This window comes from Acomys russatus, chromosome 21 (assembly GCF_903995435.1).
Source record: "Acomys russatus chromosome 21, mAcoRus1.1, whole genome shotgun sequence".
Classification (NCBI taxonomy): Eukaryota; Metazoa; Chordata; class Mammalia; order Rodentia; family Muridae; genus Acomys; species Acomys russatus.
The window spans coordinates 16,037,885-16,158,502 of NC_067157.1; the positions used below are offsets into that span (position 1 = coordinate 16,037,885).

Genomic DNA, 120,618 nt, shown 5'->3' on the forward strand with positions numbered 1-120,618 from the left:
TGCAGTCCTCAGAGGTGTTCTTTTCTATCTGTAGCTTAACTCCATGACACTGAATCTCCATCTGATTCAGCCATCACAAGCACAAACGTGTCCATGTGACTGAAGAATATGGTGGCTTGTTTCTTTTATCCTGAACCATCCCAGGAGGCTGCGTTAGTAGAAAGCACAGTCCAAACATGCATGTGTATGGAGTGATTAGATACATGTTAGATACAGGTAGAAATACATGCTAGGCCAAAATAAGTGTGAAACTAGAGGTGGTGCTGAAGAGGAAGAGAGGGTCGGGGTAGTGATAATCTGAATGGCGAGCTGCTTCTGCATTCAACTTCACCCAATAATAACTCCAAAACTTCAAAGAAACTATAGCACTTTTTTGTTTCTTACCCAGGAGGGCCAAAATCCTCTTGGAGTGCATTTTGTTAAAAGTTCCTATGATTAAAAGTGGTGAGATAGCCCTGAGGGTAAACGCCTTTGCCTTTCAAGCCTGGTGACCTGGTGACCTTTGCTGGGTCCCTGAAGCCCATGAGGAGCTAGAAGGAAAAAACCGAATCCAGAGTTGTCCTCTGACCCACCCATGCCTGTATCCACACATCACGCACACGCATACACAATAACCACTAAAATTAAAAATTGCAAAGCTGCTTTTTCATGTGTATGAGTGTTTTGCCTGCATGCATGTGGCACATGTGCAAGCCTCGTGCCTACAGAGGTCCAGAGAACTGTTAGAACTGGAGTTACAGATGATTGTAAGCCACCACGTGGGAGCTAAGAACTGAACCCAGGGCCTTGGCAAGAACCAACAGATGCTCCTAACTTCTAAGCCAAATAAAAGAAGGAAATTAGTATCAGTGTGGCTAGTTCTATACTGTAAATGAAACTTGAGGAAATGAGATTAGCATAGTCTAAAACATTATTCTGTATCCTAAGATTATTAGGGTTTTGACTGAAGATAATTTGCAATATTAAATGGGAATAAAGAGACATTTTAATAAACTGATGATACACTAACAGCTTACTATCATTCAAGTAATTTTTAAATTGAGAATTATTCACATAAATTGGCAGAAATAAAAAAGTGCAAGTGTTTAGGAAGTTACCTGCTGTAGGAGAGAGCAAAAGAAGAAAAACCTCCTAGAGGGCACAAGTCTCACACAACAGACTTTGCTCCCTTAGTATTTAGCTCTGAGCATCGAGCTTGTACTGTTACAGGGTGCCATCGCACTGTGGGATCCAAATTCACCAAAAGGAATAAGAGAGGCATATTAGAATAGTGTGTTTCGAGTACCACGGTTTACATGGCTGTTACTATTTTTGTATTATCAAATAAGTTTTAGGAATGTGATGCTCATTTCCTACCATAGTTGGTTTTTCATATAAATGCCAAAATTAAAGAAAAAAAGTCCGTGTCAACTGTACAGTTTACATTAACATCTAATTATATAATTCTGTTGCCTTTATTGAAAACACTCCACAATAGTGAGGAGCTGAGAATGTTTACAATTTGGATGATCATGCATAATATTTGGCAATGACTTGATGTACTTCATGACACACTGTCACCTTTGCCTCCTCCTGAAGATCTGCTCTACATAATTCTTTTCCTGACTATTCTAGCTCAGACCATGAAGTCAAGTGGAAGGTTTTTAGCCTTTAACCAGCTTCCTGATGCAAGTGTAAAGAACTATTGTTCTCCTCCCTTCCTCCCAGTCTGTGCATCAGGTCCAAAATAAATGAATGGGAACAAGTTTCCTTTACTGCTTTTAGTGTAGAATTTCAGTCAGGAAAAAAAAAAAAATTCTGTTCAAGAATGAATCCCGGCAGTGTTCGTGGTGCCAGCAGGCAGCAGAGAAGCTTTGGAGTGTGGAAGGAAGCCAAGACAAATTCTGCTGGGTCCAAGTGAAGTCACTTATATACAATATCACATGATTACAGGCTTTATACAATTCCACAGCTATTTTTCTCTCCACTTTTAATGATAACATTTCTAGGCAACAATCCTATAGGTACAATCATCCTGGGTGAGATTGTAGTTTGGATATGAGGCACATATTAAATATAAAGACATGTCCCAAGAGACAAAGGACTCTTGGTGGTGGATTGGTGGTGGGTTCCTACAGTGGGTGCACAGTAGGGCTGCAGAGAGGAAAAGAGAAAGAGAATGGGGTTGGGCAGCCTCATCTCCACAAGCTTCCCTCTCAGAGATGAAAGACGATGCTGATGATCCACCTGGAAGGTCTTGTTCTTGTCCTTGGACATGGCTAGGTCTTTCTGGAAGCCAAGGCCTTTCTCCCATGAAGTATGGGAGTACGTAGTCCACTGTCTGATATGCAGGGAGAGCAAGCCCTGCCCATGGTTTTTCACACTTGGTATGTTCCTGTGGTATCTCTTCTACGTGTGCATCCCAGAGCGCCATTATATCTTTAGCCCATTCTTCTCACAGTTACTCTTGAGCCTCCAGTCACTCTGTATATCACAGATGGAGTAATCTGGTAATCACTGTTTGGTTAAGATTAAAAATCCCTCAGTGGCTGACTGGTGCTTTTGGATGAAGACTATAATTTTTTGAACTTTGCTTTTTCTTCTCCTCTGGCCACTGAAATTGAAAGGACAATTTCCAGCTTTATATGGAAACACACACACACACACACACACACACACACACACACACACACACACACACACAATCCAAGATAGCTAAAACAATTTGAAATAATAATAATAATAATAACGATAATAATAATAATAATAATCACAGCACTTGGAGGCAGAGGCAGGCGGATCTCTTTGAGTTCAAGGCCAACCTGGTCTACAAAGTGAGTCCAAGACAGCCAAGCCTACACAGAGAAACCCTGTCTTGAAAAAACCAGCCAAAAAACAAAAACAAGACAAAACAAAAATAATGGCATGGTATCGGGATAAAAAGAGACATGTTGCTCTAAGTGAAGTCACCAAATAACGGAGGAGACGAACTGCAGCTAGACATCTCTCGCCACCAAATGAAACCTCCAGTGCCAGGAATGGATTACATCTAATTGAGTTGTTGGCTAAAGGGTCATCATGGAAATACCCAAACAATCCAGGCTAATGCCAAGCTGTTAGTTGCTCTCCTGAAACTGATGGTCAGGCCCTATAGCTGAAGATAATTCACCCTAACTCTTGAACACAGAGTTGGTGTCTACCAAGAGCCTTCACCCCTACTGAGAAGTCTTTATGGTACCGAAAGGTACTCTGCTACCAGAGGAGAAAAATAAGCACCACGCTAGCTACAAAGCCTATGATCTACAATGATGGCTTGCCTGCAAGATACACTAGCACAAAACCGGCACAAACATTGTGGGGGTAACCAAACATTATCAGCTTTGATCTACAGCCTGCTCCGCAAGATGGAACCCAACACTACTCAAGTGGCTGAGAACCTAGGGGGTCCATAGGCCATGGACTTATGGAGGAAAACAAATAGTACAGTTCTACTAGAAGAATGTAGCAATAAAATGACTCCTAACTATACTCTTGCACTCATTGATAAAAATCTTGCTCCAGTATCATCAGAGAAGTTTGTTTCTTCAGTTTATGGAAACATAGACCCACAATTAGACAATATATACAGTGTGAGAACCATTTATCAGTCAGTCAGTCCTAAATGGCATGCCTCCATGAAATCCCTCCCTTCAGAGCTCAGGGAATTCTATGGAAGAGGAGGTAGAAAGATTGTCAGAGCCAATGGGGATGGAGGACACCAACGAAACAAAACCTTCTAAAAATAGCAGAACCAATGCACATATGAACTCACAGAGACTGTGGCAGCATGTGCAGGGCCTACACAGGTCTGGGCCTGATGGAGTCCTAGTGCTAAGAGTGGAAAAGGACATAAGCTCTCCTCCCTAACCTAGAAGTTATCTCCAATAGATAACCACTCGCCAAGGAAAAATGCCTCACTGAGTATTCAAACCACACTCAAGGGCAGCCCCATGCATAGCAGTAGATGGCCAACACCAGCTATGTTTTGTTTTGTTTTCTCTGTCTTTTTTTTACCCTATACTTCTTTTGATAATATATTTTGGTTTCCAATTTTATGTCTTTATGGGATTTCTGTGTGTGTGAATGAGTATGTCTGCATTTATATGTGTTGTTTTGTTGGATTTTTTGGCTTGTCTTCTCATCTTCAGATTATTATTATTATTATTATTATTATTATTATTATTTATTATTATTATTAAACATCTGTTTCTTTTCTCATAAGAGGGAGCAGGAAGAAGTATAGCTTGGGTTAGTGGGGGTATCTGGGAAGAGTGGGGGAGCCGAAACAGTAATCAGAATATAAGTTATGAAAAATCTACTTCCCAAAAATATAAACGAAAGCATCATGAGTAACAAGTAGCCTCTGGAGTGAACCTGACCCTTACCACATCTTAGCATAAACACTATCAATCTGGCCTTAAGACTCTTACTTTATAAATTAACTTAACTGTACAGGAGTATCCATTTTATAAGTTATGTAAGCAAATCAAAATAGTGATGGTCATGGATAAGAAATACCACAAAAGACGAACATTTCCTTTCATATTATATCAAATTAAATTTTTGTGCTGTAACCACAAATAGAAAGAAAGAAAGAGAGAAAGAGGAGGAAAGAAAGAGAAAGAGAAATAAGAAAGAGAGAGAAAAAGAAATAATTTAAGCTCATCAACATCTCAGGGAGTTTCTGTACTCTGGTTTTTACTCTGTCTAAGCTTCAATGGTCACCTTTTCTTCTGTGAATTTTTTCTGCTGTTCTCACTACCCAGGTCCTCTATTTCTCTACTAGTGACTCGTGTCATGTCACTTCTTCTGTAACATTCCCCTCTACATTCAACTCCTTCTTGTGGTGACTGAATATATAATCCATATACGGATGCTGTCATCCTCAAGGTGACAGTACTTAAGGTTGAGATCTATGGCGGGAACTAGGGTTAGATTAACTAGGCTCTGGTCTCATGATGAGGTTAATGCCCTACACTACCTCTCTCTTCACCACATGAGGAAATGGTAAAAAGGTGGCCATGCGCAAGCTGGAAATAAAACTCAATAGAAGCAAAACTTCTGGCGTCTTGATTAGGTTTCCTATTCCCCAGAACTGCTTAAAAAATACATTCTATTTTTAAGCTACCCAGTTTATGGCTTTGGGTGTGGCTGCCTGCTCAGACTAATGCAGAACCCAGAACTAAAATGTTGCAGTTAAAAAAATTTTTTAAAAAACGTTGCAGTCAGAACTGTCTTCTATTAGTTTGCTCACAGCTCTATCATCCCCACTGCATTATGGGACTGAATTCATCATCAGTGTGTTTTTGTCTTCCTCTCCCCAACACGTTGAATAACCAGTGGACTGTCAATCCAGGTTTGTTAAGTAAATGAGGCAGACTCTGTAACCATCTCAGTTGTCCACTGATTCTAGTGTATCTTTTAAGTTTATGACAAATTTCTTGTAGCATTTGACACAGAGTAAACAAAGGAAATGTTACCTGTTGCCTTACCTACCTGTTCTGCTCTTCAATGATGGATTTCAGTGCTTCTAGAGTTTCTCACAAAGCTGCTGAATGTATTTAGTTACGGAAAATGTATTCTGAATATATATATATATATTCATCTGTGTATATTGTGGACATGAGCTCAAAAACAATGTATGCTGACACCAGTGAAGGAAATGTTTAGTGATAGCAGTTAACGAACTAAGAATAATACTTTTTCTAGTGTCCGGATAGAGCTTAATGTGAGTGAAAGTCTTGATCTCTACTTAGGAGTTTTACTTCAGCTTATCTTTTATTGAAAATCTGTTTCTACCTACCTAGGTATGGTGGCGCACGCCTTTAATCCCAGCACTTGGGAGGCAAAGGCAGGCAGATCACTGTGAGTTCAAGGCCAGCCTGGTCTACAAAGTAAGTCCAGGACAGCCAAGGCTACACAGAGAAACCCTGTCTCAAAAAACCAAAAACAAACAAACAAACAAAAAACAATACAAAAAACATGTCCCTTCTTGCTCTGACCCCAGTATTTCAGGGGTAATTTACTGAAGGCAGGACTGTGTAACCTTTGCTGTACAGTAGAGGATATGTATATAAAATCAGAGGAAAGGGGAATATAGTCCCCTTAACAATTGGAGAAATTCTGTATGCATATGAGTTATTTTCCACGAAAAAGGATAACTAAGAAGCATTAGACAATGAAGACATTACTTATTCTAAGTCATTTCTTAGGAATTTCTGTGAAGTGAAATTGCTTTTGTTTGTTTTCTTTTTATTTCATTTTGTGTAGGCCCTGGAACATTCAGTTAGAATTTGTGGTTATTGCAAAATTCACCACTTTGACATGTTGTTTTCCACTTGTCTCTTCGGCTTAAACAGTCAATGATACAGAGATGGACAAGATTCAAGGAAAGAAAAAAAATGAGTTGTTTCGGCTCTGATTGTCTGACTGGACAATGCTGTGTTGACTCTCATTGTCTTTTATATTCTATATGCAGCAACAAAACATTAGCAACAACCTATATGTCTCATCAACGGAAGACTACTGACTAGACCACAGAACATGAGCATCATAGAGTAAGATGTACCAATAAAAATAACAAAGAACATCATGCACTGTCTTTCTAATAAAATGAAAGTAAGATGTTACAGAGTAACTCATGATGTAACCGACAGTGTTGCTGCCTCAGAACCTTTTGTACAAGCGTCTCCTCTGCCTGCAGTGTTCTTCCCTCAGAACTCACACTGGGCTCCTCAGCACACCCTTTAATGTGTCTTCTCTACCTTTTCACTTGATAATCTCTTGCCTTGCTTCATTTTCCTACATTTTGATTATCATCATCCAAAATTATACCTTTATATAGTCACATACATTAAGTGCTGTTTCTTATAAACATGGGAATGCCATAAGGGAAGGGCCCACAACAGTGGCTAGAATACATAGAAAATAAGGAATGTGACATAGAAAGTTGTAACTGGCCTTCCAAAAAAAGGTTCTTTCATATTCAGAATTGATCGTACCATCACAGTATGCCTTGTCATCAGTAAAATAGCTGCGGAAATACTGGGCCTAAGCAAGGAGAGACATGGGCCAAGTAAGAAAACTATTTTCAGTGGAAGACAAGCTGGAGTGGCATTAACAAATAGAGATTTAGATTCCCACTCTAGCTAAACTTTATACTACCAAAAAACTTTATAATACAAAAGGCATTACTCCAGATTTATTAGTAACCCTAAAAACTAAAACTCTATATTAGGACCTTAGTGTTTTATCTAAAGGGGTCTTAGTCAACCAGTGTGACTAGTTGATAAGTTCCAGTGCGAGATATTGTTGCAAAGAGTAAGGTAGAGAGCAATAGAAGACAGCGTCCACTGTTATCACACACACACACACACACACACACACACACACACACACACACAACTACACACATATGTGCATGTACACACAGATTGGTACAAGCTTTTAATCTCTATTGTTGAGGATGAACAATGTAAATCAACTGTTATGGGTAGTTATGAATTTGATCACAAGTTGTTTCTATATTTCTTTTAAAAGAGTTGTTGGAATCCTAAAATTTAGCACCTTAGAAGGGAGTTGGAGGTGGAGTTGTTGCGGATGTAACTGGTTAAGATGAAACCACACTGCAAGTTGGTAAGACCCTAATTCATACAATCTATGAGAACCATGTGATGATGGAGGCAGATGTCAGAGTCATGTTGCTGTAAGTCAGGAAAGCCTTGCCTCCCAAGAGCTTGGAGGAGTGGAGGGATCCTTCCCTGGAGACATCGGAGAGGGTGGACATGCCAGGATCTTGACTTAGGACTTCTATTCTACAGAGCTAGGGAGCAGTAAGTCCCTAACCCAGGCCTTTTTTGTCTAGGGGGGAATGAAAACAAACTGAAGCAGGCTGTTACATTGTATTATAACCGGGCTTGGAGAGCAATGAAGAACTTTGAGCTAAACTTTATATACGGTGCCATCAAATAGAAACACTGAGTGATTATATAGTACCCGTGACTTGAGCATCTTCAAATGGCGTAAAGTCCTTCATAAGTTAATTGCAAGCCGAGGTGGAGTAGCTCAGCCATAAATGGATATAGAGCCTTTGTTTACATTTTCTTATGGGGAAAAATCTATCTTTGACAGGATTTCTTTTCTAGAAGCATCAATTCCCATTTGTACTGAATCAAAGAGTTTGGTTATTGCTTTCTTCTGAAAAATAATTTTAACTCTTTTGGCTTTAAGTTCATGAACATGCATGTCATTATGATCAGTTATTGCACCTACTATCTTAACTATAATAAGGGATCTAGGAATCATTATCCTGGTTACGATGCTAATATTTCCTAAATCAAAGAGAAAATTCATAGAGCATGCAGTCTCCTAAAGACGTGTTTGCAACATTCTCTGCTGTTTACATTGTTTTCTTTTACTTATATTTTTTGTTTTGCTTGTTTGCCTTAAGACTCTTAGACATTGCTTTTATTTTTTCTTTCTTTCTTTTTGTCTTTTTTTTTTTTTTTTTTTTTAAGTGCTTGGTATTTAACTCACGGCCTTAAGCTTCATAGCCTAAGCTAAGTCACAACCCCTTAACCTCAGATTTCCTTCTTAAATCATTCACAGTTTTCTAGACTAGGAGGTCTTGGGAACCAGTTTAAACTTGGTCACATTATGTGTTTTAACCTTATGGCTACTTATGTCCCAAGCAAACAGTCATTCTGATAAAGAGATGGAAGAAAAATGTGGACATCTCTAGGACTTTGGCTGAACTCTCCTCAGACACTGCTTTCTTCTGATAAGCTTTCTGAGCTCCATCTTACTCTTAAAAGGCTTTAAAACCCCTCTCTGACCTAAGTATGATCAGTTTTGCATTTTTATAAGATAATGTGACTTTGCTTAAGGAAAAAGCATTATTGGTCCCCGCAGGGCCTTCCTCAGGCTAGTCAAACACTATGCATCATCCCATATTCTCAGCCCATTAAGAGTAAATGTAATGATTCCTTCTGAGATGGTATCTTCCTGCATTTCCCAGGCTGGCGTAAACTTCTAGGCTTAAATGTTCACCCCACTCAATTTCCCACGTAGCTGAAAGCAGACTCATGATACTATATGTACTTAATGATTACATATTTTACTAAATCCTATAAAACATTAACCTATAAAAATATTTTGTACTTCTTAAGCCATTGCTTATCTACTATTATGTAAATGGAGGCCAGTTATTATATGAAGGCTATCATATAAGAACACGTCAGGAGTTGTGTGGAGCTACAGGCAAGATCAGTTTATGTATTGCTTTAACTGACCTATACTCTCAGAAACGTTAAGTAAAGTGCCATGTAAAATACTTGTTTCTGATGTATGGTGCATCCAGGTACAGGAATATGTGTCCTGGAGGTAGGCTGTGGAATCACTGTGCTATCTGCCTTCTGGGAGAAATTGAATCTGTGACTCACCACCTTATTCTTAGGGTCACTTGGGCAGATCCCACCGCTTTTGTAGCTACATTAGCTTCCTCTCCATGGTGAGGGAAAAGTAACAGTGATTTCTGAGTGTTGTATGCCAAACCCCATTCCAAATAGCTCACATGTAAAATCTGTCTAATCTTCTCAACTCCTCAAGGAAAGAAATTCCAACATGCTCATACATGCTATTAAGTTCCTCGTGCTCTGGTCTCACCTATGGTCTTATGACCTTACTTATTGTGCAGTTGTACTTTTGTCTGTCTCCTTGTTGTAGAATATAACTATACTGAAGGTAGGAATTCCCATCTGTCTAATTCAGTGGCATACCTCTAGGAGAGAACCTGGTACTCATAGCCAGATGGGATGTGGACGTTGAGTAAATGAGGTCGAGGTCAACTTACTGGTGCTTGTGAAGAGATACAGCTGAGAACTGGCAGGGGGCATTTTTTCCAGATCCCAGTCTAAAGCATCATGTCATGCTGCTGCCTTTCCACACCATTGTCCATCAGTTACTTTCATAAAGGATTGTAGGTGGTGCTTTGAAAAGTGAAGATGTCTGCTGTTCTCTCATAGTTTATGAATCCAACGTCCCTACATTTTGTCCTAAAACTCGCAACTGAACTGAGCGTATATGTAAAGTAGAAAATTGATATGTAAAGCTTATCTATCTCAATAGCTCACTTTACTTTATGTCTTTGAAATTCACTCTGGAAAGAGTTGAAACTGAACCTGGAAACCAGAAGGAAGACAGAAAACAGAATATGGTTCGTTTGACTTAGGCTTATAGGTGGGTTTATAGATCTTTGTACAGAGACATAGTCACCTGGTCCCAAACAGTAACTAGAAATGGCTGGTGTCCCAAATAGAAACCTCACTGCAATGACAACAAGCAACTAGCAATATACATGACTTAATATCAGTGGTTTAACCATTTTGTACATTTGATCCTCTGTCTGAATTTTCCATTACTTGGGTCTTATATTGTGTCTGCAAAGAATTATAACTAGGCACCTTCTTCAAAAAAGAAGTGTTGCCACTCCTCTGATATCCTAAGATTATGACAGCAATAAGGAAGTGTAGTGAAGTGGCTGAGGATGCTGCTTGGCTCTCTAGGACGTTAGTCAAGGATACTGAGGTCCTGAAGCTAGTCTCTGGCCTCTCAGAAATGAACCTGCCTTAGCAACTCTGCCCAGCCACTGAGTGGGAGCAACCTGGGGAAAGCATGGCACTAGAGATTTCCGAGCTCAGCACAAGGCTTTAAGGCAACTCTGTATATGTAGCTGGTGTCTGGAGATATACTCTGATAGCTTATATCCAGATAGTTAGAGATGCCTATGGGCCTCAGTTGGTCTTCCAGAGGGAGTAGAACTTTGGGACACACTCTTTTCTTTCCACCATGCTCAAAAACAAACAAACATTCAAAACAGTGATCTCCTTCCCTATTCAATAAGATTTACTGTTGGAAATAGTTAAACTTGACATGATTTTTAGGCCTTCAATTGTCCTTCTAAAACATCACTTTGTTAAGGTCTGGCCATTTAAATTTAAGAATGAGTTTTCTTTTTTCTTTCTTTCTTTTTTTTTTTTTTTTTTTCTTTCTTTCTTTCTTTCTTTCTTTTTTTTTTTTTTTTGTACCTTAAATTTCTTTTTTATTTAATTTTAATTTTATTAATTTATTCAGATTACAATTAAATTGTTATCCCATCACTTATATCCTCCCATTCCTCCCTCCCTCCTGCTTTCACCCTATTCCCCTCCCCTAGGTCTATGACCAAGGGGGACCTCCTCCCCGACTATATGGTCATAGGCTATCAAGTCTCATCTTGCTTAATCTTTCTTTGAGTGCCATCAGGCCTCCCCACCCAGGGGAGGTGGTCAAATATGGAGCACCAGAGTTCATGTCAAAGTCAATCCCCACTCTCCACATAACTGTGGAGAATGTCCTGTCCATTGGGTAGCTCAGAGTAGGGGTCGATGTTTACTATTGTATTGTCCTTGGTTAGTGCAATAGTTTGAGCAACCGGCCCCCCTGGGCCCCGATCTACCCATCACGATGTTCTTCTTGTACGTTTCTAGGACCCTCCTATTTCCCCATCTCCTATATTTCTCTTACTTAGAGTCTCAGTAGGATGTCCTCACATCTATCCCAATCTCCTGGTAAGTGAAGACTTTCATGGGATGTGTCTTTTGGGCTAGTGCCCAATTATAAGTGAGTATATACCACATGAGTCTTTCTGCTTCTGGGTTAACTCACTCATGATCATTTCTAGTCCCATCCATTTGTCCACAAATTTTAAGATTTCTTTGTTTTTAATAGCTGAGTAGTATTTCATAGTGTAAATGTACCAGTTTCTTTATCCATTCTTCAACTTAGGGACATTTAGGCTGTTTACAGGTTCTGGCTATTATGAATAAGGCTGCTATGAACATGGTTGACCATATGTCCTTGTTGTGTAGTGGAACATTTTCTAGGTATATTCCAAGTAGTGGAATAGCTGGGTCTTGAGGAAGCCTTACTCCCAGTTTTCTGAGAAAGCGCCAGATAGATTTCCAAAGTGGTTGTATCAGTTTGCATTCCCACCAGCAATGAAGGAGTGTTCCTCTTTCTCCACATCCTCGCCAGCATGTGGTGTCACTTGACTTTTTGATCTTAGCCATTCTGATGGGTGTAAGATAGAATTTCAGAGTCGTTTTGATTTGCATTTCTCTGATGACTAAAGACGTTGAGCATTTCTTTAAGTGTTTCTCAGCCATTCGATATTCCTCTGTTGAGAATTCTCTATTTAGTTCTGAGCCCCAGTTCTCAATTGGGTTATTTGGTTTGGTGGTGTTTAATTTCTTGAATTCTTTATATATATTGGATATTAGACCTTTCTCAGATGTGGGGTTGGTGAGGATCTTTTCCCAGTCTGTAGGCTGTCGCTTTGTTCTGTTGACAGTGTCTCCTGCCTTACAGAAGCTTCTCAGACTCATGAGGTCCCATTTATTAATTGTTGACCTTAAGGCCTGGGCTGTTGGTGTTCTGTTTAGGAAGTTTTCTCCTGTGCCAATGTGTTCCAGGCTCTTCCCCACTCTTTCTTCTAACTGATTTAGTGTCTCTCATGTTATGTTGAGGTCTTTAATCCACTTGGACTTGAGTTTTGTGCATGGTGACAAATATGGGTCTAATTGCATTTTTCTATATGTAGACGTCCAGTTAGACCAGCACCATTTGTTGAAGGTACTGTCCTTTTTCTATTGAATAGATTTGGCTTCTTTGTCAAAAATCAAGTGACCATATGTGTGTGAATTTATTTCTGAGTCTTTGATTTGATTCAATTGGTCAACCAGCCTATTACTGTGCCAGTACCATGCTGTTTTAATTACTGTTGCTCTATAGTGCAGCTTGAGTTTTCCTTTTCTAATCTATGAATAGGTTTAAACAAAACTGAGTGATTGAGATGGAGATTTCAGTAATAGTAGCTTCGGCTAAATCACAGGAAGCTACATATCTTAACAAGGAAAGAAAAGAGACATGGAGCAAAAAAGGAGAAACTACAGAAAAAATTACTGGGAGATACCGTCGAAGATTTTGCCCTCATTGAGTACACGGTGGAGAGCAGAAATAGAGGGCACTTCTGCTTCTTGGCTATGGAGAGCCCTTACCTGACCATCTGCAGGAAGTGAACGATCCTTCATGACCGATGAAGGGTCTTCCAGGAAAGTACAGTGCTGCTTAAGAGAGTGCTCCATGGGAGTCTCTATCTTGATGAAATCTGAGTATCAAATCCATGTGTTTAATATTTGCTTATAGTCTCCATTTTGTAGTGGTTTTTTTTTTTTAAAAGAAGTCAGTGGAAATTTTTCTTTCCATTTCTCTTGTAAAGTGGAAATCACTTGTTAAATGTCAGCCATCTTTTAAACATATTAGTTTAGAGGACATTCTTTCCCCACTTGCTGGCAAGGCCACATCGTTGATACAGTAGGAAATCCTGTTCCTGAAGAAATATATTGAATCATATTAAATCATTCTGACATTATGTAGACAACTAATTTTGATGCCTCTTCTCTCTAATTAGGCAGTAAAATTCTTACTAAATTATCCAGAAAAATAAAGAATGCAGTAAAAGTGATGCATATAATAAATATATTCTCGAGGCTGGAGAGATGGCTCAGTGGTTAAGAGCACCACCTGCTCTTCCAGAGGTCATGAGTTCAATTCCCAGCAACCATCTATAATGTAATCTGATACCCTCTTCTGCAGATAAAGCACTCATATACAATAAATTAAAAAATTAAATTAAATTAAAAAAGGAGTCAATAAATATATTCTCTCTCATTTTAATAAGTTCTTTGAGAATTTCAGACAATTCATTTAATAGTACCCACCTCTCTCTCATCTCCTCCTAGATCCACCTCCCCTCTCTACCCATCTAACTTTATGTCCCTGTTTAAACTTTATTTTTAACCCAACAAGTCCAAGTTGTATTGCCTATATAGTCTTGGGTGTGGTTGTGATCCACCAGAGTTTATATTCTTAAAGAAAACTGACTTCTCTCTCCAGGCTGGGACTCTTGTCTAGCTTGAGCTCAGAAAGGTCTAGTGAATACTGTCCCAACTGTTACGAGTTCATATGCACAACTACCCAGCTGTGTCCAGAAATTACCACTTCCTTGTAGTCATCCGCTACCTCTGGCTTACGTTCTTTTCATGTCCTCTTCAGCAGTGATTCCCAAGATGTAGGCGAGGAAAGATGATGTAGATACCCTGTGTAAGGCTGAGCATTCTGTCGTCTCTTAGTATCTGCCTTGAGCAGTTATGGAGTTCTGGGTTAATCACCGTCAACTGTGAATAGAACTTTTTCTATGAGAGTTGAAGGATGCATTCATTAATCTATGGGCATAACAATGAGCCAGTGATTGTTTTTAATACTATGTCCATTTAGCTGTATAACAGCAGTATGCTCTCACCAGGGGCCTGTAATCTGCCTAGCCACACACAGGGTCTTAGCCCAATAATGACTTCTACAATAATAGGGTTTTATATGGTGCAAGTTTCATTTTATGGTACTGGTCTTAATCTAACCAGAAAATGTGTGGTTGCTCCCATGATGCTCATGCCATTATTGCACCATGCCTATCTGTTGCCAGGCCAGTCATTATTGCAGCTTGTAGGACTCACAGTTGGATAAGACTCATGATTGCGTTTCTCCTTCCAGTACTATGGAAGCTACTATAGAAGGTAACCAAGAGCTATGGAAACAGCCTATAATATTTTGGGGGCTAGGGGAACTCACTGGCAAAGAACTTCAAAGGGGACAACACATTCCTAGCACAGAGATTTTTATTCATTAGCTTGTGCTGTCGAGTGGGGACATTGCTACCCAATTATAGGGAAAATACATTTTAAGTATGTGTGTGTGTGTGTGTGTGTGTGTGTGTGTGTTAGAAAACTTCTACAATAGTAGGTTTCCATATAAATTTTTCAAAAAGTCGTTAGTGTTATTTATTCCTCCCCATATCTCCTCCTTTATATGCTTGGGATCAAGGACCTCAACCTCAATATAATATCTGATACCTTGAATCTGCTAGGGGAGAAAGTAGGGAGTACAGTTGGATTCATTGTCACCAGAAAGGACTTTCTGTGTAGGACCCCAATGGCACAGGCATTAAAACCAAATAATAAATGGCACCTCTTAAAATTAAAAAGCCTCTGCACAGCAGAGAACACTATTACTCAAGTGCAGATGCAGCTACAGAATGAAAAAACTTTACCAGCTCTATATCTAAAGAGAGTTAGTATCTAAAATATATAAAGAATTTTAAAAACTAAACATCAAGAAGACAAACAAACCAAGTTTAAGAAAATGGACATGGAACTGAACATCGATGTCTCAAAAGATAAAATACAAATGGCCAAGAAACATCTTTTAAATTGCTCAGCATCCTGAGACATCAGGTAAATGCAATTTATAGCTACTTTGATACTTCATATTACCTCAGTCAGATGACTAAGAGAAGAAAATGACAGAACATATGAACATGGAAGTAGAGAAAGAAGAACAGTTATTTAATGCTGGTAGAAGTGAGAAACAGAACAGCCACTATGGAAATCACTGTGGAGGTTCCTCAAAAAGCTGGAAATAGACCTATCACAAGACCCAGCTATGCCACACTTGGTAGTAAATATTTCTTCAATATAAATGTAGCTAAGAAACTGTAATATTATGGTATATGTGCTTTAATTATGCACACACTTGTTTTCAAAAGTTCTTAGGCTGTGGAGATATAAAATAATGCTTCCTGTAAAAATGTGAGGACTGAGTTCAATCTTTACAGTTCATATATTTTTTTTTTAAAAAAATCAAAATCCAAAAAGCCAGGCATAGTGCTGGAGAAATTTCTCAGGTGTTAAGAGCACTGGCTACTCCTCCAGAGGACCCAGGCCTGATTCCCAGCATGGTAGCTCAAAATCATGCATAATTCCAGCTCCGGAAGATCTTATCTGATCTTTCGGCCTTCTTAGGCATCAACCATGTACATGATACACAGATATATATATATATAGAAAAGCACCTGTATGCATAAATAAAATAATAGTGTATACATTTGAAAACCTCAGCTCTGGAAAGGTGGAAACAGCAGATGCCTGGGGTTCACTGTCCAGACGAGCCTACTTGGTGTGCTTCAGGCCAGGGAGAGACATTGTGTCCAAAAACAGGATGGGAGTTATTGAAGGCTCCTGCCACCGAGCCTGATTATCTGAGTTCAGTCTCTGGATCCACATGGTGGATAGAGAGAACCGACTTCCACACGATGTGCTCTGACTTGCACACATGTACTGTGTGCTATGAGTTCACACACAGACACACACACACACACTAAGATGTACTTTAAAATGCAGACAGTGGCAAGTGAGATGGCTCAGTGGGTAACAGTGATCGCTGCAATCCTTCCCACCCAAGTTCAGTCCCTGAGACCCACATACTAGGAGAGACTGACTTCTGCAAGTTGTGTTTTTATCAAGTTTCCAAAACTTAGATTACTACAATGCTCTAAACACAATAGAACTTCACAGCACTTCATTTGTAAGGAACAGCACAAAAGCATTAAGATATTCTGAAGATAAATAAGTCTATTTAAACATAGTGGGAAATATATAAAACGCACAGCCTTCACGTTGCTATAACTTGTATATCAAGAGAAACGTAAGTTGGTGGTAAGCTGTAGCTAATTTTGTGATGCATGTCTTTATAATGTCTTTTTCATTGTTACTCATTTCTTGGTCTTCCATCTCTCTCTCATATCCCATTCCAATGTCCCGACTTTACTTACATGAACTTTGTTGTTGTTGTTTTGTTTGTTTTTAATGAGTAGCTGTCTTTAGTGGCTGATCTAGCTGACTTATTCCTTCTTTCTAGCCCCCCTGTTGTCTGGATGCTCCACACAGCAGAGGCCTATCACATTACTACTCCTTAGAAGCAAATCATGAAGCGAAAGAGGAAAGGTTTGCCCTCCTGCGGGAATCTGAACTCCAGAGGTGAGAGAACCCTCCTAGGTGTCCCTCTAGGATCTCATGCATTGTCTTCTCACTCACACAGGAAACCCAGGTCTCAGAGATGTCCACTGTAACCCTTTCTTGCTAACCCCGTGACCACTTTGATGTGATTTTAATAGATTACTTTGTCTTCCTGCCTTGGCAAGTAAACATTTTCTTTAATTTTGGGCTTGAAGCCAAGACACATGCAACAGCATGCAGGATCCAGAGACAAAGGTATTTTGCTTATTTTCCCTCTTCTGTTGTAATAGCCAATAGGAGCTTGCAATTTAGACCAGTTGCAACAAAGTGAAGCAGTCTAAGGTGGAACCCTCACTCCACCTCCCATTGTATAGCTGTTGGAATTGATTCGGTGAGGTTTCTGAGCTGTTCCTCAACAGCTGCCTCCAGAAGGGTAGGATGAAAAGTGGTTACATCGCGCTGGCATATATGAGGTTCTGAGGGTTCTGAGCAAGGATGTGTGTAAAACACAAAGAGAACCTGGCTTGGGAAAAAACTAGTAGCAGGCCAACACCAGGTGGGCCCTAAAGCCCACTGTCCCCTCTCATTCATATTCAAGCAGCCTGCCGAAAACAGCTGAGCTTTCATCCACTTCTCACTTCATGAGTAGTCACTGCCCCTCTCTCTTCCTTATGAGTGTCAAGTTACCATTCTGGCCAGGCTGCCCATTCATTTTGCCAAAGTTATGTGCAGTGCAGCCTCAGGTGGTTGCGTACACTCTGCTACTTACCTGCTTTTAGTTTTCCCTCAGTTGATCCTATTTCATATTTGTAGCACAGGACACTAATGAAGAGTAATCATGACTCCTTTGCAGGACAGTCAGGGAGCAAATAGAGCAGCACATCGTCAGCTCGAATGCTGTGTGGTTTTGGAAGCAAGAACCCTGGCCAAGGAAGAGAGTAGGACCAGGTATCCATTAGCCCAGGTTTATGGTTGTAGCATCAGAGGAGTCCCCCAAGACACCAGGGTCCTCAATGTAAAGAGGTAAATTCTCTACAAAGAACATGTCCAGCTGGGTAAGTCTACCGCTGCCTACCCTTTGCCATTTTCAAGGATTTGCTTTCAAGCATTGTTTCAGCAGGTGTGGGGTGTGGTCTAGATGATTTTGCATAATAATGTCCGCCGCAAGTTGTGCTGTGCATCCTGGGTAGACGCTTCTGCAAACGGTGATCAGAAGCTCTTTCATTCAGGGGCAGGCTTCAGTGAAAGGCATAGTCTGTTCCTCTCTTTTAGATTAGAGCACCTACATAAAGCAATGCGCTCTTTATCTTCTTGTACTTTTCATCTGCTGGTTTCTATGCAAAACTTAATATTCTGCATAGCAACTAGTGTGTGTAGATGGTCTCTTGCAATGATCAAATGTGCAACTTTCTTGTCACACTCTGATTCATGTTGTGGATTTGTCTTCTGCCTGAGGATAGCTACTTGCTATTTCATAATCCTATTTCCTCAATATATAATCCATGCATATTTTTCTTTCAGATTTTCTGTGGCTACCACTGTGGTAATTGGGCAGTGGGCCTTGCTTTGAGATATAAGAAGAGGAAGGCCCAAAAGAGTCAGAGGCTGTGGAAAAGAGAGAAGGAAATATGAGGTAAGTGTCCCCACCCCATAGTTTCTCCTTTGAGAACACACACACACACACACACACACACACAATTTTACAGGCTGTTTGTAGCAAGACTGTTACAGTGTCCTGTCAATCAGTTAAAGGCTGCCAGCACAACACTGTTGGCCATCTGCCTCTACACTGCCTTCTCTTTTATTTAATATCATAGCACCCTGTGTCTACAGGGTGGATGCTGAAGCAGCCAAGTACTGACTCACTTTAGTCAGACTTGATTCCTCTTTCATTTGGCCAAGAAACTGTGAGGTTCTCTCTTCATTTGTCAAAGTAAGCCTATGGGCTACCCCTGAAACACTACTGAGTCACAGAGTGCAAGTGTAGGCAAAGACTTAGCGGAAAGAAAAGTAAAATGTGTCAAAGTCTAAATGGGGAAAGCATGTATGAAGGGAAAAAGAAGCTGAAGAGGAAAGAATCCAAACTAAAACATAGCCCTAAGTAAACTCTTCAGAAATGGTTAATCATGCAGTTAGAATCTCATGATGTTCACAAGGCTCCTCCTGGGAGTCATCTATATGATCTTCGGTATATAGGCCTCCTACATAGACCTTCTAACAGCAAGGAAAATAGATGAATTTCTATAAAGAAATATTTGTGCCATGTGCAGTGGGGCACACCTGTGATCCCAGCACTCAGGGAGGAAGAGGCAGGCAAATCTCTGTGAATTCAAGGCCAGTCTGCTCCACAAAGTGAGTACAGGATAGCCAAGACTACACGGAGAAGCCATCTCGAAAACCCCAACACACACACACACACACACACACATTTTGAAGTTTATGGTGAATACAAGGAAAACAGACAAACAAGAAACAGAAAAGTGTGGGCAAGTCCCTGCAGCCTGTGCAGCTTCATCCTTCCCCAGGGCAGTCTGGTTCATCACCATCACTTAGTACACAGCACAGTGCAAAGAATAAGCTGCTTGGCCCCTGAGGCATGAGCAACAGTGAGCCAGGCTTAGCCAGTTCTTGTCCTAGCAGAAAGTTCAAGACAATGTTTTATGGGTTCTTCCCTCTTTGCTGTTACCAGGTGACCCACAAGGAAAGGGAGGTGAAGTTAAAGAGTACCATCAGATTAAACTTCAGAGCCCAGAGTTTTGACCCAGAGGGCCCTAAGTTTAACTCTAAACAGTCTATCTTCCAAAAAAGGTGGGTTTACAAGATGGCGCATTGTCAAGACCCTGAGTAAATGACATGTTAGAAGAACCAGACCTGGTTTCCAGAGGACACTTTGGATTACAGGATATATGGAGTTCAGACTTCAAGCTCTCATAATACTTGACTCCCAAATGCAGTTTCTTATGGATGCACATATTATTGCTGGCCCGACTCGTTGCTTTCTACTTAGTTTTCAGAAAATCTCTTGCAATGTCCTTCATTCCTTCTATTGAGAGCAAGTTGAGTCTGTCAGGGAACCTAGTGCAGCATCTATTCTCATACCAGGCAAGCAGACTTCCCGGCCGCAGGCGCTGAATATCTGTCTCTCCGCTTCCACTTTTACTGCTTTGCAGGAATTTCAGATCCGTCTGTCCCTCTGATCATTGAACTTCTGCCATGGAGGCCAGAGCAGCACATCAAAGCACACCAAGTCCTTAGAGTTCAGGCTTTTTCCTGCTTCCCTACAGTGGGTCAAGAATACAAACATCCTCAATTGGTTCGGCGGGAGGGAACATCAGTCCATCAACAAAACCAAACAGGAAGCAGCAAATGGCTATTTCTACGTTTATTTTGTGGTTACTAAGAAAGGAATAGCTCAGTTCTTTCCAACGGATTTGCCAGAGGGCACAAAAAGTGTGCAAGGTACAATCATTCCAGCTAGTGGGAAGTCTGACCTTAGCAAGATGTGATATCAATTCCCCAGGAATTTACTTGCTACAGCTTCTATAACAAGTCATAGGAATGCTGGAACTTTGAAATAATTAACCATCGATTGTTTTTGTCTTTTAAAAATTGTTAGGCAGAAATTTAACAAGTGCTGCAGTGTTGTGAGTCACGTCAACCTTAATTAAGTTTCTCGGATATTTCCTCTCTAGACTGAAGAGGATGCACTCAGCGATCATGACTCTCAGGATGTACTTCATGTGTCACTGCTGTGATGTGCAAAGCTAGCCAAGATCTCAAAACTCAGCTGGCCATCCGGCCCACTCCATCAGGGCAGGCTGCAGCATCCCAATGCCACCGTCCACAGGGACAAGAACAAGGCTCCTTGCAAGGGTCCAGGTACGCCTAGTGAAACAGCAGGGAGGTAATTTGTTTCAGGGATGCTTCTAGACATTAGTCAACACGCCACTTGTCATTCTTAAAGTTCGTTGGGCTTTCTTGTTTCAGAAGATAACTGGGCCTACTGTTTGGAAGGAAGTGGAGTTTGCTCTTGTCACCCAGCAAGTGACAAGGTGGGCTGGTAAGAGTCATTCACCCGTGGAACAATGAGAGGGGAGCTTTCTGTATAAAAACTAAAAAGTAGATATAATTAGTAGATATAATTAAGTGACAGAACACATATGCAGGCATACATACACATATGCATATACATATACATGTGGGACTGTATAGAGGAACAGGGATTACAGATACGAAATGAGCCTGGAGTGAACTTAAATAATTCATAGCTGTTGAAAGCTCTTCAGAATTTTACCAGGCACACAAAAATTTATAATGAAATTTGAGTGATGTCATTTTACTAAAATTTTTCAACAGCAGAAATATTTAAAAGGCTGCTAGAACTGACCCTAAAGACACAAAGTACTGAATACCATTGTAATTTGTGGCATTTTGTTGTTGTTAACTGGGATTGTTGTGACTCTCTAGTAAACTTATTTTAAAGATTTTCTATGTCTTTGTGGAAAAGAAACTCGAAATTAAGACAAATAAAAATTATTTATTTGGCCTTTTCACAATGGGGTTGCAGTCAGAACACAGGTGTTGTGAAAAGCATCACTAATTCAAAGCCAAAATGGAAAAGACTCACATCAACATTATCATCACTGGACGTGTAGATTCCGGCACGTCCACCACAAATGTCCACCAATCTACAAATGTTGTGGAATCAATAAGCAAACCATCAAAAGGTTTGAAAAGGAGGCTGTCGAGATGGGAAAAGGCTCCTTCAAGCATGCCTGGGTCCTGGGCAAACCTAAAGCTGAGCACGAGTGTGGTATCACTATTGACATCTCCCTGTGGAAATACTATGTGACTAGCACTGATATCCCAGGATACTGGTGATATTGGTACTGTCCCAGTGGGCTGAGTGGAGACTGATGCTCTGAAACCTAGCATGGTGGTTACCTTTGCTCCAGTCAATGTGACAACAGAAGTCAAGTCTGTTGAAATGCGCCATGAAGCACTAAGTGAAGCTCTTCCTGGGGATGGTGTGGGCTTCAATGTAAGGAACGTGTCTTTCAAAGACCTTAGACATGGGAACATTGCTGGTGTCAGCAAAAATGACCCACCAATAGAAGCAGCTGGCTTCAGGTGATTATCTTGAACCATCCAGAGCAAATTAGTGCTGGCTGTGCTCTTGTACTGGACTGTCACCGCTCACATAACATAGAGTTTGCTGAGCTTAAAAAAAAAGATTGATCATCATTCTGGCAAGAAGCTGGAAGATGGCCCTAAATTCTTGAAGTATGGTGATGCAGCCATTGTTGATATGGTCCCTGGCAAGCCCATGTGTGTTAAGAGCTTCTCTGACTATCCTCTATTGGGCCTTTTGTGGCAGACAGTTGCTGTGGGTGTCATCAAAGCTGTGGACAAGAAGGCTGCTAGAGCTGGCAAAGTCACCAAGTCTGCCCAGAAAGCTCAGAAGGATAAATGAATATTATTCCTGACACCTGCCACCCCAGTCTTAACCAGTAGTGGGAGAACGGTCCCAGAACTGTTTGTCTCAATTGGCCATTTAAGTTTAATAGTAAAAGATGGGTTAATGATAACAAATCATTGTAAAACCTTCAGAAGGAAAGGAGAATGTTTTTGTGGTGTGTGTGTGTGTGTGTGAGAGAGAGAGAGAGAGAGAGAGAGAGAGAGAGAGAGAGAGAGAGAGAGAGAGAGAGAGAGAGAGAGTCTTACGTTATTAGTTTTCAAAATCAGTACTATTTAATGGAAACAACTTGGTGACAAATCTGTCACAGAATTTTGAGACCCATTAAAACAAGTTTAATGAGGAAAAAAAATTCTTCACTCATTTATGAGTGGAGATACTATGCTGACTGTATAGAGCACCCAGGAGTATGCAGTATTCAACTGGGCCAATCCCTCAACTAATTTTCAGGAACCTAACAGGAGTATTGATCACAGTGTACCAATGTAGAATTATTTTTCTCCCCTTTCCAAAAAGTGTAACAATGTATTAAGCCTCAATGGTTTTTCCATTTTTAAGTAAAGTATGGAAACTTTCTAACAGCCAGCAGGCTCAAATGCTGACAGCAAAGAAACCACAAAAATGAACTGAAAACTCCTAGCAGCGACATCCCTCCACCCCCACCTCGACCCCCACCCTCACTGAATAACATTAGCTCCAGAAGAGAAGGGTTAAATGGCTGTTCATATCACAGCAGGGCCGGAGACCTGTGGTTTTAGCAAGTTTGGGTAGGCTTGGGTCCTTTCCCTTCCTCACCATGTTTGACATCTGTCCTCTGATTGGTCCCATTTTTCACTGTATTGCATACTTCATATTCAGCTGATCAAAGCCCAGCTAGTTCCCATAAATACAGGCGTCCTGGGCTTTATTAGTCAGGGTTCTCTAAAGGAGCACAACTGATAGACTGAATCTCTATATATAAAGAAGACCTATTAGGGGCTGGAGAGATGGCTCATTGGTTAAGAGCACTGTCTGCTCTTCCAGAGGTCCTGAGTTCAATTCCCAGCAACCACATGGTGGCTTACAACCATGTAATGAGATCTGATGCCCTCTTCTGGTGAGCAGGTGTACATGCAAGCAGAGCACTGTATATGTAATAAATAAATAAATAAATAAATAAATAAATAAATAAATAAATTGCTTTAAAAAAGGAGAGCTATTAGAGTGGCCTACAGGCTGTGCTCCAGCTAGCCCAACAGTGACTGTCTCCCAACAGAAACTTCAAGAATCCAATGTTTTTTGTTCAGCCCAGAAGGCTTATTGTCTCAGAGGGTCTTTCGTATACAGCAGAATCCTGAAGAACTAGGTTCTAATACAATTGAAGAAGCAAACTTGCCAACCAGAGTGAGGGCAAGCAGGCAAAGAGCTAAGGCTTCCTTCTTCCTTTCTTTACATAGGCTGCCAGCAGAAGGTGTGGCCCAGGTTTAGCATGGGTCTTCCCACCTCACACAATTCAGATTTAAGGGATATCTTTCCACCTCAAGTGATCTGGATTTAAGGTGGGTCTTCCTACCTCAAATGATCTAATTAACTGAAAATCTCTCACAGCTGTGTCTGGTGAGTTGAGTTTTTAATTAATACCAGAAGTAGTCGAGTTGACAGCCAAGAATAGCTAGCAGAAGTCCACCCCTTGTTAACATGACACACAATCGTATCTTCTTATGTCATGCATTATTTCCAGATGAAAACATCAACCAGGCCATAAGTACACCTAATATGATGTAAATATCTCAGGAAAAACCAACCACTAGAACAGATGCCGATATCATTTGAGGGACATTTTTAGTGTCTCAAATATGATAAACACTGATACTATCTCAATTGATAAAGCATTGCATAATAAATTGAGAAGAGAGATCACAAATATCAGCATGAACACATTCTTGACAAAGTAGGACAGAGACACGCATGTCAATTACAATCCTTGTTTCTGCAACTGGTCACATGACCTTACCTCATATTTATGACTACCTTCTTAGACTACCCACTCTGTATTTCCTCTGCCCTCAGCAAGCACGACAGCTGGCCTTGATTATTTTCCTGGAGAAGTAACACATACCTTTGTGCCTTTATAGGTGCATGCTTTGGAGCAGACAGATTATAACAAGAGTAGAAACCATAGGCATTTGGGAAACTTCTTCATGTAACTTGCTTGTACCCTCAGGTCCTGTTGGGGCCCGATCAAATGCATACCACTTCCATTTGATAATGCTGCCGAAATTCTGCTTTATATCTTGGTGAGTGAGATCATAATACCTAGCTCCCAATGGTCAGCATCCCATTTGTTCATTTGCTGAGCTTGCGACTTAGATTTAATGGTTTTGCAGGTCTCCAGAAAACAGTCGTGGGTTGAACTGGAAGCAGACCACCACCAATGGCCATGACGTTTTTGGTTTAAGTTTGACTTTAGGAAATGTTTCTGGAGCTTCTCAGTCCAGATAAGGTGGCTGAGGGAGGCCATGTCCAGTTTCTAACCCCTCCTCAAAGAACGGAGAGAACAGACGGGGAAGAGCTCAAACTGGAAGTATTTTTTTTATTGTCAATCAGGGTTAACAACCTTTACTCAGGACAAAACTTTAAATGTATTGCCGAGCAGGATTAAAATAAAGTGGATGTGAGTTCTTAGTTGCAGTAGGATGCCAGAGAGCTGTCACATCTCTAAGAAGCACTCAGCTCTGAGAAGGAGTATAGCACAAAAGCTATCAGAGGGCTTTGGAGTGGTGACCAGGAAGAGCTGTTTACAGAGCAGATCTCCTGTGCCCGGCAGATGTCAAAGGATGGTGTAAGAGGCAGGGCAGATGGGTCTTGAGTCAATAGTCTTCAAACGTAGTAGGTCTTAGAGACTAGAAGCAGTTAAAGGCTCAGATTCCCAAATGGTGAGTCCAGGAGGCTGCTCCACCCAGCTGAGGTGGAAGGAGCCTTAGTTGTGTCTGTCCTCAGCAGTCTTGAAGGCAGTCAGCCTTCCTCCTCTAATGAGCAAGCCAGCTGGCAGCTGGGCTCTGACTCCGCCAAGCTTCTCCAAGGAGTGCAGGGGGGGCTCCTGGGGCTGAACTGCAGGCTTTGAAGCCTTCTTCTTCTACTGCCTCGCTTGGCTCTGCTGCTGTCCTGGCTCTGTAGCCCAGGTAACTCTGAATCAAAGTAGAGACTATATGGTGATGCCTGAACAATGACTATTACTATGCAAAGAAGGTGAAAAAGAGACCAATCAGGGAAGAGCTGTCAAACCTAGGGGGAAGGAAAAAAACCCCATGCCTGCCAAAAGTCATAGAAATTCACTATTAGGTCTGAAGGTCTGTGTCTGCTGAAGTAGGGAAACATCAGAAAGTGGCTGTTTCTGGTTGCTATGGCAACCTTTGCAGGCAGCCTTTTGCTTCCCAGGGATTTCCTTCAGTCCTGTTTTTTGTTTCCTTTGCAGCTGTTGCATCTGCACTAATGCACTTGGTGATACAATTTCTATTTCACAAAGGAGGAAAGGGGGACTCTGGAAAGTTAAAAGCTTTAACAGTTCTAGGGGCTGCTAAAGCAGAAACAACGGATAGACCTGGCTCTTCTCAATCTCAATCCTGTATTTTTTCCCATCCAGTTTACAAAAATATTCTTTAAAGATACATTCTATTTTAGGCTATAAATATATCTTTCTATAAATGTTTAAATATCACTGTAACTACATTACTTTATTCTTTCCCTCTTAAGTAGGCTTGAATAGGTTTGCCCCCAATAGGCTCTTGTGTTTGAATGCTTGGCCACAGAGAGTGGTGCTATTAGGAGGTATAGCCTTGTTGGAGTAGATGTCGCCTTGATGGAGGAAGTGTGTCACTGTGCAGGCAGCCTTTGAGATCATATATGCTCAAGTCACACCCAGGGTGACACGCATGGTCTCCTGTTGCCTGCAGATCAAGATATAGAGCTCTCTGCTCCATTAGCACCATGTCTGCCTGCACACTGCCATGCTCCCTGCCATGATGATAATGGACTAAACTTCTGAAGCTGTAAGCCAGCCCCAATTAAATGTTTTACCTTATAAAAGTTGTTGTAGTCACGGTGTCTCTTTACAGCAAAGAAACCCTAAGACAGAAGTTGGTAACAGGGACTCGGGTATTGCCTGACCATGCTTTTGTTTGAAGGACTGTGGATTTGGGGACTTGGGGCTATGAAAGCAATGGAATGCCTTAAGTACTGCTTAATAGGCTGTACTAGAAGAAGCTGATGATAGCGGTGCTGAGAGTGATTTGAACTGTGGGGCCTGGCTCAAGAGGTTTCAGAGGAGAAGAATTTTAGTATATTGCCTAGAGATCATTCTTGTGTTATTTTGATGAAGAGTGTGCCCACTTTTTGCCTTTGTCCAAAGAGTCTGCCTGAGGCTAAAGTGAAGAGATTTAGGTTAATTGCATTAGCAAAGGAAATCTCAAAACAGCCTAGTATAGACTCTGTCCTTTTAATGAAAAGGAACAAGCTGAGCAGGAAAAAAATACAAAATGTATAGCTCAAGGAGAATAGGGCATTGGGAGGTGGAATGGAGCTAAACCATCTATTCAAGGAGAGAAACAGATTAAAGATACTAAATGAAATAAAGGGAGTCATGACTTCAGGGCAAGATCCCACTGAGCTAAGCTTCCATAGTGTGAAAAGAAATTGAAGAGCAGTTTAAGTCCAGTTTAAATGCCTTGAATCCCATTACTCAGGAGACATAGGCATGCAGATCTCTGAGTTCAATTTCAGTCTACAAAGCAAGTTCCAGGACAGCCAAGCTTAGCCAATGAAGGAAATTGTCAAAACCAGAAAGCTGGTGAAGATGTAATAGAACAAGGGGCCGTGTTTCATCCCCAACAAGCAGCAGAACTTGGCAGCTTCAGCCACATGGTTCTAGCTTTACAGTCAAAAATAGAAGAAAGGGGTTATGGAATCTTCCTCCCCAACTAACGAAAGTCATAGAGACCAGTGTGGGGCAGGGAGTCCCTACATGGAGGCCCAGCGAGGCCATTGTGTGAAGCTGTGAAGGTGAAGCCTGGATTGCCTTGAAGATCTCAAGATGTTGGAGATGTCAGAGTCATCAGATACCTGCCAAGCAGAGAGAGCTGCCAGCAGGAAGTGGAACTAGCCCAAGAGGGAAAAAGTGTTGTTAAGGTTATTTTTATAAGATTGTGTTTGTTTCTCAGTTTCTCTCAATGTGGCTGTCACACAAATATTTAAGAATCTTTTGTCTTTATTTAACAATTAGCTTCAGAACATAGTAAGTGAGCATTTTACTCTATTCTTAACCCTCTAAGATAATTTGGTTTCCTCCCAGTGTACATCCCAGAGATACTTGTATTTTGTAGCTTTTCTTGCTCCAGCTCCTTCCTGATCTCACCTGCACCTTTTCTGTGGCTCCATCCCCCTACTTCCTCCTCTAAGTCCTCCTCCCCTGGATGGCAGGAAGTCCAGCCCTGCTCTTTCCCCTGCTCTGTGATTGACTATAAGGTGCTTTATTGGCATATCAGGGAACAATAGGGGAGCACTGTTTACACAACATTGACAGAGGAGATTCTCAGAACAAGGACTGCAAACAGATATGGAGGGGGGCGGTACAGAAATCAGCGTTTGAATTACACAATAACCTTATCCCTACAAGGTGTGTTGCAGCCAACAAAGCTGACAGGAATTAGAGATCTTAAGAGCATTTTGACATCAGACATGGAGATGCAGTTTGGAGTTTGCCCACCTGGTTTTCAGTCTTCCTTTGGTCCAATAGTTCCTCATTATGCCCCCTTCCTTGTGTTTTAGAAGAGTAATATTTGTCCTGTGCCATCGTATGTTGGAAGTATGTGATCTGTTTTTTATTTTGAAGAGACTTTGAACTTTAGACTGTGATAAGACTATGGGAACTTTTGAAGTTGAATTAAATGTATTTTGCATTATCTTATGGCTACAAGCCTATGGGGGCCAAGAAGTGGAATGTGGTAGTTTGAATAGCCTTGGTCCCCATAGACTCATGTGTTTGAATGTTTGGTCCATAGGGAGTGGCACTATTAGGTGGTGTGGCCTTGTTGGAGGAGGTGTGGCCTTGTTGGAGGAAATGTGTCATTGTGTAGTCAGGCTTTGAGTCTTCACATAAGCTCAAGTTATACCCCGTGTGACATGAAGTCTCTTTTTTCTGCCTGCAGATCAACATGAAGAACTCTCAGCTCCATTTCAAGCACCATGTCTGCCTGTGTGCTGCTATGCTTCCTGCCGTGATGATAATGCACTAAGCCTCTGAAACTGTAAGTCACCCCAATTAGATGTTTTCCTTTATATGATTTGGTCTATGGTCATGGTGTCATGGTGTCTCTTCATAGCACCAAAACCCTAACTAATGCATAGGGGATTTGTCCAGCAAAATAGGCAGTGTTATAGGAGCAGAGCATAAGCATAACGAGTTAGTCATAAGGACCCCCTGATACAAAGACTTGGCTGAAAGGTAGTCATAACCACAGGTGGTCATAGCAACAGGTGGTCATAACAACAGGTGGTCATAACAGGGTAGCTGTCATGGACCATCTCAGTCAGGTATAAGTCCTTGGGAACAGGAGTTCTCAAAGCATCGGTGGGCAAAGATTTGGCAAGTGACAAACAGAGTCAAACACAGAGGAAATTTGAATCTGAGTGTATTTTGCAGGCAAGCAATCTAGATTTTATACACATTTTTTGAAACAGGGAGGTGTTTTGTGGCTGCATTTCTGATGGAGTAGACTCAGGGGAGTCAGTGAAGCAGTCAGGCATACACAGTACAAAGTACAGAGTGCAAAGTAATAGTGTCATCATTTTTGAGTTACCGACTTGAAATGAAACAATACAGGGTACAGAATGCAAAGGAAAGACGTCATCATTCCTAAGTTATTGGCTTGGTATCAGTATGCATGTGTTCTCTTTGTCAAGGGTCAACATTCTCTTATTAATTTTTGCCCAGCACCTGGTGCTAGGCGTGTGGGAACCAAGATAGTTTTTTTCTTAGTTCTCCCTTTTAATATCTGAGCATCACGATTTGGAGCTTTCTGAAACACTTTCCTTCTTTGTAAGTCATAATATAAATTATTAACTAATGAATAATTGTCAGCCATGTTTCTTTTAATAAGTGGATCAGAACTTGGTGGTGAACTCTGAGTGTGAACGTTCCCTGGCTGCAGTCCCATGTTAGGGCATTTCATGGAAACATTGTCATGTTTGAAAAGTCCTGGTATGGGAGTAAAGTTAGGAGAAAGAATAAAGACAGAATATGCCAACACAATGAGAAAAAAGAAGGCTGCAATCAATTACTCCTGGCAGGAACATCAGACCCATTCCAGGAGGCTCTCACGGGTCAGGGGTCGTCGCCTCGTTGTGCAGCAGCATTTGTCACACAGACTCCACTGGAGGGGTTGTGACAGATAGCCCTAACAATCCTTTTGAAACAAAGGTAGGATTGAGAGATGGTTATTATCATGGAACAAAGACATGACTGCCGTTCCTGGAACAGGCAGTTTAGAACCATTTGTAGTTAAGGCTCGGGTGGGGCATAGCCCAATCCTTGAGAAGCAAAGGTTTAGTCATAAACAGGAGTGAACCCAGTTTGTCTTTAAGATGATAAGGAGGTAGGTTGTTTCTTCACATGTCCTCCTTTTTATTCTTTTTTTCTCCCATTCAGGCATCACCCTAGAAGGCAGGCACTTCACCTTCTCAGAAATCCTGCCTCCTAGTATAGTCCCTCAGAGCCAACTTGGGGTTTGGCTGTGTCTGCCCACCCATTTGGGGTCTGACTCAGAAACACATAACTGTTACTTCCCCCCTCTTCTATCTTTTTCTTCCAAGTGCTGGCCAAAGTATAGGTATACTTTTAAACTCCCTAGCCAATGCACTGGGGTCCTCACTCTTTCTCTAAAGCTCTGAATCTGTGTCTGCGTAGTGGCTGCCTGCCGCTGTGGGATGACCTTGCAGCATTCTCTCTTCCCAGAGCTTCTGCTCCTTCTCGTCTCCTTTCTCCCCCTCCCTCCTTGGCAGCTGTGAGACTTACAGCTTGCTGGCCTTGCGGTTTTCTTTTTAAACTCTAATAAACTGTCCTAAAGCTTCAGTTTATGTCCATTCTTAAAATCTTTAATTAATGGCACCAAGAACCCTAACGAGGGCACCTCAATATACAATGGCTATCCTGGGACACCTCAAATTTTCTAGTAACACTTCCTTCCTGTCACTTAACTCTTTAATTGACAGAGAAAACAAACTGCTCCTGCACCTCTATAGTTGAGTTTCATTTTTCCACCTGAAGCAGTTTCCCATTTCTCTGTTACTGTACACACTGCCTGGATCTTACCAGAAGTCGTGGCTCCTGAAGGGAGTGGTTACTGTCCTTCCTTCTGCTTGCTTGTGCTCTCAGAAGCCATCATTTTCTGACAAGTTTAGTTTAATTGGTTTGTGAATCCAGACAGGGTCACTACCTCATTTTTAAAAATGGAATAGTGTTCAGTGAGCATGGCATAATGCCTGGCTTTTTGTGAGGTGGGAGCAAGTAATCATCATCATAATATTTTTAAAGACGCAACTAGACTAGGATCAGCCTCCCTGATTCATAAATTGTTGGTGTATATTTTATCTACTTTATTGGGCTTCTTTATGCCTCTTCTTCCTTATTTACCTGGATACCTTCCAACACCCCCAAAACCAGGTAGGAGAGAAAGAAGGTTAGTGGGAAGAGGGGGCAGAGTTCTCTTTACTACTTCTGGCTTGTTAGGGTCAGCGGGTTCCTTGAGGCAATACCAATCTCAGTCATCAAGATATCCGGCAATCCAGCCAACAGCAAGCACAGCAGAACAAACCAGCAGTTTTCCTCCTCCAACTGTCTCCTTGAAGTATCTCTTTTTCTCTCCAGGCTCTGATATTTATACCCTCTCAGAGTCCTCAGAATTAAACTGTGGGCAGTTGGCAAAGACCCTCTCCGAGCCACCGGAGGCAATTATCAGCTATGAATAAAGTAAGGCAGCCCCATATCCCACATTTGGGATTAAAACAAACATATATGTACATAATGGAGTTTAAAAAAAAACCTCCCACTATAATGAAAGTCATAGCACTGGGGACCTCTGTACTGTGTACTGAGATCTTTCTGCTTATTTGCTGTGAATATATTTTTAGGTAAATCCTATCTGTTTGGGGGTCTACTTGCTTCCTTAAAGTTCCAGTGTGATCCTTTGGGAACTTACCATGCATGGGTGGCTGAGTTTAGTCTGGTCTGCTGGGCATAAGTTCAGGGTCAGTCTAAAATAATGCCTCCTGTAAAGTGTAACAATCCCTAGCTAAAAGTGTTGCTCTTGGAATTGCATTTTAGTGTCTTTATTCAACCTGTAACCAGACATCAATTGTTTTAGGAAAGAATTTTTATGGTTATATTTAACTATACTGTAAAATAAAACTCTGTTTTAGAAAGAAATCATATATATATATATAATATATATACATATACACATATATGTGCATATAAATTATAATATGTTAACAGAAAACATGTCTCTTGAATAGGCTTTTGCTGACCCAGAGAGTTTAGGGTTGAGTGGGAGAATGCTATGCAAGCCACAGTGTCAAACAATATAATGGAGTGAATTTTAGCAAGTCTTATGTAACAGCATGGTCTAGTGCTTTGTATTTGTTAGCTGCTTAGCTTAGCTTCCCAAGGTCTTCCTGCTCTCTTATGAGGGGACTACCATGTACCTCAAAATGACGTTTGTAACCCTTGCTGAATAAATGCCCACACACCTGGGCAGGACAGAAATGAGGTAGGCATGGCCAAAGTTCGAAGACTTTGAGGGATGAGAATCACTGGTCAGACAGTGGAGGGGAAAAAAATAGAGTAGCCATGGGATAGGACAAGAACCACGTGGGCCCAGGGGAATGAATGCTGAGTTGGCGTGAAGAGGAGCAGCCCAGAAAAAGAGCAGGCTCAGGTATTTATTGGCTGGGAAGCGGCCCAGATGGGAATGACTAAGGCAAATGGCAGTGGATGTGGGGCTGAGAGGTAGCAAGATAGATTAGCAGATGTATCTGGCCAGCCCCAGGTGAAGCAAGGTTTATTTAAAAGCAACAGGTGTCTATGTCTTTGGTTGATATGATAGTGGGTTAATAATAACCACTATAAAATTTATAGGCTTTTATTAATAAAAATTAATAGCCTATATACTTTCTGTACCATCTTACTTATCTAAATGTAGTAGTCAGAGCTACTAAAAGTTATACTACAAATAAGCATTATTTTAAAGCTAGCATTGTTACACTATTGGCTGAGCAATATGTGTATTTTCTGGCATGTTTTAAAGAAATTCAGTCCATGTAATTACCCTGTTTTCAAACATCTGACTTTTAATTTTTGATTAAGTTCATGTCCTCTCTTGCAAAAATATTAATCTTACCATATTCTATTTTTGACAATCATAGTAACCAGTAATTTTATTAAGTTAACAATATAGGTAAGATCATCCCTCATGATCAAAGACATAGAGCATTAAAACTGAGGACAGCAAATGCTTCCCCAATCCCTGATAATGCTGGTGTTTATACCTTTTTAAATGCACAGCCCAGTGAGCTCTGAGGAGCACATTGCTTCTGTTCTGCAGATCAAAACACTGAGGCCCAAAGAGCAGTGTTTGTTTGGTGTCAATGCTGATGAATGCAGAGGCACAAGTGTAAAATCTGCCTCCAGAACTCAGTTCCTCACCACCAGGTCCCGTAGCCTTCTACGCCTGAGGAAAGCGTTTAAGATGCTGTGTGCAGGGCTTTCTTTGGGACTTTTATGAGAGTATCATTATTCTCCTTTAACATTTCAAACGCTATAATTACAGAGTCGATCCAGGGAAAAGCAGTGATAGTAGTGATAAGTACAGTCTTCAGGTAAAATAAAAGCTAAAGATTTAGAAAACTTCTTATAAAAACAAGATTTTGGAAATAGTAAATAGAATGGTTTTATGTACTTCTTATGAGAAATACTCATGCAATTAATTTTGATGGGTTTTGTTTGGTTGGTTTTGTTATTATTTGGGGGCCTTTTCCCACATCATATTTATTTGTTTATTTATTCATTCATTCACTTCACATCCCAATCATAGCTCATTTCATCCTCTCCTCCAGGTCCCACCCTCTATCCTTTCTTCCCTCCTCCCTCACCCCCTCCCCTCCCCTTGTCCTCAGCACATCAAGTTACATGAGGACTGAGCACATCCTCTTCCCCAGTAGCCTAGTGAGGTAGCCCTGCCAGGAGGAAGTCATCAGAAGGCAGGCAAAGAGTTCATGTTAGAGACGGAGACAGACCCCCTCCACATAAAGATGGAGCTGCCCCTGTGGGCCCTGCTTAGTTGGCTCTGTTCATCTTCTTGTGAAGCTCTTATCCTCTCCAGACCCTTCTATTTTTCCCCCCACTCTGCCACAAGGCTCTCTGCTACCCTCAGCCCAGTGTTTGTCTGTGAGTCTCTATCTGATGCTGAGTGGAGCCTTTCAGAGGGCAACTATGCTAGGATCCCTTCTGCAAGGGGTCTGCTCTCTCCTCGGTGTGGGTTTCAGGTTGGGCCAGGCATTGGTTGGACATTCCCTCAGTCTCTGCTCTATCTTTATCCGTGCACATCTTGTAGGCAGGGTAACTTGGGGTTGAAGTTTTCGTGGGTGGGTTGGTGTTCCCCTCCCTCCTCTAGGAGTCCTGTCTAGTTAGAAGGTGGGCTCTTCAGTCTCCATGACCCCTGCTACTAGAGTCTCAGCTAGAGTCACCCCCATGTCCTCCCATGAGCCTACCCTGTCATGGGTGTTGGTCATTAATATCTATAATTTTGTTTTTTAAATTGATTGAGGATAAATCCAGTCTGTTCTGATTTACCTCAGCGTTTCACTTTTGCATGTAATAGTGCCCTTGGCAGGTTTGTGGGATGAAATTTTGTATAACTAAATAGACTATATCTTTGGCAAGCAGGACAGAAGTTTCAGTTACTTGGTTCTGTATGGTACAAAAAGTGACAACAATCAGAGAGAAGAAACTTGGTAAGTTCTTTGCTGCAACTAGAACTTTTTTTCTTGTTTTCCCATCTCTGTTTCCTGTTCAGGCTCTCTTATCTTTAGTTACTATGCACCCTTCCTTGGTTTATGTGAGCCCTAGTGTTCAAAATTCATTAGAGTTCATAGACTGAATGTCCATACTCAGGGAGGAAGTCCAAGCTACTTTGACCCAACCAGAAGTCTCCTTATCTAATTTGCAAGTTCCCCATATCTCAGTCCACCAAGACAGCTGTACAGTGACCGAGTATGTCCCATTCTCGACTGAAGCCCTGTACAGGCCATGGCATGTTCATACAAACAAAGCCACCACCTGCGGGGTTGTCAGGATTCTCCAGATTCCTGCTGTCACGGGTCTCTGGACCTCTGGGGGCTTGTCCAGACCTCCTTCCCCAGGAACTGCAAAGCTCTTCCATAGCTTCAAACAACTAAACCGGGCATGCCTGTACGTCTGCTGCAACCCCTGCTTGCCTCCTGCCTGTGAGCTAGAAGCCCTGTGCATCTGTATCCATTTATGGGTAACAGGCTCCTGTTCAGTAGACACACCAGCTTCTCTGCTAGTCTTTCACAAGCTGCAGCGGTCCAGGGTAGGAGCTGCCCCACCCCAGGCCTGTCCAGCTGCTCACCATATTCCGTGGCACGTGTCCTGAACTCTTTATCCTCTGGAGCTGATGTGGTTACACTAGGCTTCCAGAAACTTACATAATGTTAATTCTTAGAACATTTACAAGTTGTCAGAGGACAAATATCCACCCCCAAGACAAAGCCTCCCCTCGGCCATTTCTTTCTTTTCTATGCCTCATGGTTTATTTCAATTGCAGTGAAAAAAAAAATCTTCAGATTTCTTTCACAACTGACATTTGTGCTGGTGAAGGGGACTGGGAAATACAGGTGGGAGTGGAATTTTTTTCCTAAGAAATTCAGGTTTTATTTAATCAGCCATACAAAGCTATGAAGTCTGCTGTTATTATTGTTTTAACAGTGGAACGATTGGTGCTAAGAAGTCTTAAGACTATGTTATGGATGGATTAAAAGAAGAAGAAGAAGATCACAGTAGCACTCACTGCTCTCAGATCCATCAGGTGAGCAGGTGGTGAAATCCCCGGAAAGGGAGAGGAAGGAGACACTGGCCTGTAGACTTGGCAGGACCCTCCGCAGAGGATGCTCGGGGACAGGAAGTGTTTGATCTGCCGCTGCTCGTTCATTGTTGATTCTAATGCTGTTACTGAGTGATGGAGCAATGGAAGCACTCTAGGAAGACATCCACAGTGTTATTAGTCAAGTAACAGACATACAGAAGCCACGCTCTAAGTTGTGGGTTCCTTTACTGACAGTATATGAAAGTGAGTTGAATTTCTACCTAAGATCGTGACATATAGAAAGATTTGAGTTACATGGTATTTTAAAATACAGCAAGAAAGAAATTTTTCCTCTCTTTGAGGAAGGAAATCACAGATTAGCCAGAGTTGAGGGATCCAATGAGAGACACATTTACAATATGCCAGGGAGATGTTCAGAAGATTTGGCTAGTTACCTGTTGCTCATTGACTTTCTTGGATGTGCAAATTAATGTTTCAAATCAAAGTTGTTAAATTTTCCATTCCATTTTTAAGAATAGTTTTCTTCTGTCTCCTCTCTCCTGGCTCCTCTAGAACTCCTGCCATATGTATACATGAGCACATATGAGGCCCCACAGGTCTCTCTGTTCTTCGGTTGGGGCAATCCCTCCTGGTCTGTCACCTGACTTCAGCAGGTGTTTGTTCCTTCTGCCATCTCGAATCTGTTATTAAGCCCTTCTGGTGAGTTTTGTTTTGTTTTAAAAATCAAAATGTACACCGTTTGTTTTTTTATTTTTTGTTTTGATACTGTTTTCTATTGGTTCATTCTTGGTTTCACAGTTTTGTGAAATACTTTAAACATGACTATCTTTAGTTCTTTAAATATTGGGGTATGTGTATTTTGAGACAAGGTTTCTCTGTGTAGCACAGGCTGTTCTGGAACTCACTTTGTAGATGAGGCTGGCCTTGAACTCACAAAAATCTGCCTGCCTCTGCCTCCTGAGTGCTGGGATTAAAGGTATGTACCACCATGCCAGGCTTTTGGGGGGTATTTAAATATTTTAAATATATGCTTTATATATTCTTATCTACAAAATCCCAGACATTTTGGAGCAAATAGAGATTGTTTCTATTGAGTCCCATCTCCATCTAATATGGACTAAATAGTCTTATTTCTTTGTAAATATCATAGTTATTTTGTTAAATATTAAACAAAGCTAGGGGTGCAGCCCCGACAATGGCCAGGCCCCGCAGAGGATGTAAGGAATCTGTGAGGGAGGAGTGAGTCAGGCACAGGGGTCGGGTAGTCTTGCAGCCTCCTGACTGGAAGTCAGAGTGCTTTATTATTTATACAGAACTCAGTAGGCAGGGTTACATTCGTGTGTTCCAAACCATAGATCGTATCATTTTTGTCCCTGGACATGTGTTTTAACTTCCTCTTGGTCATAAGTTTAGTTATCATTGATAAATCATGAGAGAACAGAGTTATCTTTACAGTAATTTTCCCTTAACAGCACCACAACCGAACTTCTAACAATCTTGCAGTTTCAAGGGCATTAGAGAGAAAGAAAATCTCCAAGCCTGCCTGGTCAGACTGTCATATCTGAAGAAGTGTATTATCAACTATTGATAGTCTGAGTGCCAACTGTCATTAGGCCCAAGAAAATTTTCAGGCCAAAGCTGATGCAGTTATTATTCAATTTATGTCATAATACAATTTTTATATTTTATATATTTGTAGAATTTATTTAGATGCCTAATCTTGGTATTCTTTTATTCCTTGGTCATAGGACAACACAGTGGCCCTGCATGAGCTAACTTTTCTAAGAAAGGGGAGTCTTTTTTGTTTGTTTTTGTTTTTCTGAGACAAGGTTTTTCCGTGTCGCCTTGGCAGTGCCTGGCTCGCTTTGTAGGTCAGGCTGACCTTGAAGTCACAGCAATCCACCTGCCTCTGCCTTCCTGATTGCTGGGATCACAGGCGTGCACCACCACACAGGGACAGAAAGGGGAGTCTTAATACTTCATTCTTTCATCATTTATCCACGCATTCTTTGTCCATCAGTAGGGGGAAAAGGCTTTTAATGTGGCCTGCTGCCAGCTCCTCTGGCCCTCCAAATCTTGTTTACCTTTCCGAGTTTACTTTGTGCTGATGTTCTTGTTCCTGGGTAAGTACGGGGAAAGATGGTCCAAGTGCCTTGGAGTCAGAGCCTCATAAGATGGTCTCTGGCGATTTTATTTGAGTCACATCCTCCAGGGTGAAAGGGACACCTTCAAGTAGGTCAGCTAAGGATATCTCCCTAAAAGCAGGAGGGGTAATATGTTCAGGACTTTCCCAGGGAGGCTTAGAAGTACTCCTGGGAGAAGTCGTAAATGATTCATAAGAATTTCCCATCCAATATCTCCAAGTTGTACAAGATTCCAAGCCCTACAAGCATGCAACATATGGAGGTCAAGACCAGACGAGGACAGTGTGATGGCGATTGCGTCATATGGCTCAGCTTTGCTGGACCATTGTCAATCAATGGTTCTAGCTTTGTGACATTCGCTGTCCCCATCAGATATGGCTGTGACAGAGGAGGTGTCTTAGTAATAAAGAGCATGCTGATAAGCGTGGTGGCTTGAGTTAAACCTCCAGCTCTTACAGAGCCAGGCCTTGTGCTGAACATCTGTAGCCTAGAACAGTGAACCAGTACTCGCTGGCCAGCCAGTCTTGCCGATAAGTCAGCTCCCGAATAACTGGGAGACCCTCCCAATGCATCCATCTACCCATGAGTTCATGACTGAGTAATTGCACAAAGCTTGTATTCCAATACTCAGAGATGGTGAGGCTCTGACTGTGCTGTGACTGATCTCTGTGTCAGTCAGGGTGGTCACTTCAAGTCCAGGTTCTCCTCAGATGTGTTTCATCCGCACACCACACAGCTCTAAGGTTGAACAGGAATGGATAACTAGCTTTTGTCTTCTCCAGTATTTCCTGGCTGTGTTCTGTACTCACCACCTCAGAGATTATCACTTCTATCAGAGACGCTGCGGGAAGAGAAGTCCTTGTCTCTGTTAACATGAAAGAGGCTGCCAGCCCCAGCTTGCTCTCTGTAAAACCTCTCTCCTAACTGTGGGAGAAGGAGCAATGTGGGAGTTGCTTTTGGCCAGAATGCCATAGATATTTTATTATTTTTAATAAATTCAGCAGTTGTTTCAGACTAAATACTTCTCAGATTTTTACATGTCATTTATTTTTGGAGTTGTGAAATCATTCTTGTCAGTTTTAGTCAGCTTTAAATGTGCTATTTAAAGACAGTTTCTCATCTTCTTCACTTGGCCATAACGAAAAGCTCTATGCTACCTATTGCTTCATACAGAATGACTCTTGCACTAAATATGTTTGATGACTTTATGCATCATATTAAAGATTTTTTATTATGTAGTGAAGCGTATGTGTGTGTGCATGTTGGGTGTAATTGCCCACATGTGGGAATGCGGAGGTCAAGTTCAGGTGTCTTTCTCTGTCACTCTTTCATTCTATTTTGGGGGGACAGGGGTGTCATTGAACCCGAGGCTCACCATCTCAACTAGACTGGTTGGCCTATGAGCGCCTAGGATCTTCCTGCCTGTGCTTCCCAGCACTGGTACAGGCACCTGCCCACCATGCAGCTTTTACAAGGGTGCTGGGGTCAGAACTCCATCCTCAGGCTTGTGCAGCAAGCTCTTTACCCACCAAATAGGGCTAAGGGGATGGTTCTGTTGGCAGTGCTGGCCTTGCATGCAGGAGACTCAGAGATCCATCCTTGAACCACAATTGGGAAGTAGGGAGTGGGGAGTCAAGAACTAAATATACTTCTTTTTCTCCTACTGTTTGGGGTCCGACCTAAAGCTGTGAGAGAGCAAGTCACTAAACTCAACGTTATTGTTGGAGGTTTGGGTTTTGTTTTGTTTTCCATTTTTCTCCCTTACCCTATGTAATATTATGGTTTCTTATTTTGTGTGTCTAGGGGATGTCTGTGTGTATGTCAATGTGTGTGTCTATGTCTATATGTTTTTCTTGCTTTTTCTTTGTTTTTTTTCATTTGTTTTGTCCTATTCAAGTTTGTTTGTTTTAATTTTATCTTTATTATTATTTTTCTCTTCTTTTTAGTTACCTGTTTGTTTTCTTTTTTGTTTGTTTGTTTTTGTTTGGCTTGGGTTTTTGTTGTTTTGTTTGTTTGGCCTTTTTGAAACAGGGTTACTCTGTGCAGCCCTGGCTGTTCTGGAAGTCACTCTGTAGGCCAGGCTGTCCTCAAAATCTCAGCGATCCACCTGCATCTGCCTCCCAATCTGTTAGTTTTCTAATGAGAGAGAACAAAAAGGAATATGGATTTGAGTGGGTAGGAAAATGGGAAGATCTTGGAGAAGTTGGGGATGAAGGAACCAAAATCAGAATATATTGTATGGGGAAAAAAATCTATTTTCAATTTTTTAAAAAAGCAATTAAACTAGATCAGAATTTAATTTTTAAATCTTTTTTGTATTTTCTCTATTTCATAAAGTGATTTCTGTTTTTAAGAGTACACAATAGTAAGACAATTAAAACCTGATGAGGCGCTGTGTGCTCTTTTTAAAAATAAGATGTGGTGAAAACAGCTATTGCAATATGGTCTGCTCTTTTTGGGACCTGCACTTTCTTTGGGTGTAAGATTCTTATAAATAAGCACCAAGAAAGAAGTCATTCATGGACTATATATATAACAAATGATGACTTGAGCAAACTCTATAAATCAACCTAAAATTCAAATTTAGAATTTCCAGGATCACGAAGGTATACAAAAATATTCTCCAAAAAGTAATGAATAATGCAAGATTCACAGGTACAACATCTATTCACTGAATTCACTAAGAACCGAAGAGTCAAAAACTAGGTGACTATGATATTCATTCAGTCTAGTCCCTCAGACAGCAGAGCCTCCAACTCTCCTGCCTTCTTTGCTTATTCTCCAGATAAGTGCCCTGTGCACTTATGGCCATACATATAAATACTAATGCACAACTTTCCTTCAAGAAATAAACAAACACTAAGTAAGCCATGGTGGCTCATGCCTACAGTCCTCCGATTCTGGAGGCAGCCTCAGGGGGATCACCACAAGTTTAGGGACACCCTGGCTGACAAAGTGAGTCCCTGGCCAACCAGGGGCACGTGGTGAAACCCGCCTCACAGAACTATTAAAAAATAGCTCTTAAGTCTTTTCCATGACTTTAGACCTGACCAACATAGACTAATTATATGGAGACTTTCCTGGCACATCATCTGGTTTGGGGAGGTGGTGGGGAGGGCTGAGTTCTGCTTTAGGAAACATTCCTGTCTCTGTTCTGAATTGTGCTGCTTTCTGTGCAGACTGAGAAAAGAATGTTCATCCTCTAGCCTCTGCCCGCATGGATGGAGCACTGCATCTGCGCAGTGCCTAGCAGAGCCTTGGGTTTAGCAGGACCTTGTTTCTTGTCCCTCCTGCCCTGCAGGGATCAGCACCATGAAGAATCCTATAAACAGTGCTGAGAAATGCTTTCCCAGGTCTGAAGCCCAGAGTCCTTAAACAGAAGTCCTCTGACTTGGTGTTGCTGGCCCACACCCAGCAGTCTCCGCAGCAGTGCATTAACCCTTGAAGTATCTGAGAGCAGAGAGGCAAGGGGTCTACTTGCAGTGTGATTGAAGTGAAACTGAGTCTGCTGCGCCATCCTCAAATCTCAAACGCATATTCTTTATGTACAAAACGTGATAATAATCAGATAACGTTGCACTTAAATTCTAAAGAATCATTTTTGTAGCTACATTATAATGAATTTTAACCACGACATATCACAATAGAATTGTGCTTTGTTATGTTAATTTCTAATTTATTAAAGCATTCATTATTTTTACCTCATTGTAGAGCATGCATTCTGAAAAGGAAGTAAAAACATTAAAGAAAAGAAAAGGGGCCATCATTTGGGGAAGAAACCTACTGGAGTTTTGCTAAATGGATATATAGGCAAACTACTGATCTCAGGCTTGGTCAGAGATAGTTAATACAGAGACTCTTACCTGGTGGAAAGGTGAGAGTAAATGACTGTTAGGTGCTCAGCACTAAATGGGACATCTCTACCACATGCCCAAGGCCCAGGGGACCTTGTAGAAGAGGCATTGGAGAGAATGTAAGAGCCAGAGGATGGGGAGGAATATTAGGAAATACTACCTTCTGGATGAACATCCTAGCAGCTTTGGATATCCACATAAGACCTACTCAAAAGTGGGCTTTTTAACGTTCCATCATGAGAGCATGGTGAGGTTACAAGGCCATGCCCTCTACTCCAGGAGCTTCTGGAAGTCAGTGGCTGCTGAGGGAAGGAGTCTTGTTTTCTTCAGTGATGTAGCCCCGTGCTCCAGTAGAATAACTCCTATCCATGCTTATACAAGAAACCCTAATTAAATTCAGCACAAAACAGGCATGAAAGCAGAAGGAGAATTATTTGGGAAGAAAGGGGAGTCAACAGGAGTGGGAGGTGGGTAGCGGGAGATAGTGAGGAGTAACATGAACACTATATGTTGTAGATACACACGGAGTTGTGTAACAGCAGTGCATGGTGCTTTGTGTTTGATTGTTAACTATGCTGTTCCCAAAGGTCTGCTTGCTGACTTTTAATGTGCCTCAAGTAGTGCTGTGTAACCTTGCCTCTCTGACTGGCTGAATACCTACACCTGGGCAGGGTAGAAGGAAGGCACAAAGGGAAAGCTTGAGGGCTTTGGGGAAGACAAGGATCCTGGGAGGAAGAAGGACAGGTATTGGAGGAGGACGGAAGCAGAGCCACCACGATGTGTTGTCATGGAGAGGAGACACGGTGTGCATGGAGGAAAGTGGGCAAGAATCAGCAAGTATTTATGGAATTATGGACAGGAGGTAGCCCAGATGTAAATGATTAAAACAGATGGCATGGGATAGAGGCTGGGAGATAATGGAAGGTAGCTTAGGAGATAATACCTGCCATGCCCCAGGTAAAATAAGGCTAGTCTAAAAATCTATTAGGTGTCTGTGTCTATATTGATTATGAAAGTGAGTTAATAATACTGCCACAATAATTATAAGCTGAATAATAAATATTTATTAGGCCCTACTTTTAAATTAACAACAACAGAGTTGTCAAAATCATATTAAATTGAAATTTGTTTCTTTTTGAGACAGGGTCTCACTATGTAGCTCTGGTTGTCCTGGTCACTTACAGAGATCTGCCTGCCTCTGCCTCCAAAGTGCTGGGATTAAGGGCGCCAGAGACACCACCACCGGCGTAGATTATTCTTTTTTTTTTTTCACATTTTAAAAATTATGTTTCTTTTTTGACATATACATTTATATTATTACACATGAATAAAATAAACTACATACGGAAGGAAGAACCATGTGACAATCAGGAATTATATAAGTGTTACATTCATAGTGATTTGGCTATTTGTATTTAGCAAACTTGAAGTAAACATCTTTCCTATCTTTTTGGGTCTCAATTTCTGAATGAAAATCAATATCTATCATGTCTCATCTCTATTAACTTAAAACATCTATCTTGATCTAAAAACATCTTAACCCCTAACAAACTAGGCTTAATTATAAGACTAAACTATCTGTTCTTCAGCCCCATCAGAGACTTGAGAAAGAATAAAACTCAATTACATGAGTGAACTGGAAGTACAGGGTGGCAGCTTCCAAGATGAAGAAATGACTGAGCCAGTTTACTGCCTGAACAGTTACCCAACACTCTCTATAACTTTGGAGCATCATCTTCAGCCTTCTAGCTCAATATAACTGACAGATATATTTGCAAGGCAGGAACTATTGAGGACTTACTTACCCTGTCTTGGCAGAGTTCGGCCGTCGACTCTGTCTACATCCAAGCTTGCCCATTTTTAGACAGAATTCTATCTGCAGCAGAAACAAGGACATTTTGCCCATTGGCTTGTTTGCCACATTTGAGGCCAACTCCATAAGGAGGTTCTTTGATGCTCATCATCTTCTTTGAGGTAGGCTGGGTATTGCCAGTAGTTAACTTGTCTTGAAAAGAATCTTTAGAATAATAAAAACATCTTCAAATGCCATATTCTGTAGGTCTCTGAGGCTTTTGAAGACCTTATTTAACTATTTTACCTTATATGTTTATAGGACCATATCTATCTGTTAGACCTAGACTTTTGGTGTTTTTTTTTCCCCCCGAGACAGAGTTTCTCAGTGTAGCCTTGGCTGTCCTAGACTCACTTTGTAGACCAGGCTGGCCTCGAACTCACAGTGATCCTCCTGCCTCTGCCTCCTGAGAGCTGGAATTAAAGGCGTGTGCCACCACTGCCCAGCAATATATATATATTCTTGTGATAAAGTTATATTAGTATTTGACATGACCATGATTTGATCAACTAACAATTAGCTTGTATTACTTAATTATTCTAAATAGGCTGCAGCACTACTTTCAAGGTATTGGAAGTAAACCTTGTGTTGTAATTGTGTTGGATGGGTATACTAGCTCATATTAGAGTAGAAATATATATATATGCATATGTATATATATATATTATATAATGTGTGTGAAGAATAATCTTTGATTTGAATTCTATACCAAGTATCAGAATTATACTTATTTTGCATCAATATACAAAATTCTCTAAAATGAATTAAAAGTAACCTTATATGTGAGTAACAATTAGGGCCTTGAGGTGAGGAGTAGATTCCATAATCTACCTTTTGTTCTATCCTCCCTCTATATTTCTATATCCCCCTTTCCTTCTTTTCAGCTCCTATCTCCTGAGTCCAACCTAGTTTTCTCTCTGGATAAGAACAATAATAACTTATAACCAACTCCTGATGAAAATAAGCATCTGTAGACCAAGAGAGCAAACAGAAACCTACCCAACCCCCTTAGAGGAAATGGGATGTCATTCTCTTTAGGTTTCTTCAGGCTGATTAATGATGAATAATACATTTGAAGGGGCCCAAATAAAATTGGGGAAAATGGTTAAGCAAGCCAGGGATAGCATTTGTGATCCATTTTCTAAATGTTGAGAAATTCTAGGCTTAATAGGAGTCCTGTGTGGGACAGTCTGAAATGCTGGACCAATTGGGATCAGAAGCTCTCTACAACACTGTCCTGGAAGCTGTCCTATTCTGATGAGTAACAGCAACTGCGGCGCCTGGGGCTGGAACATGGAGGATGCAGGATGTCAGCATCCAGCATGATGAGAGGAATGAATCCTGTCAGGTCTGATCCAGTGTCAGCATCCAGTTCTTTTATTCTGAAAACATAATTTCTCACAGGCATTATACAGTTCTGACACTGTGATGGTGTGAGGTGTGTGGGATGCACAGAGCAATTAAGGCTGGTTCCCTGCTCACTGTCTGAGCAGAAGTAAGACATCTGCAAATCTTCCTTCATGCCATACTAAGAATGGCCTCTAATAAGTCACAGAGAATCTGTGACCAACACGAAGCCTGTCTATGCATAGACCTTATTATCTCAGTCAGTCTCAGAGCTATTCTCATGTATTGGGATTAGCTATATAAGTTACCTGCTTGTTCTGCAGTTTGAATTCTTTACACTTTGGTTGCAGCCCCTTCCCTCATCACCTCCTGATCCCACCCCCTCCCTGACCCCCTTTCCCTCCCTCCCCCAGTCCTTAGAAAGGAGAGTCCTCCTCCCCTAACATCTGACCTCAGCTTATCCAGTGTCCTCTCTACTACCTATAACCTCTTCCTCTGTGGCCTGGCAAGGCCACCCAGCCAACATTTGGAGGCCCAAGTCCATGTCAGAAGTAGTCCTACTCCCCATATTGTGGGACCCACAAGGAGACTGTGCTGCCTATCTACTACATTTGAGCAGAAGGTCTAGGTCCTCATTCTACGTGGCCACCAGAAACATCACCAGCAGCTTAGATTATTCTTAATAAGCCCCAAGCCCCTGCACATGCAATTAAGACAGTCAGTCCAGTGGGACTTTAGGAACTTGATTTTATAATCACAATGCTTTCTCATGAGCTATGAGTGGTGATGGTGGAAGTCTTGCAGATGTTAATCTCAACTCTCATTGCATTGCATCCCACTTTCCTGGGTCTCCTGCTGCACACTGGCACTCTGTAGTTATGGAAACGGTAAGTCCTATCATGAGATGTTTATCAATATGTATAATCTCATTACTCCAAGTTTCTATTGGTCTCCAAGTTCATTTCAATCTCCGCAGATCACTTTAGAAAAGATAAAATCGGCATGCTCAACAATCTCTCTCTCCTCCTCCCTGCCCTTCCCATCTCTTTCTCTTTCTTGGGATTTTATTGCTGTGAAGACACACCATAACCATGGCAACTCTTAAAGAACATGTACCGGCTGGTTTTGTATGTCAACTTGATATAAGCTAGAGTCATCTTAGAGAAAGGAGTCTTCATTGAGTAATGGTTCCATGACTCTAGCTGTAGGGTATTTTCTCAATTAGTGATCAATGTGGGAGGGCCTAGCCCACTGTGAGTAGTGCCATCCCTAGGCTGGTGGTCCTGGGTGTAATAAGAAAGCAGGTTGAGAAGGCTGGAGAGATGTCTCAGAGGTTAAGAGCACTGGCTGCTCTTCCAGAGGTCCTAAGTTCAATTCCTAGCAACCACAGGCTCACAACCATCTGTAATGTGATCTGATGCCCTCTTCTGGCATACAGGTGTACGTGCTGACAATACTGTATACCTAATAAATAAATCAATCTTTAAAAAAGAAAAAGAAAGCAGGTTGAGCAAAGCCATGTGAAGCAAGGCAGTAGGCAGATCTCCTCCATGGCCTCTGCATCAGCTCCTGCTTCCAGGTTCCATCCCTGCCTGGGTTCCTGGTCTGACTCAGTGATGGAGTGTGATCTGGAAGTATAAGATAAAAAACCCTTTCCTCCCCAACTTGCTTTTTAGTCATAGTGCTTTGTTGCAGCAGTAGAATCCCTAACTATGACAGAAAGCATTCAGTTGGGCCTGGCTTACAGTTTCAGAGGTTTAGTTCATGGTCAGCATGGTGGGGAGCATGGCGGCTGTGCAGGCAGATGTGGTGCTGGAGGAGCTGAGAGTCACACATTGATGCCCAGGCAGCAGGAAGTAAGTGCCACATTTGGCGGGCATGATTTGATCAACAGAAGCCTCAAAGCCCACCCAGAGTGACACTTTCTCCAACAAGGCCACACCTCTAGTAGTTCCACTGTGGTGGCCATTTTTATTCAAGCCCTCTGTCTCTGTCTCTGACTCTCTCTGTCTCTCTCTCTCTCTCTCTCTCTTTCTCTCTCTCTCTCTCTCTGTCTCTCTGTCTGTCTCTCTCTCTCTCTCTCTGTCTGTCTCTCTCTCTCCCCACTTCTTCCTGAGACAAGCCTGTATCCCATGCTTCCTTTGAACCTACAATTCCCCTGCCTCAGTATTCTGAGTGCTGAGATTACAGTTGTGTACCCATGGCTGGAACTATAACATTTCCTGATTTTAGTTGTTTATACATCCATGTACTCAGGACCTACTAATGCCTGGTGCCTTTCCAAATACCACTTCCTGCGACTCAGCTATAATCTATCAACATGTACCCCAACCTGTCAGTCAGGCTTTAGCCTGTCCTGGTACTAAGGGCTAGTTCATCTGTGGTCTCTGGGCACCACTTCCTCTAAACACAGGTGTTGCCCAAGCCCAAGGCTGTCTGCAGTGATTAAGAAACCTGCTTCAGAAAAATCTCTCAGCGTGGTTCAGAATTTGTATGAGTTTTTGGTCCCAGTCTCCACACTCTGCATGAAGGTATCGGAGCTTGAGCAGTGACTCAAAATCCACCTTTAATGCTATGTGGGGCAGAGGGCAGTAGCACTTGAGCTTGGTAGTAAACATCAAGGAATTGAGAAATAAAACTTTTTAAAAATGGGGAATTTTAGGCTGCTTTGAGGAGCTCTCTCAAAACCACCATAACCTCAGATGTTTGTGCTAAAGAAGTAAAAGGGCCAAGAAGAAAATATTAGTCAGGCCTGGGACTCCACTCCAATAATATGCCTGGCACAGAAGTCATTACCCTTAGGGGAAGTCTGGGTGAGTGCTGGGCAGACAAAAATTGGCTTCATCAAACTGACTCAGCTTGCCAACCCACATCACACATGCATGTCATTCATGGCCCCTCACATTGAACCCCGTGTGTGTGTGTGTGTGTGTGTGTGTGTGTGTGTGTGTGTGTGTGTGTGTGTGAATATGAACTCTACGGAGTATGAAAAATGTTTGTCAGACAAGTCTATCAGAAACTAAAGTTAAATATAACAGGAAGAATGAGCCTTACTGTCCTCATAAACGGCTGTTTCTCCACTACGTCATTCATTTATGTTATCTAAATGCTAAAGTTGAGGTTTTTGCTAATGCATAGTTCAAATGCACATCTGTATGTGTGTGCCCTTGTGTTTTGTGTGTAAATGTGCATATGGTCCTGTAGATATGTGTGGGTCTGTGTACATAAATAATGATGGAGTTTTCCCCAGATGAACTGATGTTGACCTCTAATTGTGGTTTAGAAGGAACTTTATGTTCTACTTCTTCTCTGGAGAAATGAGAAGACTATGAAGGGTGGTGGTGGAGTGTTAGGTAACAGTGGGTGGAAAATTCAGGGATATTTTCCTTTGTAGTCTTCCAAATAAATCTATTTGTGTCATGGAGAGCTCCTTGGAATAAACATCTTCATGGAGACTTACTTGACTTTCAGAAAATTGTATAAATGTTTCTCGTTAAGGTATTTAAATAAACTTCATTTTAACTATAACAGCTACAATCAGGCACTATAACAGCTACAATCGGGCACTATTTAGTCAGCTTGGCATTGTGCCTTCTTCATCTCTCATCAACACAATCCCACAAGATGGGCATTGACATCCTCTGAAAGCTGAAATGAGGGAGGCTAGATACCTTGCCTAGAGTTATAATACACTACACAGATATTGTGAACATAGATCTAACCGGCTCTCCAGGGGTTGAATGAGAATGGCCCCATAGACTCTGATATTGAATTCTTGGTTCCCATTTGGTGGATCTCTTGTTAGAAAATATTAGATGTGACCTTGTTGAAAGAGATGTGTCACCTGAGCATGGTGGCACCACCTTTAATTCCAGCTCTCGGGAGGCAGAGGGGCAGATCACTGTGAGTTCAAGGCCAGCTGGGTCTACAAAGTGAGTCCCGGACAGCCAAGGCTACACAGAGAGACCCTGTCTCGAAAAACAAAAGAAGAAGAAGAGGAAGAAGAAGAAGAAGAAGAAGAAGAAGAAGAAGAAGAAGAAGAAGAAGAAGAAGAAGAAGAAGAAGAAAGAGATGTGTCACTGAGGGTCGGTGTTCCCAATCCTCCCCCCCCTCTGTCTCTCTCTCTCTGTCTCTCTCTCTGTGTCTCTGTCTCTGTCTCTGTCTCTGTCTCTGTCTCTGTCTCTCTCTCTCTCTCTCTCTCTCTCTCTCTCTCTCTCTCTCTCTCTCTCTCTCTCTCTCTCCCTGGTGCCTGTGGATCAGGATGTAAACTCCCAGCTTGTGCTGCATGCCATGCCTGCCTGCTGCTACACTCCATGCTGTGATGGTCATTGGGAAAGGTATGGGCCTTTTAAACCTCAAAGCCCACCCTCAGTGACTCATTTTTATCTTTGAAACTCTAAACTCAGATAAACTCTGTATTCTATAAATGACCTGGGCCATGATTGTGTCTCATCATAGAAATTAGAAAAGTAACTCAGACAGGCTCCAACCAATGGACACTTGTCATTATGACATGAAGGAACCTTGGTAGATGAGGTTTGTTTTGTAACTCTTCTCTTTTGATAAGAGCTTGTCTGTAGCCATTGAGGGCTCTGTGGGAACGTTAAGGGCTGGTGCAACATAATTTAGTAATTGTTGTTTTAAATCTTAAGAGGTCCCAGCCACACTCTAAATCTATTCCTGTGCCATGAGGTGAGAGTCATAGAATAGCCGATGTGAACAGGCTTCAGATGTTATAATACCCTATTGATATTGTATTATTTATTCTTCTGAGCAATGTAGCATCATTTTCTAGAATCAAATGCACACCTAAGTCTTCAGTGTTTATGATACTGGGATATAGTCTTTCCTGAAGTGCAGCCTTCCTCTTAAATAAGAAAGACACTAAGGATCGAGTCCTTCCTACACTTGTCCCACCTAGGAAGCTCACAGACCTGTCAAACAAATGGCCTTTCAAAGGTTCATTTAGAACTCTCGGAATGAGAAGAGGCCTAGGAACTTCCCTCCTTATCTCACAGGAGGATGGTGTTTCTCTCAGTTTGGACAAGAACTTTTTAAAGAGTGGGTCCAATCTGAAAGCAGATATTATGGAATAGACACAGGAAATACATTATTCCTAATTGTATAAGTAAAACTAAAATTGCTTCTCTTTTCTCCTATATAAAATTATACTTTTCCATAATTGGCTTATTAGTTCAGTACACTTTTCATGGATCTACTCCATATTTGATACTATCAGTGTTCAAATTCACCAACACACATTTATGTGCACACATAAATACATGAACCATAATTCATTCCACATCATTCCTATTTTTAGACATTTGTGCTGTCTCTAGTAGTTTTCTAATTTAAACAAAACTATGCTGAGTATTCCTGCATGCATAAAGTTTAACACATCATACACTTATTCCAGGGAGTAGAATTGCTACATGCAATTACACAGGCCTGCTATAGGTTTGTTACAGATTTGCTTTCTCACTAGATACTTCATCAACACTTTATGAGAGTGGTTGCTTCCCCACAATTTTCTAATCTGAAAACTCTATGTATTACCCAGGTGGAGACTTGGGTTACCACTTTGTCATCTATTCCTTCCTACTTAGCTCACCCTTTAAGCCTTCTGATCCACTTGGACCATAGATCTCCTTCACTTCATTTGAGACTCATTCCCTTTGGAACCATTTTGGAGAGAACTCAAACAAATCAATTCAATTCCTCTCTTAGAATCATCTGCTATCATTTGTGTTAAAGGAATAAATGATTATGGAATTCTAGAAAGGAGACTTTTAATACATATAATATACACATTTCTTCCATGTCCATAAAATCGAAGTATTTGAGACTCCTCACATTGACAATACATAAGACTCAGTTGGCCATTAAAACGAAAATGTTCTGTGTGCGAAATCAGCCATAGGGAGATAAAGGACATCCAGGCTACTTGCAACCTTTAAAAAAATGTGTCCAGTTTCTCTTCATGTGCATTAATATAGGATAAAATAGTTTTAAAATTACATGTGGGTGAAATGACTGAGGTCATCCTGAGTTCATGCTAGAGTAAGAATGTCCGTGAATTCTACAGCCTTGGATCTTAAAATCCTGAGCTAGCCTTTCAGATGCCGGTGGTTGGCTGTGGCAATCCTGGGCCTGAAAGACTCATAGCCCGCAGCCCTTACGCAACCGGATACTGATTGCACAGTGAGCGCTTTCAAATTCTTCACCAAACAGCCATACTGAAGTGCTTCAGCAGATGCCTCCCCCTTTCACCACCTCATATTAATTACTAGTTTTGACTGCACCAGGAATGTCTTTCCAAAGTGAGATTTAAAAATAATTTTGCTTAATTGAACAGTGTGAAACTTAGGACATTCACTAATTCCCTCTGTTTACGACCACACTGCTTGCTCTGGCAGCCAAAGAGCAAGGCTGCTTCCCTTCCTTTCTCCCCATTCTTCAAAAAGACCAAACACTCCCACTCCCCTGCTTCAGCTGTTTTGTTTATTTTTTTCATAAATGGCACCAACACAGTCTTGCTTACTTCAGACATTTTAAAAAATTGTTTTTAATTCTCCATCATTATTTAGTAAAACAAGTGAGTTTTTGTTTGTTTGCTTGCTTGCTTGGTGTGTGTGTGTGTGTGTGTGTGTGTGTGTGTGTGTGTGTTTGCGTATGTGCACATATGTTTAGAAACCAGAGGACAATCTTGAATCTACCTCTTTTTTGAAATGTGCTGCCTCATTACCCTGCAGTTTCCACCTCCACTGGGGGAACTCCTGTCTGCCTCCCCAGTGCTGAGATTGCAAGAGTGTGCCACCATGCCCAGTTTTGTTTGTTTGTTGTTTGCTTGTTTGTTTTTTCTTTCAAATCTGGGGATACAACTTTAGGTCCTTCTGCGAAGCCCTTCATTGACTGACCTATCTCCTCAGTCTAACAACTGAGACTGTAAAGACATTGGTGGTGCTGGTAGCATCCACATTATTTAAAGTGCGCTTCTCTCAGCTGCACAGAATAGTGCATTCCAGGAAGCGGCCCTTTCTATTGAGTCTCAGCTTGTTAAGAACCATGTGCATACATGTCTAAAGATGCATTCAAATCCCTGCCCCCCTCTGTCAGGTGTGTGTGTGTGTAAGAGAGACAGGGACAGAGAGACAGTAAGATGGGGAGGAAGAGAGATTGAGCAGAGGGAGGGAGGGAAGGGATAAGGGAGGAAGGGAGAGAGGAGAAAACTCAGTGAAATGGAGAGAAATGCATCGCTAATGACTTTCTTGTTATTGATAAATTTTCTTCTATATTCCTCAGGGTAAAGCCGAGCTGTCAAAAAAAAATTTTTTACAAGGAGTAATTAAATTAATTCAAGTTACAAATAAACCAGAATGCTCTGAGGCAAATGTGAATACATAAACAAATCTACTATCAAAACGGTCATAGGATCTGGTCATAAGAATGCTTTTCAGCCAGGTGTGGTGGAGCACAGTCTTTGATCTGAGCACTCGGGAGGCCGAGGCCGAGGCAGAGGCAGGTGGATTTCTGTGAGTTTGAGGTCAGCCTGGTCTATAGAGTCCAGGACAGCCAGGACTCTGTTATACAAAGAAGCACTGTCTCAAAAAATAAAAGTAAAAAAGCCTTCCAGTTCCAGTTTCTACCACTTACCATCTTCTTGACTCTTCACTATGATGCAAGCATTTTTGTTTGGCTTCAAAGCCCTGACTCCAGTGCAGCAAAAAGTTCCCCTCAAGGCTGTCTTACCCATATCACTCATGGTACTGTTTGCTCCTGTTGATTGTTTTTGCTCACCGGTCATCAGAGTGATGATATCATTCTTTCAAAAGAAGTGAATAAAAGATAAAATTAAATACCAGCCTGCAGCCAAAGCTGTCACACACACCACGGTGCTGAGGTGAGAAAAGCTCAATTAAACATTTGAAATGAGTTGGTAATACAATACAGTGGTCATGGCATAGAAAATGGGGGACATGCTTTCCTTCACAGAGGCAGCTGACAACTATTTTTGTTTGTTTGTTTTTTTTGTTTTTCAAGACAGGGTTTCTCTGTGTAGCCTTGGCCATCCTGGACTCACTTTGTAGACCAGGCTGGCCTCGAACTCACAGTGATCCGCCTGCCTCTGCCTTCCGAGTGCTGGGATTAAAGGCGGGCGCCACCACGCCCGGTGAGCTGACAACTTTTATATGTATTCATTCATCCCTCCATGCATCCATCCACTCATATACATATGCATATATACACATACATACATGTCCTTTAGCCATGTGTCATGGAACATGACTAAAACTCAGAGATGCTGACTTCTTATCAATCAGATAGGTTTATATTGATGAGCTATGGCCTTTAGGCTGTGGTGAGTGCCCTGTGCCTAACCCCACTTACAACTGTAAAACTTCTAGTCTATCTCGTGATAGAATAGATCTTTGTGATAGAATATCTGTGTGACCTGGGTAAGTACAGCACATCTTATCTAGGTTTTAAAAATTTAAAAAAAAAATATGTGTATGGATGTTTTGTCTGTGTGCATGTCTATATACCTACATGTATGCCTGGTGTTCTAGGCAACCAGAAGAGAGTGTAATACCCCTTATAAATGGATTTACAGATGATTGTGAGTCATCATGGGGGTACTGGGAATTGAACCCATGTCCTTTGGAAGAACAGCCAGTGCTCTTAACCACTGAGCCATCTCTCCATTCCCTAGGTTTTCAGTCTTATCTATTCTCTGTCTCCTTCTGCCAGTCTTAGTATGCCTCTAAATGTTGCAAAGAGTTTGATTTTAAGCACAGGTGTTTCTACTTTGGCCTTGTTTGTCTGTCTGACTAAAGCATCAAACATTGTTCATGGTTCTCCACTTGTACACTTGGAAAGTTTACAAGACTGTCTCTTGAAATATATAAATAACAGCAGCAAAAAGGCTTCTCTAAGCATCAGGGTCCATTTATTAGTGGGGTTTGAAATTGATGCAGTTGATCATAACCTTTCTTTTTAATGAAATAGACTACAGTAGAAAATATAGGCATAACCATTGGTTTTGAAACTGTTAAAGGTGTGTGTGTGTGTGTGTGTGTGTGTGTGTGTGTGTGTGTGTGTGTTAAGTATGTATGATCTACGCAGCCATATTAGTTTTTAGGATAACAGAGGCCTGAAGTGCATCTGCCTTAAAAGAACATCAGAGTTGACTAGGCTATTAGCTAGAATAATAACTTTTTGCTTTTGTGGTAGACTGGACAACACTTTCCATACAAGCCTTTGTATAGATGACAGTAATGCTTTCACAACTTCCTCTTGCATACTGGTTTGGCGGTTTCCTTGTTTTAATATTTCTTTTTAATATATTTGATGAAACTTTGTTATACATTTTATTGCAAAGGAAAAACATCCCATAGTGATTATCCATACATAAAGTCTGTATGTATCATTGACCTTTTGTACAGTTGTAACAGCCATTCTGAAGCTGTGGACCCTCACATAGAATCATTACACTCTCACTATCAAATATTTTCTCTTTTTGTTTTTGTTGTTGTTATTGTTGTTGGAGTTTTTTGTTTGTTTGGTTTGGTTTTTTTTTATTGATTGTTTGCTTGATTTTGTGCTTTTTGAGACAGAATTCTTCTGTGTAGCCCTGGCTGTCCTGAACTCACTCTATAGACTAGGCTGGCCTTAAATTCAGAGATCTGCCTGCCTTTTCCTTCCAAGTGCTAGGACTAAATGTGTGCGCCACCACTACCTGGACTTTCAAATATATTTTATATACTTATCCACCACAAAAACAAAAGCATCCCCTCAAATCCATTACACAACTAAAACTAGAAAAATGATTGGCGTTATATCGTCTCCATAACTCATGTCCATTACGTGCATCAACCCTTCCTCACCACCTCATGTTGACTCTTGCTTCTTAGACTGTCCCCATGTGTACATTTGCTTACATGTCTATATTTATATAGAGATATTATAGGACAGGATTCCTCATATAAAGAAAACCATGTAGTTTTTTTTTCTTTCTCAGATTGTATGGCCTACTTTTTGCTTGAGCTGTATTCCACAGATTATAAAAAAAGAAGTGATATGAAATCTTATGGGTTGTATCAAGTATTCCCAGTCATCATAATATAATTCAAACATCGGGGTTGGCGAGATGTATCAATGAGATGAGTGTCTGCCACATAAACACAAGGACCTGAGTTCATACTCCAGGATGAATGAACAACAACAAAAAAAAAGATAAAAAAGAAAGGGCATGGCTGCTCCTGGGTATGGGGGAACAGAAAGTTTATTGTAGCTGAGTGGGATTGCATAGCCAGAACCAAAGACTTCTGGGAGAATCCACAATTACCAGACTGAGCTGAGCCATGTGGGAGAAGGGGAGAGGAAGGGAGAAGAAGGGGGGGAGAAGGGAACCAAGTGCCCCACCCAGGAGGACAAAGGTATGGAAAAGGGCAGGCACTAGAAGCCACTAGAGGAAGGGCAGCCTGGGCTGGAGAATTCAGGGTAGAGAGCAAGGTAGGGTATGCCAGGTAGGGACTGAGAGATGCTGGGAGAATCTGGAAGTCAGGTCTACTTTGATATGTTAAATAGGCACCTCAGCCATTTGTCCCAGGTTTGAAACTTAACACAGGACACACGCAAAAAAGCTAGGTCTGGTGACAAATGCCTTTATTCCCAACACTGGCATGCCAGAGACAGGATCTGGGGTTAGTCTAGTCAACCTGTGTGCTCCAGGTTCATTAAGAGACCCTTCTAAAAGAAAAATAAGGTGGCCAAGGACCAAGAAGACACCTGACATCAACACACACACACACACACACACACACACACACACACACACATACACACACACACACACTAATAGTCCTGGCTACCTTCCTTTCTTTGCAAATATATGCTGCTCTCAGCAATCTGTGTGAGAAAGTTCTCCTAGGCTAAAACATTAAGCCGTAGCCATTCTCAGTAGTAGCCAATGACAGTACAACTCCTGTTGTTGCAGGTTGGACATAGTTTGACCCTATCCCAAAGGTTCACATGCTGGACACTTGGTTCCTCGGACAGCCACGCTGAGGTGGTGGACTCTTTAAGAATTCGGGCCTAATGGAACATACTTAGATCATTAGGGGTACCACCTTGACTAATGGAGTGGTGCCAGTCTTACCAAGTACACTGCGCCTTGAAAAAGTTAGTTCCTGAGAAAGCAGGTTGTTGCCCACAGAGTGAACCTGGCCCCTCCTGTGGCTCTTATGTCCTGTCTTGTCATGTGTCCTTCCTCTTCTGCAAATTTTCCTAGTGGCCTCCCTAGAGCTCAGCAGATGCCAACGCAGCACTCTCGAGCTTACAGACTGAGATCCTAAACAAACCCCCTTTTCTTTACAATATAGTGCCTAGCCTCAGGTGTTTTGCTATAGCAGCACAAAAGAGATGAAGGCATTAGGAAAAGAATGTTATTTAATGATTCTCTACAAAATGATGTGAGTTGTAAATTTTCTTCAAGAAACATTGCCTTGCGCCTGCATATATGAAGAAAATTACATCTTAACATGAATTCTATTTTTTTTGAAATTTTCTTGTTAATGTTCACTTATTGCAATATTGAAGAAATGCTTGAAGGCTGACTTCTACAGGGATTATAGACAAAGGTGGCATCGCTATGCCCTTGAAGTTTGGAGTGAGTGGACCAATTTGATGATAACTCTCACAGATCCAGAATTACCATTAAGACAGATACTCAATACCATTTTTTTTAACTTTATCTATTTTTATTTTATGTGCATTGGTGTTTTGCCCATATGTCTGTGTGAGTGTGTCAGATCTGAGTTACAGACAGTTGTGAACTGCCATATGGGTGCTGGGATTTGAACCCGGGTCCTCCGGAAAAGCAGTCGGTGCCCCCAACCACTGAGCCATCTCTCCAGCCCCCTCAATACCATTCTTAATAACACTCTTCTAACATCAAGATATCAACTAATATTTTGTTTTAATTCATCATTTATTACTCTAAGATGAGTTTGAAGCTCTTAAATGGAATTTTTAAATGTTTATATACCATAGAGAAAAAACAAGCAGAAATCAGACATGTCTGTTTTCCAGTTTTGTCTCTAACATTTGTATAAAAATATTAGAGTTAAATTCACTGGTCAGAGCTGTGGTGATTTGAGATACTTGTAGATGTTATTTGCTCAAAATTACTACTGTGAATTCTGGAATAAATTGTATCATAGAGCCATTCTTTAAAAACAAAATCCATTTAATAATTATGTAACTGAATAAGAGTTTTAATATTAATGAATACCGAAATCCCTTTGTTTACATCATTTAATAAACTAAACTTTAAAGATTCTTTGAAAATATATTCTTTGAAAACTTCTGGCTGCTTCCAACTTCTTATTTTGTCTTATCACATGAAAAGACACTGATCATCCAAATAAGTCTCTGATTTATTTTATTTTGTATTTATATTATTTATTTAGGTTTTTCAAGACAAGGTTTTTCTGTGTAGCCTTGGCTGTCCTAGACTCACTTTGTAAACCAGGCTGGCCTCGAACTCACAGAGATCTGTCTGCCTCTGCCTCCCGAGTGCTGGGATTAAAGGTTTGCCTGGCTTTAAATCTTTGATGTTTACTGGGGAATAATGAAGTATATATGTAGGAATATATTATGAGAATACTAATTCTTAAATAGTCTTATTTAAATGCTATATGTATGTGTAGTTCATTCTCTGATGTATATGCATCCATATGAATATGTATATACATATGAATATATATTCAAGTGATTAATGAAGAAAATTTGTATCATTTCAGAGTACAGATACTCTTGGGGACATCCTACACCATTGGTTTTAAAATTCCTTGGGTGATTCCAATGTGTAGCTAATGTGAGAACCAGTGGACAAGGCTAGTGACTCTTAGGTAAACTGAACATTGAATATGTCTATAGCCTTTATCAAGACAGAAAGGCCTGGCCCTAACTTCTAGAGAATAATTCAATAGATGTTATGTTGGATCTGTACAATTTCAAGGGTGGAAGTACCATGAACTGAACTGGAATCCCTAAAATTCAAACATGATCTTGAACACTCAGAATATTGTTACATATAAAGATGAAGATGCGACTGTGAGGCAGCACCATGGCAGGCCCATACCAAAGTGTAGCTCCTGAGAAATTATGTCATGCAACAGGTCTGGTATAAAGGAGCTTTGGGGGGCACAGGGAAGAGTTAGAGAGAGTGAGTGGACCATGGGGGGGGGGGCAGAGAGGGTGAGAAAGAGAAACAGTGGGAACAGAGAGAGAGAGAAGCTGGACCAGAGGGAAGGGTTGGGGGGGGGGGGGGGGAGAGCGCCGAACAAGTACTGGAGGAGGGGGGCAGTCCTATTGTTTGGCATCTATGAGCACACCTGGCAGCTGTAGCAGGTGATGACATAAGACATTGCTAGGTCCCTAAGGGTAGGCTAGTGGGGTGGCCAGTAGTTTAACAACTATATTTGCAGGAAAGGCTTTTAGGAAGTATGTGACATAAGCTAAGTGATAGAGGTGATGTCTTCTGAGATACACTGAAGGCAGGAGACTATCCCATGCATAGGCCATGAGAGGAAACCACTGTCTGCCTGTGACAAAGAATCTTCCCCAGAATTGATTAGAACCTTGACTTTTGTCTTCCCAGCCTCCGTTGTGGGGGCTGTCCCTCTTAAACTTTTGCTTTATTTTGTCCAACTGAAGGAGTAGAAGTCAAACAGATTCCCTGGTAGGCATACAGACAAGGAGAGGGGCCATGACCAGGCAATTTAAAACAAACAAATGTCCAAGATGGCTGGCTTCATCCTCACCCTTCAGACCTGAGACAAAAGCCTGGCAGCTTAAAACCAAGGGCTGCAGGGCTGTTTCTCCTGAGAGTGGGCCACTGCCCTACTGATGGCTCAGGACTTGCTTATACAACAGTTCCTGACCAATCAGCTATCCTCTCTTCAAACTTACTGACCCTAAATTAGGGAGGGAAGATCCTGCAGAGGTTTAGAAAAGTAAAGAATAGAAAAGTAGGAAGGGAGGGAGGGAGGGAGGAAGACAACAGCAGCCAGCCGTCATGGAGAAAATGAGCTCACTTTCCTCCCAAACATCATGGAAATTGGCCTGATTCAGGTAAACTGACTTTAAGGGATTTCACTGAAAAGCTCACTTTAAGATTGTTGTAGCCTACAGTCTGTTTCTACTTCATTACAGTTGCTCCACATGTAATGGCTGAACAGGAAACATTTTATATTGTACATAGTCTACATATGTCATACATAATGAATCACTGACTAATCTTCACCCCATGCTATTAAGCTTCTCACTCTACATAGGAACCTGTTGCCTACCATTAGTCTTGTCTAATGACAAGAAATGCAGAACACTGATGCATACAATAAAGTTTTTAAATGTCAGGTATGGAGAGTGGATGGATGAGATGGGTGAGAGGTTATGTGAGACAGTGATTGTAATGGAAGTTTTGCTTTCTTTAACAACTCACTTATGGTATGTATGTAAACATGTTTTTGTTTTAATCCCAAGTGTGGGATATGGGACTGCCTTAGTTTATCCACAGCTAATAACTGCCTCGTGTGGGGCATGGTCTTTGCCAGCTACAGTTAGTTTAATTCTGAGGACTCTGAGGGGTATAAATATGAGAACTCAGAGAGAGAAAGTGCAGCAGTTTGGAGAGGACAAAAGAGAGACAGAGAAAAGCTTGAAGGAGACAGAGAGAAGGCTACAAGGAGCTGGGAAGATGGAGCTCGCTCCCAGAGAGACAGAAAGAAAGAGTGTGTGTGTGTGGGGGGGGGGGGGTTCAATTGACCCTAAACAGCCAGGAGAAGTAAAGAGGTCTCCACACTCCCTCTCCGCTAACATTTTTCTCTCATACCTAGTGTTGCGGTGTTGGAAGGGAGGTAGAAGCAGTAAATACCCCAAATAAAACTAGTGTCAACAAGTGAATTTTTTTTCTTTTGGTTTTTCGAGACAGAGTTTCTCTGTGTATCCTTGACTGTCCTGGACTCACTTTGTAGACCAGGCTGGCCTCGAACTCACAGAGATCTGCCTGCCTTTTGCCTCCCCGAATGCTGGGACTAAAGGCATGTGTCACCATGCCTGGTGGAAGACAGTGATCTTAAATGTGTGGTTGCTAGTGCCCAAAGCACAGCAGGGAAATGAGACATTAAGCTCAGCAATGCTAAATGAAGGAGCCTATAGCATGCACCGTGAGTTAGCATTTGATCTTTCTTCCAAAATCAAAGTCGCTCCTCCTCATACATTCCCACTCTGTTCAAAGGGAAATGTATCCTTACTCTTAAAAAAAAATTTTTTTTTTAATTTGCTAAGAGTCATGTGGCTTGATTTCTCTCCCCACTCTACAGTGACCATTAGCCAGCACTGGCCCTCCTTGCCCACTAACCTAACTTCTGTATGAAACAACAATAGTGACCTAAACTAATTTTAGTTTCCTTGATGATTGTCGCTGAGACGTGAAGTGCTCCTCAGGAATGTTGCTTTCCTAGAAGGTTGTAACTGAGCTTTAAAAATATATTTTAGCATATTTTAAATAAATGGCAGTATTTTCCATTTCCATATGGCCAAGTACATAAAAATGGATACCACCCCACCCCCCAGAATAAAAATGGCACTGTTTTTTAAAATCACAAAAATAAAAGACAACAAAAGGAACACTCATTCTGTCCTCATTGGAATTGGGTGGGAAGAGGGCATGGGGCATGTTGTTGGTTACATACTCAAAGCTAACAACCGCCAAGCACACCTCTTCTAAAACACGCCGTCAACACAGACAGCCAAGATGGTCTATGCTTGTTGCAAGATCAGCAGGGAAAAACCTTCCAAATTCCTGGGTGTAAAACATTTGACTAGAGTTTGTTATTTATCATATTTGGGCAGCAAAACATGAAACAGTAACTTCAGTGTGAATTCAAACTGACTACTTCAGCCCACACTGAAATCAAGTAGTGTATTCCCCCCAAATTTTATACCCAATAAAAATGCTTTAAGGAAATATATCTGAAAGTGTAAACCCTTCACAATATTTATACAATCATTAAACCAGAAATGAAAGCGGCAAAGAAGCATATTCTAGTAAATGTTTTGTTTAATTCAAGAGCCTGTTCACACAGTCCAGCAGACAGATGCTCCCCAAACTTTCCGGCCTTTGGGACCACAAAATCTTGGACACCCAAAACAGTATAATTTGATTGGCACCAGCTATGGTCTGGGGAATCAGAAGCTCTGAATGGTCTCTAAGGTGGCCCATGTTTGGCAAAGGTGGGGAGCTACTGTTATGTAACCAGGACTCTAACACTGGCCACACATTAGAAAGAACCAACTGGCACCTTTAAAAGCATTTGGGTACCAAGCTTCATCTTCAAAAGACTTCACCCAAAATGTCAAAGGGTGGGACTGAGTACTGAATGATCTGGACACCCTCAGGTGATCACACTATGTAGCCAGGATTAACAGTTCCATTATAGATTACAGATAATAAATTTATAATGCCAGGGCCAATCCTCACTACCATCTACTTCACCACAAAATCCCAGAGCGTTGACTGGAACCTTACACCTAGTTCAATATTCGCCTGACCTTAGCTACTTTTTAGCAATGTTTCGAGAGGTGAAGTATAACTCCTGTTACTTGGATTTAGATGTAGCACCCCAAGCCCCAGGAATGTTCTAGTATATAGAAGACGACTCTAAAGGATGTCTTCTGCTAAAAGCCTTAGGCCCATCTTATGCCCTGATAATAAACAACTATTACTGAACTATGACTCTGGGCCTCGAACTCCATATGCAATGGCCTGTTTATTCCTTCAAAAAACAGGATAAGGTTAAATATCAGACAAGATAAGAATAAATATTAGAATTAAATGACTTGCTTTCCTGAAACTATATAACCTGGATTTGATCTCAGTTTTGTTCAACCTTGGAAAAACTAAAACCAAAAGAAAGAGAGAGAGAGAGAAAGAGGAAGGGAGGAAGGGAAAAAGGAAGATACATAGTATATTCCATTCTCGGAAAAAGAATAATCAAAGAAACAAGCCTGTGGATAAATTCAGAGGGTAATGAAGACAGACCTTGGACTGTTTTGTGAGTAGTCCTACCAGCATCCTGAGGAGGACCCTGTTTGAGAGCCTTCTGACCATTGCCTCCCTCACGCATATTCATTGAAGTCGGTAGATGTTAAAAAGAGCACTCAGTGCTTTCTGAGTGGCTTTATAAATAATCACTAACAGAAACCTTGGTGTTAATCAGCATTCATTTTTAAACTCCCCACTGATGTCCGTAAGTCTTTATAGGTCCCAGAAACCATGTTCAAGAAAGATATAAAATATTTGAAGTTCTTTTGGTACCAATTAACCCAAGGGAAAGGATACAGATGATTTCACTCCTTTGCTCAGAAAATATCAGCGATGACTTTTGTAACTGTAAGTTGGAATGTATTCAGTGGCTTAGAATAAACCCCAGGCGATAGAAAACCACCCAAAGAGTTAGTCATGAGTGAATGGGGAATGGCTTTCCCCTGAACTGAGTACTAGCTGCAGATGGGGTTTTGTGTCTATGAGAACTTGACTGCTGTCAAGTGGCTTCGTGGGCTGAAACTGGGTTTGAAGTCAGCAAACTGCATCACTAGTGTTCTGAGCACTTCCATTTTCTGAATCTCCATTTCTTCATTTTGTTTTCCTTGTTGTTTCTGGTCCAACAGAACCCAGCTACTATTTCCCTACTGCTATAATTCACCAGTCTGATAGCATAATGCTGACACCAGTGTGAGGACAAAGTCAGACGCTCATGGCCTCATGATTGTGGCTGGAAGTGGCTATCCCTGCTTTGTCACGATGAAGACAAAGCTCGGGAAACTTGAGTGGGCCAAATTAGCAGCTGTAGAAACAGGCTGACAGGAGAGCAACAGGTCAGGGATGGCAAAGTCAGGACCAAGTAAGAAAGGCTGGAAAATGCACGAGGTGGGGCAGTGTGAGAGGGGGAGGGGTCTGGTCAGGAACAAATGCTTTGAAATGGAGAGGGCAAACTCACAGACATCTCCAAGCATATATAATGCCAGGCGAACACGGCTCCAACAGTCAATAACAATGCCACTTTTCCAATGACCCAGGGATAAAGTTCCACACAAGTTTATGATAGGACAGTTTACAAATAGAGTAATTTTCACCTGGGAAGGGAACCTGTGGCAATAATTGAAGCAGAGGCTTGGACCCAGATTGGTCAGTGAAACCTTCAGAACAGATTTCAATTTAACTGAGTGGATTAAACTCGAGGTAAAAATAGAAATCATGGACCTACAACCACAACCTGTGTTATATTGGTTGGTGCCTATTCGTCTAGAGCCAAGAATAAAATGAGGACAGCAAAAGAATACATCTGAAAATATTTTATTCAAACAACAATGCGGAAGGAATGTCTTTGCCGGGTATAAATGGATGTCAAGAGGAGAGCAATTTTCTTTTCCTGTCTTGTCTACAGTGAAGGGGGGGCAGGGGAAGCCACAAACACCTGAGTTAACTGTAAACAGAGAGGGATGAGGAACTTGCAAGCGAGTAATATATTTCTCTAAGGCTTAACTTCTTTTGATAAAGCGTTTACACTTCAGCAAGAGGATTATAGTAAGGACTTTTGGCTTGAGTCAGCAGAAAAGGCAGTGAACACGGAAGGCAGAAGATGGGCAAGCGGAGGGAAATAATTAAATAAATGAAAATAAGAATTCTCAAAAAAAAAAAAAAAAGAATTCTCACAGAAGCAGAGGAAGATGGGTGCACTGTTACTAAAGTCACCCATGGTCACTTAAAAAAAGGAAGGGGCAATTTAGTAGAATTAACAAGAATTCACTAAGTAGTCATTTCCTTTTTTGACAATGTTGCTACACCAGCAGGGCAGATTTCTGATGGAAAAACCACAGGCTGTTGTTTGCAGCTGTATGGCAGGGGCCAGGATTACTTTCCGCTAATCTCTCACCCAGGAGGGTCCTTTTCTGAATCTATAAGGATGCAATGACCCACCACTTGTCTTTCGGCAAGAGATGAAAACAGGAGAAGGTAATGTAATGATGGAAATATTCAGCAAGGGGGCTGGAGAGATGGCTTAGAGGTTAAGAGCACTGACTGTTCTTCCAGAGGTCCTGAGTTCAAATCCCAGAAACCACATGGTGGCTCACAACCATTTATAATGTGGTCTAATGCTCTCTTCTGGCCTGCAAGTGTATATGCAGGCAGAGCAATGTATACTTAATAAAAAAATTTTTTTAAAGAAAGAAAAAGAAAATACTCAATGAGAAAATACTCTGGTGAAAATGTTCAGCAAGAGCCTTGGGACTCAATGTGAACTGGAAGTAGAACATGACCAAGAACTTACAGGATGATGTAGAATACCAACTTTCTACTCGATTGGGTGGAAGAAGTAACCATCATGTTACAAGTACTGACCATGCAACAAACTGAAAGAACAGGCCGACTTTAACACAACAGAACTCAATAGAATAATATGGAGTGCTAGACACAAGCTGCAGTGAATGTAGGTTGAAGAAAGCCTGTGGTAGCATCAGCTACGAAAATCAATCACTCAAACCAACAACAACAACAACAAAAACCCCAAAACTTCAGTCAACAGAAATACAGAAGTCCATGCCCCATGGCTACTTCAGAACAAAGCCAGCACACAGCTTCCTACTCTGGCTTTTAAATGAGCCTTTGGTGCAGTTCTAGGAATCAGGCTTAAGACGGACATCCGGCAAGGGAAAGCTAACAGAGGTGGGTGTGGACTCAGACAACCTGAAGCATTTCCCGGCAGAGTCAAGAACAGACATGTTGCTGCTGGAGAACAGCGTGGCTAAGAGTGCATACTACTCTTGCAGAAGACCCAAGTTCAGCACCAAGCACCCGTGGTGGGCAGCTCACAACCACTCTACATCCACCTCCAGGTGATTTAGTGTCCTCTTCTGGTCTCTGTGGTCATCTGCATTCGCATGCATATACCCATAGGGAGACATACATGTACCCGGAATTAAAAATGCAAATAAGTCTTTTTTTTTTTTTTTTAAAGTGTGTGGCTTATGGACCCCAGAAAGCAGAAGTGTGGATCTCTTGAGAGGTACCACGGTGCTCTTTGCAAGTCAGTGTCACCCATAGATTTCCAGAGTATTGCCATCAATCAAAGGCAAATGGGGGCTGGCAAGCACACAGCAGTGGGTACTACTTCCTTTGAAGAAATTTCTATCTTGTTTGCATATTATGATCAATGATCCGATTCATCAATCAGGTGTGGGGTTCCATAAGAAAGAATGGATTAAAACTCTACACAGAGAAACCCTGTCTCAAAAAAACCAAAACCAACCAACCAAAAATCAAAACAAAACAAAACAAAACCAAAAACAAACAACAACAACAACAGAAACTCTCTTTAATGATACTGAGGTATTATTAGTGGGGCATCAGTGATTATAAGATGACTTGCTGGGAAGTTCAGCAAGTTAAGGGAGATGTCTTCTCTAACGCCACTTTCCTATTTGAGAAGACAAATGGAAATGAACTCAGAAGTATATACTACAGTTAGGTACTGACACAGTTCATCCTACTAAAACAAATACCTTAGCACGGTACCTGGCATATAGCAAACTTTCAGCAAATACTAGCCATATTAATTGTGTCTTCTGTTGCACGGTATTATAATGACTTTATTATACAGATGAGATATAGGCTCTGAAGGTGGCTTAGCTTTCTAAGGCCCTCAGTAAATGGCAGAGTAAGGATTTGAAATTTACGTCACAGCTAGTACTAGGCTAGCCAGATCTTTCTCTCTCCACAGGGCCCATATTGACACCAGGAAGTTTATGCAAATCAGTGATTTATCCGACTTAGCATTTTCATAGCCTAACAGTAGTGTTTATTTTCTTTTCCTTTCAAATCTGTGGCTAGGAAGCTCTTTTGATTGCAAAATCTGTACCCTTTCCTAACTGGGTTTGCCTGGAAGCGCCCTCGGGTCTTCAGATCCTCTCAGGATGCACAGCACTTGGGAGCAGAGAGCGTAGCATGGAGCCCTTTCTGGTGAGCCAGTAAGTAACACACACCCTTGCCATTTCATAGAACCTAGTAGGTTAATTACCTTAACGCTGGGGAAGGAGATCCAGCCGGTCCAAGTTAGACAGTCGAGTTTGAACTGGATGGCTACTTTTCATTGAAAGAATAGACAGGAGTTGGGTGCAAGAGCACGCTCTCTCTCTTACACACACACACACACACACACACACACACACACACACACACACACACGAGATAAGATAAAGTTTCCCTCGTGAGCTGCAAGCTCCAGAAGATCTGCCCCCAACCCTTTATCTTTGATGATTAAAATCAGTTCAGTTTACAGAGTTCCGAGCGGTAGGATTCCCTGTGTTTTGTTGCTCCACTCTAGGCGACAAATGCTTCGGATTGGGTGATTTTCTCCCTTCTCTTAGAGAGTAAAACTGAATTCAGGAAAAGAGGGGGTGGGGGTAGGGGGGGAGAGAGGCGACGGGAGTGTAACTATTTTGGAGCCTGGAGAGTGGATTGGGCCCTAGCGTCGATAGTGGGATTCTTTAAATTCTCAGCTTTCCTCTTCCAGCGCTTTGCAGACACCTCGGCCCCTCCCCCCAAGGCCTCCAGAAGTTATCTTTCCTTTGGGTGTGATTCCAGAGTAGAACCTGAAGCTCACGGGTCACGAGAAACCAGAGCAGTAGAAGCCAAAGCGGCGGGACTGGGCAGTGTGCGTGGGGTCCCGGCCGAGGCGGCGGGAAGGGCGAACCGGGTGCGGAGTCCAGTACAGGGGCAGCGGAGGAGTGCGCAGGCGGAGGTCGGGATTGGGCCGAGCAGGGGTCCCGTTCTCCCCCTCCCCATCCTCGCCTCCCGGGCTCTGCTGACGTTGCGGCTTCCTCCGCCCCAGGCCGAGCCCTGCCGCGGCCCGCCCTCCGCCGACGGTATCCGCCCCGTCCGCACGGCCGCCGGAGGCTGCAGCGGCGCATCCCGGGCGCGGCGCCCTGGGCTCGGATGGCGCGGCGCGCACGCTGAGGGCTAGACTCCAGGGGTCCGGAGCCCCGGAGCCCCGCAGAGACGCTGAGAGAGGACGCCCGGGAGGACGGAGCGGTGAGAACCGGGCGGGGCTGGGCGCCGCTCTGGGCCAGGCGCGAGTCTCCACGGGATGGGTCCCCAGCCAGGCTGCTAGAGCCACGTCCCCCATTGCGCGTCGATTCCTTGTGGACCGAGCACGCCTGGCCGGCTAGGCTCGCCCCCCAGTTTCCCACTCGGGTGCCCAGCTCAGAGCCCCGTGCGACAGCAGCTCAGAGATCAGGAGCGAGTGGCGGGGACTAGACAGGCACCCCGGTCTCCCCGTTGCCCCGCAAGTTTGGATGGCACAGCCTCTCGTTCTCTTCCTTTGGTACACCAAATATCGTGTGCACCCTTGCTGGTTTTGCCTGTCGGACCTCGGGACTGCAAATCCCCAGAAAGCCGGTCCCGAGCCACCCCCCACCCCCAGCCTCAGGATTCCAGCGCCCCTGCACTCCAACACTCCAGGGTGACTGGGCAACCTCAGCCCCAGGCCGCCTGGGCCGAACGGGGGCCGAGCGAAGGGCGGGCTTGACGCGGGCTGGGGCTGGGGAGCGCTGTAAGCGATGCCACATGAGCTCAGAATCTGTCGTGGCTGGATCTTAGCTAACTTTGTGAACTGAGAACTTTCTCATCTCTCCTTTGAGGGAGCAGCCTCCACTTAGGCCAGCTGGCATTCACAGTGAAACCCAATCCCTCGCTTCCAATGCAAGAGGCCAGCCTCATTCACCTGGAATTCTTTAGGTCAGGAATTGACACGTTGGAGTCTAGCAACTTTCTAGTAGATTCTTGAAAACATTTGGTGTTTATTGCTGCTTAAACAACGATATATTAAGGAAGGAAAACCCCCTCTTCTAGAAATATTTTCATTATCTTTCACGTTACAGAATTTTCACTTTTAATACTTTCTGTATTCTTCAGTTTTTACATTTTCTTAATAAATGATGACATTCATGAAGTTTTAAAATATTATATATTTTATTTGTATTGATGTTTTGCCTGCCTGTATGTCTGTGAGAGGGTGTCAGATTCTCTGAAACTGGAGTTACAGACAGTTGTAAGCCGACATGTGGGTGCTGGGAAATGAACTCAGGACCTCTGGAAGAGAAGCCAATGCTCTCTGAGCCACCTCTACAGTCCTGCATTCATGAAGTTTAAAAAAGATTTATTTAGGTTGGGCATGGTGGCAGACGCCTGTAATCCCAGCACTTGGAAGGCAGAGGCAGCAGATCTCTTGGAGTTCAAAGCCATCCGAGTCTGCAAAGTGAGTCCAGAACAGCCAGGACATCAAGAGAGACTCCGTCTCAAAAACCAAAAAATAAACAAATAAATAAACCATGTGTCTATCTGGGAGTGTGTGCCTGAGAGTACGGGTGCCTGCAGAGGTCAGAAGAGGACATCAGGCCTGCTGCTGGAGTGGGAGCTACAGGCTGATGTGAGCTTCCTAATGTGGATGCTGGGAACTGAACTCTGGTCCTGTACAAGAGCAATACCAGTCCCTGACCACTGAGCCATCTCTCCACCCCCTATGAGTTGAAAATTTTGGGATAGGTATTTTGTAGAAGATTTCACACTGTACTATTAGAGAGAACTACAAAATGTAACGTGGATGAAAAAAAAAAAAAAAAAAAAAAACAGCACCACCCAAGTATTTGCTCACGTGTTACTGTTTTCCTTTAAGGTCCCTGTACAGATGCCCCGCCCCCCCTCTTTTTTTTTTTTTTTTTTTTAACTGTAGTAAAATCTATTTTAGGAAAGGGAGAAAAAGTTGGACTTAATATGTGAACAACCCTAGTGGCCCCTCCTTGTGGGCTTAGCCTTGTGCCTATTAGTGGGGGATCAGGCCTGGGCACATGAGAGACAGCCCCAGCTTTCTTAGAGTGCCTCTGGCTGGAGAAAGGGAAAATATAGGACTAAGCAACATGGAGAAGTTAAGTGTCAGGAGAGTCATTTTACTCTTTGACTAGCGTATGATATCAGTTTCAATAATTAAGGGAAAATGCTGGCCTATAGAGCAATTGTAATATTCAGACCAAAAAGACAGTGAAGTCACCTAGTAAAGGACTTTTTGTTGTTGTTTTTGGTCTTTTTTAGGTACCTTGATGAGGAGGGGACTTGGCAGCAGGATATAGTAGGCCTTAGCATGTGAGGTTTTTAGGTTCTGCTCCTGGTCCTGTGGCCTGGACATTGTTTCACAGTTCTTACTCTGAGGTTGGAGCCTGAGAGAGAGAGAGAGAGAGAGAGAGAGAGAAAGAAAACACATAAGAAGTCAGCTGGGTTTGCGTTGTAGTAAGCGATACCTGTGTCTTCTTTAGTCTTAAGCAGTAGTTCACACGTAAGCCAGTGCGGCACGTTTCAGTGAGAGAAGTCGTGTGTCTGGTGCGGAAGGTTGCAGCACTGGTCTGGAGGGACCCGCAGGTCATCCTGACAGGAAGTTCGTAGCTTCACACGGGTTTCTTATTGTCTCATTATAGAAAACTATTTCAGTCTCAGAGATAGTTTTGAGACCTATGAAAAATCCGTTCTGGAATGAAAACAAAGATCTTTTAAATTTTTTCTTTATATTATTTGTGATAGAATATTTCGCTGTTTATTTCTTCTTGCCTTGGCTCCTCAGTGTTGCATGAGAGAAACATTAATTCTCAATATTATGATTTTAACAAGTGGAGAAAAAAGGAGGGGGATAACTTGGGTAAATGCATTGCGAATCTTTGTTTTCAAAACAGTCAAATCAGCAAAAGTGATTGCAGCCTAATTAAAAAAAAATTTTTTTTCAGCCATTAGGATGTCCCAGTCCTAACTATGGTGTTTTAACATTCCTAATCCTTCCATTATCCTACGTGGGTTGTGTTTGTGGCAGGCCTTTGGGGGAGACCAGAGCCTGTGATGGTGCAGCGGATGTTTGTTTCCATTCCTGAGAGGGGCTGGCTGCTTGCCCTTCTGAAGGCAGGGAAAGGTACCTGAGGAGACAACTCTATTGGGGGAAAAAATGTCTGCCACAGGGCAGGGCTGTTCCCATTGCTGTATGTCCTGCCCTGAGATTTTCTCATATTGGAATTGCATTATCTCTTCTTCTTGTGATTTGTAGACTCAAAGGACTCTGGAGGGCACTAAACTACTAGCAGATGTTTGGAGTTCACAACCCAAATCTGTATACCTGCAGCCGGGGTGGACATGGGAATGAAGCCAGTGTCTAAACCCAGGGTAATCGCAGGGGACATTATATTCCCATCAAGTCCACGTGATGAATTAGTGTCAGAGTGGGAAGCAGAGGGTAGAATCCCAGGCTCCCGAGACACTGTATGCAGCTGCTTGCTGGTAGCAAGAACTGGAAATGGATGTTTCCAAAGTCTTTCTCCACTGTCCCATTCCGTGTGGAAACTCTCTTTTTAAAAAATCAGACTTGTTTTTCAGAGAAGGTATTTCTATGTGTACGATAAATAAGTGTAGCACACAGGCTGCACTTTGTGGTCTCCAAAGTTCAGTATTATGTGGAAGGGTGATTTGATTAGCTGATTGGGAACTATTTCAGAAATGGAAGAAAAACCAGGGAATATCAGACAATTCCGGCATTGCTTTTACTCAACTGTCACCTGCCAACTAATAAGCATTTAGTCTGTTGACAGACAGTCCTGACAGATCAGGCAGCTCCCTGCGTACTGGATGTGTTCAAATGGCCCAGCACTCTTGCATTTGCTCAGAGTACCCTAATTCACACTTTAGCCTAGTGGAGCTGGAGCGAGAAGCTCTATGCATGCCTTGTCTTCATTTTAGTACAGTGGAAATGCTGAAGGCAAGAGACTCAATCTTTCATCTTATAGGCAACCTGTACCTACCATAAATTGAACGACGCAAACATAAATTGCATGCATACTGCTGCGTTGTCCTCTGTAACTCCAAATCCTTAAAGGCATGTCTCCTATAGATCTGCTTTATCATATTTTGTAGTTGCTGCCCGTGAAGTGTCAGCTCCCTGAATGCTCGCGCAGTTCTCAGGTTTCTGCAACTGTTTATGGATCCCATTTTGTCCTCAAGCCTTCCCCTTCCACCCCGACCCCATCTCTGCTTGGGAAGGACCTCAGTGCAAGGCCTCTGTGGATGCCTGCGGAGCCCTTGGCTGCTTGCTCAGCTCTCTAAGCAGCCTTGATGAGCTATCAGAAGTGACTCCAGGTTCTTTTCCACACAACTTCTCAGAGACTGTTAGGGTCAGTTTGGAAAGGGAAGAAAAGATGGTGGGGCCATCTGTTTATTTCTTGAGTGGAGTCGTCTGTTCAGTTCTTAACTCAAGAATAACAACACTGAATCTTAATGTGTGTTAAGATCATCCCGGGGTTTCCTTCTATGTGTTTCAGTTCTCTTAGAATCATTTGGAAACACGATCTTGGTAGAAATGATAAAAGAGCAGAACATGGAATATGTACACGTTCTGAAAATAAGCATGGTTCTGTGTTTGAGAATACTAGTTGGGTGAGTCGTTATCAGGCGACGAAAAACATTGCTATAAAAACATGACAAATATACTGTTTAGATGGGTGCTGGGAAATCTGAACACAGGTTCTTAGGCTTGTGTGGATGTTTTACTGACTGAGTTCTCTCAACCGGCCACCTCATTAGCTTTAATTACACACCCCACATATCAGCCGTGGGCTATTTGCGTCTATCAACTTTGTCCGAGACAGGAGTTTGTCACTGAATGTATATGTCTGCAGGCCAAAACAAAACTTTTTGGGGGCTTATTTGTAGAATTAATAAATGACTGTCCTCTTCAACTATTGTGGAATATACCAGCTGGTCATATTAAAATATCTAGTATTTTACTTAACTGGCATTCACACTCTTTTAGCAAAAATTGAAGACTTGTGGCATGGTGGTGATGCTGATGCAGGAGGATTGCCTTGAGTTCCAGGCCTGGGCGTAGAGTGAGCGCGAAGTCTGCCAGGGTTAGTACATAGCAAGACCGCTTCCCAAAAGTCAAAACTAGACACAGATAAAAAAGACTTATAACAAAACAAAACAAACAAACAAACAAACAATGCATTGATTAGGCCCCAGACAATTTAAGCAACTATCATTTGACTCTTTCTGCTAAGATAGTCACATCATACTCACATGTCCTAAGGTTGTAAAGTTGTATTTGTTAATCAAATCAGCTGCTTACATCCCCCTCCCCCCACCCCTCCCCTTCATGCAAGAACAGTAAGTATTTAACACAGACGCTACTAAGTAGTAGATGTGCAATGGACTGTAGCACACATGGAGGAAGATACTTCGTAGGAGAGTTGAACCAGCAGTTCGTAAATCCTAAGAGGACTTTGCGAAGGAGATATGCTCACCTCTTGTATGTCTATACAGTTTCCTTGATGAAGTAGCAGGTGATGGTCCTGGGCAGGTGGGGGGCGTGGGGGGGTTGCTGACAGCTCTTGTGTTAGTGCCGGCTGTATAAATCTTGTGGAAAACCCAGCAGTGTTCAGATAATCTGCCTTTAATACAGTAGAGGTTGTTCCCTTGCAGAATAACTGAGCAGAAATAGTCTACAGAGTTCTCTTCGAGACTCGGGCTTGGAAAGGGGGGGTACTGTGTTCCCGAAGCTACTTATATCCAGAGGTTGCCAGTGACAAGGAACCCAAGAACTTAAGTCACTGAGGTAGGTCAACGTATTCAGTGCCAAGGTTCACGCCAACACACAGACCCGGAGTGGAACCAGGGGCCCTCAGCACAGTGCTGACTCTAAACTGTTCTTGAGGCGCTGGCGGTTTTATTGTTTGAACATATCTGTTTAGCAGCGGATTTCTAGAATTCCACAAATTCTTGGAAGAACCTTTCTTTTAGCAGTTTAGTGACATCATTCCATGGGGTGTAAAGTAGCCTCCTTTCTCCAGCCCCAGGGACAATCCAGCAGGGGCCAGCTGGCCCTTGGAATCATCTGCTGTATTTCTCTCAAGGGATGGGACGGACCAAGCAGGAAGGAAAGTCTGAAAAGGGAAACTGAGTAGCTATTTTTCATCTTCCCCTAGGAAAGAGAAAGGGAAACGGACACAAGGCTGTCCACAGGGGTTTCTGCTGACCATAGCAAGGCTTTCCTGATGTTTTTATCCTTTTGGATGATTTCTTGAGACCTTTGAATTCTCTGGGAACATTTATATCCTGAAAAGATATGAGGTGCGGTCTCTGGGACTAGGGACATCTGCTCATTTGAACTTGAAAGTTATTGAAAATAAAAATGATTTATTTTATATGAATGTAATAAAAAGGGTCACTTTTACTATTTCAAATGAAAGTTGCCACTACATTTTTTTTCCCTTAGCATTTTTTACTACAGCCTAGTAGTAATAGGCTGGTTAAATTAACCCTGATTTTATGAGGTTTCTAGAGCCTTCATTCAGGCAGACACTATACACTATGCTTTATTTTCTTCCTCAAAGAGGCCATTTTTCATATTTAAAAGAACTTAGGTAATGTTTTATTAACAAATATTGACTTGGTAGACACATTGCATGATTTACCGCCACAGTTAAATTGTCCAACTCGCCCATTATTATCGTATTATACCAGAGCTTTCTCACATTTCTTGCATTCTTTTTTTTTCTTTCAGTTGTTTTTAAAAGTCTTAGCACCAAGCCCTACTGTTCCGTTGACCTTTCATTTATGGCTTCTACTTTTCTCTGCTCCATTTCTATGTGGGAGTTTTCATTTTGTCTTGTCTTTGATGAGTGTTGTGTATTAACAGATAGGATCTCTAAGCCAGGCATGGTGGTGCACGCCTCTAATCCCAGCACTCTGGAGGCAGAGGCAGGTGGATCGCTGTGAGTTCGAGGTCAGCCTGGTCTACAAAGCTAGTTGAGGATAGCCAAGGTTACACAGAGAAACCCCAAACTGGCCTGGAACTTGCTGTGTAGCAGAGAAGGGCCTTGAACTTCTGACCCTCGTGCCCCAGTTCCAGAGTGCACACGCCACCATGCTAGGCTTATTTATACTGTCTCTGGTAGACTCATTGGCAGCAGGGAGAGAAGTCATCTCAGTGGTCTCATGGGTATGTGGGACCTTCACCATTCTCCTGGTCACTTTAGGGAGCTTGCTACTGTCAGAATGAGCCTCTGGAAAGTTCCTGTAGAAAGGCTCTTTTAAGCTGGGCGTGGTAGTGCACACCTGTATCCCAGCACTTGGAAGGCAGAGGCAGGCTGATCATTGTGACTTCGAGGCTAGCCTGGTCTACATAGTGAGTCCAGGACAGCCAAGGATACACAGAGAAACCCTGTCTTTAAAAACCAAAAAAAGAAAAAAGAAAAAAAAGAAGAAGAAGAAGAAGAAAGAAAGAAAGAAGGGCTCTTTTAAGGCCAGAAGAGGGTGTTCGATCCCCCAGAACTAAAGTTACAATGGTTGTGAACTGACTTGTGGTACTAGGAATCTAACCTAGGGCCTCTGGAAAAGCAGCCAGTGCTCTTAACCCCCTCTCAAGACACCATTGAAAGGTTCTTAGAGTAGTGTTTATGATTAAAAGCAAACAAACAAAACCCCAATAATACTAGTTTTTAGAAACATTGTGAACTTCGCTTCATATTTTAAAAGATAATTTAAAAAAACATTGATTCCATGGCTTCCGGGTGGCATTTCTAATGAAGATGTAATTATGTGGAAATCAGCAATTTTTGTGCATGTTTCTTTTTTTTCCTACAAAAAGTGGGAACTATGTAGTCAGCTGAGATGAACCCAGTTTGGGGGACAGCAAGGGCTAAAGCAGGTCAGCACTTGCCCTGAGTACTTCCGCTGAGCGGCAGAGCCTGCGCTCGCCAGTTTCCCTTTTCCAGGAGGGTCAGTTCCTGGAATCATGGAAGCCCTCCAGCTGTCAGTTCAGAGTGCCTTCTTTGGGTCTCTCTAGCTTTACTCTTTTTGCCTTTCTCTGTTTATGTCATGTCTTCCAGAACTTAAAGCCCCTTCCCAGGAGACTCCAGAACCACTAAGGACTGACCTGTTGACTTTATTTAACTGTCCAGTTATTCCTTTTTAATACACTCATTTGAAATGTCAAGATCTGCCTCTCCCATCCAAGGAAATTATTGTTATGGGGGGGGGGGGGCACACTGTGATTTATGCGCTAGGTTTTGGTCTGGAGGCTTTTCATCATGGAAGTTTGTGGGCTTAATGTCATTTGCACAGAATTAGTCTATAGATTTCAATGAAAAGTAGCTGGATGGGAGATAGAAAAGAACAATTAAGCTTTAACATGGTAAGTTTCATCTTTGAAGTTTGAGGTCATTGGATTTCTTCCAGGATCTATTTGTTGGGGAAAGCTTGTGTGGGAGTGTATATTTACGTGACTGACTCGCCCCTAGAGTGATAAGCTCCGTGGCTGTAGTGCAGCTGGGCCAGCAGCTCTGGAAGGAGGTTATAAAGTAGATCCTTCTCAGTGTGCCTACATCCCTCTCTCCCTCCCTCCCTCCCCCGACCCACCCACCCCCAGCCAATCGGTGAAGCTACTCACTGTTGGTTCAGTGACTGCACGTTTTAGAAGCAATGGGTCTGTGTTATTTGGGAAAGAACACTTTGATGTCTAATTTGTCCAATGCACTTTTGAACTTGGAGGAATCGGATGAAAGACTGTGAGACTTGTGGGATAAGAACATTCATCAGAAGGCCTTAATCCTCAAGCAGGGATTGGCCAGGAACTTTTTTTGTGTTTGAGGGGATGTCTGGGTGGCGGGAACAGAGCAGGCATGCAAACTGGATACACTGTGGATTTTGGCCTTGAGGAATTTAAAGTCTGCTTGGCAGATAATGACTCTGAAGCTTAATGAGGCCATCTGAACACTGAGCTGAACACCAGGATGACAGGAAGGAGGAGACTTGAGGAGATGACAAGGCAGACGGATAACATCTGTGAAGGGATAAGGAACTGGGCCCGGAAGGGTTTTGTGCAATAAAGGGGGGGGGGGGGGGGTAGGACAGTGCTGCAAGCAGATAGGAGAAGGAGCAAAGGGGCAGGAAAAGGAGGGAGCGGAAATGGAACGGCCGAGTTACAACTTGTTATCTCCTGGTTTGTCATTCTCTGTTTCCCCGTCCGCTCATATGCTTTTCAATGTTTCCCGTACATATGCTGTGTGTGTGTGTGTGTGTGTGTGTGTGTGTGTGTGTGTGTGTGTGTGTGTGTGTGTCCCCACGTGTGCTCCATAGTGTGCATAGAGAGTTCGGAGTGCAGCTTCAGGTGTGGGTCCTTCCCTTACACTTTGTTTGAAGCCTCTTCTTGGCTCTTTACTACTTTTTAAGCCTGGGGTTCTCTTGTCTCCCACGGCCATCTTGCTGCAGGAGCACTGGCAATGTAACCATATGCTCCATGCCTGGCTTTTAATGTGACACAGACTCAGGTCCTCAAATTTGTGCAGCAGGACCTTTGGGCCATTTTCTTAGCCCTGCCACACAGACCTAAAGCCCCCTGCATCCCAGCAGCTTGTCCCTGAGTAAGTGAGACCTGCCTCACATTCCTTTGGGAGCCACAGAGGACAATGTGAGGAGGAGAGGTAATTACAGATGTAAAAATACTCAATATGCATATAATTACCCATAAGCGTTTACCAGAGACAGTTAAATCTGTGTGCAGTCTTGCTTAACCCCTTGTAAGGCCCAGCCCAGATACCACTTCCTCAGTCTGTCCTTTCTTCCTCATCCCTGCAGAGTGCCAGTCAGTGTCTGTCTCCTGCTTGGCCTGGACCTGCACCATTTTCCACATAGACATAGACAACCATGCCAGAGAGGGCCTTGGGGGTATAGGCATGCATTTCCTGGAAGCATCTTGTGCCTGTCTTCTCTTCAGTGTGACATGCTCTGAGACTTCCTTCTGTTTGAGGTTTAGTTGAGGATAGAGTTCTTAGTTAGGGTTTCTATTACTGTGATGAAACGCCATGACCAAAGCAACCCAGGGAGGAAGAAGGTTTATTTCCTCTTGCAGCTTGTAGTCAGTCACCCAGGGAAGTCAGAGCAGGAACTCAAGGCCACACAATCTGGAGGCAGAAGCTGATGCAGAGGCCATGGAAGTGTGAAGCTTACTTACTGATTTGTTCCTCACGGCTTGCTCAGCCTGCTTTCTTACAGCATCCAGGACCACAAACCCATTGCCCACAGTGAACTAGGCCCTCTTCCATCAATTATCGGTCAAAAAAATAGACTTACAGGCTTTGCCCTACAGGTCAACCTGGTGGAAAAAAAATTTTTTTAAATCGAGGTTCCCTTTCTAAGAACGACTCTAGCATGTGTCAATTTGACATAAAACTAATCAGCACAGATAGTAAGATACATTTGTAGACATTACACCTGAACTGGATACTCTGACATGTCACTATCCACTTTATAGGTGACAGAGGGAGAGCTGAATGCTTCTGGGAAGGGGCAAAATAGGAAGAGTCAGTGGTAAGGCTACTTAGGAGATGAATGAGTAGGTCAGTTTGCAGCTGTGCAGTAAGAGAAGTTGCTGCTGGGTGCGCAGTGGTGCACCCCTGTAATCCCAGCACTCACGAGAGAAGCAGGCAGATCTCTGTGAGTTTAAAGCCAACTTGGTCTCCAAAGTGAGTACCAGGACATCCATAGCTACACAGAAAAACAGAAAGGGGGGGAAGGGAGAGAGGAAAGAGGAGAGGAGAGGAGAAGAGAGAAAGGGAGAGAGAGGGAAGAGAGGGAAGGAGAGAGGGAGAGAGATGGGGAGAGAGAGACAGAGACAGAGAGAGATTCCTGCCTTCCAGCTTATGGTTTAGGATTGAGGTTCCTTAAACCACTGAAGAAGCTGGAAATATCCTTCAAACAAAAAAGTTCTTATGAAGACTAAGGAGACTATGCAGACAAATGGCAATTTCAAATGATGAAAGTAGAAGGGGCCCTTCTAGCATCACTTAGAGAACCAAAGTGTCCCCCCCGGATCAAACTGGCTGGTTCCAGCTTGCTTGTGGACTGAGAGAATGTGACATTGGCCTTTGACTTGAGAGCAGGACAGGGTATGGGTGTCACCAAAAGAGTCAGTTACTTCCTTCCTAGAGCTGTGTCCATTTGATTGCCTTTCCCACTTCCTCTCCCCACTGAAAAGAGGTGGTTTATCCAACCGTTGCACATTCGAGACAAAACACGAGGAGAGTCTGAAGAAGAGAGTCTCCTTCATCACAGAGAGGATTTCATCAGGTTTGGTCAAAAGAAGTAGCTGGAGAAGCGAGCTGTGAGTAGAGGTGGGGATCTATAGGAGGGCGTGGAAGTTTGGATAGCCGAGTTTACAGAGGAGAATAGACTAGGAGGAACAAACAATGGTGCCGACTTTGTCAGAATAGGATGCTAATGACATCACAGAGGAGAGTTGCCTCATTATGATGGGGTTACAGACACCAAGGCCACAGTGGCTGACCTTGTACACACCCACAGACATATGTATTCACCATTTGGCTCTTTCCCGCTCTGAGTTGGACTTCTTCTCCTCTTCCCTCTCTGCTCTCTCCTTCTTCTTTTGATCCCCCCTTCTAATTCCTCCTTCTTCTAGCCATAACTTTTTGGTAATTTCCTGCTGGGCACCTTGCTCATATTATCATGGTGCTGTGGCAGGGGCATGCCAGTCACTGCCTTACAGACAGGGCACCGAGCTGGACCGTGTCTGAGGGACACGGAGACATCCAGGTCACTCATCCACCTTTCTTCTACATTCCTTTGTTGCCTCAAAACTTGTTTCCTGATAGTAAGGTAGCTGTAAATATCACAATAACGTTCTTAGCACAATTTAACGGTAGTGAGGATGGATTCTCTAGCTAGCCCTTCCTGAATCTAAACCTTGAGAATAGTAACAGTAATAACACCTCTCTAACAAACCAGTAAATGATGGAAATTATCACTGGAGATAGAGTGAAAGGGGCCTGACTTTAAATTTCAAGATAGACTAATGTAAATAAAAGCAATTAATACCAAAAATCATTCAACGGAGAGCCCATTAGAAGGCAATGGGCTGTATTAAACCTCTGCAATGGGCCAGGTGTTTTTGTGGCTTTTAAAAAGACCCGAGGAGACTCATGAGAACCCCCTGTAGGATGCAGGGAAACAGGGAACACTACGGAAGTGAACTGTGGTCATGGGCACAGCAGGCTCACTGTTGATAGTGTAAGGAGACATAAGGGTAAAGCCAGCCACAAGGCAGCCTGGGGTGGACTCGCTGGGACCACTGGGAAGACACTGTATGGCTTTAGGAAACTTGGGTGATCACCCCAAGTAACCCTGGAAGTCCCAGCATTGTGGTACGTTTTACTCCCAAATGGTTTGTTTTGATAGTCAAAGATTTTTATTGCTTCTTTCTCTAGAGTTCTATTTAAGTAGCTGTTGAGTTATATAAATAGTTATCTTGGAGTATTTAAAGGCTTACTTCTTGACACACCAATTAAATGTATCCACTTGGTAAATTGTTGCTGAGTGTTTCCTAAATGCTAAGTGACTCTGAGGTACAGGCCCCCTGCCCCCCCACCCCACCCCATGATAATCTAATAACACGTGAAGAAGCCCTGGGAAGGCTTCAGGTGACTGTGTTGAGAACAATGGCAGGAGGGAAGAATTAAGCCTTTTTAAAGCCGGTGCCATGAAGCATGGGTCAGGCTGTTACAGCAGTGGTGAAAGTGGGTGGACCTGAAAGAGCCAACAGAATTTGCTGTCAGTGTAGTTACAAAAGGGAAGGTGTGAACTGAACTAAAGGGGAGTTTGGCCTGACTTCCTTGCAGAATTGGTTCCCTACAGAATTGGTTCCCTGAAGAATTGGTTGGAATAGCGGGTGGGGATGAGTGAGGTGGGGGCATGCCTGGGAAAGTAGTGCTGTGTCTTTGGGTTAATTATATGGATATTGTTTCACAAACGGAGTCTGTGGAATTCGGAGTTTGGTTATGATTCACAGGAGAGTGTTTGCAAAGTGCTCGGGGACTTTGAGATTTAAAGAGCTATAATCTGATGGAAGGACCCAGAGGGTTCAGGAGCCTCACAAGGAGACCATCAAGGCTGGTGGATCTGGACCCAGGGGGACTGCACAAACTGTTGCACCAAGGACAATGCATGCAGTGAACCTAGACCCCCTGTTCAGATATAACCAATGGACAGCTCATTCTCCACAGTTGTGCAGACTGCCGCTGATATGAACTCTGGTACCCCCAATTTGATCACTTCCCCTTGGCGGGGAGGCCTTGTGGGTAAGGGCCCACAAGGGGAAGCAGGCTAGCTGGATGAGACCTAATAGATTGTGGTCATATGGTAGGGAGGGAGGGCCCCTTCAGCCAGAGGTTTAGGGGAGGGATATAGGGCAGAGGAGGGAGGGAGGGAGGGTGGAAAAGGAAGATACAAGTGAGGGGATAACAATTGGGATGTAATCTTGCTTTGGCAGCACATATAAAAGTTTTAAAAGGGTTAACATTAAAAAAAAAAAGAATTTTAATCTGGGAGACAAAATTAAAAATGAAGACTCAGTGTATGTAAAAATATTTAATAATATGAAAATGCAGCAGAAGAGGCAATTTTATTTTTTTATTTTTAAAAAATATTTATTTATTTATTAAATATACAGTGTTCTGCCTGCATATGTGCCTGCCCGCCAGAACAGGGCACCAGATCTCATTATAGATGGTTATCAGCTACCAAGTGGTTGCTGGGAATTGAACTCAGGACCTCTGGACGAGTAGCCAATGCTCTTAACCTCTGAACCATCTCTCCAGCCCCCGAAGCAAATTTATTATTGACAACTATTTGAGGACTGGGGGTAGGGGAAGGATTGCTTGATATGGCTTAAGGGATAAAGGTACTTGCCTCCAAGCCTGACAATCTGGGACCCACCCACCTGCCAGAAGGAGAGAACTGACTCTCAGGTTATCCGCTGACCTGCTATCACATCTGGTCTCCTAATAAATAAATAAATAAGCTTTAAAGAGTTTCTAATGGCAAAGTATTGGGGCAAGATACTCAATCCTAATGTAAATAATTCTACCAAAGGGACGAAGGAAGAACACGGCAAGCATTTGGAGGTCCCTACAGCACCATTTGGCTCAGTGGCTCATTTGCTGGACAGTGAAATTTATTATAACCATAGTTTTGTTCAACATAACTAGTAGGTAGAGGCAATTGAGCAGAGGGGAAAGGCGTACAGAGCAAATTCCCAGAAAAGCCCAGGACAGGCTTCCAGGTGCCCTCTCCGCTGTAGGACCCTGTGCAGTGTTGCCGGCTGGGGAAGGGCGGGTTCTAACTGGAATCCTGTCATCTGTGTCTGCAACACCTGTATGCTGATCCCAGCTCCTCGGACTCCATCCCTCACCCCACACACCCTTGCAGCACAGCTATCTGATCAAACTAGTATCACTTGAGCACTAAACTTCTACAAAAACCAAACCTTGATATATCAGGGAGAGTAATCCGGGATCCCAGAGCTACCTCCCATGGGCTGTTCATAGGGCTGGAGTCTGGCTTCCTTCCAGATAGTGTGAGCTTTGAGCAGTTAGGGTCCCCGGGGGGACTTAACCCTTTCCTGAACAGTCTGATAGGCCATATTGTTGTTGTTGTTGTTAGGGGATAAACTGGCAGATCCCAGAAGAGAGGCAGACATCATTTGCATATGTAGCAAAATTCATAAGTGAGTGAACGTAAGAGAGGTTAGATGTGTTTCACAACATTTCCCATGAAAATCTGTCATAGATGAGGTTATGACTCATTCATACAGTTTTGGGCATTCTAGCTTAGAAGAAGGGAAACCTGCCCTGCACATATATATGTGGGTGTGTGCATGTGTGTGGGTGCCATTGCCTGGATTCAGGAAAGGGCCCAAAGGATGGGAGTCCAGTCTGGAAGTTGATTAGTCCTGGAATAGAATTGGCATCAGGAACCTCTTTTTTTTTTTTTTTTTTTTTTTTTTTACAAAGTGGAACAATGTTGAATGTAAAACTGGGTGTAGAAGAAGCTGGTTTCGAATAACCAGAGTGAGAAAGCATGGTAAGTGAGTTTGTTTTGAGTGGAGGATGAATTTAGTTTTAGTTAATGTATGTTCTCATGGACAGATGGTAGAAAATGCGTTTCAATTAAATGTGACATCTCTAAAAAAGCAAGTCTCTCTCTCTCTTTCTCTCTCTCTCTCTCTCTCTCTCTCTCTCTCTCTCTCTCTCTCTCTCTCTCTCTCTCTCTCTCTCTCTCTCTCACTCTCTCTCCTCTCTGAGACAGAATCTCTTTCTATAGCCCTGGCCGGCCTAGAACTCACTACATAGACCAGGCTGGCCTTGAACTCACAGAACTCCTGCCTCTCTTTGTAACTGGGACTTAGGGGCTTGTTCTGTTTAGATACATACATTTCAGCAATCTTTTTCTATAAGCTGTGATTGGTGAAATAGCATTAGATTTAAAAACCTCCATTTCCCGTGGATAGATTTAGTTATTAGAATATGAAACCCCAAAGTTGTCAATGTGCAGTTGAACAGGAAGAACTAACTGCCTTGGAATCAAATGATTTATATTTGCTAAAATATTTGGTTGTTAGGTTCTTGAGGAAATGAAGATTTTAGTAAACAGGCACTGTACCTATTTTGGGAGTAAAGCTCTCTGAGTTTTGTGAGTGCTTACTTCCTCATGGGTCATGGTGCACTTCCTCCAATGTGGCTGACGGTAATATTCTCCTAGAGAAGATAATGACTGCTGGTATTCATGAACCCTTTCTGAATTCTGCACATCCTTTCTTATTGTTGTTGTTTTGTTTGAGAAGGGTTTCTCTGTGTAGCCCCAGCTGTCCTTGAACTCACAGAGATCTGCCTGCAGGCCACCCCCCCACCCCGCTCCAAGTGCTGGGATTAAATGTGTACACCAGCACGCCCAGCACATTCTTTCAGTACTTCAAATATGTCAGCCAATTAAGTCTACTCAGGCACCTTGTGATCAGGATGCTGTTATTTTAAACAGGAACATAGCTAAGGACGATGTTAGGTTCAAACTAGCTCTAACTCAGACCCTCAGCCATTCATGTGTTCTGAGATGGCTTAGAACTTGCTTATGTTAAAACACTTCCATGACTGTTCTTGAGGGGGATTACCTCCCCCTATATATTCTCATAGGGTATCAAGTCTCGGATACAAGGGATGGGATAAACATTGAGATGTAACAAGAATAAATTAATAAAAAAATAAAAAAAAACACTTCCATGGAATAAGAATTTTATAGATATTAGCTCATTTCATTTCACAACCAGTTCAGGAGTGAAGCTAGCATTTTTAGCCCATTTTATATGGAGTAGGTCTAGATAGGTTGCCTTTAGCAAGCCATTTTGGCCCACATGAGGGCTTTCTCAGTCTCTTCTCTACCCTCGTGAATCTGTGGGAGGGAGGAAGTCTTTACTGTAGTTGTCTTGAGCATTTCCTGGCTTAATTAAACTAGTATTTGAAACTGTAAGATTAAAATTTAGCCTTTGGCTTCATTGTCGCTGACTTTTCTGTCTGCCCATTATTTTCAGCCCGTAACTCACTGATGCGGCTAATACCGAGAAGGGCAGAGCTGCTTGCCCTTTGAACTTTTCTACAAAAAAAATCTCTGGTTGCCACTTACAGAACTTTAAAAAGGAAATAGATTGTGTTTGCTCTTCTGCGGCTAGGAATGATGAATGAGATAAACAGGTTGCTTTGGATTAAGGGAGAATACCTATTTTTCTTGACTGCTGAACAGGAATGCAAGCACTGTAGATTGCAAATCCCAGAAATGCTTATTTCTTTGCTTTTTGTTTGGGGATGGGGTGTATTCACTAGTTTTCTAGTTGGCTGTGACAAAATGCCCGACTACTTACGGAAGAGAGAAAGGGTTCAATTGGCTCCCGGTCTGGCCAAAGGTGCAGTCATTACGTTATGACTGGGAAGAACATAGTGGCCAGAGAAAGACACTGGCTGAGTAGTTGGAGTGGGGGCCAGTTAATCACACCGTGTGCACATTTGGGGAGCCGAGAGAGATGGATGCTGGTGCTGAACTCTCTTTTCTTTTTCTTCTTCCTTTTTATTCAGTCTGGGCTGCTGGAAGATGCTCAGGACATTCAGAGTGGGCTCGTACCTCCTCACTTACTCCCTGTGGAAGCACCTAGGGGCACTCAAGAGCGCTTCTCTGTGGTTAGTCAAAATCTATGCAAGCAAGAAGGTTACATGTCATAATAGAATTGGCTTTCCTGCTCACTCGTGCTCTCAAGGCCTACCATGTAGTTCTGAGTTTAGTAGCCACTTGGTAGGTAGTGAAACGAACTGACTTATGTAGCGTTTTTAGTCTCGTCACAGAAAAGAAGGTGGTATCTCAGTTCTGAGTCACAGCTATCAACCCAGTGTGACTTTTTAAAGTTTCAGGATTTACACATCCATTTCATTATGCACATTTTCAGTTTACTCTGTACGTAATAATCATAACTAAAGTTATAGAAATATTTTTGGCTCTTCTGTTGCAAGATCACTACTAAGAAAATCAGTTAAAACTGTATAGTACACCAGTGAGAAGACCTTGTGAGACTGGTAAGTCAACTAGAATTTACTTCCGGTCTCTCTTGACTTGTCTTGAAATCCCTACAGTTTCACTTTCATTCTTTTTTTGTAAGTAAAATTCAATGCCCAGTAGCATCGTGACTGGCTGTATTCGCCTACCTCAGCCTTGATCTCTTTGCCACTGCAAAAATGATACAGGTTTTGCTTGCTTCCCACATTTGAAGTGGTAAACCACTCTTTCAAAACTATCTTTAATTTTCTTTAATTAGTAATGATTAGTTACTTAATGGATGTGTAAATGGATGTGTGTGTGGGAGAGCACAAACATGAGTGTGCTCATCTGTGTGTGCCCATGTAGAAACTAGAGTGTCCCTTGGTGTATTTCTTTCTCTCTTTCCACCTTATTTATCCATTTGTTTGTCTGCTTGTTTGTTTGTACAGATAGTCTCTCTCTGAACCTGGAGCTCACCATTTTGGTTAGACCATTTGGGCAGCCAGCCCTGAGGTCTCCCCTCTCCACCCTGTGAGTGCTGGGGTGACAGGCACACAGCATCAGTACTTCAGGTTCAAACTTAACTTTACGTGTGCAGAGCAAACACTTTTAGTCACTGGATTGTCATTTTTGCTCCGAGATCTGGATCTTAGTGGGTCTTAGCTTTATAGTCATATTTGCTAGCCCTCCTTATACACCTCACTCTTACAGCTTGGTAGCTACGGGCTCACCTACTCGGTTAGTCTCTGGATAAATAAAAGGTTGCACAAGTCTTCAGATTTACATTAGAAACCATTTCAACATAATTTAGAAGAATTCCTGGCCTCATATAAGACAGTTGATAGAGAAAAATGGACTTCAAGTTATAGCCTGGAAACATGTGTGGTATCTGTATGAGATGCAACCAGGAGGCAGGGAGAAGAATGCTTTTTAATTGCAAAAAAGGCTGCTCTTAAAACGCAAACTAAAGCATCTCTGTTATGTGATGATGTCAGACACCCTTATTACCTTCAGTGTGGTTTTGCTATGTGGCCTCAGGGTTATAATTACTCCTTCAGTAGCATGTGCAAATTCTAGAGGGTTCCATATGCTGTCATTTCACGTTGTGGGTTTTGTGTGAGAATGGCTTTGGGGGAAAGTTTATTTCCTTTTACCCTTAAATAAGGAACTAGTAAGTCTGCACGGTGAAAGGAGCTTTCAATTTTGAAGTTTTTCTTTTTCTGTCTGGCTCTGTGGGCTTCACACACTGGGGAGCAGGGTCTCGGGATCCTGGGGATGATTATATAGTACCCAAACCATGTTTTCTTAGGATTAGGCATAGGTAAGAGTAAGGGTAGATTTATTTCACTACAAAAATTGACCAGGCAGTTAAGGTTTCATTTGATGTTGAGGATTTGCTTTTCAGAAATTATCTTAATTATTCACTTACTAAAACTGAAATTTTTAAAAAAGGAATGAGATCTTTAAAAGTATGTACGTTCCTTTAATTAAATTAAGTGTAAAGGAGTGCACAGGAGATGACAGCGAATGTCCTCCAGACAGGTGGAAGGAGGTATTTCCAAGGATTGTGCCCAAAATGGAAGGCAGGAGAATGGGCATCTCTGCCTGGCATGTGTTACGACTCTCCATCTGGTCCATCATTGCTGGCCTAGAGGCTTAGTGGAGATGTATCAAGGGAGGTGGTCTATCATCCTTGGCCTAGAGGCTTATTGGAGATGATGTATCAAGGGTGAGAACTTGGAATAAATGAAAATGCGAGCAAGGCAGGGGCTGAGCACTGAACTCAGGTGCCCACGATTCCCTGGAAGAGGCTATAACAGACAAGACCTTATGCTGATGGTCTGGCTAATTTTACCTCCTGTAGAAATGGACAGACCAATGTTAGATGTGGCGGAGTGTTCTAGTCATGAACTAGTTCTTGGGACCACTCATTTCTTTGTGCAGACCAGAGAAGAGCAGCATCCGTGGGCAGAGCATCGTGGCTACGGGTAGCAGGAACTGTGAGGGAATGTACATGTTGTTCATTTCCATTGTAAAAATTGCCCTCGATGACCAGAAAGGAGTCTGTGAGAGATGCTAGCAGTGCAGCCTCCTTCCATGTGCTTTAAAGATACAGATCTTGACTGGTCAAGGTGGCCAAACCCTAGGCCCTTCTTGTTGGTTTTGTTCTGTTTAATTCTGTAATTGCCTGGCAGGTATCTTATAATTTTACTTTGTGTCCATTTCCTTTGAATCTAGAAACATTTCCCAATCTGCTAGATAGAGTCTAGAAAGTCAGCATATTCATTTACTTAAGTACATATGTGGAGGTTGATAAAACATTAAGAAATACCTCATTTCCCAAAACTGTGAGTCAGGAGTATATCCTTCACCAAGAATTGTGATTGGTTGTCACGGAGACAGCAGATGTCACCACATCATTCATGTTCCATTTCCATAACATAAATGTGTTACTGGAAAATAGCTTCCCAGCTATACTGTATTTCCCAGCCACTGTAGTATCGTTGAGCCCATCTTTTGGAAGCATCCAGGAAAAAACATTTACTTTATACACACCAAGAATTACTTGCCTTGGAAAGCAAGCAAACTCGGGGTGTAGTCTATTTATCGGTTATTCTTTTCTGGGAGGCAAAAGTCCTAGATACATTCAAGAGTCAAATGCTTTTCTTCCCGGTGAGAGATGTGCCAACTTTAAGTGATGCATTGAAGACTTGGTAGCATTGGGCACCATTCTTGTTAAGTGTTGGGCAAGCCTGATGATCCTGCCTGGGCCAGTTAACAACTTTGATTCTTAATTTGTGCCTGCGAAATTTGAAGATGTAGATTCTTTCCTATACATTGTTGAAATGTTAGTCTTAAATGAGTGGAACTTTTCTGCTTTTATTTCAAATAAATACTTACTGAGCTATCCCTCCAGGCAAGACCCTAGGTGAAGTCCTCTGCTTGTATTTAGTCACCCCATGAGATAGATGCCATCATGTAAAAGAGAGATTAGAGACCCTGAGAGTGGAAGTCTTGAAACCTGCAGACAACAGACCTGGCTATCCCACTAGTGTCTACACAAGTCCATGTGCCATGCAGCTAATCATTACGTTGTGTTCCTAAGATCTGGCACCTAGGACGGTTTCTAATCCATCTTCATTTGGGACATAATTTACTCTCTCTCTGGATCCATTTTTCTGATCTGTCTGCTCTGCTGTGCATTTTCCAAAAAGTGAGGAGTTAAGGGGCTTTTGTGGTACCCTGTGCTGCGTTCTGTACATAGCCCCAATTTGTGCACTGGTTTGATGCACACTTCATCTCTTCAAGACCTTCTTTCTGTGCTTTCTGTAAAGCTGCAGAAGTGAAACTTCCATGTTTCTATGCTTGAAAAAAAAAGAATCTGGTTAAAGAAGAAAACAACAACAAAAAACAAACAAGCATAGTCCCTTGGTTTAAGATTTGAATTCTAGTTCTGTTTCTGGAATGTATTCAGTTTCGAGGCGCACAATGCTTCTTTGCCACATTGTTACTGTAAGATTAAGCATCAGATATGTGGAAGGCATTTAGATCCCAAAGCCACAGTTTCTGTATTGGCAGTCAGAACAGCTGTGGTGGATTATTGGAACCAGAATTAAGCAGAATAATTTTGGGCTGTGTGGCATTGTGAAGATCTACTTAAGATAATTATAACTGGTTTGGCTGGAGAATAAAACTGAACTTGGGTTGCAGCTGGCGGCTGGCATCACAGCCCTATCTGAAGTATCTTGTAGCAACAGTGATTCTTAAATTACTACACTGTATCCACTGATTAAGTAAAAGCTTAGGAATGTTTTAGAGATGTGTAGTATGGGAACAGTAGAATGGGAAAGAAAGCTGAATTCTGCGAGTTAGTGTGTACAGGGAGAAGACGTAAGAGAACACGAGAAATGAGGCTCAGAGGATCCTTCAGAGACACCGCGGGGATTGAGTTCTGGGTACACTATGTCTTAACAGAGTGAGTTGCTAAGTGTGTCTAGTCATTTTGTCAAATTCAAATACCATGTTCTTGAACTAGACGCGAGATTCCAGTGAGCTGGCAGAGCTTTGCTGTCCCTACAACATCGAGCCAGGGTGGGGATTGCTTGTGAGGTCATTTCTAGCCGCCTCCAACTTCAGACTTGCTTCTCCAAGGCTCTGTGCATTGGGGGATGGGTGGGGGAGGGGAAAGAGAGGGGGGGGGAAGTGAAGTAGGTAAACCCTCCAGCCTTTCTTAGCCACTGTCTTTTTGAGCATTTTCTGTGTCTCCTAAACTGTTTGTTAAAGTACCACAATTATCACCAACCACACTCAACATCTCTTCTGTGTGTGTGTGTGTGTGTGTGTGTGTGTGTGTGTGTGTGTGTGTGTGTCTGTGTGTGAGCTTCACTTTGAGACATATAATCCCAGGTGTGTTGTTTGGAAGCTACAGCTTTTCCTCATGTGAATTGAAGTAAGAACATGAAATCGGTTTCCAGCATGCCTACATTGGGCCTACTTTAAATTATCTTGAAAAATGCTTCTTTCTTTAAGTCTCAAAGTGTGCACACAGGGTGGACAGCTGATAGAAAAAAATCTGATAGAAAAAAAAAAAGACTGGAACTGGGATTCTTTTTGGTAGAATTTGTTAGACATTTACAGTTGATGAATGGAACCAGGTGTCTCTATAGGTTAAAGCAAGTTTTAGGTAGCCTTCAGTTTTGTTTCACTTTAGAATATCACATTTAGGTTACGAAAGTTTCTAGACCTTCTGGGTATTTTTCTCCTATTACTTTCCTGGCAGAGATTTTCTTTTTCTTTTTTCTCTTTCTGGAAAGTTTTAAACTTGTTTTGGCTTCACATAAGGAAGAACAGGATTTCTTCTCGCTCATCTTAGTGGCGAGACTTTACCAACTCCCAAGCTGGAGTTTAGTTCCGTGTGGTGTCAATGACCAGTCAGGCATCAGATTCAGTGCTGAGCTCCACGTGTGCAGAGACCGCTCCCAACGCCTGGGAAACTTTAAGTGTAGACAGCTGAAATCCAACTAGTGTGATTGTTTGTGCCAATGCCCAGGAGAAACTATGGGTAGATAAAGGAAGGTCTTGCCAGCTAGGAGGGCAATGGGAACCCTGCACACTGAGTGAGACATTAGCAAGGCAACCTGTAATTTGTGGCTGGCATTAGATGCCAGGCCCCTTGCTCCTTACCCCGTCTCTGCCAATCATTGCATTCTGCAGAATGTCTGTGGGTTTTGCACTGGCCTGAGCGATTTTTCCAGCATATTTTAAAGTGTGGTAAATCCCCACCTTTCTGTTCTCATGCTCTCTCATGAATGCAAAGCAGTAAGTGAGGAACCTTCCAGAACAGTTGGCAGAAGGAGTTGGTATTCAGAGTCTTGATTGGGTTCTGTTTCTGGGACCTCTTTTATTGCTTAGGTGTATGCAGGCAAAGTCCTGAGGCAATGTGGCAGAAGAGTCCTGGGATCACAGGGTGAGCTTGGTCACATAGTTTATGCCTACCCCACAGCCTCTCAGGACGCGTAGCCTCCACAGTCTCAGTGACTGACTGGGTAGAGGGGTGGGGTGGGGTATGTAGAGAGGAAGAGGCAGCAGCAAATAAACATACCAGGCTTTTACAGAATGCTTGCACAGAAGTGGAGATGGAAAAATCTTGATCTCCACCTTGTCTTCTTACCTCTCCCCAATATCCTGAGTCACCCCATTCCTGCTGTACCACCAAGATAAAGATCCAGCCTTTTGAGAGAACTGTAGAGGTGTGCATGTGGGGCCAATTAGGAAAGACCACCCGACCTGTCCTCACCCAGGGCTCCTGAATCCCCACCATGCTAATTGCAGTGATGACATGACAGCATCCTGTCTTAGACTTTTGAAGGTTCGCAGCAGCCACGATTTTTAAAAGAAATGCTAGCAGAATTGTTCTCTTGAGAGAAGCAAAAAAAAAAAAAAGGCAATCCCCTGGGGGGACTGAGCATTCTTTCACACCAGCCACCTCTGTGTAGCCAGAGACCACACCCTCCTCTGACACCACAGAGGACTGTTTCTTTTGGCTAGGTCTCTGACCTTGAAGGATCTAGCCAGCCGCCTTGAAGCTTTGGGTGCTAGACATAATACTGGCGGACTCCCAGAGCTATTTCTCTTTTACATATTTGATTTAATATGACTGTTGAAAAATTTTTTATTCATCAGAAATTCTGTTCTTGAATCTCAAATGTGTCACTAACCACTGTCTTTATATTTCCTCATATATATTTACATCTAAATACATTTAAGAGTAAAAGCTACCAGAATAAGCTAATAGCCCCCAAGTGATGCCACCACACTCTGCTCCTTGGGAGATGGAACAACTTGAGAATGTGGATTGAATTTGGTGTCGAGTTTTTATTTTTTTCTCATCTGTCTGGGATGAGGCCATTTTTTCCTTGGAAAAACCTCTTGGGTTCACCATTGACTTTTTCCTTTAATAATTGAAAACCACTGTTCATTATTTGCATAAAACTTTTTTTTTCCTGGTCTGCTTTCTATAACCTTTCCCCTCATAAGAATTTTAGGAATTCTTTGACTTTTCTCTGAGGGATTTTATGCCTGCTTTATCCCAGATGTGGGACATAGACAATGCTGAATGTGTGTGTGTGTGTGTGTATGTGGTGTGTGTGTGTGGTGTGTGTGTGTATATATGTGTGTTTCTTTCTCTCTGTGTGTGTATTCACTTCCATTTGAAGGTAGTTCTTTTAACTATTGTACAAATATGCCACTGGGGAAAAAAGAGCTATAAAGAAAAACAACTAGATAAGATAATATGTAAGCCTGCTTTAAGTTTTAACTTACAGAATGATGCCAAAATGCTATATGCAAAATGAAAAGGCATATAGTGGTTTCAAGTACTGAAGGGAAAGTGCATTCACTAGTCATCCAGTCTTTCAATACTGGGGTTTTTTAAAAAACTGGATGAAGGCATGCCAGCTTCCCAGTTGCAGAGCCCTGAGTCTGGCCTTCATGGACAGCTGACATCAGCCCAGGGAGCTATTTGCATATTCATGTCTTCTCTGGTCCACCTCCTGTGAAGAGGACAGGTAACCTTCCTCACACCGTTTTGTCTGTGTGGGTACCCACAATGCACAGATCCCAACGCCTGATTAAGAGCACAAACTGTGAGGAAGAGAGACGCCATTGTGGTGAGAGAGACTGGATGAAGAAATACAGGATTTTCTCCCATTTTAAAAAAATAAAGTCTTCTCACATATCCAGAAAACAGTTTGCCACCAGCTTTTGGGTTTTGTGGTTCATGTATTAATGTCTAAAATGCTATAAACATCTCAAATTTTCTGCATGATAATTTATGAGAAAGACATCATATTTTTTCTCTTTCTCTGTAAGCCCAAAGTTGGTGTTTTCTCAATGAATTCTATCTGCTAGAGCATGTTTAGGTCTATAAAATCAGACCCTGCTGGGGTCCAGTAAGTTTCTGCCTACTTCAACTCTTTGTTGTGTACTAAGTGATTCACACGCTTAAATGGTTAGTCTTTATAAGAGTGTGCGATAGAGCCCTGTCTCCCGTGTGCTTCAGGCGTGACTGACGTACGCTCTCCTCTGTGTCTCATGCAGGATCGTTCGAAGATGGTTTGGCTGCCTTGGAGATCTGGAGATCTGGCACCACGATGAGGGCTCACACACGGGGGGCTCCCAGTGTGTTTTTCATATATTTGCTCTGCTTCGTGTCAGCCTACGCCACTGACGAGAACCCAGAAGTCATGATTCCCTTCACTAATGCCAACTATGACAGCCACCCCATGTTGTACTTCTCCGGAACAGAGGTGGCAGAACTCCAGCTAAGGGCCGCCAGCTCCCACGAGCATATCGCTGCTCGGCTCACGGAGGCCGTGCACATCATGCTGTCTAACCCCTTGGAGTACCTCCCTCCCTGGGATCACAAGGAGTACAGTGCCCGCTGGAATGAGATCTACGGAAACAACCTGGGTGCCTTGGCCATGTTCTGTGTGCTGTACCCTGAGAACATTGAAGCGCGAGAGATGGCCAGAGACTACATGGAAAGGATGGCCGCGCAGCCTAGTTGGTAGATTTTGGTCTTTTCCTTCTTACGGTACTAACCTTGCCACTTAAAGAGATGATTCAAGAGCTAGAGGTCTAGCTGAGTGGGTAGACTGGCTGCCTAGCACGCACGAAGCCCTGCTTCCCACCATTGTATAACCCAGGTGCGGTGGTACTTGATCATAATCCAGCCCAAAGAGATGGAGATAGGGTGGAAAGTTCAAGGTCTTTTCAGCTGCACAGCGAGAGGCTAGCCTTTCGGAACCTGACCTCCTGCCTCAGATTAGTAAGAGAAAAGAAAAAGGGAGGCAGAAAGAAAGACAAACAAACAGGAATGTCTCACTGTTTTAAAAGACCTAATATGTTTTTCAGCTTTCAACTTAGAAGGAACATGTTGAGAGGCAGCGTAGCCAAAGGGAGGGAAAGTTGCAGAGCTCAGCATCCAGTGTCCTGTCAGTAGCGGAGAGTGTCTTCCTTCTTTAGTGTACATTTGCAGTTGTGGACCACTTGGTAATGGAGTCACACTCTGAGGAATGTGTCAATGAGTGATGATTTTTGTCCTTGTGTGACAGACATGGAGCGTATTTACACAAACCTAGATGCTATTTATACAGCATATAGCCTGTTGCTCCTGGGGCCAGGATGAAACAAACAATGTGAGATGAAATTAGGCACAAGGCAAGTGTTACACGGTGCATATGGGAGGCTGCTGCTTGCATAACCCACTGTGCATATCCGTGGTTAATTTTGTATAAGTGGAAGGAATATACACGAAAATGAAGTGTATTGCATAAACACATAAGTAATAATATAGTTGCTTATCTGGCTTTATGCCCTATAGACAGTTCTGTGTGCTAACTTTTATATGGCTGGCAGTGTAGGAGGCTTCTTCATGGCAGCACCCCCGTGGCTGTGTGAGGAAAGAGCGCGTTGTAGTGGTGTTAGAGTGCTGGTAGCATCACTAGGCACTAGGACTTTTCAACTTGGTTGTAACCCTGCTGGATTACTCTGATAAGAGTATGCGCTTCCTTGGAGCAAAACACTACTTATATGATACGTAACTGGTTCTGTTATTTGGTCTTAGGTTTTGATTGACAGCCTTCTGCCAAGTGGACTGGAATGTTTTGGCCTATAAAGGCACTTCAGCTAGCTAACATTTATGTGTACTTTGTGACAGTGAGAAGATGAAAGTCATTATGGTGGGACTGACTGGCAGCTCATAAACAAGATTCTGTTTAATAAGCAGCAGAGTGCTCAACCCTGTGGGAAAACTAGTGCTACAGTGAACATGTGTGAGGAATTCTGATTACGTCATAGTTTACTGTTAGAAGTCTAAGAGTCAAGAACAAACTTCCCGTCTCCTTTTGGCTAGCTTGAATTTGTTTGTAATTCATGAGTCTATCTATCTGCTTTTTTAAAAAGATAAAACTTGAACTGACTAAATTCAGGATTCTGTGGGTATTTTTTCCTAGACTCTAGACTCTTTTTCTAGACTCTAGCTTAATTCACAGGCCTGTTGCTAAAAATGCTTACAAATTATATGAAACATCACCTTAAAACTACAAGTTGCCACTTGCCATAGGCCTGGAGAGGACAGGTTTTAAATGCTTAGGGGTATCAGTAGCAGTTACATGGTGAGTGTATCTTACATGAAATACATCTTAGTGTCACAAAGGTAAAGGTAGAAATTTGCAGCCCTATGATAACTGTCTTCATCTTCTAGTGGACAAGATTATGGAAGAAGTGGCGATGAGACATTATCAGAGCTGAATTTGTAAAATTGTTGTTAAATACATGTAGTTTTCCAAAGCTTATGGTATTGTAGGCTAAAGAGAGGCCTTTCCGTGTGGTTTGTCCCAAACGTAATGCTTAGCCACATATGTCATATGTTCTGACCTAGACTCACATTCATCAGATCGCATTCTAGTTCTGGTGCCAAGAAATAAATTAACTGTGTATGAAAATATGCCTGATATCTGAGCAGCAAGATGACATTATCAAATGTTATGGTAACTTGGTATTATACTAGGTAGAAGAAACAATTCCTTTTTGTCTGTGCTTGCTCTTTTATTGCATTTTTATTTTACACAGTTAAGTGGATTTTGGTAGATGACGATGACCATGAAATATCCCAGAGAAACAGTTACTGTTAAAAAATGGAATTATTAAAGCAAAAATATAATAATATAACAATGTTAGGAAAATTGTACAAGACCAATATAATTTCATTAATATATACATCTGGGTGTATGTATTTAATGAGTGAACACTGTCACTAGGATTAAATACCTTCTCTAATAAAAGAAGGAAAGTAATAATTTCAAGTAAAAATTTTAACATTCACATAGTCTCTTTGAGTACAGATTTAACAATTGCTAGGGCTGGAAAGAGGTTGTCTAACTGTGCTGTTCTCCAGTGGCCAAAAGCCAATCTGTCACTTCATAGATTGAACTGAACTTAGTAGGACTGCTTTCTCTTCATTAGGCTAAACTGGGGTTACAGATTGAGACTGGACCTTGATATCTGTGTTTTGGTTTTAGATAACTGGGTCTTTTCTGTTGTGCTTTTAAAAACTCATATAGAGCCAGGCGTGGTGGCGCACGCCTTTAATCCCAGCACTCAGGAGGCAGAGACAGGCGGATCTCTGTGAGTTCGAGGCCAGCCTGGTCTACAAAGTGAGTCCAGGATGGCCAAGGCTACACAGAGAAACCCTGTCTCGAAAAACAAAACAAAACAAAAAACAAAACAAAACAAACAAACAAACAAAAAACTCATATAGAAATCTTAGCTACTTATAAACAGCCACATTCAAACCTAGATTCCTAAACATTCCTTTAGGCATGTAACTGAACATAATCATTTTATACAACTTAAAATGCTACTAAATGTTTTTATATTCCAGTTACCTTTGCTTAAATTGCTCAGTATCATCCCATTCTTTGTTATATACAAAAAGTATACTGTATTTCCATTGTCTTAGGATGTAATAAGCTCATATCAATTTCAGAAAATAAAGGGGCTGACTGTATTCGTAAATCAACAATCAGTATTGTAGGATTTTTATTTATTTATTTATTTTTAAGTATTGTAGGATTTAAAACACCTCCCTACAGGGGCTTCATGTGTGGAATGTATTTGCCCTTCTCTGAAGAACATTTCTCTTTTTGAAAATGATGAAATTGTGTTCATTTACTTAACATTTTGAGCCTGTCGCTATTATATGTGGTGTACTGTGCTAATGATGTGGATTCTGTGTTGAAGAAATGGCCCAGCGATTTTATACTTTGTACCTCGGGTGTACCTTCTTACAGTGAGTGGGTCCTCCTGTTCAGAGGGGAGTGTGAGGATAGCACAGGAAGTGTTTTTATTCATGAGCTGCTTGGACAGCAGTGGAAAGGGGCCGACTCCGGAGTCATTCAGCCTGTGTTGTCCTGACTCCAACCCCCTACCCCAGCTGTGTCACCTCAGATGAATTTCTCAGTTTGAGCCCTGGCATTCTGGTGTGTAGCATTATGTCACTAGTATGTCTCCCCCACGGGGACATTAGTAGTGAGATGATCAAGGCCTAGATTCTGAAAGTTCTTACTTTAATAAAGAGTATCAAGGCCTAGATTCTGAAAGTTCTTGCTTCAATAAAGAGTAATGGTAGGTGGGAGTGGTGACTGCCTCTGCTATGCTTTCCCTTGAACATGGGCCCTAATTGGTTTATGATTGTTATTTACAGGTTTTAATGAAGGAAATGGGTTTTTAAAGGGACTCCGCCCCCCCCCACCCGCCCCAAGTTGTTCTCAGAGCTGGAACAATCATATAACTCACACAATTTGCCTTTGACAATGTTCCTTTAAGAGTTGCCGCATTTGTACTCCAGGATCTCTTTTTATGTGTGCAAGAGCCTAGTGGTAGGGCCCCGGAGAAGGCTTGAGGGGAAGTAATTATGACACGTCTTTTGTTGGATGTTGAAGCTGGATTTCTTTTCTCGTTTCTAAGGCAAAATACGTGACAAGCAGCAACCTGAAGGGAGGGGTCTGTTTTGACTCACAGTTCGAGGGTTTGGTTCACTGTGGTGAGGAAGTGACCATAGGCGGTCATGGTGCATCCAAAACGACAGATGCCCATGGTCAACAAGCTCTTTCCGGTTCATGTGATCTTGGACCTATATCCAGAATGGTGCCACCACTACTTTTGCGGCAAGTCTTCCCCTGCGGACCTAATCAAGATAATCCCTCACAACAGCTCCAGAGGCTTGTCTCATTGGTCCTGTCAATTTGACATAATTAACTATCACCTTTATTGAATATCGTCTAATGATAGTAAATAGATTTAAAGGTTCCATAGATTTACTTAAGAATTTCAGCCATTCCAGGCATGGTGGTGCACACCGTTAGTCCTAGCACACTGGGGGGGGGGGGGGGGGGGGGGCAGGCAGAGGCAGGCAGATATCTGAGACTGAAGCCAGCCTGGTCAACAGAGTGGGTTCCAGGACAGCCATGGCTACACAGAGAAACCCTGTCTTGGAAAAAAAAGAAAAGAAAAGAAAAACAAGAATTTCAGCCACTGTGAAATAAAAGTTCAATTCAAAATGTTCTTTAACTGTACTGTTTGTACAAAATACACTATGAAGTAGAAAGAGATTCTGAAAGGTTGTCAATAGTGGGATGGTTGAGAAACGTATAATAATTGTATGGGTCGCGAAACAACTGTGTGCCTCAGAAAGACGAGGCTTGTTTGTATACTCTATCTGCCTATGTGGAGGCGCCCACATCCTTTCCGGAAACCATCTCCTATCTTGTTTTTGTTAATGCTAAAGTTGTGCATTGCTTACTTTGTAAACTCAATTAAAAATGTGGTTTTTTTGATCTTTGAGATGCCTAGAGGTAAATGTACTTCCACCAAGCCTGATGGCCTAAGTTCTGTCTCTGAGACCCACATGGCAGAAGGAAAGAACTGATTCTTACAAGTTATCCTTTCATCTCCACATACATGTACACGCACAAATAAAAAATATATAATTAAAAATCACAGCAGTTACTGACATACACAAAATATTTTTTTTCATCAAGAGTTTAAAATTCAAGCCAGGAAAATAATAGTTAAAAAAAAAAAAAGTGTTTCATAGCGATTTCAAACAGATTTCCATAAAGATCAATTCAAAGATATTTTGAAGTCAGCACATATTATTCAGTTTTTTTCTTAAAGTTTTCACATTTCTCCATGTGATTTTATTTTCTTACTTGTGCTTGCCTTTATTGTGCCTTTACCTCTACATCACCCAAATTAAAGACACATAATTCAAGATTCAAATTGAGAGTAGCTGGGGAAGTTGCAATTGAAGAGTTGGGAAATGGACCGGGAAAGGATTACGAGTCACTAAAATGCATCACACACCATGGCCATTCGTGGGTCACATGTGGACCCTGAGCTTGCTTTGTTTTACTTTTCATGTATTATTTATTTAGCAGAAAAATGATAGGCTTCTTCAGTTTTGACGTTTCACAGTGTCTGTGAAAACAAAAATCAGGTCAGTTGCTCTGTAAAATAACAATTATTCTTGGCCCAGAGATCACAAAGAACCTTCTAGATTTTCACAGGGACGCAGTATTCTCATTAAACATCCTGTAGCGTGTGTGGTGAACTATGGCATGCTTTCACACGGCACTGGAGGGAGATCAGGGAGCATGTTGTTTGGTGCATGCATAGATTCCTTAATAAGGGATCTTGAGCCAATTTTACTAGAACCTGCAGGGAGGAAGGGGCAAAGATGGAGGAGACAGGGGCATCATTTAGCCTGCCACGTGTTCTCCAGGGCTAGTTGAATGCTTTAGTAGACTTTTGCTTATGTTAGAAAATGAATGACATGACAGCATGCTAGTCTGTCAGGCAGCATCGCTTCATATAACGTGTCTCATCCAGGTCTTTGGTGGATGGATTGCTGTGTGCCTGATTTAGTCAGTATATTATGCAAGCACTTAATGCAAATAAAACAGAAGGCTTGGTCAGTTATTGGAGACCACCACTGTCTAGTTAACTTCGGGAAAGTGTGAGCACATCTTCCATGTTTCACTTAAGCGTGCATTGAGATGAATGCATTGAAAAGAGATTTAAGATACCATTGTAACAGATGGGATTTGCTCAAGCTGGGTGGTATCCAGTGTGCAGTTCCCAGCAGTGGGTTTTGGGCCTTTCCTCTTAAATTGTGAACCCTGGGAACACAGGCCTGACACAATGGTATTGGCGACAGATCTGTGCCTTGCTTGTGTCCGGACTCTGCGATTGTAGTTAGCCATGCGTCCTCTGGCAGATTTCATAGCTGCTGTAAACGTGTTTTTTGGGTTTTTTTTTTTTTTTCATGTGTAAAATGTGGGTGAATCTTTGCCTCCATGCATGGAAGAAAGAGATGCACAGGAAGCTGTTAAGATTATGTACTTGGCACATAGTTTTACTAAAATCACTACCATTCTTGTTATACAGAGAGAGGTGGAGATGCAAGACTGTCAAGTCTTGGGTGCAGACTCCTCTGTGTTAGGTACTCTGGTAGCCCCGGGGTTGTGTTTTTGAGAAGTATTTGCTGTGAGTCACCATTTCTCCCTTTCCTTATAGTATTTTTCTGCGTTATCATGCGACAGAAAATAAATCACAGAGGAAAGAAATGACTTCACTCTTGTGTTAGAGCCAGTTGGCTACAAGGGATTGGGAGGACTGGTGAGGGGAAAGAACGAAAAGTTGAATATTTGGACAGAGAAGTAATTGTCCTTTTTTTTTTTTTTCTTTCTGCAACAGATTATTAAATCCTTGCTTATGGATTGCAAACCTCTGACATCCTAGGGTGTATTTGTAAAACAATATGAAACAGCGAAAGATGAAAAAGGAAAAACCTCTGTCACACTGAAGTGAACCAGTCGGTTTTGTTGCTCTATGCACCAGGAATTGTGGGCCCTGCCTCGACTCGGCCTTGCCTGCAGGGCTCTAAAGCAATTCTTTGCAGCGGCTTCCTACCCTTTTCCTTTTCTAAACTGTAAGCTAAGGCTGAGAATCAAACGTGGGAGGAAGAGTCTGGGCCCCAACTCAGGGAGCCACAGCAGTGAGTGAAAAGATCAGGCTTTCCTCTCTCTCATGACCTTCCAGGGAGAAAGGCGGGGAGGCTTTGCCCAGCAGACACCTGGAATCCATTAAAGAGGACCGGTGCTGGAAACAAATGCTGAGCTGTCAGAAACCCAGCCTCCAGTTGTGGCTCTTTTCTCATTCATGTTCTGCGTCTCTCTTGCCCTTCCCCCTCACCCTTTCTACCACTCTTTCTTTCCTGTTCCTTACACTCTGTGACAATTTCCTCATTCTGTGTAGGTTTAGGTACTTGAAAACAGATGGCTCCAAGCTTTTTTTTTTTTTTTTACATTGGTCACTTTCTTTAAATTGCACAGGTTGCTGCCAGCCAGGATCATTCCTGGAGGGTCTGTGGGCAAGGGGGCACACAAGCTGCAGAAGAAGCCGAGTCAGGTTGGCAGGTAAAGGTGAGCTGAGCATCCCTGGAGTACAGCTGAACTTGTGTGAAGTTGCCCTCTCTGTGGGATGCTCATCTCACCTAAGTTCTTACTGCTCAGCTAGCTTGAACTCTAAACAGTTCTCTGTCTGTTTCAAATGCAGGTGGGGATAAAACTGCTTCAATAATGGCTCTTTGTGCATATTTTTGTTCAAACTATGGCACCAGCCAAGGACAATACAGGCTGTAAACTTCAAACCCCTACCCAGATCTAGCCAATGGACAGGACATTCTCCACAGTTGAGTGGAGAGTGGGGACTGACTTTAACAGGAACTCTGGTGCCCCATATTTGACCACATCCCCTTGATGGGGAAACCTGGTGGCACTCAGACGAAGGATAGCAGGCTACCAAGAAGAGACTTGATACCCTATCAGCATATACAGGGGGAGGAAGGCCCCCTCAGTCACAGTCATAGGGGAGGGGAGTAAGAGGAAAATGGGAGGGAGGGCGGAATGGGAAGATACAAGGGAGGGGATAACAATTGAGATGTAATATGAATAAATTAACAAAAAAGATATTTGTTGATAGCTGCAATCACACTCACTTGGAAAGAAATGCAAAAGTTTTTTGTTGTTGTTGTTGTTTTTGTTTTGGTAGGATATGCTTGTTGTTTAATGTTAATTTCTTTCCTTCCTCCTACACTTCAGTGTCCTTTGTTGTCTGTTTAAATGCAATGTGGGTTTTCTGAGTTGCTTCAGGCCAGAAGAAGCCACTTTCCCTTTGAAGTGGAGCCTTTCATTTTTTATATACACCACAGGTAACATGTATATACAGTTCTGCATGGTCTTTTCATATAACCAAATATTTAAAGTATGGCTTTAAATGTTTTCTAATGAAAACTTGGTATGAATGATGTTTGGATTTTATGCATTCCTTATTTCCTATCTTGAGGGAGAACGTTAATTAGGGGGTACTGAGTGTATCTGCAATCTAAGATCTTTAATTGTCTATGGTGTTTTGTAATCAGTTTGTAAGCACTGGTTCTGTGTATTGGATGACGTAAGAACTCTGTTCTGACATCGTTTACGATGTAACCTTCCTGTCAATGTATTCTTAGTAATGCTAAATAGATATTGTAATAGCTACCAAGGCTGATCATATTACAAGTGTGTTCATTGGCTCTCTTGATAATGGTATAGGTGTGCTCATTGGATCACTTGATAATGGCACAGGTGTGCTCATTAGTTCTCTTGATAAAGGTACAGATGTGCTCATTGGCTTTTGATAATGGTACAGGTGTGTTCATTGGATCGCTTGATAATGGTTCAGGTGTGCTCATTGGTTCTCTTGATAATGGTACAGGTGTGCTCATTGGCTTTCCTGATAATGGATCTCTTGGAAAGCCAAATAGTTCATTTTGTCTTAGCTATCTTCAAAATGGCCTTTAGCTTTTCAAGTTCTATGGCTTTCTCAATTAAGGCAACACATTTTAACTATGCGTAACAGGCTCTCTCATCCTTTTTCTTTCTACCCGCTTTCATTTGTACAGCAGGAAGACACACGATCTCCCACACAAGCCTGTCATTTAGAACGGTGTCTGTGTATGATGGCTGGTATGAGGGAGTGAGGAAAAGAGACATCAGTCAAGGAGGGGAGGGGAATGAACACCACAGTTTAGATTCCAAGGGTGGGTTACAGGTTAAACTTTCTCTTTATAAAGTCGTGTCCTCCAAGCAGCTGGAATTCCCTTTTATGCAAATAAGGCATTCCCAGCACCTTGACCCTGGCCAATGATGTACACTCATCCCCAAAATCTCTACCCACTCCCCAAAAGTTTAAATAACCTTTGTCGTCCTCCCGCCCCCCAATTAAATGAGCCGTCTCCCAAGAAGGCTGATTCTCGAGCACTCACCACCGACCGGGATCTTGCACTGCACCCACCTGTCCCAGCTAAACTTCCCTCCTTCCTGTCCAGTAAGGTGCAGTACACAGTGAGCCTGGATACCCCAAGGGGGCGGGGGAGCAGACATGAAGCGGACACTCTACCTCATAGTTTCCACTATAATGTTCTCCTCCTTCACCACAGGTCAGAACAGTAGGGCCAGTGACAGACTGTAAACTGAAACTATGAGTTAATTATTTCCTTTTCATGAGGTGATTTTTGTGAGGCATTTTATTATTACTGTGGGAAGCTGACAGTCAAATCCTTGGCGAGTATCTTGGTGTTTATTGGTTTTAGAGCCTCCTCACTACAGCTCCTGATACTTACAAATTCATGGTCCTCCGCCCTGCACACCTCCTGCTGCTCTGCCCTCAGTCACTTCCCCCTCTCCCTCCCCCTATTCTTTCTTGACTCTTGAATGCAGTTTGTTGAGGCTGGTTTTGTGGTTACTGAATGACAGCAAGCACTTTAAGAAGTCCTTTAGAGAGGTTAAAACAAGACTGAAGCAAAAACAAACACCTTCGTCCTTGACACCTGCACATCACCACAAAAACACGCCCATCCGGAGTGAGCAGCTTTTCTATCTTTTGTGTTTTAAGCATTTTGTGATTTTATTGTTTCTGTTGACTGTTTGATATTGTCCTGTCCCCTGCGACTGCTTGACCTGACATCTTCAAGTCTGCCCTGAACCTAAGCAATAGTAAGTTGTCTATGTCCAGGGAGCCAGAACCACCCACATCATTCCTTCCAGGCCTATCAGACATGTACCCACTCCTGCACCTACTGCAGTCCTCATGGCTGATTTTTTTTTTTTTTTTTTAATTCAGCATATTGGGCTGTGCTAAGAACTAGAGCACACATTTGGTTGTTTGACCATGAGTGTGTCCCAAAGGAACTTCTTTCAGAAACCTCTGGGCTCTGCCTCTACCCTGTTGCTGCCTTCAGATGCACCATAGGAAATGTAACTTTTGGTTTATGTGTCAGGCTTCCTCATTGCCCTATATATTTTCTAAGGGCCCAGGGAACCTAATATGGCTTTCTGAACCACGAACACCACTAAGTAGCCCCAAAGGAGGAAGTGATTTTTTTCTTTGAACGACTAACCAGGTTTGCCAAGAGCAGAAATCTTGAGTCTTTGTGTGGGTGTGAATGTAATTCGGCGACTTGCACACTGTGGCTTCTCATACATATTTGACCTCATTTCCACTCTGCAGAGCCACCTGTCCCCAGCTGGTGGTCTATTCTGTTGGCTTGTAATCACAGGGACACTGGACCTTTGGTCTACACAGAGGTGGTAGGACGACGTCTCTCTGTTTCTTCCCAGGGTCTTGGGTTCGCTTTCCTTTGTAGTGCTGCTCTTCCACTCACTATTCTCTCTTCCCAGAACCCTTGAGCCTTGGAGGCCATCATCTTATATGTGTTCATATTAAAACCACCTCCTTCCAATTGTAAAGAGACCGGTTTTAGACAGTGGCCAGTTGTTACATCATTGCAGGGAAGGGCTAGGAATGTAGAGCCACACGTCATGTTGTATCCAAGCTCTGGGGCCCTGAACATGTTACTTGGCTTCCCTAGATCAGTTCCTGTTCTGTAAGTTGGAGATAAATATTATGTTTGTCTCATATTGTAGTTTAGAGGGTTCGGTGAGTTCATGAAAACACTGTTGATCTAAGTATGTTCTTGCAGTTGTACTGGCTCACCAAGTTGAAGCATTTCCTGCAGAAGGCTCTAAAGCTGCAGGGGTTTGTTTTGTTTTGTTTTTTTAAAAAGTTCACCTGTGCCAGAGAAGGAAAACTTGGACAAGTTTTGGGGACCCCTAACCAGGAGCATAAAGGAGAGTGGACGGTTGGTGAAAGGAGTCTGGACAGCCACATGGTGGCAGATGTCCATGCTGCAGCTGCATAGAGAGGTCCATGGACTGTAGGGTCTGTGTGGAGAGCCCCCAGGGGCCGCGTTCATGTTTACTGTTTTACAAATTTATATCAACAAAGACAAAATGCTAACTTTCAGACATAAAGAAATGTAAGCATGAGTTATACATCTGTCTTGCCTAGGGTTGTTTGGTTTACACAGAAGATAAAAAAACAATGGACAGGATTGATGCAAATAACAGTATCACCAACCAGCTTCAGCGTAGTGGGAAGACCTGTGAGGTGCTGGCTGGGGTCTGAAGCTTGGGGGAAGACTTTTTACCTGGGACAAGAACAACAACAACAATAAAAATATAAATCTTCCAAGTGATGGGAGGAGGGAGCCATGCTTGGCTGTCCCAGGCAAACGTGGCTGATGCACAGCTGGCTGGCAATGCAAAAAAGCACAGTGCTTTTAAGGAACGAGAGGGCAGCTGTGAGGTTTGGAGTCGGAGGCAGCTTGAACATTATTCGTAAGACTACCATGAGGACATTGAAGGGTTTCATGGAACAGCATGATCTGGTATGTGTGCGTGTGTGGCCCTTTCACTGTAAAATAAAAGAGCACTAAATTAACAATATATGTGGCAGCTACAATCCAAGTCAAGAAATGGTGGTCTGAGTCACACACACACACACACTCACTCACACTCACAGAGAGAGAGAGAGAGAGAGAGAGAGAGAGAGAGAGAGAGAGAGCGCTCACTGACAGACAAACAGACAGATAGACAATCATTTTACTCTGTTCTTTGCTTTGTTTTGGGACCTGAGACATCACACTGTTTCTAGTTTCCTCTTGAACTTCTGAAGTGATCCTTCTGCCTTTGCCATAAGTACCGCCATTGCAAGCATGTGCCACCACATCCGGCTTTAGTCTGCTCTTTCTCTGGAGGGTGAGTGTGTGTGTTGGGGGTAGATGCTCAGAATGTAACCTTGGGGTTTGCAGAACAGCATTCTACCTCTGAGCAACACCGGGCCCCATCTTTGCTCATTTTAAACTAAGTTTCCATCAGTACTTTCGTCTGCACCTCTCTGTTTTCTTTCCACTCTGTGCAGTGAGTCTGTGGTTAATAAGGACATTGCCTAGATTTTATGAGGTTTTGTATACCACTTTAGCAAAACCATTAAAAGTCATCTTGTAAAAGAAAGATTTTTTTGACAATGCCTTTTAAAGCGGGAGTATCAGACAACTATGCCATTTCTGAGAGGGCGTCCTGAGGAGGTACAGTTCTACTCCCTGCACGCTTGCACTCTAAGGGACACTTCACTCTGGGGCTAGTATTTTGGTGGTTAGTTTTAACTTTCGATGTGGTACCCTCTAGAACCACATAGGAAAGGAGTCTCAATAAGAGATTGTCTAGATTGGATTGGCCTGTGGGCTTGTCTTTGGGACCATCTTGATTGCTTTAACTGAGCTGAGAAAACCCATCCCTTGTGGGTGTTACCCTTCCCTAGGTTTGGGTCCTGGACTGAAAAGGTGTGGAAAGGCTGCTAAGTACAAGGGAGTATGCATGCACTTATTTCTCTCTGCTCTTGACTGTGGCTAACTGCTTCAGATCCTGCCTTGACTTCCCCACAGTGATGGACTATTACCTAGAACTGTGCCCTCAAATAAACTCTTTCCACTCTAAGTTGCTTTTTTGTTGTTGTTGTTGTTGGGTATTTTATCACAACAACAGAAATATAACCAATATGGTATTTTGAGAAATATTTATCAATTTGATTACAATTTTTTCTGTAATCAAAAATCAACTCTTATTGCCTCGGATTGTCCTATGTTGTTGGTTCTTATTTTTTTTTTTCCATGTTAATGGATCACACGTTAAATAGGGCAATAACCAAATGTCAGACAGCCACAGGAAGAAAGAATGGACCGGCTCTAAGAGCTACAAGGCCAGACTCTCCTTCAAGTGATGTATTCTTGCTGCTGTAACTAAGTACCTCAGAGTAGATAAATCACTTAAAACAACAGAAATGTATTCTCCCACAGTCTGAGAGGCCGGAAATGTGAGCACACAGTGTGTGTGGTGGTTGCTCCCTTCTGTAGGCTCTGCTGCCATTCTCTCTCTGTCAGGTGGTTACAGAAAATCGTAAGACAATATACACATCTCTCACATCCTTATCCAGGTCTCTTATCCAGGTAAAAACAACCCACATACCTTTTTAATTTGCAATATCGCTCATATTTTATATTACAATTTAAAGTGTTTACGATGGTGTGCGCATATTTTAATAAAGCAAAATCTATTCTATGTTCTATTTTCCAGTTTTATGCAATTTTTTTTTGTTCTGAGGATGACAACAGCTTTAAAATAATTTTTTAAAATATTGCTTAGTTTTCCATTATATACTTAACTACAAATTACAAGCCAGACATTCTTCGGCCATCTTGTAAATCTTCTTGCAGGTCTTTTAAGCAAGACAGTCATTCTTTGTTATGTGGTATATGTATGTGTGTGCAGGTGTACTTGCTTGCAGTATATGTGGAGAGGCCTGAAGTTGATCTCAGGAATTTTCCTTTTTTTTTTTTTTTTTTGAGCTAGGGTTTCTCATTGAACATAGAAGTTGCTATTTCACTTAGACCAGCAGGCCAGTGAGCTCCAGGGCTCTGCCTCTCTCTGGCCCACCAACACTGAGGACATAAGTGTGCATACTATGCTTTTTACACAGGGAAAGCGGGGGCCCTATCTCACACCCTCATTCCTGCTCTTTCCCCACTGAGCCATCTTTAAGCACAGCTCCAAACAAGACATTCTTGAGATGTGTTCATAGTAGCTGACCCTGAAGGAGCTGCCACAGCCTTTGGCTTGCGTTGGATCCCTTCAGCACTGGCTCTGTTGAGTTACTCTTGCCTTATTTGCTGTCTCTCATGTTGTCCTCCTTGTTTCGTAGCCCAGTTTTCTTTGTTTTTGATACACACCCTAATTTGGATAGACAGTTACTCCAGGAGCTTTAGAGAAAGGATTTGTGAGGAAGAGATTTGAGACGTTGGAAGTGTGTGTGTGTGTGTGTGTGTGTGTGTGTGTGTGTGTGTGTGTGTGTGTTTTCTACTCTGATTATACATAATGATACTCTGGACATTGAATGTGAGGTTGGCGGCTTGGTCTCATTGTATTGTAGCTTCCAGTGTGGCTGTTGAGATGTCTACTGCCATTCTTATTCCAGATGTGTTGGTGCAGCCCAGTATTTCATTCTGACACACTTGGTGTCTTTCTCCACAGCCAGCATTGTGCTTCAGGACGATCTTTCTGCTCTGGGATGGGCCTGTGCTCAGACCTACATTTGGCTGGCAATGGATGCTTTTAATATGGGATCCTAGGCCCTTGAGTTCTAGGAAGATTTCTTGGTGTATTTGGATTTCTTCTTTCCTCTTGTGTCCTTTCTTTTATTCTGTCAATTTTCTTCTTCAGCTTCCTCCAATCTTTCTTGTGAGCTTACTCTGCTAATTTTCTTCTTAAGGGCCTATTTTTGTTTGTTTTGTTCTAATTGTGTAATTAAATTTCTCTGAAAATATACTCATCATTTGGGTTTCTTTTCTATTCATGGAATTTACTCAAATATCTTAAAGTCATTGACTGTCTATTCTTATGTAAGAACAAATTTTTCTGTTGGTTTTGTATAAATGACATTTGAAAAAAAACCTGCTACAACCTTCACTGATTTACCTTACAGCTCTGTGGAGACATAGAAGCTTTCCCGGGGTAACAGTAAGGTGTGGTAGGGCCTTGGCTTGGAATGTGTCGTGGTGGTGCCCTCCTTTAACCTCAGCACTCAGGAGGCGGAGGCAAGAGGATCTCTGTGAATTCAAACTCAGCTTGATTCTACACTGTGGGTTTCAGAGCAGTCAGTCTGACAGAGAGACTCTGTCTCAGAAAACAAAAACAAAAATAAAACGACTCACAACAGTGTTAGTAGGACTATGGAAGAGCAGCCAGTGCTCTAAACTGCTGGGCCATCTCTCCAGCCCAAATAAATCTTAAAACAAACAAACACACAAAAACCAGAAAACCAATAACAGCAAATGCTGGCACAGATGTGGGGAAAGGGAAACCCATACTTATTTATCTATTGTTGAGTAATAATAGTTATTAGTTATGTTGATGAATTAATAATTGAAATGCCTAACTTCCTTTATCTCAAGCGTCTGTGCTAATATTAAGTAGTTGTAGAAATGAAATAGTTGCTATGAATTCAACTGTGCCCCTCCTCTCCTAATTTGTGCATATGCTTTCTTTCCTTTCTTTAAGACACTGTTTAGCAGTGCTACTCTGGCTATTCTGGAACTCGCTCTGTAGACAGGCTGGCCTAGAACTCATGGCTGTCTGCCTAGCTCTGCCTCCTGAGTGCTGGGATTAAAGGCGTGTGACACCACTGCCCAGAGTGTCTGCTTTCTAAGACGCCATGAATGATGGCTTCCCAGATGTGCTTGAAAAGTATTTCAGTAATCTGCTCAGATATTTATGGATATTCTTCTTTGTCTCTACACTAAAACTATGCTAGTTCCATAAAAGTCAGTGACAGTACAAAATCTAGTGAACATGAGGAAGAACTTTTAATTCTCTTTTATAGCCAAGTCTGTTGCTGTATGCTGACGTTAGAAAGGCTTTTTTGTCCATGAGTGTAGTATCATACTGTTGTTATTTTGAGTATTTGTTGGTGTTTGTTTTCAGTCTGACTTGTTTAGGTGTACAGTATAAAAAAAAATGAATCTGGTTTATTCGCCCCAATTTTATCAGGAGAGTGTTATATGCTCTGAGCCAGCACCAATGGCTGCTTTTTATACCTGGTTCCTGAAGTGTCATGACATTCTGATAATGATATACATCTGATAATCTCTGAAATGTGAATTCAGGAAAGGAAGAAATGCTTCTAAAGCCAACCGAAAAGCTTATTCTAAAAGCACTACTATCATTATTTAGTGTGGTTGAGAGTTGTAAATGCTGAGGGGAAACTTTGATATCTGGAAGGAGTCTGCATTCCTCCACAACATCCGTAGTGTCTCCCTCTAGTGTAAAGAAAGCAAAGCTGGGGCTTGTGACGAGGCCTATGTGTGCTTTGCAGGAAGGGGCAATCAAACTCCGCCTCAACACCCATATTCAGATAATAGGCTTTGACTCGCCTCAGAAGACGGGTGAATGTGTATACATATAAATATATTCTAAGGTGAAAGAAATTGTGTAACTGTCTGCTTGTTTTCTTAATGATTCGCCACTCACAGAGATGCTCCAATGCAGTGCTCCAATATATTCATTAGCCACCGCCCAGATCACGTTGAGTAACAGTTTTTTCTAGCTTCTTCCATGGGCTAAGAGCAAACTTCTTTTGCTTTTCCATGACCATAAAAGAACAGTCCTATGGTTGTTCTTTGTAGCTGAGGTTGGGTAAGACTGTAGAAGAAAGATTTACAGCAGCAATTGTCAGCCTTCCTAACGCTGCGACGCTTTACTACGGTTCCTCATGTTGTGGTGACCCCAACCATAAAATGATCTTCACTGCAGCTTCATAACTGTAACTTTGCTACTGTTATGGATGAATCGTGATATACATATCTGATATGCAACCCCTGTGTGGGATCTTGACCCACAGTTTGAGAACCGCTGACTTAGATAAATTTTTAGACATACAGCTATTACAGGCCAGCTTTGAAAACAATATTGGGATGAACCAGAAAGAAGGTGCCATGTACTCTCTATCTGTTGGTGTGTTTGGGTGAGTTGGAAACTGCTTGAAAGGAGCAAACTCAATGTCCAGGACCTAGAAGATTTAAAATAAATTAATACTGCAATATTTTATAAAGGTTAGAAACTGTATCCTGTGTTCTATTTATAACAGTAAAATCACTGTTTACACAGGTGTGTAAGGTCTTGACAGGTGATACCAAGCTACAGACATCTGCACCATTGTGGCTAGAATGTATGCACTGCTATTTATAGAGACATCATTATGTGGTACAATGACACAAAGCTGGGCAACAAATAATGTGACAGGTCACCCTCACCAGGAACCATGAGCCAATGAAGAACTTGTTACCAACTCCATGGCAACAGTGTAGTCTTGAGTTTTGTGTATTTGGTTTTGTCTTTGTTTTCCTAGAAGCAGGGGATCTGTTTTCAAGCAGTACAATGCTGACAAGCTGAATCTCCACAGACAGGCATTCGTTTGTTTGCTTTTGTTTTTCGAAACAGGGTTTCTCTATGTATCCCTGGCTCTCCTGAAACTCACTCTGCAGACCAGATTGGCCTTGAACTCACAGAGATCTACCTGTCTCTGCCTCCACGGAGCTGGGATTAAAGGTGTTCACAATTACTGCCCAGCAAGGCATCGTTTTCTGGTATGATCAAATGTGTAAAAAACTCATCAATCTTTGTCTTTTTAGTACCAGGCTACCTAACTAGAATGGTGAGATTATTATAGATCCAGCCAAATTCCTGGTTTCATAAAGACCACATAATCACTGTAAGCAGTATGGCCTGGTTTTATCCATCAGTTCCTTCATTTTCCCTTTCTTTGTAAAAACTATTTATTGAGAGTAGTCTGTGTGCTACAGATTGCTCTGTACACTTCTGTGGTTGAGGATCCAATTGTGAATGCAATAACGAAAAGACCCCTGCTCTTGTAAGACCTAAATTCTACTACAGGGCGCACACACAATGTAATCAAAACACAATGGGACTGTATTTTGGAGGATCATTGAAATTCTGACAGGGTAACACGGTAAGGCCACACCAAGACCACTTCCCCTTATCTCTAAGCTAGTCTCATCAGTGTTTAAGCCACTTTTCTCTTCATGGTATTGACCTTGTCATTCTGTGCAGACTGTGATGTGGTAGGCCACCATACCTTCGCGCTGACCTGCTGAGGGAAGTGATAGCCAATAGCTTGTTCAGCTGTTTTCACAGGGCAACCTTAAAAACATCATGTAGAAAGGAAGGGTGAGCACTGAGCTGCCTTATCACTACATGTTCTTTTCTGGATACTCTGTTCTGTTTCTCACCGAGAATGGAAAATCTAGCTAGCCTGTGGTGGTGCACACCTTTAATCCCAGCACTCAGGAGACAGAGGCCAGCAGATCTCTGTGAGTGCAAGGCCAGACTGGTCTACAGATCGAATTTCCAGGACAGCCAGGGGCTACACAGGGGCTTGAAAAGCCAAAACCAAAACCACAGAGAGAGAGAAAGAGAGAGAGAGAGAGAGAGAGAGAGAGAGAGAGAGAGAGAGAGAGAGAGAGAGAGAGAAGAGAGAGAGAAGAGAAGAGAAGAAAAGAAAGAATGGAAAACCTAAATTAAAAAGAAAATGCAGATGGTGCATGCCTTTTAATCCCTGCACTCGGGAGGCAAAGGCAGGCGGATTGCTGTGTGTTCAAGGCCAGCCTGGTCTACAAAGGGAGTCCAGGATAGCCAAGGCTACACAGAGAAACCCTGTCTCAAAAAACCAAAACAAACAAACAAACCAAAACAAACAAACAAACAAAAAGCCCAAACAAACAAACCTTAAAAGTCTAGATATATCCCGAAGTCTGGGGGAGCAGCATTGACTCTAATACTCACATGAGACCGGCCGGCTTTGTGCTGGAGCCTAAGGTGCACTGTGTGCCCTTAGACTTCTTAGATTATGTCTTCATTTGTGTGCTTTGTGAAGAATGGTGAGGCCAGCACTCACTTCTGGATGGTGTTTCTTTTACAGGTTGGTGAAAGATGCCCCTTGGGATGAGGTCCCGCTTGCCCACTCCCTGGTGGGTTTCGCCACTGCCTATGACTTCCTCTACAACTACCTGAGCAAGACCCAGCAGGAGACGTTCCTGGAAGTGATCGCCAATGCCTCGGGCTATATGTATGAGACTTCGTACAGGAGAGGCTGGGGCTTCCAGTATTTGCATAACCACCAGCCCACCAACTGCATGGCCTTACTGACTGGAAGCCTCGTCCTGATGAGCCAAGGTGCGTGTGTGATCCCAGCACAGCCAGGGCGTTGCCAGAGCCAGTGTGTCAGTCAGCTGCCACAGTGGAATCACATTTTTCTGACTGTCCCTAGGTACATGTTTGTACTTGGATTCTATTTAAGCCCAAAGATGAAGGCGCCTCTGGGCCATCTTGGAGGTAACTAAGGACATGTAACTGTAAATTCCGGCTACTTGTATTGTTCTATAGGTTTCCCTAGTGCCAGCCAATAACTGCCCCGGATCATAGCCCTGTAACACAGGGTCAGGATAAACATTCGGTCTTCTGGAGAATTCTGACAGTGGAAGATTGTCAACCCGGAATAAACAAGTTTTTAAAGCTTAGCAGATTTGATTTTAATTAATTAATTTATTTATTTATTTTAAGACAGGGTTTCTCTGTGCAGTCTTGGCTGTCCCGGACTCCCTTTGTAGACCAGGCTGGCCTTGAACTCACAGCAATCCACCTGCTTCTGCCTCCCGAGTGCTGAGATTAAAAGGCATGTGTCACCACACCTGGCAGCTTAGCAGGTTTTAAGTCTGAAATGTATATTCCTAGCATGCATGTGTATGAACCAAATACAACTGCTCCCCCTCCCCAAATACACACACACACACAAACGCACGCACGCACGCACACGCGCGCACACACACACACATACACACGCACACACACACACACACACACAACCCCTCAGAACAGCTAGTTCTAGATCATTTAGGCCAGGTTTTTGTGGCTTGTGTACTTTGCATTAATATGTCACACGATTGCTCACGTTGTTCTTGTAACTCTAGTTTAGTTACGACCTCTGTGGGAATCTGTGAAACTTTAGAGAAAGTGGCTCTAAGATCCCAGTAAATTGTTAGAATACCGAATATATCACTGGAACTTGGGGATTTAGAATAAGCGAAGCTGTGCTTATATTGCCCAAGAGCATTTTATATGGCTGGGAACGTAGGCTAGCGGTAGGCGTTACTGCTTCCCAAGTGTGGGCATTCCAGAGAGCTCGCATTTCTCCATCCAAAGACTTTGTAAGCAGTGGAAGAATTCAATAACGTGATCCTGGGAAGGAGCACTTGAACGCAGCCGCGCAGTTCACCCTTGCCCGCCTCAGATTCGCAGCCGACTCGTTTCATGATTAGATTTCTACCTGGTCATTCTGTGAGGTCTGAAAGCACCAAAGAATAAGAGTGGTCTTCTGTGATAGGACAAGCTGAGAACAGTAACTCTGCCGTTTATAGTATTTTTGCAAGTTGTTAGGAATGTTGGAAGTTTGGCAACGTGATGAACTTCCACAAAAACAAACAAAAACAAAAACAGAAAAACATATTCAAAGAAGTTTTTAGGAAAGCTTACACCAAAGTTCCATGCAGGTTGTGTAGATGAAATGTGTGTATCACTTTTGTTTATTAAAAATTGGAAAATTGTCTGATCTTCACTGAAGGCTATCTGTTTGTTTAATTAAAAAATGGCCTATTTGCTAGTAACACTTAATATTTTATAGCAAACACTTAATATTTGCTATGTTTAATATATAATGATATTTAATATAAACATGAAATAATACTTAATAATTTAATAGCAAATCTTAAAAAAACTTCTTAGCTTGCATCATGGGCAAACTAGAAAAGGATGTTATTTTATTATGTTAACAAATAAGAGCATTATAAATTGTAATTTGTAATCGTATAAGCTACTTGGATTACTTGTAGGGTTTTGTTTGGCCATGTTTTCACTCACATTCCGTTTCAGCCTTTACTCACTATTTTCCCCCTCAGGGTACCTTCAAGAGGCCTACTTGTGGACCAAGCAAGTTCTGACCATCATGGAGAAGTCTCTGGTCTTGCTGCGAGAGGTAACAGATGGCTCCCTCTATGAAGGAGTTGCGTACGGCAGCTACACCACTAGATCCCTGTTCCAGTACATGTTTCTCGTTCAGAGGCACTTTGACATCAACCACTTTGGCCACCCATGGCTTAAGCAACACTTTGCCTTTATGTATAGGACCATCTTGCCAGGTATAGTACAGAGGGAAAATATTGTGTCATTTCTGCTGTAAATATGAGCTATAGTGGACAAAGAACTGAGCTTCTGGGGGTAGACCTTGTCTACTGAAATTAAAGTTTCTTTTTCACCCAAGAAAAATTTAAGACATTAAATTTTGGGGGAGCTATCATGAGGATGTGCAAATTCAGTATTTTATTTGAAACATGATGAATCAAGTACAATTTCTAACCCTCCACAGTACTTTCATTATATATTTAAGCTTGGTAGCATAAACTCATTTTCATGGACCTTAACAAGTTATAAACATTACTGATTGCATTCCACTTCTTTTTCTAGGATCCATACTTAAGACTATTGTAGATTTTTGTTTTAAGCATTTTCATTTAAACTATAAAGATTTGAAATGAATAGTATATTATATATACAGTTTATATTTGAAGCTTGGTATTTTCTTTTGGTAGAATGCTAGCTAAACATAGATAAGACCCAGGTTTTAATCAATCCCTAACATCCAATGAAGAAAAAAGGAATAAAACCACAATGAAATATCATGATGTACAAATTTGATTAAGTGTTGTATTGAAATAAATGGCATAGAGTATAGAGATCAAAACAAAAAAAGTTATAAAACTGTAGTGACATACTGCTATGTCATTGTGTATCTAAAAATGTGAATAATTATTTATATGATTTGATAACTTACTCATTTCTAAGACATGTTTATAATTCTCTTTATTTATAAAGCAAGATTAAAAGTAGAAAATTTAGGAGGTAAATTTTCATTAGGGTGGATCCCCCGCCCCCTTGGGAAAAGCAATTTTTGGTGATTCTAGTGGTTAATGTCCTAATTTATTTTCTGTTACTATGTATGATAAAATACCCTGACAAAAAGCAACTTACAAAAGGAGGTCTTTTGGCTTTAAATAATTTCCGAGGGATCAAGTCCATCATGGCAGAAAAGACAAGGCAGCAGGAGAGGGAAGCTGGCTGATAGCACTGCATCTGCATAAAGAGCCAGAGAGAGAGAGACCAGGAAACTGGACCAGACTATAAAGCCTCAACGCCTGTCCCCAGTGTCATACTTCTTCCAGCAAGCCTAAAGGTTCCATAACTGCTCGCAACACTGAAACCAGCTGGGGACTGAGTATTCAAACATATGAGCCTATGGTGGACATTCCATATTTAAACCATAACAGTTTTGTCACCTTGGTACAGTGCTAAGGGAGTCTCAATGAAGGGTTATCTAGATTAACGTGGTGTAAGGGCATGTCTGTGGGAGTCTGTCTCGCTTGCGTCGTCTGCGCACTGTGGACGGCACTGTTCCCCAGGAAGGGGCTTCTGAACTACGTGAGTGGAGACAGCTAGCTGAGGATGGGTATACACACTGAGATCTCACAGCAATCTCTGTCAGGGCTTGGGGCTGCTATAAGTGTGCGTGTGTGTGGTCATTTCCTAAGCTGGAAAAGACTGTAGGAATACATTTCCAGGGGTGGAGGGGTGGGCAGGATCTTAGCTATCGTGCTTATTAATGCATCAAACTTACAGAGCATTTCTAAGCCAGGTATTGTAATGGGCAATTTGAGAATTAAAGACGAATGTGTCCTCTGGTTTTAAGGAACTTGTCGTAAGAGTTTTGACATACATAATTTATAATACAATTATATTAGAATATTGCTTATTAAGCTATTAAGAATCAAATTACTAGCTCTAAATACATTCATGGTAGCACTTGAGAAGAAATTCTGATTTTATTTTATTTTCTCTCTCTCTCTCTCTCTCTCTCTCTCTCTCTCTCTCTCTCTCTCTCTCTCTCTCTCTTTCCCTCTCTCTGCTATGGTTGATATTATACTAAAAAAACCCTTCCTTTCTGCTCTGATATATGAATTTGATTTTGATTTTCCTCCCAGACTCCAGCAATGACACCTGGCTCCATGATTCTTGTACTTTTTTTTTTTTCCTCCTTTAATTGAGCAGTCCATATTAGCAGCAGCTTCCCTGGGACCTCGGTGTTTGTCTTCTCCGTTGTATGCACAATAAGTTTCACTTTATTGGAAGCCAAGCTGCAGCACCTACATTCTTATCTTGGCCTAGAATTAAAGTTGAGCATCAGAGAAGCCCAGTGCACGCTCCAGCTTCAGGACCACAGCCGCAGAAGACGGTGTCTGTCCTAGCTGCAAGCATCGTCATGTATAGTGTGGACATGGGAGAGTAAGGAGGGGCAAGGGTGTACCTGCTAACAGGTGGCATCTCATCTGCTACCGACAACAGAGCCACGCTTGTACACAGTAGAACACTTTCAGGGCCATTATGGTAAATTGGTGTGTCGGAGCCGCAAACATCACAGTCTTGTTTACTTTTATCTAAGATAAACTAGTGACTGTAATTTTAAAACAGGCTTGATGATCATTATTTGGACCTTTATAGGAATAATGCAGTTTTAAATTCATTTTTTTTCCAACTTCTTTCCACAGGGTTTCAAAGAACCGTGGCCATTGCAGATTCAAATTACAACTGGTTCTATGGTCCAGAAAGCCAATTAGTGTTCCTGGATAAATTTGTCATGCGTAATGGCAGTGGAAACTGGCTGGCTGACCAAATCAGAAAGAACCGTGTGGTGGAAGGTCCAGGAACACCATCCAAAGGACAGCGCTGGTGCACTCTGCACACAGAGTTTCTCTGGTATGACATATTGAGCTGGCTTTTCAGTCAAATGGTACCCAGGTTCACATTGTGCACTATTTCCCCCTATAAAACAAACAAGCAAACCCTAAAAGCCCCTCCTCCATCCCACCCAAATAGATACAGCTTTAACTCAGCTCTTATCAGCATCTAAACCTCGGTTTGAACCAGTTCTTCCTGTTGACGATCTAATTACCAGTTGCATTCTTGATTTTCTTGTCCTAAAGATGTCCTAAGCGTAGGCAATTTCATAAATGCACCTGCTTTGCTGAGATTGTATAGCATTCATTTTTTAAATCGTAGAAGGAGAAACCTCACAATTATGGCTGGATTAATCTGATGATCATACCGCCCCCCCCCAAAAAAAATCAGTAAAATATTTTGTTTTGTCTTGGTAAATGGAGCATTATAATCCTGTAATGGCACAGCTATTCCCAAGTTTCACAGCTGCACAAAGTGTTTACAGTATTTGACAAGTTCACTTTGATAATAAAAAGACCATGTAATTCTTTTTGTTGTAATCTTTTAAGCCTAGAAGAAGCTTTGGTCTCTCCCCACCCCTCTTAAGTATTGCCAACTATGTTGGCTACAAATAAGTTAAAATCAAAACGACAGTAAATCATTGAGTTTTCCAGAGCTATTGAAATGCGTACAGAACCCCCAGATTAGCTTCTGTAGAATTTTCTTGACTTTTCCTCCCACCTCATGCGGACAAAGAGAAAAATAACAAGGAGTAACTACTCATCATTGTAAAACCTGTTTTGAATTAAAGGATTTATATGCAAGTATTCCTTTGCTCCTTTGAGGGATATGCACAATTGCACAGTTGCTTTTCCACTCATTCATAAATAAGCAACCAAGAGATTCTAGCAAGCTAGCTATATGAGTTAGATTAATCTGAAGTTTAAAATCCGCCTTTGTAAGAATATTCAAACATACTAAGAACTGAGATGATCCTCATTCAGTTCTATGTATGTTTGTTATGTTACTTTAATTAAGCAAATACTGTAGTAGACCTCAGAGAAGATTACCGAGCTCCCGACACGGAGACTCTAGAAACGGAGAAAACCAAAGACAAGTATAACTCCAGGGGACTGGTTCACTGGGCAAAAGTGCATGTGAGCTAGTAATGAGTCCACATCCTCTTTCTTGAGCAGTGTGTCACATGAACTTTTCAAGGAAGTTGTCCTAGCTCATCAGAAATAATTATCTGTGTTCTTAACCACTTTAGCGTTTTTGTATTAAGTATCATATTTCACTAATGAACATTGAGCATGAATAAAAACAAGCTATTTCTTATCATAAATTAAAACAAAGCAAAACCTTTGGCTCTGGGCTCAGCAGTAGCCAGAATTTTTAAATGTGCCATTATTAGTTTCTTGTAATTTGACCCATTTATATTTTTTGGTATGCTATCCGCAGTACATTGTGTCTCCTCTGTGAAGTTCTACCCTAGTTTACAGTTTTAGAAGAAAAAAACATTTGGCAGAGGAGCAGAATCCAGACTGAGCATCAATGCCTGTAGAGCCGCTTTGGTGCTGGTCCAGCTGGGTGTCAGGATCCAGACCCTAATGTGGGGTTCTCTAATGTGGGGCTCCCCATTGTGGGGCTCTCTAGAGTAGGAGCCTACTGACCAGAGTTGTGAGGAAATGTTTAAATCTATGAGCCCCAGCGATTTGGGTGGCAACTCTGAAATTGCCAAGTAAAGAATATCCAAGAATGTTTCCATCTCCAGCCAAGGATCGTGAGTAACGCGGTGTGTTCCCTCGAAGTCCCGGGTGCTTGACTTTGTGCGTGCTGACCTGGTAATGTTTCGTGATACTCCCCGCTCTGGGTGGCTCCCGTAGATTCTGTTTTGCAACCAAATCAATAGTTCTAGGTAGTTCCTTTTACCTCCCATCAGAAAACCGTTTAATTTTTAAAAACTTAATCCCTTCAGGTATGATGCCAGCTTGAAGTCGGTCCCACCTCCGGATTTTGGCACCCCAACGTTGCATTATTTTGAAGACTGGGGTGTCGTGACTTATGGAAGTGCGCTACCAGCAGAAATTAACAGATCTTTCCTTTCCTTCAAGTCAGGAAAACTCGGGGGGCGTGCAATATATGACATTGTCCACAGAAACAAATATAAAGACTGGATCAAAGGCTGGAGAAACTTCAATGCAGGCCACGAGCATCCAGACCAGAACTCTTTCACTTTTGCCCCCAATGGCGTGCCATTCATCACTGAGGCCCTCTATGGGCCCAAGTTTACCTTCTTGAACAACGTCCTCATGTTTTCTCCAGCTGTGTCTAAGAGCTGCTTTTCTCCCTGGGAGGGTCAGGTCACAGAAGACTGTTCATCGAAATGGTCGAAATACAAGCACGACCTGGCAGCCAGCTGTCAGGGGAGAGTTGTTGCAGCGGAGGAGAAAGACGGGGTTGTTTTTATCCGGGGAGAAGGCGTAGGAGCATATAACCCCTTGCTCAACCTGAAGAACATTCAACGGAATCTCATCCTTCTACACCCACAGCTTCTCCTCCTTGTAGACCAGATACACTTGGGAGAGGAGAGCCCGCTGGAGACAGCAGCTAGTTTCTTCCACAATGTGGATGTCCCTTTTGAGGAGACAGTAGTAGATGGCGTCCACGGAGCTTTCATCCGGCAGCGGGATGGTCTCTATAAAATGTACTGGATGGATGATACTGGTTATAGTGAAAAGGCAACCTTTGCCTCAGTGACATATCCTCGGGGCTATCCCTACAATGGGACGAATTATGTGAATGTCACCATGCATCTGCGAAGTCCCGTCACCAGGGCAGCTTACCTCTTCATAGGCCCATCTGTGGACGTTCAAAGCTTCAGCGTCCACGGAGACCCTCAGCGCCTGGATGTTTTCGTAGCTACCAGCGAACACGCCTACGCAACTTACCTGTGGACAGGTGAGAACGCCGGGCAGTCTGCCTTTGCGCAGGTCATTGCAGATCGTCGGAAAATTCTATTCGACCAGAGTTCGGCCATCAAGAGCACAGCTGTCCCTGAAGTGAAAGATTATGCTGCTATTGTGGAAAAGAATCTCCAGCGTTTCAAGCCCGTGTTCCAGCTGCTCGAGAAGCAGATCCTGTCCCGAGTCCAGAACACAGCTAGCTTTAGGAAGACTGCTGAGCGCCTGCTGAGGTTTTCGGATAAGAGGCAGACGGAGGAAGCAATTGACAGGATTTTTGCCATATCCCAGCAACAGCGGCAGCAGCGAGGCAAGTCGAAGAAAAGTCGAAGGGCGGGCAAGCATTATAAATTTGTGGATGCCGTCCCCGATATTTTTGCACAGATCGAAGTCAATGAGAAGAAGATTCGACAGAAAGCTCAGATTTTGGCGCAAAGAGAACTGCCCATAGATGAAGATGAAGAAATGAAAGACCTTTTGGATTTTGCCGATGTCACGTACGAGAAACATAAAAACGAGGATTCTGTGAAGGGTGGTTTTGGACAGGGCCGGATGGTGACAACAAGTCGCAACAGAGCCCCCTCACTGTCGGCCTCGTACACCAGACTCTTCTTGATTCTGAACATCGCCATCTTCTTTGCCATGTTGGCAATGCAACTGACTTATTTCCAGAGGGCTCAGAGCCTCCATGGCCAAAGGTGTCTCTATGCGGTCCTCCTGATAGATAGCTGTGTCTTGCTGTGGCTGTATTCCTCCTGTTCCCAGTCCCAGTGCTGACACCAAAGTCATGAGCATCTTATGGTCATGAGAGTTCATGCGAAAATATATCGACACCCCCCCCCCATTTGTTATAATTCCTCCCCCAGATTTATTGGACAAATTTAAGGGAAGACATTTTCACTCACACACACACACACACACACACACACACACACACACACACGGATGTAGAGAACTCAATTGGACTCACAAAGGATGTATCTAAGGTGTGAAAATAGACTTGGCTGTCCCCTAGTGTTTCTGGGAGTGTTTGGCTTTGCTGGCTGACCAGTTCCAGTTAGACAAAATACCTATTCCATTCTTTAAGTCATATTTCTGTTAGTATAAACAAAAAATGATTCGTGCAGAATTGGACTTTATTATAATTAATTTGATGTTGTTTGAAGCCTCCAGATACTGTGTTATGGAACATATCGACACACATAGTTCCAATGATGGGAACTGTTACTATAGGGCCTAGAAACTACTCAAAAGCATGATCGAATGATGGCGGAAGATCATAAATGCCTTTTAATGGAAAACATGTGCAAATGAAATTTTCTTTGATGGTATTGG

General features: G+C 42.3%; 1 protein-coding gene and 1 pseudogene across 1 annotated transcript; both read left to right on the forward strand.

Moving 5' to 3' along the window:
• Positions 1–18,007: 18,007 nt before the first annotated feature.
• Positions 18,008–22,437, forward strand: LOC127204942 (elongation factor 1-alpha 1-like; annotated as a pseudogene).
• Positions 22,438–66,806: 44,369 nt separating this feature from the next.
• Dse (dermatan sulfate epimerase) lies at positions 66,807–120,360 on the forward strand. Its single transcript, XM_051164028.1, has 6 exons — positions 66,807–66,947; positions 91,965–92,433; positions 111,420–111,673; positions 113,452–113,691; positions 116,152–116,359; positions 118,299–120,360. The coding sequence occupies exons 2-6, from the start codon at positions 92,018–92,020 to the stop codon at positions 120,058–120,060; spliced, it is 2,880 nt and encodes a 959-aa protein (XP_051019985.1). The 5' UTR covers positions 66,807–66,947; positions 91,965–92,017; the 3' UTR covers positions 120,061–120,360.
• The last annotated feature ends 258 nt before the right edge of the window (positions 120,361–120,618 follow it).

Bases quoted from the DNA above. Each gene is read 5' to 3' on its own strand.
- Dse (XM_051164028.1), top strand. From the start codon at position 92,018: ATGAGGGCTCACACACGGGGGGCTCCCAGTGTGTTTTTCATATATTTG. The intron at 92,434-111,419 runs GTAGATTTTGGT...TTTCTTTTACAG, and splicing joins ATGGCCGCGCAGCCTAGTTG to GTTGGTGAAAGATGCCCCTT. The intron at 111,674-113,451 runs GTGCGTGTGTGA...TTTCCCCCTCAG, and splicing joins CCTCGTCCTGATGAGCCAAG to GGTACCTTCAAGAGGCCTAC.